Below are 142,463 nucleotides of genomic sequence, written 5' to 3'. Positions count from 1 at the left end.
GGTTGATGCTCCCAATATTCGAGGTAACTGAATATTAATAAAATTCCCCTTTCTTTTTATTTTCACTGTATACTCGTGTTACAACACGACACCGCGGCCATTGGTGTTATCACTGGTCTCTTTGCTATTTGAATTTGAATTTTTCTTCTTTTGGTTTTTCTTGGAACTGTAATTCTTTTTTGTGGTTCCCGTAGGATATTTCTTATGTGTAATCCTTCCTGTCTTTCTTTCGTTTATCGATTAATTCTTTGATAATCCTCTCTTCCATAATTATCACTCATAATCTTTCATTCTTCTTTACAAAATCAATACTGCCTTGAATTATAACTCACATATTTGTAACCCTTAAACTAGTTCTTTTCACGTTCTCATTCAACATTTAATTCCATCTCCCATACAATCATTTTCTAATATTTCATATTGTTAACATTTCCTCGACAACGGCGCCAAAATATTGTTCTCGTTGTATTTTAGCTTCAGTAGACTAAAGCAATTGAACTAATAGAGGTGGGTTCAAACACGAGGAAAGACTGGTTATATGAATTGGGTCTGTTAGTGTCACAATTGACTGTACTCTAGCTATCTGAAATCAATTATCAAACTACAAAACATCGAGGCTTACTACTTCTGTCTTAATTCAACCCATAATCCATTCTACGATTATCAATTCAATAATACTTCTCTCAATTACAATTCTTCATAAGCAAATAATAATGAAAACAAAGAAGTAGCACCAAGCTTATCTTGGCTCATGACTCTCATAGTTTGGCTCTTGGCTTATGACTCTCAGTCTGGCTCTTGGCTTATGACTCTCACAGTCTGGCTCTCAACTTACAACTCTCACAGTCTGGCTCTCGACTTACGACTCTCACAGTCTGGCTCCGATCTCTCTTTCTTCAACATATTTATCCTATCAAAAAGATGATTCATTGGCCAGCAGATTCCAAAGGTTATGACCCTTTGAATTCTTAACCATTTATTCTACTAACAACCTACTGTTACTAGTTAAACTGCCTAGCCATCAATCTTATTCTCAAGGTTGTCAATAACCAACCAGTAACTTACCACAAAGTTTATTTACCTATTCTACATAATCCTAAAATAATTAAGTTAGAAAAAGATCTAATCACATAAAATATTATTAATCTATTATAATCTTTAATTGTTACATCTAAAAGAATTATTCTATAGATAATATCTCCAAAGAATAATAAATGATCATCTATGACTTTTATATATATGGATTTATTTTTTTAATTAGAAATTTTTCTTATTATTTTACCAAATTTTTTGTCTATAAAACAAGTTGAAGGTCCTTAATCTAACAAAATAAAGACTTAGTGATTTATTGTGAATAAGCTTCTATTATAAAATAAGATAAATAATCTAAAAAAAATATATATCCTTTATTAGGTGTAATGTAAGATTTTACCCGCATGGTCTCAATTATATATGAAGAAACTTATTTTCTAACATATCATCTTCTTTGATAACTATGCTTATTATTTTATGATTATGTTGCTTTTTTAGGCAATTTTTAATAATATACTTAGATTCTTCATAATATAAATATAAACTAAAATGAACCTCTACTAGTTAGAAGTCTATTCCAATTTATAATAATTTAATTATTTAATACTTCCAATAATTTTTAATTATTAATTAATTAATATTCAATAAATTCTATAACCTTTTAATTGTGAGCTAAAAATATTCTTCTAGTAGGTGATTTTTTGTAATTAACAATTATTAATTAACTTATAAATTGATCAAATAAAATTTTCTCTTATTTTTTTACTAAAAAAACTTAAATTTTCTAAATAGTTAGATTCACACTTACACAATCTATCACAACAATGCAAGCTACTTAAATAATTTTAAAAAACTACATACTTAAAAGAAAATTTTTTATATTATATTATTTTATTTTAATATAATTTTTTATTTTTATTTTATTATTTATTTAAAAATTCATCCAATATTTAAATCTCATCTACAATAAATTTTTATTCACAAATAAAAATTTATCTACTAATAATCAACTTTCATTTATATATTTTCATTCATATTTAATTAAATTCATGTAATCTTTAATTATTTTATCAATCACAATTTTTTTGGCTTAAAATTGATTTGCTAGATGAAATTTCATTCACAATTAAATAAAGGCTAGATTCAATTGGGATTTATAACTTACAACCTATGATGTGCAACTTCTAAGTAATACTTCAAGCTCTTCTTATAACTTCATATTGAGCTCCTTTGTTGTCAATCCCTAGCAATGAAGGCCCTTGGAATATATACTTTGAAATACCACCATGGACTATTGTGATGATGTAAGAGCAGACAATGTTGAACTTTATAGATTTTTTGAATTAAGCATATCTACCTAATTTGGTGGATATTATAGTATAAACTTGCCTACTTGCTTCCATTCCATCTATCAACTTCTAATTGAAGAATAATCCAACTTTGAATAGAATTTGTACCCTCAATGACTACAATCAACTTAAAGAAAGAACAATGTTGATGCAAACATCACTACTTATAATACCACAAATTAGAAGTGATTCTTAGTGGAGTAGAGTACCAATGTTATAGATCAAGAGCTCTTGTATGCCATGTCTACCTCCAAAATTGCTCGTGAAGTTGATGAATACTAAGAAAACAAGGAACCACCAAAAAATAAAAACATGAAGCTTGTAATCTATTACTTATTCCAATTGACAATACAATCAAAAATTCCAAAAAATAGCTTTTGTACCACCAATCTTTAAGATTAGATTTGCCAATCTTTCATACTTTAGTTCTACTTGAATGACGACTATGACTCAATCTTAATTTGCTCAAGAATAGGAAACAATAAGAATATAAAAGCTCAACCCAATATAATGAGTCAATTATCTTAGAGATTACAACTCTCCATACTTCAGCTCAAAATTTCATGATTAAATCTTGTAGCAAAAGCCAAGTCTTTCCAACTACTAAATTGATTTGACTTGAAGGAAGGCAAAAAAAAAATGCATTGTCATAGCTCTAATAGAAAGTCACCTTACATTATTATATCTTTGAATTCATTGAGTAGTTATAGTCACTACTACTTAGTTAAATAACAACAGGTTGTTGAAGTAATAAAGGATGATAGAAAACTTCTCCATTGCACACCACACAAATACAAGGAGGGACTACTAAAAACCAATAGAGAAAATTCAAGATTTTCATTAGTTTTGCAATGAGTATACCAAAAGGATTTGATTCAACAAAAAAACAAGAAAAAGAGAACAATCAATAAAAAAATAAAAAAATAAAAAAGAATCAATTGAAAAAAAAAATCATGCCAAATAATAAAAGAAAAAAAACTAAGAATTACTATTTGTGACTTTAAAAAATTAAAAGATATGATAAAAATAGCAAAAAAGGATAAAACCAATTTAGATAAAACTTGATTAGCAATAATCAATTAATAAGAAAAATTGAAACAAGGAAGTTTTAATAAGAATACTATACCATGTTTCTCTAGTAGCACCAATACACACACAAAAAAAATCAAATCATCATTAATGACTTACCTCTTTATATACAAATCAAGTACTATAATATTGCAACATTGCAATATTACAACATTGAGGCAATACCAATAAAAGGATGCCTATGCTAAAAAATCTCCAACAACAGCTCCTACCATCAATTGCAGCTAGTAGACAAGGTAACCAAAAAAATGTCATAACATTGTTACTACCACAAGCTAGAGATTATTGGCTTTAGCCATAAAAATATACCAAACTATATAGAGCTCTCAAGTTTGAAAAGAAAAAAAAAAATAAAGCCAAAGAGATTGATCACAAGGAGAACTTCTAATGCCAAATAATGGCAAACTTTAATAATGGCAAATTTTTTCCAATATTCAAATCAAGACCTCTTCAAAAATCTACCTTTAGATAATTGCCACTCAGTATATAAATACTTTCATATCTGATATGATATGTCAATTGTATAAAGCACCATATACCTATTAGATTCTTATCATATAATATTTTATATGCTTTATATTAAATATAATATTTATATTCCATATATATTATTCAATCATATACAAACCATATCCAACCAATATTTTGATAATATTCAATCCATCTTATACTATCTTCATATTCTATTACTATTTCATATTAATAATATATTATATTCTATTTGATCCCTATATAATATCTATTACATGGTAAACTATATATCATATATTATATAATATTTGAATTGAGATTATATTAGAATTTTAATTATTTCAGATTTTTTTTAAAGATACTAAAATATATCAATTTGATACCTTCTAAGATGCCTTTAATATTTAATATTCTACTACATTTTCTATAATAAATGTATTTTTTGTACTAATACTATTTTGCTTATGTCTAGTTTTTTTTAACCTAATTTTTTACGTAATTATTGTACTTGATATTCTAATTTCATTCTTTTGTTCTAACATAATGTATAAGTTGATTTGATAACTCACAATACGTACAATTCTTATTGACAACATCAAGACTTTTTTTGCTTAATAATAGATTTGAAACATATTGTATTGATTTGCATAGGTTTTGGCCTTGATGAATAAGCTTTTGTAAACTTAGAAGTTATCACCATGACTTGACTTATATCTTGTGAATCAAAATAAACCTCCACTAGTTCGAACTCAATTCTAATTCACAAAAATTTAATTATTTAAGAAGTATAATAAATTTTGATTAGTCCTTGATTTGTATCCTATAATTCTAAAAACTCTAATTGTAATCTAAATAAATACTTCTAATATGTGATCTATTTTAGTTCATAACTATTAATTAATTTATAATTTGATTGCTTAAGTTACCTTCTACTTTGTCTTGAATTCTTAATTTTCTTAACTTAATTAAAAACCAATCTCATACATATATAATAATAACACAAGACACTTAATTAACTCAAAAATTACACACTTGAAAGATAATTTTCTAATATTATTTAATTTTAATTTCAAAAAAAATTATTTTTTATTTTATCTAATATTAATTATCATCCAAAATTAAAGACTCTTCTAATGATAATTCTCATCTATAAATGATTTTTTATCCTCAAATAAAAAAATCATCCAACCTTAATTAATTTTCATCTATACTTTATCATCCAAATTGAGTGAAGTTCATCTTTTATTAAATTTCATCCAACATCTAATATTTTCATCTAAAATCCTAATCCAATCAAATGTCAATCAAGTGCTTATTTAACATAAATCATCCTACAACTTACATTCAATGGTGTTTCTTTCTTTCTCTTACTAGGACAAGTCTTGATGAAGGGCCCTTGTTTTTCCAGGAGCTACAATATTAGATCTCCCAGCCATCAAAAAAATTTCATTAATTTCATCTACTCCTCTTGAGTCAATCCACCAATGTTAGATGTGGATTGCCCTTAGCAAGTTTGGCACTTTGATAATGTCATGTACTTTGCCAAGGTAATTTTTGAAAAAAATAGATTTGGTCGGCCAATATTACTGCTTTAATAGTCATGTTGGTCTATAGCACCTTGCTGCGATGCTTAGAACTATACAAATAAGCTAAACTACGTGAACTGCTCTTATACATATTAACAAACTCACAACTAATGGCTAATGCAACTAAGCTAAATACTAAGGAGGTTTAGAACCAAGTCAAGGGATCTTGTGTCTGACACTACCACCAAATGGCATAAATAATATATATCAATACTATTAAAAGTTGATCATTACGGTTGAACCACAATTACTGGGTCAAATAAATGATACTCCAAGATTGCTACTCAAAATTCAGATTCAAATGTTGTAACAGTCCAAAACTTTGCCTTGAGTTTGGATCTTTGCCATTGTGCTTCTTCAAACTCAAGTTCAAGCTTCCTTTATACCACTGCCAATAAGAACATAGAACACCACCCTTGCCACAATTGCTACTTTGCACAGTAGTACCAAGATTTGCTGCCCTCGTGTAGATTAGTGCATAACTAATAACTACCAATCCATCAAAAGAAGAGTCTTATAATGCCACTAAAACTAACGCACTGCAGTTGCCGCACCAAGATGGTGGTTATCAACTCCACAGCCACAATACAGCCACCAAACAAGATAGAAAAAAATTTCTCATCTTCCATAACAAAAAGAATCAGCTTGCTCTAGTTGCAATACCTAAACCATAGTTAATATAGCTCTAGATTAAAGTAATGTAGCATCGCAGCTTCAACTCCAGTTATAACAAATAAAGAACCTACGCCCCCATAACTAGACAGTCAACCAAGGAGAGCCAAAGAATATGAAGCTTCAATCCATATGAGGAAAAAAGAAAATAAATAACAAGGAGAGACGCATTGAGGTGTGGCTAGACTCCTTTTGATGTAACCCTGTTCAAATCATGGAGTCGGCAGTATTCAGATTTTGATACTCGAGCTCAATATTCAGATGAAGGTATTCGGCTGTGAGCCAAAAATCCACCACTCTATAGAATTAGTACTATACAACAGGCTCAACATGTAGAATGGAAGAACTCCCAATTGTGAGATTATTTAGTTAATTTAAATGCGGATGTTTGTAGTTCAATTAAAATTAATTCTTTCTAAGCAATACTTACTAATATTAAATTAAAATATTATATAAAATTTACTATGAAAAAATAATAAAAATAATAATTAAATAAGTTATTACTATTAATTCGTAATAAGAATAAAACTTAAATTAAAATTAAAATTAAAATTAAAAATTAAAAATTAAATTTAAGACTTAAAGTTAAAAATTAAAAATTTAAAGTTAATAACTAAATTTAAAATTTTAAGTTAAAAATTAAAGTTAAAAATTAAATTTAAAAATTTAAGTTAAGAAAAGTTGAAAATTTAAGTTAAAAATTTAAGTTAAAGTTAAAAGTTAAAATAAAAATATTAAAGGTTAAAAGTTAAAACTTAAAATTTATTACTCAAAAGTCAAAATGTAGAGATTTCAAGTCATTGTGAAGATGAAAGTAAAAATAAAATAAGAGAGGTAAAAGTGAAGGTACCTTGACAACGTCCACAGATTCAAGGCAGCAACCCCCTTCTACTCCAAAATTTGCCAAAAATTATAACTAATTCCAAATTAGATGGTTCTTAGTTTGTAGTAAGGTTAACTTAAAGATGCTCTTGCTCCAATAAATCTTGTTTCAATTTAGTAATTCAATCCTAAGAATTGTTTCTTTGAAGTTAAGTGATCCAAATTGCCGTGGCAACTATTCCTCCTCCTTTCACTTAGAAATTTATTAAAAATCCGAATCATCTTCAAATCACTTGAAACTTATGTCTTTCAAAGCTTAGCTTACAAAGCTCAATTCTACCAAAATTTCAATTGAATCCAATTATAAAGAATTGAGAAATACCTTCCCAAACTTGATTAATCCAAACTACAAAGGCAGTCGACTCTCTTGCAGTCAAAATTTTACCAAAAATTCAATTCAACTCCAAATAAAGTAAAATTTATCTTGTTGAAAATCCAAAAACAAAAGCTACAACCATAAAAAAATTTACATTAAAACAAAAAATTGACTGATTGATTGGGGAAAATTCGAGGCTCTTAATACCCTTGGAGTATTTGGAAGGCCAAGGGAGCTATCTACTACAATGAAGTATGTTTTAAAATCCAATGATTTTCATTCAAAACTAAAAAACTATGTACACCTACTTATAAGTTCATAATAAGATTTAACAATCTAAATAAAATTAAAATTAGGATTTTTGGCCAAATTTTGGCATGGCTTCATCCTTCACCAAAAGAAGAGAGAGAGAGCGCTTGAAAAACCAAGCCTCTCTTATACAATTGAGTGGAGGCTCATGAAAGGGTGGCTGCATCTCTATCCTTGATTTCTAAGATCCCTAATCTAGATCTATGGCCTTCATTCATTCAAAAGCTAATTTCATTATCAAGGCTAATGGCTGTTGTAAGTGGTCAAAAAAGAAATTTTTGGTAAATCTAACTTCATGATTGTATTCAAAACACCCCTTTATGATGAGATTGACTACTCACATGCCTCCATCTATATTTATTTATAATTTTTGTAAAAAAATTTATCCCTAGAGATTTTAGCAATTATTGTAAAATCCTTCAAAAATAAAAATTCCAGTTCTCCACTTGTATATTGAAGGAGAAGGTGCTTATCTTGTTTTCTTTAGTCCATGAGGTGAATCTAATGCCGCCATCATGTAAATATAAATTTCACTCTTCAACCTCAGTCACAAGATGATCTCAATTAAGAGGTGCTTGTAATTGGTGGTCAAAAGTGAAGTAAGCAATCGAAAAAAACCAACAAGAACAATCACAATACAAGTGAAAGAAATGAAATCAAGTTATTACAACATCCAAAACTAAATCATAGTCTGTTCATTGAATTTTTATTCAAAAAAAATAAAAGTAAAAAGTAAAAATTATATTTTTGAATAGATAAATTTTTTGTCTTTTCAATGACATAAAAATCATGTAATTTCAAGTTACTATGAGTAAGTTATGATAGATTAAAGATAGAATGTAAATAATAGAAAAGTTAAGTGAATAATTTTTACCTCAAGGGTAACTTGCTGAAGAAATCAGGAGTTCAAGCCTCACCAAGGCTCACAAATAGTGTATATTTGTTGTTCAAAGAGGCCTTGAGGCCTTAGTCTTATCTTCCTATCTATACCTAAGGTGCTACAACCTACATGGAAATTGTGCACCTTTCTTCCTACAAAGACTATACTAGCTGCTAGTCCTCCTTTTTTCTACTAATAAAACTACTTTTTTTACATTTTTGACTTCATCAAGGTATTCAAAAACATCCAATTAGCTTAGAAACCTTTTATACTATTCAAATCTTGCTTCATTTCTTCATAGTGGCTCTCAAGGTGGTAAAACTCAATTTTGAAAAGGTCTTGAAATTTTTTCTAAAATTTCATAAAAAATCCTAAATAAATTCTAAATTTTTTTAAAAAATCTTATAATATTTTTATAATATTAATATCCATATAAGACTATATTTTTCTATCTTGATTATTTTTAGTAGTTATAAAATCAATTTAAATCTACTAAAAAACTTATTTTTTACATATATAATTTAAAAGACATGAAGTTCTTTTTCATGCTTCTTTTAACTATTAACTAATTATTGATAGCATCTTTTTAAGTAATACATATAGATATGAGGCCAATATAGAAATTGGTCTCAATTACTAATCATTAATACTTGATAATGAGTAAAAATACTAAACTATCTAAGATAATTACCTCCAAGACTTACTAAGACTCCATTTTTGTAACTTTTCTTCTAATAAGACTTTTACACTTATAAATACTTCTAAATTCTAAAAAATATGTAAATAATCAAAAAGACTTTCTAACCTTAGTATTTATCTCATTAAGTGACTTAATATTACATTTTTAACCAATCTACCAATTAAGATCCATTGATGGGACTCACACATTGCATTTGAGAGCCTCCATTAATTGAAAAAAACTACTTTGCTGCTTGGATTTGTTGAAGTTGAAATAAAAACTTCAAAACCGTCACTGCTAAACTTCACTAAATCTTTTAGAATATTCTAATTCTAATTCACTCTAAATCATATGAGTTGATTATAGGTGAACTCACAGGCTTACAATCAACCCTTATAGCAATAACTATCAACTTATAAATTATTGAAATTAACAAAATTACTATTCTAATTTCTAATCCTTATCATTTATGTCTTAATTAACCTAACTTAAGGAATCATGCTAAGATTTATAGCATCAAAGGTCACAATCCTAAAAATTTAATAAAACCAGATTCTACTTATATAAATCTTAATCCAGCATGTTCAATTATCATAAAATAAGAAAAAATTTCAAAATGAAATTTTGGAGCATAAATGAGAGCTCACACCAACCTCGGTTGATATCTACATGGTCCATTTGGAGAACTGTACTCGTATTCATATTAGCCCCATATTTTTATTATAATCAATAACATATTTATACCGTATTGTATTTATATCATGTTTAATATATATTCAACTATATTTGTATCCCTATCCATATGTACTATATATAGGTTATATCTAGTATTATAACAATATGTATTAGTATCATCTTTTATATGTAGTAGATCTCTAATAATCAAGGCCATATATAGACTATAATTATATTATATCTGGATTCTCTAATTCTAACATCTTTAATACTTTAGATTCTTATTATATGCTTCTATGACAATAAAAAGATATCAATTTGATGCTTCTCATGATATTTGTTATATATAAAATTCTATTAGATTTCTTACACTTAATTATATTTTATCTATTAACTCTATTTTATTTTTGTTTAGCATCTTCTATACTCATCTTCAACTAACACTTAAAAATTGACATTTCTATTGCATCTTTTTATCCTAAAATAACTAATAAGTTGATTTTGTGACTTACATATCTCTCCAGCTAAATCTTTATTTTTGGCATCTTTCAAAGAGCCAATTGTTGCATACAATGGCTTGAGTAATTATTTATTTTAATGCATCTATTCTTGGCATTCTCAACAATAATTCTTTGATATTATCTTTCAATCCATATTAAAATTAATTGATAAAGGCTTTGTCATTCCAATCTAGGTTGCAAGCAAGGTTTTATAATTCTATAGTATATTTGGTGATTGAACGTAATCTTTGTTATAAAGATAGGAGTTTGATCATTATTATCTTTTTTTGATTATTTTCTTCAAATATAGCCATAAAAACTTCTAATAATGGATTTACATCATAAAAGAGTTGTAAATCTTTTTCCATCAAAAGTATAAAATAAAAGAGGGTATTTTTAGATAAAAATAATCTAATGAATCTAACTTAAGTAAATCCATCAGGGTATTGAAAAAGATGCAATTTTAGAAAGAACTTTGATTATTATAGAAATATTTAAAATTTTAACTTTGTTTCATCAAATTGCTCTTACATATTTATTATTATCTCATACTTGTAAAAACAAGGCTTTTTGCATTCAATTATAAACTTAATCTACTTGCTTCTCTTAATTGTACAACTTTTTAGTATAGAGTCTAAACCTCATTGTTGACTTCTTTTATAGGCATAGAATAATAAATCCATGGTTTATATTAAAAATACATGAAATTTTGATCTTAAGAGTATTGACAAGCTTATAAAGATTTGTAATTGTTACAAATTTATTCTCACTTCTATTATGAGTAGTATCTATAATTTTTTCTTCTATAGATGATTCAATTAAAATCACAAGTTAAATTAGAAGAAAATAATTTACAACTTATGATATCAAATAAAATTTTCAACAAAGAGGGAGGGTTTACTTTCTTCAATGAAAAAAATTAATTTTTAAAAAACTAAAAATTAGTTTAAAGGTAGATAGTCTACAATCTTCAATATATAATAATAGAGGTGAGATAATTTATTCATTTTTTTAAAAAAAACAAGAACAACAAGTTAGCATTATTGCCAAAATATTAAGGATATAAATTTCTAAAAATTAAAAGATCAATAAATTCTTATGACATTCAAAAAGACTAAAAAATCATTCTAAGATGGTATAATATTAAAGTATAATGGCTATTACCAAAAATAACAAGATTAGAAAGTCTTGAAACAAGACTAAGGACTACTTAGGTATTAACAAGAGTGAAGAAGGCTTTATTCTTACCTCCATATATACAATCTAATTAGGAGTTATATGTCAATGTTTTATAAGACTTCCAATGCATGTCTAATTTGTAAGACATATATATTGACTTATAAGATAAGTTTCTTATATATACACCACATTATTAGCTTATACCACAAGTTATCTAAATATGCAATATATGGCTAACTTATTGGTCAAATTTCTAACCTATCAATCACCTATAAACATGTATAAAATCAAATATACTTTTATGCAGCTAGAATTTATGAAAAACAAAGCTATATATTTATATTGTAACTGTAATAAGATAATTATGTTGCTGTGGATTAGAAGGATCTTGGATTTTTTAGATAGTCTAATTTTATTTTATTAGTATCAAAGCCAATGTTATATAATTTACTTTAGGTAGCATGTCAATAGTCATTATTTAGTCGTAGTCAATTGTTGTGGTTACATTGGATACTGTGTTGATGCTATCATGAGCTATTCTTATAATATCAATAGGGAAGTGAAAAGGTATTACAATAGTAGAGCCAAGTGGAGAAATTATAATATTGGAGATATGGCAGAGCAATCCAAAATAGAGGTTCAAATACAACACCTCTTAAGCCAGATAGCTACTTTATAAGGGCAAAATGAAGCCTCAAGAATAAGAGAGTTGACGTCTTCTAGATTGAAATTGAGTAAGCCTTATGCATACTATGGAACTTCAAGACAAGAAGATGTATATCAATGGCTCTTCAACATGCAATAATACCTCCAACTATTTGAAGCAAATACCATTGAAAGAATTATATATGCAACCAACTATTTGAGAGATGCGATAGCCATTTGGTGGTGACATCGAATTCAAAGTTATGGAGATCAAGGTGGATTTTGTGACTAGAAGGAGTTTGAATTATAGTACAAAGTCTGATTCTACTATCTAATACTATGGCACAACAACCAACATCAATGGAGTTTGATGTCCTACAAGGATCATTGACATCCCGAAGACAAGAAATATTAGTACAAAAGAGATTATGTTTTTATTGTTGATAGCTATGCCATCAAATTGGAAATTATTCAAAACATCAAAATTTAAGTATCAACAAGGCAAGGCAAGTTCACAGTCTCAAAACTCACTAAGTTCATAATAAGCTAGAGCAAAAAAATGGGGCTCCTCAATAAAGGTGTTGAAGGCCAGTACTAGGGATAGTTACTGTTTTTTAGAGACAAATGTCATGGCCTCAAACAACTACAAAAAGAATCAACTAGTATATTTAATGAGACTACTAAGAGAACAACCATGTTGAGTGCTTGTAGATTGTGGCTCTACAAAAAATTGTATCTCAACTAAAATTATTGATCGGCTTAGAATTAAAACTAATAAAATCAAGAGAGGAAGTATATACCTTGTAAATGATCAAGAGAATGTATTGAGTGAGACTTGTGAAGAAAAAACCTTGAGATTGACAAACACCTATGTCTTAAGAGAGAAATTCAAGGTGACAAAGCTAAGATATGATGTTATCCTTGGTATACTATGGTTAGAGATGAAAAATAAGTAAGTTGATTGGATAGCAAGGATAATTTCTTTTAAAGATGAAAGACGCAAGGTGACTCTTTGTACCTCTACATTAAGTAAGGGAAAAAGATAATTTGTAATCAAAGACTTACTTGTAGAGAGGATCTTTACAAAGAAGTAACTATAGAATGAATAATCGATATATATGGTGGTTCCAAATCTTATGTCAATGGTAGAAAAGACAACTGAAGGGATAGAACAACTAGAGCAACTTACATAGGAATACCAAGATGACTTTCCAATCAACCTACTTAGTCGCATACTTCTTGATCAAGGTGCCTTGTTTCAAATAGAACTATTGTTTGGAGCCAAAACAACAAATCAACTAATTTATTATCTAGAACCAAAAGAACTTGAAGAGCTGTAGAAGACATTAGACAAATTTTTAGAAAAAGGCCTCATTTGAGAATGTACATCACCATGGGAAGCATATGTATGCTTTGCACCTAAAAAAGATGGTGGACTTTGCCTTTGCATCAATTATCAACACTGTCGTAATATGTAAAGTCTTCCTTGAGAATACTTCGGGCACCTGGCTGTGGAAGGTAGAATGGAAATTGCAACAACAAAATCCTAACTCTAATAGAATATTAACTAAACTCTAATTAGACCATAAAAATATTAAGCAAGCTTTAATCAAATTCAAAGAAACCTCAAAGGAATTACAAAGAAATAATAAAAAATCTTAAAAAAATATTAAAATGATGAAAAACATATTTCAAATACATCTCAATTCAATATTAATTTAATCTTAGTTAAAATCCTATTGGACTTCATTCAAATTTTAGGCCAAAAACTAACTAAATCTTAAATCCTAAACAAATCCTAATAAAATCCTAAATCAAATCTTAATCAAATTCTAAATCTTAAATAAAATCCTAATAAAATCTTAAATCCTAAATCAAACCCTAGCCAAATTCTAAACCAAATCCTAAACCAAATCCTAGTAATTCCTATAACAGATTTAAACTTCAATTATAAATGAATGAACCATTGTTCTTAACTCAAAATTTGCTCACTTCTTAAAAATTAAGTTGAAAAAATCACAAAAAATTTAAAAAGAATCGAAATTAATAAATAGATGATAGTATCAAAAATGTGCTTAGATATTAGTCAACTTCCTTCTTTGACCTTAATGCCAATCTCTCAGAGCCAATATCTCTCCTTTCTATCATTTGATTGATTTCAAAATTATTATATACATAGAAAAATAAGTCTAATATCCTTATATATAAATTTTACTCCAATCCAACTAGTACATCGTAAGAAATCTTAAAAATCCTCACTAGACCTAAAATTCTACTTTTTTAGACCTTGACCTACTTAAACCTCAATAATCCTTAATTCAACCGTTAGATTGAGCTAAGATTTATAACACATATTAAGCACAACTATAACCATTAATTCATAAAATTTCATTTATAGATATATTACAAAATTCTTGAAATCACTAGAAATGTCAATCCTATTTTATTTCACAAAACCCAAGTGATCTAAAAAAACTTGACTTTGTAAAGCTCTTACAAAGTCATTACAAATTCAAATTGCTCAAAACCAATGCTCATAAAAACTCTATCTAGTCTGCTATCAAATTCCACTCTTTGATCTGCAAAAGAATCTTTGAGTTGCCGTAGGTGTTCAATTTTGTGCCTCAAGGCCTGATTTCCACCCATGTTAATAATTGACCCTCTTTGGATATTAATATCTAGTTTTTTTAGATAATTTTTACTAGAATTTACTCTTAATTTCCTCTTAAAGATACTTATATCATTTATTTTTCTAATTTATCTTATTTTATCTTATTTATGGCTCTATAAAGTAAATAGAAGTTACTTATGTAAAAAGGCAGTACTACTACTAAAAGTTTTACTACCTTCCTATCTTTTATCTATATTTTTCTACTTTATCTTTTGACTTGGCTCTTCTATAATAAGATCTATATTATTATTTTTTACCATATAGTCATGTTACAATACGACAACACCTCAATAAACAGACTATTAAAAATACATATCCACTTCCATTTATGGATGATCTTCTTGACTTACTTCGAAGTCCAATCATCTTTAGTAAATTGGATCTTGAGAGCAACTATTGGCAAATACTTATTATAAGAGAGGATGTGAAAAAGACGGTATTTTATACATTGTCATGATATAATATGACTAATAGGTGAAAGAGTGTAGAAATTAATATAATATAGGAGATCTTAGTTCAAAGTATTAGAGCAAATTATCTTAGAAATATAGTTGATAGTCAAAAGGGTAGTAAAACTAAAAGGTACCAATGCTACTTTTTTAGAAAGGTGACTTCTACTTACTTGGTAGGACCATAAATAAGGGAAAATAAAGTAGATTAGAAAAATAAATGATATAAGCATTTTTAAAAGAAAGTTAAGGGTAAATTCTAGCAAAATTTATTTAGAAAAACTAGATATTGATACCTAGAGAGGGCCAGTTATGAACTAGGGTCGAAATCAGACCCTGAGGCACAAAACCGAGTCTTGATGACGACTCTAGGGTTCTTTTGCAAATTGGAGAATAAAATTCGATAGCAAATTGAATAAGGTTACTATGAGCATTAGTTTTGGATGATTTGGAGTTGTTATGACTTTATAAGAGCTTTACAAAGTCAAGATTATTTTCAGATGACTTGGATTTTGTGAAATAAAATAGGATAAATATTTCTAGTGATTTCAAGAGTTTTGTAATGGATCTATAAGTGCAATTTTGTGGATTAATGGTCATACTTGAGCTTAATATGTATTGTAAATCTTAGCTCAATCTAACGGTTGAATTGAGGATTATTAAGGTTTAAATGAGTCAAGGTCTTAGAAAGTAGAATTTTAGGTCTAGTGAGGGTTTTTAAGATTTCTTGCAATCTACTAGTTGTATTGGAGTAAAATTTATGTGAGAGGATATTAAACTTATTTTTCTATGTATGTAAAAATTTTAAAATCAATCAATTGGTGAAAATAAGAGATATTGGCTCTGGAAGATTGGCATCAAGGTTGGAGAAGGAGGCCAGCCAATATCCGAGCATGTTTTTGACGTTATCGTCTATTTAGTAATTTTGATCCTTTCCAAAAAAAAAATCTTGTTTTCAACTTAGTTATTAAGAAGTGTGCAAAATTTGAGTTAAGATCGACGGTTCATTCATTAGTTATTGAAGTTTAAATCTATTATAGAAATTACTAGGATTTGGTTAGGATTTGGTTAGGATTTGATTTAAGGTTAGGGTTTGATTAAGGTTTGATTTAGGATTAGGATTTGGTTAGGATTTGATTTAGGATTTAGGATTAGGGTTAGGATTTGGTTTGGATTTGAATTAGGATTTAGGATTTGTTTAAGATTTGATTTAGGATTAGAATTTGGTTAGGATTTAGTTTAAGATTTAGGGTTTGATTTAGGGTTGATTAGGATTTGATTTAGGATTAGGGTTTGATTTAGGATTAGGATTTGGTTTAAGATTTAAGATTTGGTTAGGATTTAGTTAGGGTTTGGTTTAGAGTTTAGGGTTTGGTTTAGGATTTAAGGTTTGATTAGGATTTGATCAGGATTTGATTTAGGATTTAGAATTTTATTTGAGTTTGTTTAAGATTTAAGATTTATTTAGTTTTTGGACTAAAGTTTGAATGAGGTCCAATAAGATTTCAACTAGGATTAAATTAAGATTGAATTGAGATGTATATGAGATATGTTTGTAATCAATCTAATATTTCTTTAAGATTTCTAATTGTTTCTTTGGAATTCCTTTGAGGTTTCTCTAAATTTGATTAAAGCTTGTTTAGAATTATTAGTGTTCTACTAGAATAAGATTTTTTATTGTTACAATTTCCATTCTATCTTCCACATCCAGGTGCCTGAAGCATTCTCAAGTAAGACTTCACATATTACGACAATGTGCCATGGATATTTCAAGTGGTTGGTTTTATTCTTTGGCCTCACCAATACTCTAGCTTCTTTCATGAGCGAGATGAATAAATTGTTTTAAGACCTTTTGGATAAGTATGTAATCATTTTCATTGATGATATCTTCATATATAATTATATTCCAAAAGAGAATGAGCAACACTTACAAGAAGTCGTGCATCAACTATAAGATAGTCACTTTTATTGTAAACAATAAAAATATGTACTTTGGAAGTTGGAAGTCACTTTTTTGGAGCATGTGGTATCTTCCAAAGGCATGCATATAAGATAAGATAAAAGCAATAGAAGATTTGTCAACCCTCAATGTTGCTTTTGAAGTTTGTTTATTTTTAGGCCTCACTTGATATTATTACCATTTTATATAGTGATTTATTCACATTGCTATCTCATTGATAAACCTATTGGCAAAAGGTGCTTCATTTGAATGAAAATTGGAGTAGCAAAATGCCTTAAATAAGTTGAAGGAGGCACTCATTATTGCTCCAATATTGCAACCATATGATCCTAATCTTCCTTGTATGCTTAACATTGATGCTTTTGACTTTGTTATTGGAGCGATCATTCAACAAGACTTTGGTAGGAACCTTCAACCTATGGCGTATGAATCATGTAAACTCAAAAGGACAGAGCGCAATTATTGTGCATGTAATTAAGAGCAATTAGCAATTATATATACCACAAAAGTATAGCAATACTATCTATTGGAGAAGCTAGTGGTTGTTTGGACTGACTATTCATCCTTGCTACATGATTTGCATCTAGAAAATATGAAATCACAGCATCATTGTTAAAAAGAATAGTTGCAACTTTTTGATATCCAACTTGAATATGAGCAAAGGTGACAATATATTATACCAAATAGCTTATTGCGGAGACCTGACTTGAAGGACAAATAGACAGATAAGGTAGAAGTTGCTACTATTAATAATATCATTTCAAATCTAATTAAAGAGATAGAATAGAAAGAAGCTACATATCGAGATGCTTATTTCAAGATGATTAGTGATCATCTAAAAGTAAGCAATATATAATATCAAGATTATATTTTTAGTAATATATTTTTTTATTTTCAGAAATAAATTTATGTATCTAAAAATACTAAACTTTAGATGCACATACTTCAGGATGGATATGATATCCCAATGTCTGGACATTTAAAACAAGAGAAGATTCTAAAATGAATCTCAAGGATATAGATTTGGACAAATTTGGATTGTGATGTTTGAACCTTTGTATACTTTTGCAAGTCATGTCAACATAACAAAGCATACAAAGCAATGTCTTTTGGATTATTGTAGCTAATTTTACTACCTATGACACATTGAAAACAGATGACAATGGATCTCATTATGTGTTTGCTATAGACGCCTCATAATCATACTATGGTTGCCATCTTTGTAGATTGACTCTCGAAGTAACTTCACTTGGCTGCAATGCACTTAAATATTGATGCCCCAATGCTTGCATGAGTCTTCTTTGATATCGTCTTTCATCACTATGGATTACCTTATATCATCATTTTAGATCTAGATCCATACTTTACAGGAAGTTTTTAGCAAGCTTTTTTTAAGCTACTAGGCACACGACTTATCATATCTACAACCTTCCATCTTCAAATAGATGGACAAATAGAGCATGCAAATATGACTTTGGAAGATATGTTGCAGGCATTTGTGGCACTTCATCATAATGATTGGAATGAATACTTAACGCCCTTAGAGTTTACTTATAATAATAGTATTCAAGTAAGTATTGATTATTCATCATTTTTCTTTAATATCGATCAGCATCCGATTATGCCACCAATTCTCTATTGCTCCATCAATACCAACAACTCAATAATGGAAGAATTTATACAACAACTTATAATGACCTTATAAGAGGCACAACAACGCTGCCTTATTGTACAGAATTGACAAAAGTAGTATGTGAATAACCATCAACTATGCAAGACCTTCTAAAAGGATAATCAGGTGTTACTCTCTAATGCCAACTTGCTACTTGATACATCAATTCAAATCTATAAACTAGTACCTCAGAAGCTTGGATCTTTCCACATTTTTGTAATGATATCTATTATCACATATCACCTTGAGCTTCCACCACATATGTAGGTCCATCCAATCTTCTATGTTTGACAACTAAAGGAATTTCATACTGAGCCAAAGTACTAATGAATCGACACCAACCACCACCACCACTAGTTGAAGTTGATGACCAATAAGAATATGAATTAAACAATATTTTGGAGCATTACTACTTTTGTCATAGTAGTGTATGTTGACAACTTCAATACAAATTTCTTTAGAAAGGTTATTCCATTTATGATGCAATGTGGCAACTTGCACAAAACCTCACCCATTGCTAAGAGACAATTTGGAAATATTATTAGGAGCAAAACGAGGACGTTCCACTATCATGATGTAAAATAGATAATAGGTGAAGGGGTGAAGAAAATATCATATTTTTGAAGATCTTATTTCAAATATATTGTAACAAATTATCTTGGAAAAATAGAGAATAGTCAAGGAGTAGGAAAATTGAAGGTGCTAATATTGCCTTTTTACAAAATAGGCTTCTACTCACTTTGTAGGACTACAAATAGAGCAAAATAAGGTAGATTAAAAAAATAAACAATATATAAATCTTTGAAAAGAAATTAAGAGTAGTTTTCAGTAAAAATTATCTAAAAAAACTAGATAATGATACTCAAAGAGGGCCAATTATGAACCACATCAAAATCAGACCATGACGCACAAAACCGGGCTTCGACAATGATTTTGAAGTTCTTATGGAGATTAAAGGATAGGATTTAAGAGCTAACTTGATAGGTTTCTTTGAATGCTGATTTGGTGTGATTTAAGTGTAGATCGACTTTTTAAGAGCTTTGCAAAGTTGAGATTTGTTTTGGATGACTCTAGATTTGTAGGTGATAAATTAAGTGGGTGATAAGTTTTCGAGAATTTCGTAAGTTTGGCAATAGATCTGTAAATGAAATTTTGAGGATTTATGTATACATATGTATTCAATATATGCTATGAGTTTTAGCTTGATCAAAGGATTGGACCAAGGATTATTGAGGTTTAAATAAGTCAGGGTCTTAGGAAGTAGAGTTTTAGGTCTAGTGAGGATTTCTAAGATTTCTTGCAATATATCAATTGTATTGGAGTGAAAATTATGTGTGTGGATACTAGACTTGTTTGCCTATGTATATAAGAAATTTGAGATCAATTGAATGGTTTGATAAGGAGATATTGGCATTAAAAATTTAACATTCAGATTAGAGAAGGAGGCTAGCCAACATCCATGCAAATATTAGGATTGATCTTCTTTTTGGTGAATTTGATCTTCTTCAAAACTTTTGTGCTTGTTTTCAATTTAATTAAGAAGAGGTGTGTAAAATTTGAATTAAAATCAATGATTCATTCATTGATTATTGATGTTTAAATTTGCTATAGGAATTACTTGGGATAATTTAGGATTTGATTAGAGTTTGTTTAGGATTTGATTAGGATTTGGTTAAGATTTGATTAGGATTTTGTTAGGATTTTTTTAGGATTTTTTTAGATTTTATTTAAGATTTGTTTAGGATTTGATTAAGGTTTATTTAAGTTTTGATTAAGATTTGGTTAAGATTTTATTAGGATTTATTTAGGATTTTATTAGAATTTAATTAGAATTTAATTAGAATTTAATTAGGATTTAATTAAATTTACTATTTTAATATTTTATTAAAAATTTTATTTTAGTATATTTTTGAATTCTTATGTTATTTCTTTATGATTTCTTTAAAGGATCTTGAGGAATACTTTGTATTTCTTACATAATTCCTTTGAAATTTTGATTGAATTTGATTGATGTTTGAATTATACTTGCTAATATTTAATTATAATTTATTTAAGAATCTATTAGAATTGTTAAGACTTGCTATTACAATTTTCTTTTTATCTTCCACAGCCACGTGCTCTGTGCATTCTTAAGCCAAATGCCACATAATACAACACCGCATTAGTGGAGGGAGATTAATTGTAACAAGATAATTATATAGATAATTAGAACCATGGAAGTTTTTAGAATTGGAATTAGATTAGTGGAACAAGTAAGATCCACCATAGAACATTCTAAAAAGATTTTAAGGTGATTATTTAGATAGGATCCACCATAAAATCTTCTAAAAAAAGAGTTTAAGGTGATTATCTAGGTGGGACCTATTATCTATAAATATTCTAGAAAGTCTACGGTGGTAGAACAAGGTATAAATAGGATTAGCCAAGGCTTTTTTGGGCATCAAGTCGAATATGGCTTCAGATCAATTTTTTTATTAAGTTTGGTTCTACATCTTTTTGTTCAAATTTGTTCTGTTCTATTTTTATTTACTCAATTTTTCCTCTCATGTCCTATTTTGTTTAGCTCCATTCAATTTTTTTTGATCTATTTTATGCTATTTTGTAATGATGCTTTATGTTGCTATGGATTAAAAAGATCTTGGGTTTGTAGATAGTCTAGTCCTATTTCAATGACAATCAAAGTACAATCAAAGTACAATCAAAATATTTAAAAATTCTATGTATCATTCCAAAACAAAGAACTTCAAGATTTACTTAAACTATATCTTGAATATGGTAGAACAAAAAAAAAAAAATCTTTATATATACCAATGGATCAACAACTTATTGACATACTTACAAAAGATTTAGATTTCATTAAGTTTGAGAATTGTTATAAGCTATTAAACGTTACATACAACTAAAAATCCAAAACTACAATCACAATAAAGTTTTATAGATACAATTTGGGTCATGCATGTGTTCAAAAATTTGTATAAATAATTCTTTCAAACTTGATTATTGAATGCTTACAATCAATCTAAATAGTATAAATACTAAAGCATCTTTCATAACAAATAATATAAAATATCTTTAAAAATACAAATAGAAGATATAATCTTTAAAGATTCATTTTATCAACAATCAACAACGAACTATAACAATGCTAGCTTGCATAAGAAGAAGGTTGATTGAGCAAATAAATAAGAAACTTGCTATATCTACAACCATAATAAAATCCCAAATTTGTAAATTGATAGTTGAAAGAAGCAATGGATATTAAAAAATTATTAAAATCATCAAAACTTGCTTAAATATTTATAACAACAAAATATGAAACTTGAAAGTAATACAATAATTAGGTATTGCATCTCCATAGTAGAATTACAACGATTTATAGACCTACTTGGAACATATTCTATTGTAGCCAAATCAAATAATATCACATGTTGGATGAAAAAAAATAGCAAAAAAATTAAATTAAAAAGGTAAAGACTTACAATAATTAATTCTTTTATAAAACTCTATATATTTGGTATCTTTAAAAATAGAAGTAAGAATTAATTAATATATATTATCATATAAATTATAAGATTAGAAATAAAAAAGAATAAAATAAGTCAACTAATCTATAATTAAAATAGCATGTAAGAATCAAATGAAACCTTGAATCTAATCTTTTATAAACTTCTTGCATTTATTATAAATTAATAATAGTATAATTAAGATTAATAAATAAACTAATATCCTTGATTAGTATAAAATAAAAGTTATATATAATAAAATAATTCTATGAATGAATTTTCTTCAATCACTTATATTCTTCAAAACCACATGTGATTTTTTTCATCAATCACTCATCTTATATGGTCACAGCATTTTTAAAGTATATGTATGAAACTCTAGCTAACATAGATGAAAAATATTAAGATTTTTTTTATTTCTTTGATTTCTTCTTTTATATTTTTATATTTTTTTTTGTCAATATAATTATTAGATTGAATCCAATTAGATGTAGATTTATTTTTAGTTTTAAAGAATCTTAATAATATATATATTTACTTTGAAATAAGGCCTTTATGTATATTAATCTCTATCATAGCTATAAGTTTTATTATTAGTTGCTAGTTGTATAAAGATATATTATGGTCCCTCATAATTAAATTAGTGGCATATGAATAATGTTACTAAATGTTAACTATTGATATGAATGTCAAGTACTTGTAATAAGAGGCTCCACTTCAACTATATTGGAGACATTCGATGCTGTGGAGAAGGTGAATGGAAATAACATAATATCTAATATAAGGTTGCTTATCATCTTCATATAAATTTGAATATTACATCAAGCAATTATCTTTGAAGTTAAAAACAATCTTGCTAATAATTCACTATCAAAGATAATACTAATCTAGGTCATTGATCTTCATTACATTGTTTAGATTTCTTGTTGCTAAGGTATTAAAGACATGAACTAAAAGATAATACATAAACCAATGAAATGCATGTCAAAGAAATAGTGACAAAATAAAAATAAGGAAGTACGTATATTAGAAAGAAATTAGAATGGCTTATTGTCAAAAGACAAGAAAACTTAAGACTCTTGAAACTGGACTAGAAGTAAGAAAGGAGTTGAAAAGAATGAAGAAGACTTTACTCTTACCTGTATATATACTATCTAGCTAAAAGCTACATCGTAATATTTTATAGGACCTCTAATATGTGTTGACTTTACAGAACACATGCCTTAGCTTACAAGGTAAGTTTTCTATATGTAGGCCACATAGTTAGCTTATTTTTCAAGCTATCAATATGTATGGCACATGGCCAACTTGTTGACCACGTTTCTAACCTAAAATGTCAATTAAAGATATCTATAAAGTCAAAGTAGTATCTATAAAGCTTTTAAGAAGCTACTATAGAAGATATTATGGAATTGACTTACTTTTACATACTATTATCTAAATCATATAAGTAATTATTGATTTACATATATATGTCTATAACATTACCTCCCCTTCTAGAGACAAGTTCGACAAGGAGCAGTCTTCATATGTTGAAGAAGTCTAAGATGAAGAAAATTATATTTGTGACATACTTCGATCTTTGTTTTCTTTGAAGATAGTTGATAGGCCCTCTCAGCCATTGATAGTATTTCATACCAGGGTGAGAAGACCACTCTGTTATTTGATTGTTATTCAAGCCTTCATAACTTCCTTCAAATAAAATATTTGGAACACCGTCAAGAGTTGTTTCTACCTCTAATAGAATTACCAAATATCAAGAATCTCTTCCAAAGTCGTGATACCAAATGCATTATATCTTGCTATCTATTTGAAGAAAAACATGTCATTCTTGAGGATCTTCATCTCGATTGCATCATCTTGAAGGTTGTAAAAATCACAATGTCTCATCTGAGAAGTCAACAAATGAAGGTTCTTCAATTGAATCCATTGGTTGTTGGTTCTCTACCTCTTTAGCATCACAAATACAAAGAAGCTACAAATAAGAATTGAAAGTAGAATGTTATCTTACCTAGAACTTGTTTCTTTTATAGGAAAGATCTTCATCTTAATTTTGATAGATGTCATTAATGAAAAGCCTCCATCTTCTTTTTTGCATTTGTAAGATTCTTTATTGGCTCCCATGTGCATTCACTGAGATTGTATTTGTGCCAATGAACAAGATATTTGAATTTATTTTGGTACCACCTTGAATCTAAAACTTCTTTCACTTCAAATTCTTCATTATTGTCTATTTCTATAAGAGGAGGTGATACTTGTCTACTTTTTTTTATGTCTATTGTCTTGTATGGTTCAAAAAGAGACACGTAGAATAGTGGATGGATTGTGATTGATTTTGATAGGTATAAACAATATGCAACAGGATTGATTTGTATAAAAATAGGAAATGGTCTAAGCCTACAATAGTTCAACTTATCACAAGGACAAGTAGTCTTGATATTATAACGAAGTAACCATATCTTGTCACCGACGTAGAATGGTGGTTTTTTCTTTTGATGGACATCCACATTGATCTTTTGTTGTTCTTGAGCTTTTTTTAAGTGCACCTTTATTGTTGCATGTAGCTTTGCTAAATCTTTTGCTGCAGGATTATCAGCTTCTAAAAAGTCAAAAATATCAAGTTCTGGATGATAACCATAATTGGCAAAGAAAGATGTTTGTTTTGTAGAAGAATATATTGTGTTATTATAAGCAAACTCTTCCAATGGCAAAAGAATTATCTAATCATCTTATTAGTATTTGATGGTACATCCTAAATAATGCTCCAAAACTTGATTAATATGCTCCATTTGTCTATCAATTTGAAGATGGAATGCCAAAGATAGTTTAATATCTACTTTTAAAATCTTGAAAAGAGTCCGCCAAAATCTTGTTACAAATTGAGTTCTCCTATTTGATATAATATCCTTGAGTAATCCATAATATCGATAGATATTATTAAGAAAGAATTTAGTTGTTTCTTCACCTTTAATAGATTTTATACATAATATAAAATGTTCCATCTTGGTAAAATGATCTACTATCATGAATATAGAGTCATAAAAACCTAAGATTGGAAAATCCATGATGAAATCCATAGAAATAAAAGACCATAGTTATTCTAGAATGGGTAATAATTGAAGAAGTCTATACGGTCGATGATGGGGAGTTTTTGATTTTGAATAAATATCGCATAACTCAACAAAGTCTTTTATACCCTTCCACATTTGTGGCCATGAAAAATCTCTAGATATAAGCTCCAAAGTCTTATTGTATCCAAAATGTCCCGTTGCTGAAAAGTCGTGACGTACTTGAAGAACATGTAATCATGCTTCTCCTTTTGGAACATATAATCGAGCTTTGAAATAGAATATGTTATTTTTGAACTCAAACTTAGAAGTATTTTGGAACTTAGAAGAAAGATTTTTGATATTGTGAACAAGAGGATCAGAAGACATACTTGATTGGATTTGTTTTACAAGGATGGAAACAACAGTCAATATTGATTTCATTACTCAAAGATGAAAATACTCTGGTTTCAAGAGAAACATTTTTTGTTGATCAAATGATGCATCTCCTTCTTTTGATGCAAGATAAAAACATCTAGAAAGGACATCTGACAAACTTTGTTGTTTTTCGGATCGATATGTGATCTTGAAATCAAATCTTGATAAAGACATGCTCCAATGGGCTTAGCAACAATTCAAAACACATACTGACATGAAGTACTCAAGATTCTTGTGGTCCGTATATATAGTGACAGGATTGGAAGTGCCTTCTAGATGATGACGCCATTCTTAAAATGAATCCATAATTGCAAGAAGCTCTTTGTTTTAGATTTTATAGTTAATCTAGACTTTTGAAAATTTTTTGGAATGAAAAGCTATTAGATGAAATTTATCATCTATTTCCATTTGTGATCATATAGCATCTAAAGTAAAATTTGATGCATAAGTTTCCATAAAAATACCTTAGAAAAATTGATGCAATACAAAATTAGTAAAAAAATAAAAGTTGACTTCAAAGTTTCAAAAGATTCTTCAATTTCTCTGCTCTATTCAAGTTTGTCTTTGCAAATCAAACGTATAAGTGAGGTTGCAACTCAAAAAAAGTCTTTGATGAAGATCCAATAATAATTGACAAAGCCTAAAAATCATTGAACATTTTTTATCATTTTTTGAATCTTTCAATTCATAATAGTTTGAACTTTCTTAAGATCCATCACAAGTCCATCATTTGAAATGATGTATCCTAAAAATTTCACTTGAATAGTGTGAAATACACACTTTTCTATCTTGGCATAGAGTCCTACATGTCTTAATTTTTATAATACATAATGAACATGAAGTTCATGTTCATCTATATTCTTATAATAAATCAAGATGTCATCTAGATAATAAATAACAAAATCGTCCAAACATTCTTAAAAAAACATCATTCATTAGATGTTGAAAAGCTGCCAGTGTATTTGTAAGTCTAAAAGACATAATATTGTATTTAAAATGTCCATACCTAGTTTGAAACACAATCTTCCATTCATCTCTTTTTTTAATACATATAAGATTGTATGCTCTTCATGAATCTATTTTTGTATAGATCTTAGTTTGATTCAATTAATCGAGAAGTCTAGATATCAAAAATAGAGGGTACTTATTTTTGACAGTGATCTTGTTGAGTCCTCGATAATCAACACATATCTATAATGATCCATCTTTTTTCTTCTCAAATAAGATTGGAGCTCTTGCTAGCGATTTGGAATGAAGTATAAAATTCTTAGCCAAATTTTCTTCAATATATTCCTTGAATTTAGTCAATTCATTTTTTGATAAACTACAGATTGGTCCAAATGGTAGTTGTGCTCTTTCTTGAAGGTCAATTGAGCAATCATAGGAATGATGTTTTGAAAGAATATCCACATTCTTCTTTTCAAATACATCTTAAAACTCTTGATATTGGCTTGGAATGCCACTTGAAGTCTTTGTATCATTAGAATTAGGTGTGGCATAAATGAAACAAGGTGATCTTTCTTTTGTAGCATGCAAGAAAGCTCTCCCACTTACAAACATAGGTTTTATTGTACTAGACTTATAACTTTCTACTGTATTAATTTCACTCTTAGTTATATTTTTAGAAAAGTCAAGAATATAAAAAATCCAATCTATGCAAGGATTATATTTTTTTAACCATAATAAATCTAAAATTATTGGATTAAAAGGACATCTAATTATATTAAAGATTATGCAACTACTATGACCATTTATTGCTATATCTATAGGAAGTATTTCATGAAAAACATCTTTAAAAGATAACGGATGATCATCTATGATTTCTACATGCACATGTTTAGTTTTTTATACTAATGATATTTTATGACTTTTAACAAATTCTACGTCTAAAAAACAAGTTGAGGCTCTTAGATCTATTAAAGTGGAGGCTTTATAATTATTAGGTCTTAAATACACATCTATTATAAAACAAGGAGAGGATTCTGAGGAGAAGAGAGGGTAAGTCCTTCATTAAAAATTGTACAAGCTTCCAGCCACATAGTCCCTATTGTAATTGGACAAATTTGTTTTCTGACACATTATCTTTGTTGATAGTTGAACTCTTCATTTTATGGTTTTGTTGCTTCTTTGAATAATATTGAGCAGTGTGTTTAGGTTTTCCACAATATAAGCACAATCTTTCTTCACAACGATGATTTTTTTTTTTGGTTCAATAAGAAGTTTAAAACGTACTATATCAATTTGCATATCTTCTACTTTTGAGTGTATGTATTGAAGAGATGTTGGTATTGCCATCAAATTATAGTAACATTGAAGCTCACTTGTATGATTCTCAGATTGAAATTCAAAAAATCAATTATTACACTTTACAACAAAATTAATTGCTTGACTTAATGTTTGAGGATTAGATAAGTTGAGCATCAATTTCTTTACTTCATATTGTAATCTATAGAAAAATTGGCTAATAAGTACAACATTATTTTAATTGATATGAATTATAAGTTGTTAAAACTGTGAAGCATATAATATTATAAATCAATTGTCTTGTTGCAAAATACGGATCTTGTTGGTTGCAACACAAGTTGCATCATGTCATCTATACATGGACCAAAATTTTGCCAAAAATGCCTCAAAATTATCCAATATTGGATCTTATTATTCAAAAAAAGATAAAAACTACGATAGTGTTGAACCTCAAAGAAGTGTATCAATAAATCTAACTTATGATCCTGAAGTTAGATAGCTTTGAGATTGAAGTTCAATCACAAGTTGTACATGATTGATAAATCCTTAAAATTTAGAACTTATACCATCAAACTTCTCGGGCACAGCAACTCTTAGTTCTTTAACACTTGAACGATGTTCTATCGTGGATGGATGGACATGATTTGGTGAAGATATTGAAGCAAATCTAATCATCTCTATATCCTCACTTCCTATCATTCTTATTGATCTTTGTAGTAATAAACTAAGTTGATGCATTGCAAGCATCAACTCCCTCAATTGCTCTTATATTTATGCCATTGCACTCTTCATTTCAATAAGCTCTACTATAATAACACTCAAAAAAATATCTAATACTACTCAAGACAAGTAGAAGAAAGGACTTGAGAATAAAGAAAATACTAAAAATAATATCAATTTAGAAGAAGGTAATCTGTAATTTCTAATACACTTATGTCTTATCATGAAAAAGAGGCAATCCATTCTTAATTTAGACAAGAAAAAGCTCTAATATTATAAGTATATGCTTATGAATTTGTCAAAGATAAGAACTAGAAGATGTTGCATAAACCAATGAAATCCATGTCAAAAAAAATAATAATAAACTAGAAATAAGGAAGTATATATATTAAAAAGAAATTGGAATGGCTTATTGCAAAAAGACAAGAAAACTTGAGACTCTTGAAACTGGACTAGAAGCAAGAAAGGAGTTGATAAGAGTGAAGAGGGCTGTACTCTTGTCTTTATATATACTATTTAGCTAGGAGCTATGTGGCAATGTTCTATAGGACCTCTAATATGTGTTGACTTTGTAGGACAAATGCCTTATCTTACAAGATAAGTTTTCTATGTATAGACCACATAGTTAGCTTGTTCTTCAAGCTATCAATATGTGTAGTATATGGCCAACTTATTGACCATGTTTCTAATCTAAAAAGTCAATTAAAGACTTTAATAAAGTCAAAGTAGTATCTATGAAGCTTCTAAGAATCTACTATAGAAGATATTATAGAATTTACCTACTTTTACTTACTATTATTTAAATTATATAAGTAATTATTGGTTTATATGTATATGTCTATGACATAAGATGATAAGAAGAACAAAGCTTAAACTACTAATTGATAGATCTAAAGATTCTTATTATATTAATATCTTTAAATAAAAATTTAATAAGTTTCATAAAAATTATTATTTACTTTTTTTGTTATTTTTTGTATAAATTAAATAATATATGTGTGAGTCCTACCAATGGATCTTAATTGGTGGAGTAGTTAAAAATATAATATTGAATCATTTAATGAGATAAATACTAAGATTAGAAAGTTTTTTTGACTATTTATATATTTATTAAAATTTAGAAGTATTTATAAGTATAAAAGTCTTATTAAAAGAAAAGTTACAGAAATGGAGTCTTAGTAAGTCTTGGAGGCAATTATCTTAGTTGATATAGTATTTTCACTCATTATTGAGTATTAATGATTAATATTTGAGACCAATGTCTTCATTGGCTTTCTATCTACATATATTACTTATAAAATCCTATCAATGATTAGTGAGTGGTTAGAAGAAGCATAAAAAAGAACTTCATGTCTTTTTAGTTAATTATATAAAAAATAATATTTTTAGTATAATTAAATTAATTTTATCACTATAAAAAATCATCAAGATAAAAAAAAATAGCCTTATATAGATATTAGTATTATAGAAATACTACAAGATTTTTTAGAATTTATTTAGAATTTATTTAGGATTTTTCATGAATTTTTAGAGAAAATTTCAAGACCTTAGTAAAATTAAGTTTTACCACCTTGAGAGCCATTATGAAGAAATGAAGCAAGATTTGAAGACCAAACATGGTAGCTAGGCTAATTGCATGTTTTTGAATACCTTGGTGAAGTCAAAAATGCAAAAAAAAATAGTTTTATTAGTTGAAAATAGGAGGACCAGCAGTTGTGCACAATTCCTATATGGGTTGTAGCACCTTGGATATAGGTAGGAAGATAAGACTAAGGCCTCAAGGCCTCTTTAGACAACCAATATACATTACTTTTGAGCCTTAGTGAGGCTCGAACTCCTGATTTCTTGAGTAAGTTATCCTTAAGATAAAAATTATTCATTTAATTTTTCTATTATTTATATTCTATATTTAATCTTTCATAACTTGCTCATAATAACTTGAAATTATATGATTGTTATGTCATTGGAAAGATAAAAATTATCTATCTAAAAATATAATTTTTTATTTTTATTTTTATTTTTTTGGATGAAAATCGAGTGAACAAATTGTGACTAGTTTTGGTGTGTATAATTGCTTGATTGCACTTATTTCACTTGTTTTGTGTCGTTCTTCTTTTTTTCTTGTTTATTGCTACTTTTACTTTACACCACCAATTACAAGAAATTCTTAATTGAGGCCATCTTGTAATTTGGAGTGAGGGAGAAATTTACCCTCATAATATGTAATGACTTCTAAATTTGGTTTACAAGAAAGAAGTGAGATAGAAGGAAACTTTTGAATCGATTTTATTATTATAACTTGAAAGTGCAAAAGTCATTATAGCACTTTCATATTGCAATAAGAGCATTTAATTCTACAATACATACATTCAAATTTTACTATAAGATGGATTTTATTATGTCTATTTAAGGATATGTTTTTTAAAATTATTGATTGGCATTCTTGAATTTGTATGTAATAATATTAAAATATTTATTACAATTGACTAAATTTTCTAAAGACTCTTTTTTACTAAGAAATTCTAAAACCAAGCATCTAATGACAAGTTCAAAGATATTGTTGCCATGAAGTCTTTGTGGTATTGATAACATAAGTGAATTAGAAAATAAATCTAAATTAAAATATTGTTAGACATAAAAGCAATAAATAGGTTCTAAGGACTTTTTTTAAAATTCAATACATATAAAGAGATATTTTCTTCTTTGAATATTAATATAGTTTATAGATTGCTTGATGTGCCTTAAGTTTGGAAGCAACACTTTGTAAATATTGTGCAAAATAGAATTCATTTATTAACGCCCAAAAAAGAGGTAATTTGTGTGCACCATTGCTTGGCTTCTATCTATCCTTAGCCAAAAGATCTTAAACAACAATTGAATGCTACAAAGAATAAGATGAGAAATATGCACCAGTCATTCAAATGAAACAAGTAGTTGACTAATATATATAATTTGTATCACAATATTATCACTTTTAAATCATTTATTCATATATACAAGAATGTTTGATCTTTACATTTCTTTTAATATTTTTTACTCCAAATTATATCAACAAAACTTATAAAATATGTCAATTAGTCTTAAAGTTAATTTCTAATCAAATTTTAAAGTATCATTGTCTATTTTGTATTATTAATTTATATATGAGATTTATTTTAATTATAGATTATAAATTATTTTATTTTCTATAATTAAAAAGTTATTATGCTAGTCATAGATAATGCAAACATCTTTCAATCAAGCATAATTAATGAGATTTTGATAATTAGATATTAAATTATTATTTTTAAGTATTATAAAAATAAATTTATTTAAAATTCTAAAAATATAAATAATAAAATTACAAATAAGACCAAATAATTGAATAACAAAGTTATTTGTTATTTTTATTTTAAATGTAATAAACATTAGAAGATGGAATTGGAGACAATGTCTTTCACAATGACACAATGATAACATTTATGCTAGTACCACTATTGAGTAAAATTTTGGAAATTTTTATATTGATATGAATAGTGATAATAGCTAATTCAAATCTCTTCTAGTATAATAAATTTTGATGAGTGATCAATTGAAGTAGAATGCAAATTTGATAACATATTTTAAACTTGCTATAGATAGCATAAGGCATTAAACAAGGTGTCATATAGAAGATTGACTATAACACTATAAATATATTCTACTAATCTATCACAAAAGTTACTTAGTAGAAATATTTTAATAAAAGAGATTTGAATGTTATTATTAATTATATCTCTTATTTTTAGTACTTATAAATTAATTTATTTTTAAATTGATATATGTTAAAAAACTAAATATATACTTAGTTATCATTAGAAATATTTTGATATCAAAATTAAAATGTGGCTAACATATCTATAAATAAGTAAGTTGGATTTACTGTAATACAAGTCATAAACCACTTGTGGATACACTTGTTTGCAAGGTCAAAAGCACCAACAATATGAGATATATCAGAGATTTAGATAGGTTGTATTTGCATAGAAAATATTATTCAGTGTTAGGAGAATAAAAAAATAAAAATAAAAATAAAAAAATTGTCATAAAGTCAATTGTGTTGCCAATTGCTAATTTCCCTTGTATTTTATTAAAAATCTCTTAATAATAGTTATGATATATTTAAAGAATATAATAATATAAAATGGTATTTTTAATACAATATAATTAATCAATTCTATATTGCTATTAAAAATAAGAATAATTTTTTATTTAAAAGATAAAAATTTGTTTAAATTTTTTAACATGTATAATAATTAATAATATTATTTTAAAAAATGATAATATATATAAATATTTATTATGCTTATTAATGATAAGTTTTTAGTAATTTTATAAAATATATTAAGATCTAAATTTAGAAAATTTATTAATTAATATTAAATAATATTTCAATTTTAATTTTAAAAAATTTCTTTATTTAAATATCTCAAGAAATTTATTTTATAATAATATTATTTAGATCTATATTATTTAAATATATAAAATTTAGAGCTTTTAGCTATATTTTTAAATAATTTGAATTTATTTTTTAATAAATTATACTTTTAAATTTTAATTATTAATATTTATTTTTTAAATATATATATATATATATGTGTGTGTGTCTGTCTGTCTATGTTTATGTATGTATGTATGTGTGTATTAAATTGACTCTAGTAGTGATTAAATTGATCCATCCATCATTGTATCCTTTGTCATCTGTTTCAATTTTCTTACCCCATGTTTTTCTACCTAATCTATGTCTATTATTTCCATTCCCAACTTATTTTTCAACTTTCCCTCCTCTCCTTCCTTCCCTCTCCTTGTTTGTTATTCCCATTTCTAGCCTCCAATCCCTTGTCTTAACCTTCTTTGTATGATGTTCTTGTCTTAATCCCTCCAAATCTTCTCTTTATTTGCTATTCTTATCTCTAGCCTCCGATTCCTTATTTTGACCTTCTTTGTATATTGTTCCCATCTTAATCCCTCCAAATGGTAGTCCCATTTAAGATATTCTTTTGTAGAAGCATATGTATTTGTGCTCTCTTTTATGAAGTGAGTCAAGTTCTTCTTCTTTTTCTTCTTCATGTTGGTTTTGGAGATGCCATTGATCTAATCTAAAGCTAACTGAACACATACCTAAACAATTAATCACATCAACCACAAATATAAGAGATTTATTTCACTAAAAAGCCTTGAGATATCCTACATGGATCACTTTAGACACTCTACTTCGATATTCAAGAAGATCCTCAATATCAATCACAGCTAAAAGACATAATGAGATAAATCTTTAAACAACAACTTATACTTTCTCATCTACAAAACAATCTAATCAACTTCAAAAATTCATAAAATAAGACTTTAAACACAACAACTAATTTCGTGAAGAAGAGAAGGACAAGCTCAATGCAATCATTGACTCCAAAAAAGAAAGGAAGTATAGAAACTTGTGCTCCTATAGAAGAACATGTTAAATAGGGCTATTATTTGGAAGGAAAAGGAAGAAGATTAGAATGGAGAGTACAATGATAGATGGATCAATTTAACATTCTCCTATAAATATATTTATTCTATTTATTCATAATTTATAATATAAATTATAAAAAATAATCTAAATTTAATTATATTTTTAGATTTTAAGCTCAATTAATATTTATCATTGTTAAATACAATAATTATCTTTAAAAAATATATATAATTTTTTGTTAATAACTTAATAATCTTAGATATTTTATCATATAATAATAATAATAATAATAATAATAATAAAATACTAAAAAAATTAAAAAATATATATATAAGTATATAAATAATCAAATTTTAAATACAATTAGAATCTTTTAAAAATTTAAGACAAAATATTTGATGAAAATTGTTAATTTTATATCTCCAATTGATATTAATGCATCCCATGTGACTTTCTTGTAAATAACTAGATAATAAAATGCATCTTTTATTTGTTTTTTATTTTTTATTTTTTATTTTTTCCTTTCTTTCTTTGCTTTAAGAAAGGGTGGTGGTTGAAAAAGAGACAATGAATATTTTACGAAAAAACATGTTAAAAGCTAAAAAAATTTAACAACATATTTGATTTATTTATTTTATTTTATTTTATTTTTTAGCTATAAAAAAATATGCACCATAAGCATATAAGCTTGTTTTTTAGTCAATTTAAGTCATATAGAAGTCATGTGAGGTATAGCAATATCAATTAGGGATTTAACATAAATAATTTTCTATTTTAAGATTATTTCATTTTATGTTGTGAATTTGAAAACAAAAAAATTCATTAAAATATTAACAGTTGCAATAATATATGTTTTCTGAATTTATTTTTTACTTGCTTATTTATAATTCATAATGTTGCAGCTACATCTTAAAGAACTTAATACCAATGTCATATGGACCTAGAGCTCTATCATTTGCTAGCTCTTTAATTAAATCTGTAAACTCCTTAAAAGAAGGGGATTCATTCTCCTACAAAAATAGTACATTTTATGTGAAAGAAGATGAAGAGAAGAAAAGATAAAGAAAAAGCAAAGGAGAGAGAAGCATTGGAGAGATGATCGAGAGGAAGCAGGAGAGAAAGGAAGAGGGATGGAGAGGTGGAAGAGGAAATCCAATGCAATTAGGTACCAACTACAGATCTCAGTGGACCATTAGAGCCAATTCTGAAGCAGTACAAGCACAGCGAAACGCCCACCCAACCTCAAACACACACACAGATAGAAACACAGACAGATAGAGAGACAGACGGACTCACTCACTCACTCATTCACACACCATCTCAAACACAGACAGACAGACGGACAGGCACACACTGTACATACTAATCAATGGTCTCACCAACTAACCTAGAATGATAATGACTAGGTGTTGTGGAGGAATTGCAACTACTTGTCCTCCTCCTCTTCCCCCTGGTTGCTATCGTCAAAGATCTTACCAGCTGTAGTAGTGGAGGTACTGCTGCTACTACTACCACCACCACCATCAATACGGTTTACTTCTTTCACTACTACTACTACTACTGGTCACTAGTGGAGGTTGTGGAGTTAGAAAGCTTCCACCTACAGCTGCTTGTTGCCTGCCGTGGCTAAAGTTGGCCCTCCCCCCCTGGCTTGCTTTGCTAGCCCACAATCTTCAGCTGGAAAACCGGCACCGCAAATGCAAAACCTCCCTTCGTGCAAGGATATGCGTGAGTGATTGCGTTGTGTGCGAACTCTGCTTGGTGTGGCGATGAGCGTAACGTGGGCCACACTATGTAGTAACTGTTGAGGGAGACTTGCAGGAGGGTGGGTTCGTTTTCTCAGCTGTTGCCTAGACGCTTCCTGTAGGAGAAAGGGCTGCTTCACCCAACCCATCAAGTCCCACCTCCTTGACTCGTGCCAATCCTGTTGGGAAAATTCCGTGTCATGTGGGGACTTCGCACTCCGAGTGTGAAACCTCAAAGGCCCTCAAAAACATTCTCACGCTCTGGGTCCAACTCTGCCGCAAGTTACTCCGCTTAGTTTTTACTCATTTCTGCTTACTTGTCTTTTCGTAAACAAATGATTGAAACAAAAAAAAATGAAAAATAAAAAATAAAGAAACGAAGAAAAAGAAAGACAGTATTTCCAAAACGCAAAAAAGTTCTTAATGTAACATTCATTCTATGAAACGCCAAAAGTTTATTCATACATGAGGAAATGCACCTGAAAGAAAATGTGAGAAAGAAAAAGAAAAATGATCTCTTTGATGCTTTGAAAAACAGGATTGTCCCGGAGTTGTGCAGGGATTGTTTGATTAGTTTAGTGTTTGCGTACGAGCAGGATTTCAGGAGGTTATTAGCGTATCCTCGCTTCCATGTGGTAGCTGGAAAGGCCGGTGAGAGTTCAGGAAGGTGGTGGTCCAGGAAGAGGTGGAGCTATCCATCGCCATCGCTATGAATGAGAAGGTGGTGGTCCAGACTTGCAGCTCATCAGTTATCGGTCTTCATCGTCTCAGCACCTCATTCTCCGCTAGCTTCGACTCCTCTCAGTGCAGCAGTTGGTGCATGGCCATCATGCCATCTCTACCCACGGGCATCTTCCCTTGTGTACTTCCCGGCCTTGATAGCAACCGCTCTCTCCCCCTCCTCTCCTTCACCAGTTTCACTGCACGTTCGGGGGGTCAAATTGCCAGTACCCTCCCATTACATAAGCACCCAGGTATTCCACGTATTTTGCATGATATTTGACCTTGGCGCTACCGGAACATCAACTGTAGTCTGCCCCGATGTGGTGCAGGGTTTGAAGTTTCGCATGGAGGAAAATTTGACGTAGTCGAGTTGGACTGTTGGAGGACGGCGATGAGTCTGGCACCTGGGTGTGGAACCGACCTGGAGGTTCACAGGGTGTGAAGCGCAAGCAAATCGATAACATCATGACCCTTCCATCACGAAGTCGCCAAAGTATGGTTGCAAACCAAGTGGTGCTATTAAATGAGTTTACATTCTAGTTTGTTCTACAGGATTGGAGTAGGTTGTGTTGGTGGTGGTGGTGATGAACAAGCTTGGATGCGTTCACCCATACTGGTTTGCAGATTCACGCAGATTGGTTAGCTACTAGGAGTGATCCACGTAATCTGGTGCAGATCTGGTGTTTATTGCTCGAAGATATCGTGTGGTGTGTTTTCTGATCTTGAGGCATAGATATACTTGTGTCAGAAAGTGGTCGTGGTTTTATCTTAGTTATTCTTCGTATTCTTGCAAGGCTTTGTTGCTGGTGTCATAGTTGAGGGGTACGTGGGGCTTTCCTGTAGCTTCCCTGTCAGGATTTACCTGTGTCGCACAATTTAGAGGTGACGATATTGCGTGTGGTAGTGAGGAGATTGATGAACTTGATGTTTAAATATTCGATGGTGGGTTTTCGGATGGTCGGTATTTTGGGACCTATCAAGCTTTGTTGCATTGATTATGAGCATGAGAGGCAAGTTTGTTTTTAGTTCAGTGTGCATACGTTGTGCCACCAGAGCTGCGTCTGTACAACCAAAGTGTTGATAATGTCAATCAGCATACCCTACAAGGGAGATTGGTTCATCAGCCCCAGTTTGTACACTCCCGACATTTTTCCGACATTGAAGTGAACTACCTGGATGTACGTCCTGAATAAAAACAAATATAGGACAAATATTGTTCCAGAACCGTTTAAGTGCTTTGGTATCCTAAGTTTTGGCTCCCAGTAACAAATAGGTATTGCTAAACCGTACTCGAGCGATTCTCGGTCATTCGTGTGAAGGAAAATAGGTCATAACTATTGGATGGAGATATCTTTCTGTCACATCCCTCAGTTTGTACTTTCTTGTGTACTCTGTACTACAGTAGAATCGAAAGAATGATGGAGTGTTAGGCACCTGGAGGTGACGGTGATCTGTCAGCTGTGATCAACTCCTCTACACAATGTTGCTCGACTGTAGGCAAGTGTGTACATTGCTGTGTTGTGGTGTCTCGATGGGATCAAGTCACATTTAGATTGTCTTAACCCTTTACTTTTATGTCCTGCGCAGCAAGGAATCAGCGTTCTAGGTGTGCCACCAATAAAACAATCCAGTCCGAGTCGTCAACTTTCTGGAACGGTGAGCTCTAACCAATGAACTTTGCTTTGTACTCGCAATACAAACTCCTAAAATTAACGAACTAAGTCAACATGATGGTCCTTTGCAGAGAAGGCAAGATACACGAAAATCGCAATCATATCTCATTTGGCCATAATACTTCATGGGCGAGGGGGGGGGGGGGGTGAGAGCTGATGATACTTGTTTTCATGGCTGATCATTCAATACCCGAAATGAGTTCATCACAGCGAGTGAGGTTTACTAATCAGTTTTGATAATGGTCAGAAAGTGAATACGCAAATCTCAGAAGCGCTCAGCAAGCGTATGTAAACACCACTGCGTTCAGAAATAGCACGTGATCTAAGTCCTCGCGACGCTTGGGTTGGAGTTTGGTATGATCACATGGATACTTTCTCATTACCTTGGTCTGAGACCTTTAGGACATTATATCAGTATCGGAGACATTGTGATACCTACAATAGGTAGATTCAATGTCAAAAGTGATCTTGAGCAGAGGTAATGGTTGAATTAAACATCTGGATTTTGACGTGATGTTAATGAAGTATGGAAAAAGTGATTATGTAGTGCAGGAGCTTGCGAGCAGTCATGAGTAAGCAAGCAGGGGGAGGAGTGCAGGAGCGTCTGCGGTCGATTGTAGGACCTAAAGGGTGGGACTACGCTGTCTTTTGGCAGCTCCGCGACGAGACAAGGTAATGACTTCCATGTCCGAACGCGCTAATCGTTATCCACGACTAAATTTGTAAATTTTGCATGTATATACAAAGTTTTTTTTACTGTGTGAAGACTAACGTTAATTATTTTGCAACTCCAGCGAGAAGGAATTCACAGAAAATAGAGTTTGTGACCTTGTTGAATGCGTTCAGTAGAAGCCCTGGTGGTGAAGATAATAAAATTCAATTATTGATTGCTATCGTAATGGACTTTTCTGGCCATTCTTAACGTGCACAGTACCAATATGAGCTCTCAGTCGGCTGAGGATCTACTAACGACAGAAATCGGAATTATGTGCTGATATTGCCCTAAAACCTTAATAATCATCTGAATTTGTCCATCCCTAACATGAAGAACTATGGCACATTGAAGCAGCTTTTATACCACTAAGTAAGACTGTCAAAATAGAAGTTTATTAAGAAATGCAAAAAGTGTTGCATTGTAGGACCCTCGATTGGATAGGATGCTGTTGCAGCGGGGCCGAGGCTCCAGGGAACGATCACTTGGGTGCATCCAGCAGCACTCGCTACCTAGAGTCCTCAACTGGCTGCCCGGATGTGAGGGGCTTTCACCCTGCCACACACATCTGCTCACTACTTGCAGCCATGCCATCTTCGGTATCATTGGATTCAGGGTACCTCCTTAAAACCTTCACTTTGTTGTTAAAAAGATTAGATCATCTGATCTATATAAATCTAGTAATCTTTTGCATATTCAAGACCATTTATCACAGTAATATCACAGAAGAAGCATCTTCTTGTGATTACTATAGATATGAACGTCACCCCATTGATGGAGTCGCAACCAAGACGCCTGAGCTTCACGAAGCTATTTTATTTATTGCTCTAATATGATACTATATCTTCGGTACCTTCGCAATTCTAGGCACATGTAACAAGATAGTCGGTGGGTGCAGGATTCAAGGAAGGGTGTTCCTTGGAGGCCAACCGAAGTGGGTACATGGAGACTCGTCCATGGAGGGGCAGGTACGTTTCTTTCAACAGCCTCGCCAAAAGATTGACTTTGATATCTGCTGTTCTGCAATATGAAATTTTATGACTATCAAAGCTGGTTATGAATTGGTCTAGAATATTGATGAAGGATACTGGTGGTGAAATTAGCAAAACTTTAAGGAGAATATATGCCGTTCAACTAATTTGTGATTTCTGATTTGATTGCACTGTGTATAGGAATTGACAGTACAAACTAAAGTGTGCATACCCGTCCAAAGCGGCCTTGTGGAGCTTGGGGTTGCAAATCATGTACATACAATTCTCCAATGATGAATCTCTTGAACTTTCTTTCTATCTTAGGTCAACCCTGAACTTAGTGAAGAAGTTTCACAATCATGTGTAATCAGAAGAAGTTATCCAATTGCAACCACTACAATCCATGAACCTATTTCGAAATGGCAGCTCAACCAATTCTTTGCTCAGAATTTGAAAACATGGCTGCGTGTTGGGTTGAATTCTGATGATCATAAATGAGAAGGGCTTTTCTAGGTGACCGAGAACGCAGCTCTTGTGAATTATGTAAGGAATCGGTGCGGAGAGCAGTGGCAAGCAGGAACTGTATCGAAGCAAGGGGGCAGTGGCAACACCACCCTTGGAACGATGGGCCAGCAAGCAGTCAAAATGTATTACACACGCCATTTTGCTAATAACTTGGATAGCTCCTGGCCAAGCTCACACCCATGGGAGCAAGAAGACCCCACCTTGGAGTCCCAGCTCATGGGAAGTACGTCTTTAGCTTTGAATCTATTTTCAACCAAATTTTGCTTCAGAACTGAAATAGCAAGCTTACAATGTGTTGAGATGTAAGATTTGTGCATAAACGCCAAATGTTTTGCTTGTACACACACAGGCATGGACCAGGATCTGATGAATCAATTACCCAGTTCAACGACACATTTTCCGCATCATGGTAAATCATGCTTTAATCCAGCAAACTAGACAAACATTTATGGATGTTATGGATCTGGTGTTACCGTTGATTGAGTTTAGTCATCTCTAAATATAATGGACCGTTCTGTGAATGCCTTTTACAATTGATTCAGTTGCTCATTATTGTATGAAAATGTTGATCATTTTTCACTGGTGGTTTTCGATTTTACCGTATGCACAGGCACATTGACTGATTCCCCACGAGGAAGTGGGTTGTCAAAGGATGATGGGGAAGGTAAACATACAGCACGCATGGTTCTAGGAATGGCCATATCATTTTTCAAGTAGCGAGTTTGTACCAGGAATTTCATATTCTTAGTGCAGAAGAAGCAAACCAAATCTTCTAATCGTTGTCTCAATCCAAAAATCATTTAATCATCGAAGTGACGTATTTCTGTATAAATTTTGGATTCAACTAGTGAAGCAGGAAATGCGAGGAGAGTCATCTGATTGCAGTGATCCAATAGACGATGATGATGAGAAGGGAGGCACCCGGTCTACTCGCCGTCACTTGTCAAAAAACTTGGTTGCTGAACGCAAGCGCCGGAAGAAGCTGAATGAACGCCTTTACTCTTTGCGAGCTCTTGTTCCTAAGATCACCAAGGTGAATAGCAACATTCCAAAAATGTCTTAGTTATTTAATGTATCCTTCATCGGTCTAAATTCATTTTAACCAGAGGACACATTCTACGTTTCACGTTGAGATTTTAATCCTAATTCATCTAAATCTGATGATTTGCCGGGAACACGCTGCATGAAGATGGACCGTGCATCAATACTGGGCGATGCGATTGAGTACGTCAAGGAGCTACAACAACAGGTGAAGGAGCTACATGAGGAGCTTGTGGATAACAAAGATAATGACATGACTGGGACACTGGGTTTTGATGAGGAGCCAGTCACTGCAGACCAAGAACCAAAGCTTGGGTGTGGGATTGTCATAGGGCGATCGTGTCCTAAGGTGGACTCGCAGTCCGTCGTAATTGAGGTTGTTGACAGAAAAGGAGATCATGAGCTCACACAGCCTATGCAAGTAAGCATTGGTCTTCTCTGTTCATTCACGGTCTCCGTAGCTACTCAGAGCCTCTAACTCGCTGAAGAAGTAAAATAGATGTCTTTCTGTCCTTCACAGGTTGAAGTCGTAGATCTGTTCTTTTGAACTGTTCAGTTGGTGAATGATGGAATAATTTGTCGGCTTCTACTCTCGTTGCGAGTTCCTTCTAGGCAGGGCAAAGAGTAGGACTAATTGCAGCTTTACGATCACGATGAATTTAAAAGGTTAGATGAAGGTGTTAGAATTTAAATTGGGTGATTCAGGTGGAGGTGAACAAGATGGACGGTCGTCTGTTCAGCCTTCGGATTTTTTGTGAGAAGCGGCCTGGAGTGTTCGTGAAACTGATGCAAGCTCTTGACGTGCTTGGTCTCAACGTTGTTCACGCTAACATAACCACATTCCGTGGTTTGGTCCTCAATATCTTCAACGCCGAGGTAATTGCATCTCCCTCATAATTTTGGGTTAAAAGAAAAAAAACGTTGAGGTTCTCTTGAAATGGAGTAATTGATCATCTTTCTGATACGTTTGTAAAGGTAAGAGACAAGGAGCTCATTGGCGTCGAACAAATGCGCGACACTCTGTTAGAGATGGCAACGCTGCAGTCGGGCCATCGACCGCTACCGCTCCCTCCTTCAGACGGAACCAGCTTGCAAACATCTATAATGAGCGGAGACCAAAGACTGGAGAAAGTGACCCACTTAGGACCACTCCCATAGACATTGCAATTTATATATATATATATATATATATGTATTTCTGAAAAGGATGTGATTTCTCGATCGGGCTATCTGTCCTTGAAGCGAGAATTTGGAACAATAAATTTGTTTGATAAATGCCTTGTAGAGGGTAACTCAGGTCTTCGAATATACTCAAAATTTGGGTAGAGATCTCCTCAATTCAAGGTAAGCTGCAGAATATCGATCTTGTTTCACATCATTTTCACAAGGTGGTATACAATCAAATTAAAAATACCGCAAGTATCTATAGATTTAGAACTTTACAAGCATAATCCTAATTGTGCCCAATATTTCGGTAGCACCGCATCAATTGTACAATGACATCCTGAATGATTGAAGATCCTGCGATTCCCTGATTAGAAGAGCAATTTTGAGCTACTAGCACTAAAGATTAATTGTTAATTTCAAGTGATTACCGACTACCCGAAGGTCACAAGAAGCCGACACCTTATCCCTCCAAAATCATCCCAAAGCGCACCAATTCCCTGCATAAATTTAAGCTTGTCACATCCCCGTCGTCACAATCTTTTGAGTTGCTTTGCCGTCCAATTCCAGACACAGTACTCTGGAGCCTGAGATTGTAGGGATTATTGTTGCCAAACTTTAGCAGCCTTGATTGATTGTTTTTCTCGGCATCTGTGCAGGTGAATGATGGGGTAACCTGAATGAGTAATCATTCCGCCGCTCTGCCACGTCCCCTGTCATCAGTTCACGTCATCGTCATCGTCGTTGTCTAGGGCCGTGGATTCGTGGACTGCGAACTTTCTTTCCCATGTGACCAAACTCATGCGCAATTCTGGGTGCACTGAGGGGTGCCTTCCATGAGTTGTTGATGTGGTCGAGGTGGCAAATATCGAGTGTGTCGTAACTTTTTGAGTGTCAGAATGTTGCAATGAGGCTAAAGTCTTGAGTCTAGAATTCGAAGAATCAACTTTGCTGATTCAAGAGCTAGGTTCTCTGCAAACTACGTAATTAGCTGGAGAGTGACTTTCTTGACTGAAGATCATATTTTCGGATCTTACAGGTATAGTCAAGTTTGAGGCTGTTAAAATAGATTCTAGTGAAGTTAGTTGCTTAGTTGGTATAAGCTAACGCGCTGAAGCCTAGTGCTCAATATAAAGGTTACGAAGTGGAAGGGCGTGCAGAGTTCAGGGAGTAAAACTTTCGAGGAGACTCGAACACTGAGCAACGACCCAACGATCCTGAAATTACTTACCCTGATTCCGCTTCTCTAGATGACAAGCAAGCGTACGTTATTGTCGTTCGGGGGTTACCGCATTTTCGAACTACACGAGAACTGGACACACACATAGCGAATGGTTTCTGCTCAGACAGCCATATCTTTGAAGGAGCGCCTGAAAAAACATTGACAAAGAAGAAGCCGCGGCAGAGGACATGGAGAGCCCTGAATCTCCTGTGATGAAATTTGAAGTATTAACCATGAAATCGTTGAATGAGATCAAGTTCTTGAAAAAACCTGGAGAATCAAACCGAGTCTAGGACATTTAGGATGAAGAGAGCGGCGAAATGTGAAGACCAGGACAATGAGGATGAAGACTATTAGGGGTCTCAATTTTAAGAATATATTTCTATAAGAGTAATGTTTAAAGGTTTAAATTCTATAGAAATATATTCTTAAAATTGAGACGTAATAAAATTTAGATAATTAAAAATGACATCTTTAAGTTCATAAATGTTTTATTTGCATCAAGTTTCAATATAAATTCATACATAAGCCATTTAAGAAAGACAACTGTTAGCAAATAATTATTAATGAATATTATACAATAGTTTTTGAAATATTAAAAAATATCAAATATGAGATTTTATTTTTAGGATTGGCCATTTCTCAAGAATCCAAATTTACTTGAGATATACTAAAAAGACTTTGTTGGAAATTACATTGTGAATAAACTTCATTTAAGAAAACTAAAATACCTATTTCTTCACATTAGTACAAAATCCAATTTTAGTATAAATTTTAAAAAACCAATTTTCTAATCTTGTTATAAAATTTTGCACAATACTATTCACTGGCATTGTCAAATTATCTTAAACAAATTTGCTAAGAAGTTGAATGACAGTGGGCTCCTTAAAGAATTGGGGTAAATTTAACACATTTGCAGAATTCATCTCTCACCTTCTCCAACAGTATCATCAATGTAATCTAGATCTTTCCTACAATATCCATCATAGTTTACCAATAGTTTTTAATATAACCTCACATGTGTTACTCACCATCTTAGGTTGGTGTAAGTTTGATGAGGCTTTCCAAATTCCACTTAAACCAATCCAAGGAAGTTGAGGGAAGATTCAGTAATTTCCTTGCATGTAAGTAACATGTTCCCTAGTATTCATTGGAACCTTCTATATATGACACCTACTTAAGAAACAGGTTATCAGGTGTAATAATTTGAAGACCATTGAACCAAAAAGAAAATTAGGAAATCAATATAAGTAGAATAACTCAAAAAAGAGAAGCTGTCAATTCATAAGCAACCTGTGCTGTAAAACACCTAAACACGTGCATGCTCTATAATTCAAGGAAGCTATTTTCTAAATTGTGATCATCATCGTCATCAGAATCTCTACTGCAAGAGTCTGAAACGCGGGCCATGCTCACAACAAACCTTACCACCTGCAATAAGCCAATTTCAAGATTATTGAACATAACAATATTGTAGACAACAAATGCACCAACTTTGAATCATCAAAAGTAAAAAGATCCCCACAAATTATTATTTTTTGTATAAATAATGCTTGTGAGGGTGTGAAAACATACCTGGCTGACAGAAATTGGTCTAGGTGAATGGTATTCCAAGACCTGCTCTCGTGTAACACACAAGCCTTTGGCAGGTTTCCAAGGGGGGTCTCTCAACCATATCACTTCTTTGCAAGTTGGACAATAAGCTCTATTCAACGTAGACAAATGTGGCGAACGACCTGCAAACAATGTAATAAATCACCACTCGCTTCATGAGAAAAATCATTTTACGTCTAAGACATATTCTTGCATTGTACATTGAGGTTTTTAATCTTAACACATATCAAAAAGTACTCATATATTGACAGCACCAAAAATTGCCTCTTCTAAACTCTGGTATAAGATACCTTTTGAGCACAGATTGAAAGCTTTGCGCCAGTACCCAACTGCATTGTTTGATGGTTTCTTTAAGATAGTTGGTCTGTTACTGTCTGGGATAATATCTTCACGTATTTCGGCTGCAGTCATAAGATCCTCTCTGAGATTTGACGTGCCATAGACATATAAGAACCAATTCCGCCAAATTTTACCATCAGTTGCAATAACGTTCCAAGCCCTGAAAAAGACAATATCATTCTCCATTTTTAACCAGGTTCAACTTTAACCCTAACCAATACTTTAACTAGAACATAGCAACCAGCTTTCAACTTAGTTACCGCTGAATAAAGAGTGTACTACTTAATTCTAAGGAATACCTGCAAACCGCAGATGCTGTGGCTAATGAGCGCGCATCCAAATATTCGAACACATGAAGCAGTATGTCTCCTGATAAATGTAAATATTCTGACACAACATTCAGAGAGAGTCTATGTTACAACTCTTCTTCTACAAAGAAACTTGATTCCCTGGTCATGTTGAACGTCTTTCGGGTACACTGGACTTGATTCGAGTTTCAGAGGTGTCTAACGCCTTCTAAAAAGGAACCAGTCTTTCTGACAATCGGATTTCTACACAGTATTACTGGCAAAACAAAGCATTACATTTCATTCTAAATCAGCTTATTCATGGAAATAAAGTAAGACGGCACAAACCTCCTAAGCCCCTAGTCTTGGATGCATATAACACGGCATCAAGGGATGGTGGCAAGTTCAAGGTGGTATACCAGGCAAAGGTTCAGGGTTACGGTTGTTATACAGTCGGTGCCAAGTCTTAGTTGCTGTTTTACCCTTTGCAACTACTTCAGTACAATTTTGCGAAGAGAAAATCTGTTCCACTGTTTGCAGCAACAACTTTGCAGTTTCTAGATGTCTGATGTCATCCATTCTTTTCTCCTTTCTGCCAGAACCACGACGCTCAGTGATATTTTAAAATCTAGTATGTCTATCCTTTAACGTCTACACGTACGATGATATAGAAACCACTAAGGATCAGGATCAGTGCACAAATAAAAACTGGATTCTCAATGGTTGAAGACTGCATAACGGCTAACATCTAAACCAAGGCACCACTTTGTGTAACCATATCCTGAGTACATCTTGGAAGATTGAAATTAAGTCCACTGACATACTTGGAAAGAGTGTGAAATGCATGCTCGACGTCCTCATATAGCAGCGCCTGAAAGGAAATAGGAGCGTAAACATAGACAGCCCTCAAAATACATCGTAGCTCCCTACATGCCTCAGCATAATCATTTCTGCACATCATTGGTATCCAAGCATTGGTCAGATAGAACCCTAAAGTTCGCTCATGGACTCCAATAACTATGCAAAAGTCCATATCGACTATGCTACGTCAAATTTCTCTAGGTGACACTAAGATAGATGCTAAATTCAACTAGATACCAAGGGGAACAACAGCATTACCAGGATAAAAATTAGGGACATATATTGTAGCCCATTGTGTGCCGGAAGCGTTCAACTACAACTAGCATGAAATAAGGCACCACAGGAGCCAAGAGGAAGAGCACGAAGTGATAACTGAATTAAGCCTGTGAGCTCACCAACAAAAAAAACACGCACAAACAGACATACACCATTGCGCATACATGCATGTATGCTTGCCCAGTGGAAATGCTATAATAATCGAGAACATTCCCCCTTTCCCACAAATTCATTGCAACCCTAAAAAGTAGGAAATCGACATGCATAAAACATGTACCTTCGAGAAAGTGCTTCATTCAGCTGCAAAGATCGGTAGCGGCGCTCCATCCTTGGTCAACTATCCAAGAATGTGCTTGTGCATGATGTCAGCGCTAGCAGGTTCGTTGCAGAATCTTTCAATTGAGACCGCTAAATCCGAACCCATTCCCTTAAACCCCTCCGTGGAACCATGTACCCCTCTTTTAGTGTTCCCGCTCTTCAATGTCGGAGACACGTGACTTCCTGTAAAGATGACTCTACCCAACTTCAAAGACAAGATTTTCGTAAATGGTAAAGATTGCTCAAAGCTTGGCAAGGGAATTAATACATGACTTACAGCATAAGATGCTTCGCCTGCTGCGAACTCCAAATCTTAAACATTTCCTGAAATCCATTGCCATGCTAGAGCTCCAGTATGAGAGCGTGGTACCGCTTTGGGGAATGTTTCATGCATTTATGCTGGAGTATCAATTGTGGGCGTCAGAGTGAGAGAAAGCATTAGAGAAATGTTTCGAGAAAATGTCTAGCAGCCAATCAGCGGTGAGTGGAAGAAGCTATTGTTCACGCACCTCCTTAGGAGAATCTCATCCTCCGCCAGATCCGCCGCTGCGTGGAACACCCGAAGTGACACCCGAAACGCTCATGGAGAAAACTTTCTGCCTTCGCCTTTCTTGCAAGAGAAGGTGGAGCTTTCGACCCACCTTCGTTTCCATCTCATCATTTTATCCGATGTTTAAGGACATTTTCCTGCTTTGCCACTAACTTGATATATCCTCAGGTGGATTCCAGCATGGGTTTTCCGTATTAATTATTCTTCTCTCTGAAGATTTTCTAAGACCCAACTTCTTACCCTGACGCCCCCTGATGATGGAGATTTTAGTGATCTAACCATACTACTTAAGGGTTCATTTCATGCCATGTTCAATGCCCTTTATCTCTAAATATTAAATTCCACCTAGTGTAGAGCTTGCAGGCCTTGCAGAGTTATTCCAAAAACAGTTCAAGCATATCCCCGAATAGTGAGAAAAGGTTTTCAATAAGAAAATTCAAGGAAACGTAGTGAACACAATACTTTGTTGTTGAACCAAAACTGTAGCCATAAATTTCACAATTTCCACATATTCCCAGGTTAACTGGTGAAGAGGAATCTACTTACAAACATCAGATAGATAATTAACTACAGATGAGATGATTCAAACTTCGCGAATGCTTGGGGGAAAAAAAAAATCCTTTTAAGAAAATGAAATAAAAATTGTTGTGAGACGGGTTCTAAAAACGCGCAGGGAAGGGGTGATTTTAAGGATGACTAGGCCTTCGTTTCCCACCATCAGTCCTCGACTTTTTCAACACAGTGACAGCACCCACTTGGATGTCTGGTTGTGATGCACTTAGTCTGCTACTTGCAGGAGAGGCAGCCGGCGCCCGTGGCCTTGGGGTTGCTAGTGGGGGAGCCCTAGCATTTCCAGACGAGCCAACAGTAAAACCTCGGGCACTAGCTTCCCTCATCTCCTCCACATCAAACACTAACGGTGAGCTAACTGTCCTACTTCCTGTGTGTTCCCTACCTTTACGTTTCTTCTTATGTATCACAAGATCCACAGGGTGCATGATCCCTTGATCCGACTCCGCCTCTTCCTCTTGTAATTCTTTTTTCTTACCGCTACTATTGACTTTACTCTTCGACTTCGCATTCTTGTCCTTCAACTTTTCGTTCCCTCCTTTCTTGCTCTTCTTGCCTTCCTGATTCGTAACAAGTACTTCCTCCTGTGGTGGAGCTACAGGTCGGACCAATGATATCCTTGTGGAACTCCGAGAATTAGGAGAAATTCCAATCTGTGCTGATTCAGCACCAGCAGGTCTACGAACGCCTCGCGGTCCAGTTACTACGGGAGCCTGTAGTATACCTCGTGAACCAGTTACAGGAGGAGCCTGTGGAGTTAATACTGGTGCATTACTTCTTACTCGTGCGGAAGAAAAATCAACTTCTGGAAATATGAGAGACATCCGCGAATCAAACAAAGCTTGTAAGCGACGAGCATCTGTCTGAACCTGCAAGCGAAATCATTCGAGGTTATGAGCTGCAATCGAGAAGAAACACAACAGCAATTTGCCAAATCTACTAGAGCGATGCTGCAGCAATCCATTTATTTTAAATTCAAACGAGTTGTTAACTAAGTTTAGTTAGGAAAATCAATTACCTCTGCAGAGGTGCTATAATAGCGGGCTGCATTATCAATCATAAGATGAACATCTGATGCGAATTCCAGTACACTTGGGTACTCTAAGCGATCCAATTTCTCCTCGATTAAATGGGCATTAATTGGCCTAGCTATAACTTTGTAATATTCAGGCAATTCGCTGCGCTTGGGCAGCTCCAGAAAAAGAGCAGCTATCTGTCTGCCATCTTTGTTGACTGCTCCATGCAGCTTGCTGAGGACAGACTTGCACTGCACAAAAACCAGAACTATTTACAAACGTATAACAAAACAGAAACTATCGAAGGTGACCTCTGAAAAATAAAGGACAAAAGAAAGGAAAAGAAAAGAGATCAGAACAACAACCACGTCTCGATCCAGGTAGAACGCAAAAATGTAGATCTTGTACCTTTTTTTGTTGTCCCTCAGGGAGACGACCTTTGTCACCACAGTAGCTCCCCAGTAAACCTGCTTGGGTTCTAGCAGTCCTGTTATCTCTTCCCAAATCCGGTTCAGCAGCAGGCTCATGCAACCCGTTTGCTCGGGAGTGCTTGAACACAATACGAGGCCGTGCTGGTACTTGAGCCTCTGGAAAAGGAACACTCCTCTTCTTAGCAGAGCCACCCCAGTGATCTGTTTTGTCATATGATTGAGGAGCAGGGTCAACTGTTCCAAAGTTCGACCATTCCGGAGGATTTTGCTTCGCCCTATTGTTCGATCGAAAAGAAAGTAGGGGTGTTTCCCTCTCATTGAAAGAACCATTACTAGTTTCTCTCTCCCCTAACCCATCTAAATGGACAGTACGACGATGACTGCGACTGCGTTTTCTTTTCTTTTGAGGTTGAATCGTGTGATCCACTTCATAATCTGCAACGTCCTCAGCTTCTTCTCTCCCTTCTATCCAGCTTTCTGACCGTTGATCTGAATCAACAGATGCGGCTATCTCCCCTTCCTCAAGCTCATCACCCTATTAAACCAGAAATTTTCCCAACTGTTAAGCTGCTTCTTTGACATTAGTTAAGCTTGTAGCTCCATGATTGACCTTACCATACGACGCAATTCATAGAAATCCACAACATTCAACAAGACACACCTCTTCTGCTTTGCTCGAGCGAGACTCCAGTGCCGATAATGAAGCAAATTTTTTCGACTGGCTTGTACCAGCTACCCGTTGGGGTTTCACTGGAGACATCTCGCCTTCGTCAGAAGATATTTCGGGGGCTAATTCACCTTCTTCTTCCACATCTTCCTCTGGCTCAGCCTCCTCTTCTTCCTCTTCATCGTCATCATCAACTTCCTCTATGACCTGCAGACCATACGATAAGCCTTATGCAATTAGCTGACGAATCACACCACATCTGAATAAACACAGAATTATTCTAGCACCAATGAGAGCTTTAAAGGAGATTGAATACGCTGATATGATGAAAAGAGTGTTTTCTTAAAACTAAAAAAGTTACCCAGTTCAGTGCAAAATGAATACCTCTTCGATAATCTCTTCCACTTCATGCTCTTCTCCTTCTACATCCCTCATGTCTGTACACAAAAATCACTACTTCAACAAAGAGGACTTTGACAGCTTAAACCAAGCAATGGTTCCATAACTTAAACTACTTCCAACCAATCAAACAAAATTTTGACGATGAAGAGTTTCAAATAATACTCATAACCGCTACCTTCATCTTGATCTTCTCCTTCATTAACACCTCCTTCCTCCTCCTCTTCATCATCAGCATTCGCAGCAGTTAATACCTCTTCAATAACTGATTCTCGCTCATCTTCTTCATATTCCTCAGCCTCCTTTTCAGGGAAAAAATCGTCGTCTATTTCCACCTCCCGATAGTTCTTGTACCTGCTGGTACTCTTGGAGCGTTTCTCAAGAGCTTTTGGAGGTGCAGCAGGTCCTTTTATCACCTGATGAGCTAACAGGTCTTCAGCTTCCTGTGTCCCCACTGCTCCCAAGAAACCCTTCTTCATGGACTCTTTGGAAGTGGCTTCAATTGCAGCATTGACTTCTCGAGACCCAACACGCATCCATTTAGGAATTTTATGATGAGGGAGAAGATCACCAACCCACTTCCATTCCTCATCCATTTTATCAAAAAGTTCCAATTCGTCGTCTGTTCTTGCGATCATTCGATTCACTTCTTGTAAAGTGGGAACATCATGAACTGTTTGCTGATATCTTTCTTCATCATGCAATAGAGCTTCCAGTGTGAGTCGTCTCTCCTCCTGAGTCGTTCGTTGGTCGAACCTCCCAGCATTGATAACTTCATCAGCCATATCGATTTTATGCTGCTGAATATTATTGCGAACCAAGCTCTCCACGGAACCCACGTACCGATCCTTACCAGCCTGAACCAAACACGATAAAGCTCAAGTACAAACACCCTTACAACTACAAAAAGCAGCAAAGATCACTTCATAGTGCAGAATCAAAGGTACAAGTGCGAACACAAGAACAAAAACTTCAAATCACACCATTAACCAGTAAAACAACAACTAACGACCTAATCAAGATTTCATTGATAAATTATGGGTACCATTTCATCGTCTTTCTCGTCCAAGGATCCCCCACTCCGCAGCTCATCCTCCTTCTCATAGCTTGGAGTACTTTCGACCACAGCCTCCATGTAAATAACACGAACCTCTCTCTTTTGCCCAATGCGATGTGCCCGTGCCACGGCTTGCTCCTCATTTTTTGGATTAGGGTCAGGATCATACACAATCACCGTATCAGCTGTCTGCAGATTAAGACCTCTGCCAGCAGCACGAATACTAAGCAGAAAGATAAAGCAGTCAGAATCCGGCCGATTAAACTCAACTATAGCTGATTCCCGAGCCTCAAGGGTTGTCATTCCGTCAATGCGACGGTAAATAAGTCTTCTCCACTGTAAGTAATCTTCTAGTATATCCAGCAACCTAGTCATAGTGCTGAAGAGCAGGACTCGATGGCCCGTCTTATGCAGCTTCACCAGGATACGATCTAGAATCCACAGCTTCCCACAGGTACGTACTGTCATATCCCCTTGGATATGATACCTCGGAGGATAATTTAAATATGGGTGATTGCAGACTTTACGTAGTTCCATACACTTATTCTGCAATGGAGCGTAGGCTCGTGCTTGCCGCTTGCTGTTTCCAGCGATCCTTTGGGCCTCATCATCCGGATCTAAACGCAGGGTCCCAGTTGTTTTCACCCAATCATAAATTGCTGCCTGGTATGCTGACATTTTGCATTTAAGAACAACTGATACCTGTGGAACCAGGATAAAAATTGAAATAAGGATATCGTCCTAAAGATGAATTTGTGGCATATAATCTAAAAATTGAAAGATGACTGGATGGCGTCAAAAGATGATCACAAAACATGAATTGCACTATTAACGATAGTGAACAAATTATCACCTTGGGAGGAAGAGATCCTTCTACATCCTCAACACGACGCCGCAACATGAAAGGTTCGAGAATCTGGTGGAGCCTATGAATAACAATGACTTTTTTCTCAGTCTCCAGCCAATCATCCTCTTCACTCTGAGTGGGGTCCTTCTGAAAGGGTTTCGAAAACCACTCATGAAATGCCTTACTGTTGTCAAATACTTCAGGGAGTAGCAGATTAAGAAGCGACCACAGCTCATGAAGATCATTCTGCAAAGATACCAACCGTCATCAGCACGGTGACAAAATGCCATGTATGATGTTGGACAAACGTTAGATGGAGACATAGATCCCAATTGTCAAGAAGACAGATCGAAAGAGCACTATGACATATACCTGTAGTGGAGTGCCCGTAAGCAGCAATCGCCGCGAGCAACGAAATCGATCGAGGTCACGGGCAAGACGTGATTCACGATCCTTCATGCGTTGGGCTTCGTCGATAATTATGTACTTCCAATCCACTTTTGCCAGTTTAGATCGATCGCGCATAATAAACTCATACGTTGTCACCAACACATTGAACTTCATCGAGCACACCTCCTGAGCAGAGCAAACGAAAAGGGGGATTATGGATCGATTGAAACAAGTGAAAAATCAGATATTGCAACTAGAATTGGAGCTAGATATTCTGATAGAAAACCAACCTGGGAAAATATTTTGGCACGTTGATCTTTATGTCCAACATAATATATACAAGAGGCGGATGGGAGCCATCTCGTTAACTCACTCTGCACAAATGGTAATGTCAATGTACACAGTAAGAACAATGAGTAAATTTTAGCAGGAAAGTACCGTAAGTCATAAGGAAAAATAAAATCATGTATGAAATCGAATTCAGTTAAGTTAGGAGAAGCTAGTATGGCCAAAAAGAACTTCTCATTTCATCAAAAAGTAACTTGAACAATAGTGAACAAAAAGTACCTTCCAATTAACCATAACAGCGTTGGGTACAATAATTAAGTGGGGTCCGTAGTTGCCCTTGAACTCCATGAGATAAGCAATAAGTGCCATTACCTGTAGAGGTCCGCACGCAAACAAATTGGTATCAACTAACATATTATATTACCAAACACACCTCTAAAAAGACATGTCATCTACTTTCAAATATTCTAATGTGCAAGTGCAAAAATTATTGTCCGTAGCATGTGAGGACCAGTGTGTGCATTTTTAAGTCTGACAAAATTCTCTAACCAGAGATCGAGTACTTTTTAAGATTTAAAACTGTTTAAAAGTGGAAAAATAGACCATGTACAAAAACTAAAATTGATGTCCGTCTCTCGAACATAACCCAAATGAACTTCATTTCATGCGTTTCGAAAAAGTGCAACGTCACCTGGACTGTTTTCCCGAGTCCCATTTCATCCGCAAGTATCCCATTCAGCCTATTATTGTACAATGATAGCATCCACTGTAAACCCACCTGTAAAAAAACAGAAGCAATTCAGAACACATAATTCCTCGTTACGCCAACACAATTCCGAATCGCTCAAAGAGGTAGCCCTTCTACATTAAACCGTTCGAAATTGCCTTTCGAAATTTCATGACTTCAACTGCCGTCTACAAAGGTGTTGTGGCCGAACTTTAAGAGGGAAAGATATAATTCAAATACCAACACCTACCATTTGGTAATCTCGCAACACACCAACAGCAAGCATTGATGGTTGTTTGACAATCTTCTCATGCACTGCGTGCGCCAAACTGTAATATCTGTGACGTCCATAGAGAATTCAGTCGTAGAAGAAGCAAGGACAGGGTTAATAAGCTCCATACTTGCCAACGCGTAGTTAGTAAAAACATTAATCCACAACACAAGTGTTACAATTGTCAACAATGACCGGAAGCAATATAAAAGCAGTAGGTCCTCGATCGCAAACATACGAAAAATGCTATGCCACATTCCGAAAAGGTTAGCAGATATACTTACTTATGTACAGAAGAATCATGTGGCACTCTGTTAACGTAACCGTTAACTTCAGCTTCTTCACTAGCTCGGATTGCTGCTTGCTGCGCTTCCTCTTCTGAGTAACCCTACGAGTAAACAAGTGTAAGGTCAGATATGTAATCCAGACACAACATAAATACTTCATTCCAACTCCAAAAGCCGAGCCGCTGGTTCCAAATCAAACGTACATATTATGCTCAGCAGACTAGCACTGGAGGAGCATTCTGTAATACCTGTGCTCTAGCAGAAGCTGCAGCTGCTGTAGCAGCTTCCTCTCGTTCCTGATGATTCTTAACAGCGGATATTTTTCCTCCCAGTTTATGCAAATATTCTTCTGTCTGTGAGAGGAAGGAGGACAGCACCTCAAACCTCTCCCCAGCGTCTCCATTAAGCTGACCTTGTTGCTGTTTTAACATCTCCCTGTAGGCATCAACGTCATTGTTTTTCAAAGCCTCCATCCTCTTAGTGCGATCCTCATCCTTCCGCTTGGAGTACTCTCTGAGCATACGTTCATGATATTTCGCAACACCTCTGTTCCTAGTAACACGCGCATCTCTGGATGCCCACTGTGACTCTAATAACTTCTTTCGCCACTGCATAAGTGCTTTTAAGTGCTTTTCACGAGTAGTCTTTTGCAGCGTAATCGATTGTCTAGAGAGGTCCATCCGTTGCCTATCACATAAGCGAACAAACTTCCTGTAAGCCCGCTCCCCCATAGCCATTATCTCCTGCTGTTGCTGCTCCACTTCATCCCGAACACGATGTTGAAGCTCCAGCAGCCGTAACTTCTTTTCCTCAATACGAAGCCTCACGATCTGATAGGACTGTAGTAACTTCTTGCCGTTTCTTGTATTCAAAACATCTGAAATTGTTTCAAGCCTCTCCGCTCTTTTTTTGTCAATGACACGCACACCTTCATCCAAAAGAAGATCCTCGACTTTGTAGCCAAGAGAAACTGGCTGACCCCAAGGGATTGCTTGAGGTGGTAGAGAAAGTGCAGCTCCATCAATTCTTTTACTGACAGGAGGGAAATCAAAGAGGGGACCACGATAAGGAGTCATTTTAACTGGTAAAACCTTTCGAATGGAGGGTGGCATCAAAGTAGAAGGGGGAGGCGTTCTGCTTCCTGTTACATTGGGAGTAGAAGTTGGTCCGGACATTCTGCTAATATCGACCTTGTTAGACTTCATGTCCTTCGTCTCCGTCTTTGCAGCACCCTCATGTTTTATTCTTTGTTCAGACTTAACTTGAGGGGATTCAAGCTTCATGCTTGGGGCACCTTTACCATTCCCACTGTCAACATTCGGCATGCAAGTAGCTGAGGGAGTGCCGTCCACCTTTATAGCTCCATCTCTAGTATTCACCTCCTTTGAAACCTCGGAATCTTTAGTAACTGACGATTCCTTGGTTCGGTTTTCAACGGGTTTTGAATTAGACTCATGAGCAACTTTTCCTAAAGGCTCGGGTTCCTTCCCAACGGCTTGAGGGATAGGGGCTTGTTCTCTAAGACGCGAAACAGCCGATAACTGAGAGGAATGTTGTGATGATCGAAGCGGAGGATTGATAAGACGCTTTATCTCCTCAGCGACAGTAGTTTCCCCAGGCTGCAGATCAAAACAAAAAAGAAACTTTTTTGAGTAACATACTCGTAGTAGACTATCTTGGCAACGGAGAAGTGATGAACATGTACTATGATTACATCAAAAACTATCCTACCCGATGCCTAGGACAAATTAAACATTCGATTCACATAGGTTATCCACTTCTAAAATGTTGATGATACACACCTTCCTTGCTCTAAGCTTCTTGAAAGCCAATATCTGATTTCGAAGTAGTGTAAGCTGGTACTTGCTGAAACCAAAACCTGAAGGCTGTTGCTGAGCTGGAGGGTGCCTAGACTGCTGGGAGACTCCAAAACCTTCTGCACCGCCCACAGTCAAGGTTGGTCTAGAAACTTGCGGCTGCGCTGTAGGTTGACCTAATTGATTGGACCCACTACCTGATCTGTCAATTGTCTCTGTACCAGACTCTGCATTTGAAGCTTTCGATGATAACAAAGTGCTATTCACAGGACCTGTAAATATTTTTACAACTACAGATTAGATCACAAACTGCCAAATCCCAGTCTTTTTCAATTATAGCAAATAAAAGAGGGTGGTACAAAGCATTGTGTGTGAGAGACCAGACTGTAAGGTGCAAGAACTAGGAATGAACTTAGCAAAAACTGAAGGAACCTTCAAATCAAACTTTCTCTTCATTAAAATAAAATTATTAAAAAATAAAAATAAAAATAAAATAAAATAACTCGTACCTGTATTGGATTGAAGAGTAGCACTTGACTGAGTCCTAGCCTCCCCACCTTGAGCCGAGTTATGATACATTACAAAACTAGGGATCATTTCAGGAGCAGTTCCGCCAGAGACAGAAGAATTGCTGCCATGTATACCTTGATAGAACATAGGCATAGGAACCGATTTGGGATATCCACCTAATGGAAGGCCACTAGATGTCATAAGCATGGGAGCTCCACCCACTGCTCCAATCCGGCTCTGGTCTACACCTGAAGTCAGCTGCGGACCAGATACTGCCATCGGTCTGGTCTGAGACATCATCATACCACTTTGACCAGCCAAATTCTGCATAGCTGCTACATGAGCTTGGTATTGAGGTAAAAACTGTGTGGAAGATTGAGCTTGCACAGGGAGTAGAGTATTGGCGGGCATAGCGGAGCTAACAGTTGTCATACCACTAAACTGAGAGCTCGAATTACTCTGAACACGCTGTTGGTGATTTTGCACACCTTGCACCACTCCTGAAGTTGGTCGTGGAAAGCTCCCATGAGGATAGGCAACAGACATAGCATCTGACCGTGATGGCTGCTGATTACCGGGCCGTGCTTGATTTCTAGGCTTCTCAGCCGAATTAGTCTGACCACCGGCGACACTTCCAGGTTGTGGTAGCTGTTGCAATTGTCTTCCAGCAAGCTGCCGATGCATTAACTCCTGAGACAAACACCATTACAATTCGATTCACTCGAAGAAAGCCAATAAAAGTAGCCCTTTGAATGCCGAATATTATTTGACACGCTTTGGCTGTGAGCAGCGCAGTGGCGTGTGAAGCGATAACTAGAATTAATGTCACTCTCGCTCCCTGTACAAGTGCGTGGACACAAGGTTCACAAACCCTAACTCTAAATCTGGAAACAGCTAAGGTTCAACCTTTCCTTCTCAGGACCGCTAAAATACTGTACAAATTGAAAAAAAGAGTTCAGATCAGGAAATATTGAGGTGCATGCGCGTACCTGCATGTTAAGGTTGTTTGCGCTGTTGAAATCCCTGGTGGGACCTGTTTGCAAGGGCTTAGTAACCTTCTGCTGGCTGTAAGCAGTAGCTTGAGCTTTCTGCTGTGCAGATAGCAACGCTTGCTGCAGGTATGCAGCTTGAGAATGTGACTGAGATCCGCGACTAGAGTCAGAATTACCCAAGCTGGTGGTCTGGGAATCACCGCTGCTCCGAGAATTTCCATCCTGCTGAAATCTTTGCTGAATTGAAGAAGGGAGGGAGCCAGAAGGACCCCCTCCAGTGCTACCACCGATGCTCGCAACTCCTTGATTGTTTCCGGCAGCCTGCTGAGCCTGAAGAAAGGATAATATTGTCTTATATCGTGGATCACTGGCCTGACCAGAGTCTCGCAAATGTTGCAGCTGCAGAAAAACGACATCACAGCACAAGCCAATCAACAACCGAAAACTATATATATATATATATGATAGTGTGCACAACTCGACTTCAGTATTTAAAGGTGGGAAAATCTTCGAGAGAAAAATATAAGGGAAACATCAGAAGAGCAACAAAACAAATTATCATGCCCGCACTACTAGATACACTAGGCGTCAGCAATATAGGATAAATCAGTTTACGGCAAGTCAATTGAGCAAGCTGAGGCATTTTCTGAAACATCGATCAGTATATCAAGTGACTTAGTGAAGTGCAATCTAAGGTAAATGGAATAATGAAGCAATCTTTGGTAATGAAAACCAGCAACTTGAAAAAGACCTCGCAAGAACACTGTTTATATTTCACTGTTACGATTAAGACGATAGAGGCGACCCGTGGCACTCTCCGAACACTTGAGAAACATCCTAACACCAACCCTCTGGGCAACTATGATGGCCATACCCCCAGATTATAGAGAGGTAAGAAATAAATTCGATGAACAGGTAAACAGAGGTGGACATAGGACTTTATGTTTCAAGCTTAGAACCCTAATAATGGTAAGACAGGAACCCAAGACTACCAGCAGCTCTATTCATGCTAAGAGGGGGCAGTAATACCAATCAGTTGAAAAGCCAAGACCGATCAGTCCCCAGCCTCTTTACGTAGGGGAATTTTCGAACTACTCTCCTTCCCCACAGTCGCTATATGAAATATGTCAAAATAAACCGAATAAGTTCGACCACACTGCCGGTCTGATTTATAATGTGCAATATCCAGTACTAAGGAAAAGTGATATTTTAAAGGATGAAGGATATACAAATTAAAACAAAAAATACACACACCCACAGTAATCGCGATGTGAGAATAAAACAGGAATAGATCTCCTATATACTCGACACAGACGATGAGACGCACCATGCCACCTGAACCAGCGGGTAAATTCCAAAAAATTCTACAAATATACAATACGATAGCGCAAAGATAGATATGCCGAGGCTAACGAAGTGTGCACGTAACACTGTTCAAAAAAGCAGACTAACCCTCCTAAGTAAAACCCAAGATATGCCCTTAGCGTAATCTATCAACTATCAAACTCTGTAGACGGAAGGGCCAACTTAGTACGAAAGGTCCAGCGGAAACTGCATTGATCATGGCAGGCCCCCCATAAACAACACGAAGCCTGAAATTCAGCAGGTTCTAAAAGAAACAGAATAGGCGAACCTAATCGAAGAAAAAGAGACAAAAAAAACTTCCTTAGGGTTTGGTAAGTGGCAATCATGTAATGACATAACTCCGACAGCGATTGCAGTATCTCCCCACCTGTTGAAGTAAATAAGCAGGGGCAAGCTGTGTCCATGCTGCAGAAGAAGTGGCACCCCCACTATTGCTAACACCTAAATTTTGTTGTTGTTGATTGCTTTGCTGATGCCCCTGCTGAAACGCCCCCTGAGTCGGCACCCCTGGTTGGTGTGGCTGAGGCTGTTGTTGCTGCTGCTGCTGCTGCGAACTAGACTGATTCACAGACTGCGCTCCTTGAAGTTGTGGTTGCTGCTGCGAGGATGCTGTGACTGTTGCCGCTACCCCTGCCCCCCCTACAACTCCAGGTGTCTGTGACGGTGTCAGTGTCGGGTTCTCAGCGGAAGATGGTGGTAGATCTGGAGCTATGGCGGGGGGCCGGCTGCATGCCGGCACCTCCCCGTCGTGAGCCTGCATTCAAAAGGCCGTGGTGCCTGTCCCTGTGATATCAGCCAACCCCCTTCCCTCTTTGGCAGTTCGTCTGAGACCGTTTCTTGAAGGAAGGAAGGGCGGGGGGCATAGGGCGGGGGTGGGAAGGGGACCGCAAAAGAAAGGGCAGGAGGGCACCCACCCACTTTCCCACCCCACCCCCTCCTCCTCCTACTCCCCGTCCGCCAGTCGATGGATCAGTCGGAGGAGGTGGGTATCCCTCCAGCTCCACTCCGCTACGCTAAGCTGTGCTTCACTCCCCCTTCGCCTTACCTTGCCTTTTCCATTCCTTTTCCCCTTCCCCGCACTGCAGCGCTGCTGTGCGTGAGTGCAGGCAGGTGTCGGCCCCCGACCCAGTTCTTCTCTTCACTTCACGTGTCTTCTGGGGTGCGTGGGTTTCTATTCTAATCCAGTGAAGCGAGGCCCTTGTGACGTTTCTACCCTCGCCAGGCGGCCTTCCCTGCCCTGCCCTGCCTTGCCCTTGGCTCCATGCAGACTTTCCTTGTGGTGTGGCCCTCATCCATCTATCCTCTTTTGAGGCCCAATCCTCATCCATTAGGCCTTGTAACATGAGCTACTTTGCTGGACTGCATGCCACCATGGGAGTGAGTTCCTTGGTTGAAACAAATCAATAGGAATATTGTAAATTATTGAAATGGCAAATTCTGGGTTTCTACCATGTGTGCTTGTGTGTTGGGTTGCTTGATAGCATACCAATTCTTGATGTTGTACGTGATTCTTAACTGTGGGTGTGATTGGCAGTTGAATCCAAAAGTATTTGTAGCAAATAATTTTGTGTGTGTGTATGCATGTGTATGTGTATGTGTGTAATATATATATATATATGATTTCAATGTATATGTATTGTATTGAAGACCTTGTATTGTAGTGCCAAGTAATTAAATATTCAATTAATATATGTAATATGTAATTTTTACCTATTAAATATTTCATATAGAAAAACCATTGGAGTTAACTTATTATTATTATTATTATTATATGATTAAATTTTATAAACAACTTATATAAATTTAAAGGATTACTATGACACCTTGTAATTGTGTGTATTTAGAATTTTCGATTTCGACTGTAAATATTTCAATTAAATTTTGATATTTAATTAGACTAAAAATTGAAATTGAAATAATTGAAATTCTTAGTTGTAATATTTTGGTTTTTTATTTTTATTTTTTATTTGTCTCAGCAAAACTATAATTTGTTATCTGATATTTTGACAGAATACTTTAGTGTTTTTACCTCATGATTCTTTTAAGTTTTTTCATGTAAAAATATAGTCTTCAACATGTCAATATAATCATCTGAACTTCAACATTATAAAAATGACTACATCACTTTCTTGTACAAATCAAAGATGGCATAAGAAATGTTAGTTTTATATTTATGTTCGTGTACATGCATGCAGAATTTTATTTACAATCACAGTTCTCATGTCATAGTGTACATAATTATCACAACATTTGTTATGGTAGTCAATTGAATTCTGTATTTGGGATAGGAACGACCCAATCTTTAACAAAGATGATTTCTTTTTGTTGGACTGAATTAAAGTAATATGTAAACATATAAAGCAGAATTGTGCAATATATGGCAAAGTTTAAAGGTACTAAAAGTTCAAAAAAATGATTTTCTGTTCTGTACCCACTTGTGATTTACTCAAAGTCATTCTTCCTTGTCAATTGTACCCACATGCATTATGCGTGAAATCCCCAAAATTATTTTGCAGAATTCAGTGTCCTCATATATTCAATTCAATTGTTTGAGTAGTCACAATTGAATCACATGTTTAGTCTTGTGGGTCAAGGCTCACTCTATCCCACAAATTTGATTCCAGAAACTTCTTTCCAATGATCAGATTGGAAGTCAAGGGGAAGTCATTGAAATTAAAGAGGGCTCTCCTTTGCCCTTTTTTCTCAAATTTGCTTGAACTTTCCATTGTTCTTTAAATAATTATTCTTTTTAACAATGGAATTGGAGTATTGATTGGAGGGTATGGCAAAATAAAGGTCATCCTGAGAGTAATGGATCACCTGTGCAAGGCACATCTCATGTGAGTCCTGCTTCCCTATGAGCTCACCCCCATGCCTTCCAGTGTGATCTAGGGCCCACTGGAAAAATAGTCCTCATCCCAGTGTGAATGAGGCCCATGGTCTCCATTCCTACACATTAGTGGGTTTCTCTATCCCACAATAGAAATGTGCCTACAATTTGGGTCCTTTGTGGAGCCATCTAGAGCCATGGTTCTAGGTTTCATGGTGAATTGTTTGTTGTTGGTGGCAGCTTAGCACAGAAAAGAGAGGAAATGTTGGTCTACAAAGGTATTAATTTGCACCATCAACTTCAAATAATCCCAGTTTTAAAGGACACAGTGTGCCATTTAATGTTCAATGAAGAGTCGAAGCTGGAGGAATGTATCACCATTATTGGAAATGAATTTGGAATGGATAAGTATTTCAGGGGATGTATTCTGAATGAATGAAGGATTCTAGAACCTTCATGATCACAAACTTCCAGAGTCTGCGCCTTGGATTCTTCCATGCACAGTTTTGTGAAGGGGAATGGACCGTGACTGCTGCTTTCTCTTGCCGATCTTTGCTGGCATAGCGTTAGGTATACGGTGGCTACGTTAGGGCAGAAACCTCTTACGTGTAAGAACTGGTTCAAAGTCGCTTTAGTCATTTTCCACAATGCAAAATCTTGCAACAGCAGAGCAGACAAAAAAGTAGGAAGATGAATGGGAGCACAAGCAAACAAGCAAGCAAACCAAAAAAACAAACAAACAAGACAAAAAAAAACAAACCCACTTTGCCAGCTGCGCAACTGGGACAATCCGAAGCATGTGTAGAAATTGCAGGCTTTTCGATGAGAGCTTCAAAGCATCTGGCTCAGGGACAAGTGACGCGCTTGTGAAGCTTTAGTGACGATTAACGATTCAACAAACAGGCGATTCACACAAGACTCGTCGAAGGCCACAGGAGCTACTGCTCAGTGTTGTCTAATCTCCAGTATGTACAAATTAGTATGTAAAGGGGAAAAACGACTAATGATACAACATTTGTGGGCTTTGTCTCCAGGCCGCCGTAGCATATACCTCTAGTTTCTCCCAATGTGCAACACAACCATATAGTTTCCTTTCCCTTTCGAAGAAGCATCTAAATATGTTTTTGTGAAAGGTTGTTTTTTCAGAGCAAGAAAGAGCAGTAATTGAGAAATAATGAGAAATGTATTTCGGAAGTTATTTTAGTCTATATAATGACAATTTAAGGACGCATCCAGGGTTTGCTTTAGGCCCTTCACTAATTTAGATCTAGTAATTGCATTCACCTACACACGGAAAACATCTGGCGTTTAGAATCTTCTCAAATTTGAAGCTCCTGCACCAGGATAGCCACGGAAGCTGGGGTCTGGCGAAAGCTTTCCGAGCGCAGTGGTGCACATAAATCCGGCGGAAGGGCCTTCAGTACAAGGCAGCTGAGGCTTCCGAAGCCAACATCTCCTTCTCTAAGTCCTGTGCATGGATCTCCTCCAAGTGCTCTTCCGGGTCTGTTGACTGGTGGGTCCATACCATAAAATTGCATGTCATCTTCCCATTCCCAGTATCCACTTGTAGATGCTGTTGAGAAGATCTCTTTGATCAACGTAAAGGCCGCAGAATGACTGATCTGACCTCAAGCCTCTTAACGCTGCTGAACAAGGTTTTCCCCTGAAAATCTCCTCTTCTAGCGCTGGAAGAAGGTTCGAGATTGGGTCCATTCCACGACCTGAACGCGTTGCATTCATTTTTATTAGCCATCAATCCTAGTCTCAACAAATTAGATCTAGACCATGGTAAGCTACGTGATCAACGTACCTTCTTGATGATCCTCTTGGCAGCCGTTCGGTTAGGAGTGACGTGAAGTTCTGAAAATTTGATTTCAAATTGCCTATGGACAGGTGTAGGGTTTTTCTTCAGCTTGATTTGTTGCTGGATCCTTTCAGATGCAGCAATGGGTACTGAACCCTTATGATGCTGCAATTCTTCCCTCACACCTTTAAGCTGAGGGTGAAGGCGGTGCATGCATTCGAAGAGTTCGAACATCCGCAATTTTATCTCAAATATTCTTTCGGATTCCAGAACTCCTCCCGTTGCTGTATTTTCAGCGTACATTTCCACCTTGTCAGAGTTGATTTTCCTGTTCACCACCACCCACACTACCCCACGAATCTCCCCAGACTTGAGAATTGCCGCGAGCACGGGCTGCTTATACACGCGCAAGTGCTGCACGATCACGGAGCCAGCCTCTAGAATGCCCCCAATTAGATGCTTCCTGTCTCGGCGCGTCCGGTCACCGCAGTCTGTACCCAGGTTTTCATGGTCTCGGTAAAGCATCTTTCGTCGAAGATACCAACCAATTACTTTCCATTACTGTCGTCCACGGATTACAGCGCGGGGGTCGCACGTGGTCTCAGGTCAATTTCCCATTTGGCCTTTCAGGTGGATCTACTGATTGCAGGCAGGGGAGAGGGCCTCACACATGAAAGGCCACGAAGCTCAGCCACTTCAAAATTGTGGAAACCCCTTCAAGTTCGTCTGCAACCGTGAGATGAATAATACAATTGACAGCCATCACTTTCGTACCTCCCAGCTGCATATGGGAGTTGTAAACGTCTCTGCCGAGCAACTTGTTTAGTGCTGAGAAGCCGATAAAAATGTTTGGTTGGCCAAGCCGCTGGATGTAATGCGTACAAAGACGAGATAAGAGAGCACCACTTTCTACAGTTCGACCTGACACGTAAGTCAGTTTAAAAGTTTCAAGATACGCTTTTGAGAATCCACCTGCAATTGCGTCGCTGCCTGACAGAGGACGACTTGCGCTCTTAATCTTCAGGCCACAGGTATAGGTTCTTGAAACTACAACCAGTAGACGCTTCTTCTTCCTATGCGGAAGAAGGCACAAACCCCCTCAGCCACACCAATGCGGGCGCTTGAATTGGTTGCAGCTAGATGTGAGGGAGTTTCTCACGACAAGCCAAGTCAGTAATGGCCATGAAGTAGATATCCTCCATGGTAAAGAACGACCCTGCACTGAAGGTCACGTCGTTGGAGACAATCAACACTTTCCGTCCGACTGTCAATTCAGGTGTGCGCATCATCATTAATTGATGAATATGGACAGCCCTGCCGTTGGCATCATTAACAGCCAACTTCTAACTTCTCCAAAGCTCCTGGTAGGGATGCTCTACTTAACTAGTGCGATGCCGCGTGTATCTCTTCTCCACTCTCATCCTCAGCTTTGCGTTGCAGAATTAAAGCTCTCAAAGACATCATAGGAGTCCTGATCTTTCCATCAGTGGCATCATAGATGCACCACTGCCCGTTGCGTGACGGTGCGTAATGCATGCCTGTAAACCCTTTCAGCTTGACTCGAAAAGAACATTGCGAAAATCAAGCAAAGTATGCTCTTCAAAACTCTGCTTCTATATACCAATTATTATTCTTTTATTCTTCGTCCCAAGAGCCTAACAAAATGACTGAGAAGATACTATAGAAGGGTTCAACATGACTGAGAAGGGGTAGTGCTCTTGGGACCACTGGAAGCAATGCCGAGTCAGTACGCAACCTTCATCACGTTGGATGATGCATCTGACCACCCCCACACCAGACACTTGGAGCATGGCGCCCAAGCTCTCATCCTTCAGAGCCTCAGCCGGTTTCTCAACTCTTTCATCGACTTGGTCCTCTTCCCCACTACATCACCCACAATACATTCATACGAAGTTATAAATAAAAATGATGACACCATAACCACACATCCAAGATCACCTGAAATAGCAGATGAACTTCAGGAGCACCGAAAGTAGCTACCGACTATAGTAACATGGGGGTGAGGTCGGCAGAAAGTAATTACCTCATCAAGATAATGCTCGTAACCGGCTAGGATGCTCTGTGCAGCATCATGACTGTCAGCGAAGTCCCAAAGGTGGAAAGCTACCCTCAATAGGCTGGGCTTGCCTCACAACTGAAGAGTTTGTCAAGTGCCATAGAGGCTACAATATCCCTATCCTAGGATACAAGTAAGCGCTTCACCACATATTAGACCTTAAACGATGTAAAACAATACACGTTTTCCATAAGATTTGAGAATGAGACCAAAGATTTTATAAAAACAAAAAAACAAAAAAAAAACAAAACAAAACAAAACAAAAAAAGTCTCAGAAGATCAATCATCATCCTAGCTGAACCCTCCGCTAATTTGAAACTCCTCGTTCCTGCCGCGGGACTCGTGAGAGGCATGCACATCGTCATGACCTCCACCTCAGCATATGGAGAATTGGCGTCTAAATGGGTCCCATCTGCAACTAGAAAACGCATCAACTTGCGGAGCATTTCAGAAACTAATCATGGTGGATCATGATCATTCTGTACAACAAGCCTTACCTCAAAATAGTAGAATAAGCTTGGAAATGATTTATAACAAAAATATGGGGCACATGCAAACATTCAAGAAGCACAATCTTTTATCACAGGTCGCATCGCGAACCTGCAAAAGGCATGTGCGTCCGTCAGTAAGTAAGCGACTGCCGGCCACCTCTTCTTCTGCATAGTCCACATGCCTGTTTCCATCGAGCTGCAAATCGAAGCAGTTGGAAATAGTCAGTCTCTGTAACCTAGAAATCAAATTGCAACAAAGTTGAAACAAGGGTGCTGAAGTAGAGGATCACATGAAGTTTCTGGACCTGAAATTGACTTACAGAAGGTTTGTAATGTTCAATCCATAACGAAAACAGAAAAGAATCAGGCTAGAAATGGTGCCATAGCCAAATGAAGAGCTGGCAGATCAGATGAGTTGCTGGAATACAAGTCCACACCTGAACAAGAAGACCATCTCTAAGTAAAGTACATTTTAAAATCCAGCAGCAACAGGGTCAAAGTAAAGTGTCTTGAAATCATCTTACATAAAGAGCACCATCTACAAAAGATGTATCTCACGACAGAAATGGTGCCATAGCTTAATTTCCCATGTAACAAGATACAAAAAGTAGGTGTTGATACCTTGATCGAAAAGTAGGCCCACATACTAGGTTTTCTTCTGAAACTGATCCCTGAACTTGGCCATCGGTGGGCTTGAAGCTATCATCGGGGTCTCATCTTATAGCCCGCACTACTACAACATGGTCCTTGTGTTCCTGCGATGAACTTCGGACAAATCAAAGTAGAGTGCTTCTAATGCCTACCTCCAACAATAGTGACCACCACCTCCATGATCAAAATGACGACGAATTTCTGACCATTGAAAACTAAGGTCACCAAGGATGAGAGCAATTTCATAAAGACTTTCAAGTGATAGCGTATCGACAGCCACCAGAATCAGATCACTTACTCCAATAATCAATCTTCCATGGATTTTCTTTAAAAAAATAGCTGTCGAATGTCTCCATATGGTGTACTTATCTCCTGTAGCACATTCGATACGTGTTCAATTCTGCGTCAAGAAGACCATTTCACCAGGCATGCGTCACAGTGGAACACCTATGGAAACATCAAATTGAGCAATCCATTTAGTAACAGGGTGCTGTACCTGCACAACCAGAAGCAGTGTATGACGGCAGAGCAGGGTACAAACACCAGTGCTTCAGCAATCAAGCGCTTCTTACAATTGTGAAGACCATCAACTTTCTGTAAGAGCTGGAATGAATACTTGAAGACGAGGATTGAGTTCCAGAACGTGAAATTCCCCAGTCTCCATGCTGTACAATTATTCTACAGTTGCTGCTTCAGTGCAGTTGACACACTTGGCGACCGAGAGGCTCGTTGCTCTAATCGCTTCACTGTTTAGGAACGTGTAATACCAATAGGTCCTTCCTCAAGAATCTATTACAAGGGACATCAACCCTACATACTAGTCACAAAAACTCAAAAATGAGAGTGCTGTGTATGACTCATATGACTCATATGACCTGGAGAACCAGGACATTCTGACTGACACGAAAAGGAAGAAAAAGCATGAGGGCTCCTGCTTGAGACTCACCTTTTGGTGCCGTCTTTGCACATTAAAATCACGGCTGTGCAAGGCTGCTACATTTTCGTACTTGTCACAAAGCTGCTGAACCTTGAGATGTCGATATTGTGTGGCGACCTTCAGGATAAAGATCGGCGAGCCTGGCTCTTCACCCTGTGCTTTCTTGAACAACACCTTCGCTTCCTCGCCGTTGTGAACCCTCCGAATACCTTCCCCATCGCCTACACAAGAGACCTTGATCATGGTGGGGTAGGCGACCATTTGGCACGAAGTCAAGCCATCCTCGGTGGTGGAAACCAAAATTAGACAATCCCGACTCACCACCACCTCCCGTGCCATAACCATTCAGCCAACAATTTTGAGGTGAATGATCCTGGCAGTTAGGAGTGTGAACCTCCACAATCAACTAGACCATGACGTGGTTGATCCAATTGGTGCCGCTGTGCACTTATACGAACCTATCAGCCATGCGGATCTGCTCCGCACTGATGTGCATATCTTCGGGAGTCGCCATAACCACCAGTAGCACAGACCTCTCAACTCCGAAGCTCTCGTACGACCACGAGCGCACGCTACGCAAAAATTTGCCGGAGGTCATGCCATGGTTTGCACTCGGGATTCTGCAAGTTGGACACTAGCAACTTTCTTCTTCTTCTTCTTCATGTATTCATGTAGCCCGTCGACGACCAAGATTGGCCGCACCGCCTCAAGGGCTACCAAGCTGATCCTTCACCCTTCTAAACGATACAGCTTCCTCTCGATACATGCTTGCTCCTGAATTGGACGAAAGTTTCCAATTCCTGGCGACGATGCCGTTTGAATGCTCCTTCTGCTCTGTGTTTCACCTGCATCACCGTGCAGCCACCCTCGAAGACAGCAAGTGATCCACAAATTGCATGCACTTTCACCTGAGATGGAATCCTCGGAAACCGAAAGCTCATTACCTCTGCCCGTCGATGCACAGAAACTTCGAAAAAAACACGAAACATGAGAACTTGATGGAGGAAGCACACAATCACTTTCGCAAACCTGACAAACTTGACAAATGTTTTCAAGTTACGATCCCAGCAACACTCGCATAACCTTCACACAATCATATTCTTGCAGACTCGCAGACGCCGATGTCAGTTGTGAATTTGATTTTACATTGGGCTTGAAAGTTTAATGTTCTGACTGCAAGTGTTGCTAGTGTTGTGGACGATGTTTTGATTTACATTTTCGTTGTGATTTTATTGTTGGGTCAAATATCACTTAGAATTGGAAATTGTTATAAGGATACTTGAAGTGGTTGAAGCAAGTAAGGTTTTATTTTATTTTTTGAAAAATAAATAAACTTTAAAAAAACCAATGACTTCTATGCATATTAGGGTGTTAAAATTATTTTTAAAAACTTAAAAACTTAGATTAAGTCAAATTTCTGAATATATTATATTATTAGACATTTAAATTTTAATTAAAATAATGATAATACTTTCAAATGTGGAGTATATCCATTACCACAAACATTCCTTGTATTAATAAAAATCAGTAAGAATATTATTCAAACACATAATTTTGTATTTCTTCAGAGAATCGTCTATCCATCAATACTAAATATGAATGATGTATGTATATATATATATATATATATATATATATATAATAGATGAAAATTAATAAAGTAAATGCTATTAAATAGTGCAATACAACTCTTGAAATATTATAAATTGATGTCTGAAATATATTATTACACTCAAATCATCATTTCCATTAAGTATTCAATTAAAAAAGAGAAAATAAAATCTCAAATAATAGAATTGATTTTAAATCAAATATTATTTTAAGAAAATAAAAAAAATCAAAATTACTTTTGTGTATATCAAAATTTGGTACTATTTTTATTAAAAATGTTTGTAATCAAAACCAGAAATAAAAAATAAAAAATAAAAATTGCAACCATGGTATTCTTCTATTTAAATTTCCTTTGACTTAAGTATTTAATATCTTTAAAAAAAATACATGGAATCTCAATGAAATGTCTCTTCAGTTTGTCTCCATGTAAAGGTTTTCAAAATTTCCTGTGCATCAAAGAATTTTGTATTTTATCGTTAAAGATGTTTCAACAAGTAAGAAAAAACTGTCAATCACAGCATGTAAACCGTTGTTAAAAAATATATATTTTCCAACCTTCATTTTAATTATTAAAAAAAAAAAAAAAAAAAAAACTTCTCCTCTGTTCTTATTCTGTTCTTATTATTAGATTTCTGTACTTATTTTATTTTTTTTATTATTTTTTTTGGTGCATGTGGGTCTGTGTGTATGTATGCTCAAATATCAACTAAATCCATGATTTCAAGCAAGCATGTGAATTGGTTTCACTGCCACGGTGGCATGAGTCACACAGTCGGTCGTCCACGCTGGCACTCTCGTATGTCCCACTTCACTCCTTAACTGCGTTCACACCGTCATGGTCTGGATGAGGACTGGGGCGGAAACTTCCCAACGAGGCCTGGATGAATGGATGAATAAGGACCTCTTTTTCACCCTCCCAATCTCTCTTCAGCTCTTTGATGATGCTGCCCTGATTATTATCACTATTGCACATATTGTATATCAGTGATTATGCTACAATTGATATTAACAAGAAATAATAATTATCAAGGAAACTGAATCATGTACTTCCATACAACCCACCAATCTACTACTTTCACAAAAAACGCAAAGATTAGTTTTCGCTTACATACACCTCTTACTTTTATTTCTGGTTTTGATTACAAACATGATCATTATCCCATGAAGACCATGAATTTTGCACAAAAGTGTATACACATTCCACCCTACTTTTATGTGAGAAGTGTATTCATTCACCTTCATTCATTCACATGCAATCTCATCACTTTGATAACCTCACCGTAAGGCTGAAGAGAGTGTTGTTTTTTGTTTTGTTTTGTTTTTTTTGTTTTTTGTTTTTTGTTTTTTTTTTTATGTTTTTGGCATTGCTAAAAACCAGTTTCAACATTAAAACAGCCTCGATCCGCTTTCATCCGTAGCGTTGCCGGATTCGAGGAGGGTCCAAGTGGAGCGATGGCGGAACTGCGAAAGTCGCGTGAGGGTAGCTGGCCTTCACCGTCTGGAACTGGCAGCTCGTGGTAGAGGACGACGGCGTTTAGGCCCATCCCGGAGCTCCACTGCCATTCCTCTAGCTACAGTCCCCGCCCAGTTTTTCCTCTGGATCTCTCTGCATCCAAACTGATACTGGTCGCCACCAACCCCCGGGATTTGTCGTTTCAACACCCAAGTTGGGAGTCGGGACTAATTGCGGCCCATGGGAGTGTTGGATCATAATCGGGATGAGGTGTCAGGTCCTAGTGTGAGCATTTTTTGATCATATATTTCGCCTGGATGAGTCGTATCCTCAAACGTTCCAACGTGTTCCCGACCAGCTCTTGCATGATCGATAGCAGCTGTTCGGCAAGTTTCTGTGACGTCGAAGGCGATTGCTCAAAAGATCGACATCAGTGCAGGTCTGCGTCTGGGTTACCGGTTGCTGTGGTTGCTATGAAGGCTGACGGTCGATAATTGAGTTGCTGAGTTCAGAGTCGAACTGTAGGAGAGGTTTGTGCTTGAATTTTCAGGATGGCAAAACAGAAAGACACGAGTGCTATTCCTCGCCAAGCGAGATGGCATCGACAAGGTGGTCAAGACTCTCCAATATGCCGGCAAACTGGCGCACTGGAGCCTGGAGGAGCGTAACCCCATCCTCGCCGCGCGGTACAAAAATCTTGAGGTTGCAGCAGGGTTGAGTCGCAAAGCGCACCGAGCCGGCAGGTCTCTTACGGGATTTAGCACTCTCCGCAGCACGACGTACCCCGACCTCACCATCCAGCTGCTCACCATCTTCGGCTTCAGCGGGGAGATGGTCTACTGGTTGTTCGACCACTTCACGTGGCTTTCCAAAGTCGGCGTGCTCAACGCCGGTCTCGCAGCCAAGACCATATACATCTCGTCGTTCGGGGAAAGCGTGGGCTATATCTTCTTCATCACCATAGACGTGATCCTTATCAAGCGAGGCATGCAAGCCGAGGCGGTGTATAAGAAGCAGCTGACGAAGTTGGAGGCTTCGGAGGATCCCACACTCATGACGGAGGAGTCCGCCACATTGGTGCAGGTTCAGAGCTTAAAGGCGAAGATCTCTGGTATCAAGATGCAGAGGGTCATGTCAACAATGTCGATCATCGCTCGGACCTCGGACCTCATCATCGCGCTGTCAGTCATAGATCCAAACCCGTTCGTATCACACACAATCACCCTGGGGCTCAGTGGACTTGCGTCTGCTTGGGCTGGATGGCACCAACAGTGGCCGGAGTCCAACTAAGCTGCGCTAAATGTCCAGCTCTCGACGTATTTCCTTCTGAACCAAAATTGGAGACGATCAATGAGTGATTGCCGTGGCATAGCTACACAGCCTCTTCCAATTGATGGGCCTCATTTAGTACATTTCAGAAATTGTGAATAACAAGGACAATCAGTGATGTTCTTCTACACTCCTTGGCTTGCTTCGATTTCTTTTTTCAAGAGCAATACTGAGAATGTTGAGGATATGGTTTGGGCTTGCATGGAGGGCCACTGGAAACAGAATAGTTCCGTGGAACTGAGATGCAAGTAGTGAGGCACAATTTGACAGTTCAATAATCTTTATGGTTATCTTTCTGTGTTTCGTGGAACATCGCTTTGAGCAAAAAAAAAAAAAAAAAAAAAAAAATGGGTCAAGAGTGACGATGCAACCTACAAGTTATCTTTCATAATATTATCTTAAATTACACCTCAACATTCCTCTGATGGTTGCTACCTCATATCAGCTCATTCCTGAGACTTGACGTCTAGAAAGTACTAATTAAGGTGTTAAATCTCAACCACTCAGTGGTGATAGCAGGACTCAGCTGCCAAATCTAGCTTAAATTTCACAACCAGTATGGATTCAAACTGGAAAGGTCCAGAATAGTGAAGTTATCACTATTCTACCCGAACAATGCGACTTCAAATCTACCAGACTATCCAGGATCACACACTGGCTCAAGACGATATATCGAAAATATAAACAGTTCCTGCATCGAAAAATAGATTGGCTATTGATGAATAGACTGGATCTCTCACAATACTTTCGATTTCGTTGAAAGTTTACCCCGAAACACCAAAGAAGGATACACATGTATTAATCTGTTAAAGAGCAGAGGAAATCACAAATTGGAATGTACCTTGAGGTAATGAAGCCGAAAACATGAATCCATCGCCGTAAAAGCTAACCCAATCAAACACTTTGCTTGAGGTCGACATATGTACAGGAATTTGTCAGTGCTCAAGATTTCTGCACAAGTAGCGCTTGGACGGTTAAAATTGACAGATCCAGGAAAACCAAGGACACATAGACCTTCACATGAAGAGGATAGTTGTCAAAGCTCCAAGCAAACTGAAAATGTGCAACAGATCAATAATACCAGAAGCATATTTAACAGAGTTCAACAAAACAAACTGCAAATCATCACAGAAAAGAAATGATTATAGGGTGTACCGGTTGTAATCCGAAGTTGAGATTATTGTTATCACAAGACTTGAAGATGGCCAGTTTGCTTGAGCATGATTGATGTGTAAGGACACATGCCCTGCAAGTTCGTCCAATCTGTTCTACCAATCAATGCTAACTACATATCTGGCAGGGGCCATAATTAAGCGACATACAGTGCCACATATAACCTAGACATTAGTTATGAGGGCGTCAAAGGAGTTTCTCACACAAACGAAATGACCAATTGTAGAGAGTCAAAAGTCATGATGAAAAGAGTTTATCCAATATCAGATCTCTGGCCTTTTCACGATCTACAAAAGTTATCTAAAAGAATTGTTAATGTAGAGAAGAGAGGGACCTATATTAGAATCTAGCCATTATCTAACCAGGAACCAGCAACTCCTCTCAAAGCGCGAAAGGGTCGTCCATGAATGCATCCTATCATCAATATTTGACAAAGCTAAAACTAAAAGGGTATAAATACAATTATTGGAGCCCGTTCTTGAAGATCGACACTAAATTACAAGTTCAATGCCTGCCAACCATCACAGCCCAAGCAGCTCAAGGTGGCTAGAGTTGTCAACCAAGATAATCTTCCGTTTCTTTGTCCAGCACATACTCTTCCATAATCACCATGTTTTGCTTCAATTCCTGCTCGTGCCCACAGACATAATTTAATCCCACGAGCAGCTCCGTGATGGCAGCCTCCGTCTTTGCCAAGTCAGCAAAGTATAGAGTTTGCAGGAGAAGGCAATTAGTGCGGGAAAGCACTTGCTGCTGCTCAAAATTGTGCTCCGACTGCCACCTTATCATGTTGTGAGCGAGAGGAGCCAACCAGCTCAAGATTCTCTCAAGTGCATCTTTCCAGTCAGCAGCAATTGTAGAATCATACTTTCCAAATTCACATGCCCTCATGTTCGCCCGTAACCTTGACCGCAGAGCTATTCGCACACTCTTAGGAATCATGTTATAGAGATCATCCCGGGCATCTTCAGCAATCAAGTGGGGATGCTTTATCATATTCTCGAGAATGATTATCACATTGGCATAATGCAACGCAAGTGCAGCTCCTCCTAACGTGGACCAAGGTGCCATCCGATGCCGGCTCTTGGGGTCGCACAGCTCCCTAATGTTTTGCCTGACCTGTTTAAGAGAAGGGGCTTTTACCTGCTCAGCTTTGATACTATGCTTAGTAAAATAAAGAAGTGCAGAAGTGAACTCCTCAGTTGTTTCAGTTTGAAGAATGGCGTTCAAAGACCTGTCAGAAAATATCTTTGCAGGTTCTACAACAAGGGGCCCTGACCTAGGGATGGGCCCTGAATGTGATATAGCTTGTGATCCTCTTGCAGGACTGGAACGGGGGTTAACAGGATTACTACTCATATAATTCCTCTGTGAAACCAATGGACCTGAAGCAAACGTAGAAGCGGATGAACGGTACTCACAAACAGCTCTCGCAGATATGGCAGCTGGATCAGCAATTCCGAGGACTCTGTCTACGGATGAGGTCTTAGAATCCTGCGGGCTTAACGACCTTGACACAACTTCTAATCTAACTGAAGAAAAGTGCAGAGAAGAAGAGTGGTGATGAAGAGACCCCAAAGTTTGAGGACAAGATAACCGTGAACTTGACAACGTTGAATGCACACCTGCATCTCGACTCTGCCAAATAGGTCTCGATGAATGACCACTCTGCTGGTTTGGAAATACATGCGATATACCAAGCATAGGTGAACCAAATACTTTCATAATTCTTCCATGTATAGTGCATACGGTTTGTGCTAACAATTTCACAATCTTGTCGTATGTGTGGTTCCACAAAGATAGATCTCTAATATGCTTGATCTCCTGCCGCTGGCACATTGCTTTTTGATCCAATGTACTCAAGGTTTCTTCGTTTGAAACTTCATCGTCTTCCTGAAGTCTACGTATAGCTTGCTCTATGTCTGCAAGAGCTTCCAATTCATGATAAAGAGTGGCAGTTGAGGATACATACCTCATCATCTTCTTCATTTTGGCTTCCATCTCTTTGTATGGTAGCTCAAAAACTCGCAGATTAATATCATGCTTTAACAAATCATTGTAAATGTGCTCAAACGCCTGCAATGTCGGTTCCTGGCACTTCTGACCAAGGCGAGAAACTGCACTTGCTACCGCCGTCAAGTCTTGCAGCTTCTCCATACATGCTAGGCTTAATAGGACAGCTTCATTGTCTGAAACTAAATTTAATACACCATCTCCTTTTATTACCTCAGTGCGTAGCCGGAGAATTTCCTGGTCACCGAGAGATTGCCAAAGTTGCATACTTTTGGAAATAATATTTGCCACCTCAAATGCGAGTATGCCAATTTTCACTTCCTTCTCTTTATTACCCTTCTTCTTGGATTTAGGGCCAAGCTTACCGGCTGACGCTTTGATGGTGCTAACGTGAGCCCCCATAGATTATTGTTGCTTTTCCCACGGCAACTGCGTAAACGACCTTATTTCAAAAGGTGGGAGGTAAAGTCCAGTCCTGTGCAAAGAAACTTCCTCCTCCTCCTCAACACGCCACCCATTAATCAACCACAAGAGTATCGCGACTTGACATCTGAGTTGAAATTCTTTGGGGAAGATTCAAAGGGACCAAGTACAAAATTCCTGCACGTTCGCTAGCAACAGACGTGTACAACAGATGAATTACCCAGATCACTATGACACTTCCCATCACAATATTTTCACTAAAATCATGTTTTCAAAAAATAAAATAATAAAAGATAAAAGTCCGGCGTCAAATAAAACTCAAAAAACCGGGAATCCCGGGTCATGAATTTTACTGTCCGCTTACCCAATTAGATCGGTCAGAACAGCCCTGAAATAAATCAATGAAAGTGAAGATCGGATCGTGTGATGACCATCGACTACTCCGAGCAACAAAAATATCAGAATGCTACCATGATTCTTCTTTTTCTTACATGTTGGATGTGTTGCCCCTTCTCATCAGCGACTCATGGCTTAACCTCGCTTCGCAAAATGTACTGGATTCTTCTGAACCGCCAAAATTCCAGATTGGATTCAGCTCGACTGTATTACACGGTAAATGTGGATTTGAGAGGAGAGAATACTGTGACTTGGTCAAGAACTAGGCTCAAGACTATTTGGAGCATAATGTGGCCGTAGAACTAGACTCAAATCTATTTTGAGAATTCTGGTTGACTCTTCTCAGTCCTTGATACAGATGTCTCCTTTCCCCTTACTGAGCAATTATCACAATCTCCACAGCTGCAAACCTTGACGAAATACATTTCGAACGATAATCTGGAAGAGGATTGTACCGACACACTAGAACGACAAGCTCCTCCAGAGACATAGAACACTGTCTATCAAACGGAACCAAGTCCAGTTCGCCATGGGCAAACCTAGATGATCTTCTACCTGATCACTGACTCAAAAATCAGAAAGAAAATAAAAATGCAGAAACAAACAAACAGGTTTGTGCTCTAAAACATACTCTTTCGAAAAATCACCCAGGGGCAATGGCATTACCTGAAAGCTTCATTCGGCAACGTGCAACCCAATCCTCTCCTCCCTTCCTCACTCTTCTGTCTAGATCATCCTCCTTGTCCCCACACTCTCTCTCTCTCTCTCTCTCTATCCCCCCAAAACCTTGATTCGAAGGCCTTTAGAACCCCAGTTCTTCAACCCCCATTCCAGCTCCGTAACAACGCATCCGCAGCAGCACCATTACCTTGAACAAATACGACTGAATCCGCGCGGAGAATGCAACCGATAAAACACGGGACGAGAGAATTTGGCAACCAAATAGGGCATGAAAAAAAAAAAGGGGGTAGTGCGCACACATCCGACGACGGATTCGCGATTGGAAGGCGTCCCAAAATAGCAACCACATGTGACAGTCGGGGAACCGCGAGCAACATAATTGTCACGGTGGCGACGGCGTTGCGCGGGGGATTTCTCAGCCAGAACTCGCTTCGCCCCTCCGCCCTTCGCCGTACCTCCACCCACCTGCGGTACTGCCCCCCAAACTCGGTTACACACGCTTCCCGCAGTTACCGGTGACCGTTTACAGCACCTGACACCGTGGTCGCCTCGTGGGTTTCGTTCCCCAACGAATGAAAAACACGCTCACACGTTGACGACAAGTAGTTCATCGGTCATCTCTGTCCAATATCCTATACAGGTTTATTTATCCCCTGTATACCATGTCACTTTCTTTCTCATTCTTTTTATTGAGAAAGAGTAGTTTTGAGATAACATCTTCCTCGCAAACTGAATTAAATAACTTCCCTTGAAATGGAATCATCAAGATATTTTTGCCAAGTTACATCACAAATATCAACATCAAGCACAGAAAGTCCAAACCTAGTGATTTTTAACCTAGTGAACATGTGTATTTAATGGACAAAATGACAGTGTGTGGGATGGGTTTTTGTCTTGGCAGCCATTCCTTTGACATAAGTTTAATGGGTTCCTACTGAACTTGATGTACCTGGCATAAAATCATAATTTGGGAGATGGGAACATGGCAGGATTACAGGTGCCTTTTTCAGGGTTTTGTGTGTGTGTGTGAAGTAACTGCAAAGAGACACCAGGTTCACCATGGACAGTAAATGATGGAAAGGTGGGGTAGCAGTGTGGCTTTGAAGACTTTGCAAGCCACATTCACTCCCAGATTGCTGCACCAATTACACACCCTCCAAGGCAGTTTCCCTATGGAACATGTGACCCCCACCCATGTATGGGAGTCACCTTCAGTGAAAAAACAAACAGCATTAAGGATTCTAAGTGAAGAAGAGCCATACATTTTATCAGTGTTCATAACCAAAAAAGTTCAACCAGCACAAAATTAACTGCATTTTATTTTTGATTGTTAGGTTCCTTCATTGTTAGAGAGAATGAAGATATGTAAGTTTAATATGCACAACACAGTGGATTTTTTGAAAATTATAATAGAAAGGTTCACAAGTACCTTTAAACCAATAGAAAAATATACATGTAAATATTATGAAAACACATTCGAGTTTATATTTCAAAACCTCCAGTGGTTTCAAATTTCGAATACAGTAAATAAGAATATTTTGTAGCATAGCATGTACCAGTCCAAGATATCATAGCATATTTTTCAAAAATCTTTACAAAAATGATCAATTTACAATACACATGTGGTATTCTATTACATGTTTTCATAAATTATATTTCATTGAGCTCATGTAATTTTTAAAAATAGGACAACAAACCAATTAACACAAATGCTGCATTTAGTGTCCTTTTTCCATGAAAGTCATAAGTTATTCAAAACACTACTCTTCATCAATCATATATATCAATGTCACAAGTTGCTTGTCAACATTATATTTGATCAAGTTCTACAGTTCATACCTTGATATTTTTAAAAATGACGATCTTGACACACACACACACACACACACATATATATATATAATCACTTATTACAAATATCATAAAAAATCTTAAAATAAAAATAAAAATAAAAAACAAATACATATTCAGACAAGAAGCTTAAGTAATATTTCAAGTATTTAGTTTACTATGAATAAGAAAGTTGGACATACCATTATTTTCAGTTGAATTTGCTTGTCAGAATATCATTCATGCTTTTTATGCTGTAACCATCATCTTATATCAATTATACCTCTTATCCTAAACCATGTACGCCTAAATAGTTGAAACTATCAATCTAATGGCAACAAATTATGAAAGCTATTATTAAAATCACATGTATCCTTGAACCTTCATTTGGAAGAGACAAAACAATGTATAGGCAAATATTGAAAAAATCAAGGGCATTAATTGTTTAATTTGTTTGTATTACATTACAGTGATAAATACTTTATTTTTTAAACTATCATTTCGTTTATTTGGATATTTCAATGACAAATTGTAGAATTGTTTCTATCAAACTTACCTTTAATGGCTTTTCTGTAACACATGTATCAATAACCTACAAAGTTCTTTTTTCTAAAAAAACTTTGTTGAAAGAATTTTCTTCGAAGGTTGGATAATAAGACAAAAAGAAATTGTACAATAAATTTAAAACCTTGTAAGTGAAGACATGAACAAAGTCAATAAATAGGTCATACTTTTTCTCACGTTTCCAATTATCCCTCTAAATATTATTTATACTGCTAATCATAAACGCTCTCATCTCTTGACATTGTTATTTCAACCTTCTTGTATTGTGCAGGAATCACTAATAATGTTCTTGTATTTCTTCACTTTTATTTGCTTGAAACCATTGATTTGTGTCTTAAATCATTAGAATATGTTCTGTGCAAATTATACAACACTTAGAAAATAGTACAACATGAAATCCAAAATACAAACAAAAAAACCACACACATGCACACACACACACACACACACACATATATATATATATATATATATATATAGAAGCTAGTGTTAAGTAGATAAATGTTTTTAGTAAATCAACCCATTCTACCCATCATGAAAATGAATAAATAAATGACTTCTAGATTCATTTCTCCATTATTTGATTTGCAACCAATAAAAACTAACCACACTCATCATGATTACTATATTCTTCATCAATAGTGAGTATATTTAATAAAAAATGGGTGTATTTAACATCCCCTATATATACATATATATAAATGCGTATGTATTAATAATATGCAAATACATTCATGACCCCACAAGTTTATTAGAAAGGTATACATTTTATTTGAAACATATTGTTCGAGCGTTGCAGCCTTCTCAAGATCTATCTCTGTCGTACATGTCCAAGAATCTATAAAAGTCGACTCACAAGATGTACTCTATCTGTACATATCAAGATGTAATGGAATTCCCAGTCTCTATCGCCAGTGTCATGTTCGAAGGGTAAAGATGTGAACTACTCCAACTGACAAATCTTCGTCATAATTTCCCAAACTTGTACACTCTTACAACTGGCTCAACGTGAGTGGAATGCGTCCTTCAGTCGGTTCTCCATCGGTCGCTCTCGTGACTGGGATAGCATGCACCGACCAGCGGTCGGTCATATTAGGGTAATGGTGTGTTGATAGAGGTTCGACGTCAGTGTTCCTCAGACTATTTTCTTCGTTCGGATCTGTTACCGTCGCAATCTTCACTGTATCGGCACATCTCTGATTCTGAGTTTGTTCGGATTCAAGTCGAAAATCGCGTTGATACGATGGCTGGAGATAATGAGGAGGTGAGAGGGGTGAATGAGGCCACTTCGTCGGAAGTCACTGGGGAGGAAACAGAAGAGACTTCGAAGGTTGCAGGAGAGGAGGAGGATACAGGCGCTCAGATTGCCCCTATCGTCAAGTTGGAGGAGGTTGCGATCAGTACCGGAGAAGAAAATGAGGACGTGCTGATTGATTTGTGAGTCATGTGTTGACGGAATTTTGGGATTCGTTGGGTTCTGCCGGATTAGGGTTTCCTTCTGTGCGGAGGTGGTAGATCGATTGGGGGCACCGCGGATGATCGTCCTCAAGAATGATATGAGGGCTTTGGTTTTTCCTTTGGGGTTACCTTGGTTTTGATTTTGTATTGACTACGTCAGCATGTTTATACGTTGGAATGAACTGTGTGTGCTATTCTCAGGAAGGCTAAGCTGTATCGGTTTGACAAGGAAGGAACACAATGGAAAGAGAGGGGCGTTGGCCAAGTGAAGATTCTAGAACACAAGTCAAACAAAAAGGTTCGCCTGCTCATGCGGCAAACCAAGACCCTCAAGATATGCGCTAACCATATGGGTAAGTTTGCAAGTTTTCTGTGCAGTGTGTTTGGGAAGCTTGAATATGGTTTCCGATCGTGAACATAGAATGCTATTGCTTATCCCTTATCGGCACACATACATGAGTAATTCATTCATGGTGAGGTTTCTCTTTGTAGCGAGTTCACCTTCTGATCACTGTAGATCTAGGAACTTTTATGACAGCGAGATTGGTTATACATTGGGCGCTTATTCAATATGCCTCAGGCAGCGTATGATAAGTTACAGAAAGAATTAAACCAGCCTTTGCAGTCGTATGGGAGGATGGTTATATTCTGATTTATAGTTCAATTTTCCTGTTTTTTTTCCTCAATGTTTCCTCGTTTTGATTTTTCACCTTTAAAGTAACTATAGTTTTTTCTGCAGAGCATTTGGATCAAATGTTGTAAGCAATAGATATGATGAAAAGTATTCAGCTATAATAAATTCACCCTTTAGAGGACAGCGCCTTTGCTATCTGGGTCTTTGATGAGAAGACAACTTTGCCTGCTGATAGAGTGCACTCAGATTTGTCACAATACCGCCTAACTGTACCGGCTAAACTTTCTCTGCAGTTACGGCATCTACTCAATTACAGGAGCACGCTGGCAGTGATAAGTCTTGGGTCTGGCATGCACGGGATTTCTCAGATGGTGAGCTGAAGGAGGAACTTTTCTGCATGCGGTTTGGAAGTGTTGAAAGTAAGTTCCATCTGCATATCCATCCTCTTCTTTCTCGAAGTTAATGCTTGTTGCAGTGCAGTGTTTGCGACAATGTTGTTCTGTATGTTTCCAGGAATTTTGATGTAATACAAGATCTATTCAAGGTATGTGTTGTCTCTATATTGCTTTTTTCTTCAATCTCAAGGCTATTGTATGAACAGGTGCTCAGAAGTTCAAGGACGTTTACGAGAGTGCTCAAGAAAGGGTATCGGGGAAGTCAGAGGAGAAGGACGAGGAGGCTGATAGTGCAGCCGACTTGCTGGAAAAGTTGAAGGTGGAAACCAAGTCTGAGGATGCCGCTGCACCTGAGGAAAAGACCGAATCGAATGTATGATAGACTGATACATGGGTTGTGGTGATCATGTGCTTAATACGATGGTATGTAGTCATACATGGCAGTACCTGGTTGATTGATGCATGTCGGCTTTTTGCTCTTCAACATGGTTTGAAATTGGAGAAATGTTATTTTAATTTCAGTGTATTCGTGTAAAACTCCTTGTTAGTGTTTGTAATTAGTGCGCAATTTTCTCGTAAATTTATGTCCTATTAGCTTCATGCATCACACCTCTTTCTAGATGTTCAATAGTCATCGTATTTGTCGAGGAAAGCAGGATGAGATACAGTTGGTGATTGTTTCATCTCTGTTCTATTCCTTTCATGTATTATCTTTATACAATGTGCAGCAATTTTGTTTAATGACGTTCTCTATGGATATTTCACTGTGCTTTTACTTATGATCGCTCATTCAAGGGAATCGTTTTCAAGAAATTTCCATTGTCGCATTCGAGCGTGATTGTTTAAACCTTGTAGTTTGTCACTCTTTGTGGCCAGCTGCATATTATCCGATTTCCCCTGAATCTTGTATTCTCGTGCAATTCTGAAGCCTTCATCCGTAATCTTACACGGTGATTTTAGTTTAAAGTCTTCAAATTCAGTTGGCTCAACTTTTCTTATACGCTTTCGACATACGTTGCATTCTTTAGGTTAAATGCCTACCAGATAATTTCTCAATGCTTATGATATTAGTGTTTCCAGGTAGAGAAAAGCGATTAGCATTATGTCATCCCATGGAGTACTAACAGTCATTTTCAGTGTGAACCATAAGGAAATTCCTCTTTCAACGAGTAGTATCCCTAAAATTTTCAATTTATTTCTGTGATGACTACGTTGTGATGATTCCAGTAAGAATGGCCTGTACAATTGCTATACGTAATGTGTGCATGATTGGAAGAATGTAATTTTACATGCCTATGACGGGTGGAATGTTGCTTATACAACTCACTAAAATACCACAGCTTCAAGGTTGGAAAGAGAGCAATAAAATCTGTGCAAGACTTGTAAGTGAAATTTATGCCTTTGAAATGGATTTTCTTTTTGTGACTCAACAGATAATATGGCAGTAAGTCGTAGTCGCCATCAATTACGGCATCAATTGGCAGCCAGCCATAGCGTTACAAAGTCTGAAACTATCAACAAAAAAACATGTTTCTTACATCAGAACATCTTCAACATTTGAAATGACAAGAAAAATAAGATCAGAAATCATAAAAGAAACTCGATCACATCAAAAAATAAATAGTTCTAAGAAATCAAAGACTTTGTTCTACATTTTGGTTAATATCTAAAAAGTATGTTCAAAGTTGTTCTTTTCCAAAAATCACCTAGATATAACTTCACCTAAGCATGTTGATAACGTTAAATTACTGTTCTAAGAAAAAATAAATATACAACATGAATGCGAAAAAGTTCACATTCTATGGTATAAGTTTAATTACCACCAGTAGAGGAGAGAATCTTTCCAATTGTAAGAATTGATTGAATTATGTATTGAAAGGGTCCAAATGTTTCGTCAACAAATATACTTAAAATAACAGAAATTTAATCCTAACTTATAATTTCTGCGTCAGTTTTGTATCCTGTTTCCAGGTAAAATAGAATATATATATTTAGATGCAGTTATTTGTTTAAATTTAGAGTGCATGATTTGATTGAGATCTGCAAACGCATGGCTTCTCACTTAAATTTGATTTGTATACATAACAACAGAAACAGTGATTCTGTAGTCGACCTCGTGCTTCGAAATGTTTTATTGATACCCTGCTTATCCCCGGTACCCATCCAGCCAGAGTGTATTCTCCTCACGGAGAAAATATTAGGGTTAGGATTTTCGGCGCTGTTTTTCTTTCACTTATATATTGAGCAAACCCCATTCCTTTTCGTATGAACCGTCTTGATCTTACCCATACACTTTCTGTACACCGAACTATGGAGGTGTTGCTCATACTGTGTGGTTGATGTTCCTTCCTTGTTGTGCACTTCTTGTGTTAGTTTGAGAGATTATCACAAAGGATGAATTGCAGATTCTTAGTCGGATTCCCTCCGATGCAAGTGCATGTGACGCAGTCCTGCGCTTCTGATGTGTCACTCGTTGTAGTTAATGCTTTTGTCCTCCGTATTATATTTCTTGTCATTCTGCTATGATGATGCACAGCTCCCTCTACTGAATAATAGTGAGGATAACGCTTGGCATGTATCGAACCTAAAACCATGGCCGACACTGAGCAGTTTGGCAAAATTGAACGTCCCACTCTGAGTCCTACACGAAAGTATCGGTCCCTTCTCCAGGTTGGTCAGTTGACGTTAATTGTAATGTTGTTTTGTGAGGTGTGTCCTTGAACCTCTTAACCAGCTTTGCACTCCCAAGGATATGAGGATACTCTCCCCAAATGATCGAATCTGATTCGAACTAAGCGTTTATGCTCGAAAGAGCCAAGCCAGAAATCTGATCCTGACTACTGCTCTTTCTATGTAATCCTACCAGAAGACTGTGATGATGAACTTCTAGGCTTGTTTCTCGAACATTCGCAGTGGCCGCCTAAAGCTTTCGCCCTGTCGGGCTTGAGAGTTAATGAAGCTTCCAAATCTTCCTTGGATATCTGAGACTTCTGGTTTGTCAGTTCGTGGTGCATGACTATGATTTTAAAATTCCCGCGCTTCCGAGGGCTTGCCCCTTGACGTCACCAGGACAAACGGTTGAATTTCTTTAGATGAGTTGCGCACGATTCTATGTCTTCTCCTTTGAAATACTTACCGTAATACTTATCCATCTTTCCCTGGCAGTTCATTATTTCGTACCCCTCAGCCCGGAGGTCTGAACTCACAGTTCACACACGATGTTCCTGCAAGTAACCGGCATGCGGCCCCGTGCGAGGGATGGCAGTTGCCACAATGGGCCCTTGGACCCCACACTCTTAATCCAAGTTTTTGAGAACTGAAACATTGATCGGAAATCTGTACTCACTATAATCAAGCTCAACTCAGGGAAATACCCGAACCCTGCTGTGTCACATTAAAGTCATTCTTGTACCATACACTGCGCTCACTTGTAGCATGATATCATATAGTGGTAACATCAACACAGAAATGATTGGTCAAGAATATCAATAGAATCACTGTTGCTTAAAACCCACAATTTGTAATAGCTGATGAAATAAACGCATGAAAAGGGTGTCGGATAAGTACACATGAATCTTAATCAGCGGGACCTTACGTTCTTACTTAATCCACCTCTTCTCAGTCACATTGGCACAGTGCAATTGGGCATGCACGAGACGACGAATCGTCCTTAAGTTGGGGTTAGGGTTCAGCATCAAAAAAGTGCGTGAAGAGACATGAGACGAACAGACACTACTCTCACAAAATTTCTTAGTGAAATAATGTCCGGTTTTAATCAGCACTTGGCTGATAGCAATTTGTAATCCGTCTGAGCTGACTTGGTGTCACCCATTTATGAAATGTATCTGACCCCTGAAAATCTGCACCCAATAACTAAACGACGGAAATTTCGTTGGTCCAGACCTGCATACTCGTCTACCTTTCGTGGGCACTCGACCGTTGGGAGAGGTCATCGGAACGATCCATGTGTGCTTTTATTCGTTGAGATCTGGTAGCCGTTACTCCGCTTTCGTCGACAAGAACAGTGTCCTGGGGGCTTCTCTGTCTCCTTCACAGACATGGCGTAGGAGGGGACTTGGCTGCGCTTACTTTATCTACTGCACCTCGGACTCTGTTGCACTAGCGACAACTTCTGTGTGTGACGATTGCTCCATCAGACAATGCTTAATTTAATCTCGTGTTTTCTTCGAGTATTTCTCTCACGATCTGCAGCTGGCGCTTCTACACCTGGAGTCAAACTCCTTGGTGAGGTGGTGTAAGAGTTTTGGTGATATCTCCCGAACCTGCATTTGTGGGGGGAGTGATTTTGTGTGTATTTTTCTTGAGAGGTTTAGTGTGAATGTTGCGCTGGTGCATGGACTTATTAACGGGACTGTATGTCTCGTATTTGTCTGAAGTCCCGGTCATGAGCTGTAGGCGTTATTGAACGGTGGTAGGGCGTCTGATGAGTGGGATGCCGGTGAGGTTGATGGTTCACAATGCAGGGATGATGCTGCTTTCGGCCACCCTAAGTGCAGTGCATTTGCTTGGTAGTGCTTTCGCATTCTTCTGTGGGTAGTGGATCATCTGGAATCAGCACATTTGGTGGGTGAGTTGAAGAATGAACTAGGTCAAGCGTCTTAGTAGACGAACAGTTGTAGGCAGAGGTATTCCAAAGATATAATCTTTTCTTGATCTTCTTCTTTTTCGACTATCTTGTCGAGCCCTCGGTAGTGGGGATACGAGCCATCTTACCTTACTAGGTTACCTTGACTCATTGGAGGTTGAGCACCACATCACAGCATTACATGAATTAACCACCTTGTCACTGAATAGGAAGAGTTTGGCTTTCACAGCTCCTAGATCACACAAGCTCACAGGCATCCTCCAGTATTTTCGAACTAGCTTCTGAACTGTGCTACCTTTTTTTTTTTTTTTTTTTTTTTTTTTTCTCTTACTGTCAATGCAGTGTTTCCGAGTTTCAACATTTTGCCACTACTGGTAGTATTCATTGTTCTCACTTGGATGTATGACGTGTACATTCTGTGCAGAACTGAAATGGGTTTCCTGGATGTTTTCTCGGAGAAACGCAACATGAGATACCAGAGAGGAGAAAAGGTACACCCCGCTTCCTTCGACAATTTGCCAGCGTCCTCCATTCGAACTTCCTCCGCCGCTCTAGGTACGCCTTCGAAAGGATCATCCGGAAAGTCAAAGAGAGAACCACCCATGGGTTGGGACAAAGCTGGTGGATTCCCCAACCTCCCTCTGCCACCGCCTGCTACTCAGGGCAGACCACGTCGGAAACCTTCATCTTCATGCTCTGTTTGCTACTGCTTATCCCTCTTCTTCTCTTTTCTTATCATCATCATCATCCTAGCAGGCCTGACCATATTAATATTCTACATTATATTCCAACCGAGGCTTCCCAAAGCCACCATCCTGAATGTCGTCGTCACAAGCTTCAACGTGACTAACAAAAATGGCGGACCCATCGCATCTCTGGCTGACTCACAGAACCCTGTTCTTAATGCGAACATTGCCTTCACCATCCAAGTCGAGAATCCTAACGATAAGCTCGGGATCCACTTCAGGGATTTGAGCGTGTTTGTGTCGTACAATGGCACGCAATTTGCTCACAGCTTCGTACCCCCCTTTTATCAAGGAAAAAAGACGAAGTCTGAAGTGATAGCTAATTTGAAGGCCACGAGTGCCCCACTGTCTCAGAGTCAGGGGCAGGATTTGCAGGCTGCAATCGGCCAAAATGATATTCCTCTCTCTGCACGGATCACCGTTGGGGCAGCGCTGGAGATAGGTTCGTGGATAATACCGCCTGGCCATATTCAGGTTTTGTGCCAACTGCGGGTGAGTCCCCCAACGTCTCCTGCTGGTGCCAAACTCCTATCTAAATCCTGTAAGTGGGTGCGTAATGCGAAGATCTGAATCCTTCAAGCCCGTGGGCCTTCAACCTGAGTATCATCAAGATCTTGAAGGGTTTACAAGCAAGGATTCAAAGCCAAAAGCAGCACCACGACGGAGTGAAGTGTGAACACGATGATCAATCGATCATTATCTCCTTCTGGGCCAGTGCTAGAGGCCAGTGCACAACTTTTGGACATGTCCTGAAAAGAGTTGAGCTCTTTTGCAGCTCCGCTGGGAGTTGAGCTCCATCTGAAGATAACACCTAAGTGGCAAGATAGATAACTCCCTCACTTAGTCTCCTCTACACAGATGGTTCTTCCAGGAATGATTCCTTGTTTTTTTTTTTTTTTTTTTTTTTTAATTTTTATTTTATCAAACTAACATTTCCTATAATGTCCCTGCTCGAAACCGTCTTTGTCGAATACAACCGTCATGCGTCTGACGTCGTGCACTACATTGGAGTCGTTTGGCTGGTCTTCACCTTGTGCTCTGAATTGTTAATGAAGCTGATGCTGCATTTTGAAACTTCAGGCTTTTACACCCAAGACCCTGACCATAGATCTCAAGGTGACATAAACGTGTGCAATTTTTCTGTGATCAAAACACATTGTCGTTTTTTGTTCTGTAGCTCAGTGTCGAATTCTAGCAGCTGCTTATGTGTATTCTATTATTTTTACCTGAAGGGTAGCAGATGATCTGCCAATTTTTTAGCATGCCTTCCACGAGCTGTACCTTTTCCTTGTCAAACTAGAGACGATTTCTGTACTTGTACTCATTAATGCAAACCTTTCATCTGGGAGTTTTCAGGCTATCCCGTTCTAGTATGTGCGGAAATTACGTAACTTGTTCCGACTTAGTAAGCTAATTTGCTGTGCCCTTCAATTTTGTACTCTTGTGTAGACTTTGGAACTTCTGTAACCATACATCAGTATTTTTTGAAGTCAACTGAAGTTGTGATTGCGGAGTTCCTAGATAACAGTATGTTGGATGATGTATGTGAAGCAGTAGATGCAAAGAGCATGCAAATCTTCGATGTTCAAGGCCGCAGACTTTTAGGAATTCGAGTTCGTCATGTATCTTGACCATTGGGGACTGAAGTCACTGAGGAGCAGACGGGCATGTAGGCTCACGATTTGTAATCCGGTAGGCGTCGTTAGTTGCTTTCATGAGACCTACGAAAGAAGCGAGGCAGAACGACTAGGGCGGTGGGGAGTTATGGAAATGAATGCAGGCGATAAGATTCATGAAGACTGGATATTGCAGTTGTAGATTCTTGACACAGCTACCAAAAAGAAACTACTGCCGTGTTGCGACAGGCTAGTTGATTTCCCATCGAATTGCGGCAAACCTGTTTCCTTGATAATAGTACTTATTCCTTGAGGTGAATGGAGGGAGAAATAGTGTCTTTTCATTTGGGTGCCATGCCGAAGGATGATGTAGGCCAGATAATCACTTCCCAAAACAGATGTTCTGGGAGAACCAACGCCTTAATACTGCAACTCTCTACTTGGTCTCTGCTTTCAGTGTTGCTGAAGCTGCTAAGGGACAGTTTTCAAACCTGACTGGTCGCCGCGTAAACCAGAGAATGTCCGTGTGTCATTGTGTGTGGCTTCGCACATTGCTGCTGCTGGATCTTTTGTGCGGATTACACTAATGTTAGGCATAAGTTCAGAACTTGTCAAACAACGGTCTCTGCTTCTGAAATGTCACAGTGCTTCCATCAAAGTCTTCGTTTCGCTGGTTGTTGGCTTCCTGTGAAAGCATATGGTTGTGACTCAAGAGTTGGAGCTTGTGACTTTGATGGGTTAACCAGCTGTGAAAGCCCAAACCATGTCCGATCATGATGTGATTATCATCGACTGCTTCCGGTGGTCCGGCTAGTATCTCGGGCTAACTTCGTCGTTGCTGTTTTTTGGTTCTCACTTTGTCAAAGAAAGCCAGCGAAGAAAGAAAGCTAATAAGAACATGAACTTGTCATCTTCGTCGATTCGGAGTACTCCATCCAAATTTAACCCCTCTCGCCATCTTGCTTCACAGAAATTGTTAATTGCAGTGGTGACTCAACCATATTGAAGAAAAATATCTCTAATTGCAGCTGCATCCCTCACTGAAATCAGACGTGGGATCGATGTCCAGACCCTTCGTCTTAAAGTGTCACCGACTTCACCACCACAATCCTTCAAATTCATAATGAGGTGGCTTGCTGCAGTATAATTTAGATCGTTGCGCTCCAAAACCGAATCCTTTGAGCGTTTAAGGAGATTCTGAAGGTGGGATTTTAGTTCACTTTTGTGAGCTTGTTTGTTTAGGCTGATCTGACAAGGAACACAGTGGAAATGGTTGAAGCTGTTGCTGTAGGAGTTGAGGCTGGTCCTTTGCAGAAGAATAGGGAGCTGGTGTCGTTGTTTGTAGCGTTAGAGCCATAACTATTAGAGATCCTCTTGGATGGCAACAGAACCCAAGGACGGTGAGAGGTTGCATTTTCCTTGTATTCTGCTGATTTTTATGAGCTTTTATTCACACAAATGTGTAAAAGGGCTTTTCCCGTCGTTATGTTGCAATATGTTTGGTAGGTAGAGTATCTATTCACTCGTTCAAAAACGATTCGTGCCGATCCTACAATTTTTCTGCTGTTGGTTTCCTTGATTTTCTCGTCCATTTTGCAACTTGCCCGCGAAAGAAGTTTTGAGTCAATCGCACCTGATTTTTCAACTTATTATTATTGTTTATGGTCCAGTGGCTTTCGAGAATCCTTCTTCTGAGATTGTCCTTGTGGCATGTAACTTGGTAGATATTGATTCTGGATTGCTCTCATTGCGGGGCAGCAAATGAGGGTGCTCTTTGATTCAACAGATTAAGGATCCGCGACATCAGTGCCCTTGGCATTGAAGGTTTTGAGCAATCCATTTCTGTCTTTCTCTTCTGTGAATGAATTGTAAGTTATTCCTGTTACGAATCATCCATTTATTTTCTAGGCCAATTTTCGTGTAGGTTTGATGTTTCTTTAGCTTCGGTGTGGAACTAAACACCCTTGGCTGTTCTGTGTACTTGGGTGTTGTTTTTCTAGTTCACAGGGTACTCGTTTAATCTTGACTTCAACTATGAAACCTTATCACCGATACAAAACTCTTTCATCGACAACTTAGGCAACCCATTCATCGAAAGGAACTTCGGTATCCCTTCAAGGCAATTCGACGTTGGTGTCATGGACTGGTTTGCTACGTTATGGGAATCGGAGAAAGGTTAGTACCAGGGTTACGTTACTAATCCTACAGCATAGAAGGCAACGTTCGCTCTCCTGATGCCTTTCGTCAAAAGGGTACTCATAATGTTCAACACCCCGTATTTCCTGAGATGCCACCATTATGGGAAGTTGTAATGCCTATGCATTAATATCCCTTTGCTGTGCTCTCGATAGGAAAATATATTAGGGGTTTCAGACAGAGGTCCAGAGGTGTCATCAAAATTTGCTCCACCCTGAAGAGTGCTTTTGAGAAGCTGACTTGGAAGTGCTGCTGAATGGGGTTAAGAGCACTGTTGGTGTTTGAGAGATATCTGGATGGAGAATGTGTCTCAAAATGGCTGGTTACATGCCAGGTCTACGATCTTATCTATTCACTAGGTATTTTGATTTCATGCCATCTGGGTGGACAGATAAACCCTTGTATATCCAGGGGTTACTCCACGAATGAACTTGATGAATGAGTAATTTGGTAATGAATGCAAAAATTAAAATGCCTGATGAGTCACATATCATATTTGTATCGTTACATCTAGCTTGAATACTTAAGAAATTGCATTTGATTTTTTAAAATACTCAATAGTTTATACACACACACACGTATGTATATATATATATATATATATATTCTTGGGAGGATGTGTCTGAAAAGTCAAACTTCAGAAACATAGTAAATTTGTGATTTTATAATGGTTAAGAGACAACGTTTTCAACATTTTGATTCTTGCCTCTTACAGCATGTTTTTAATCGGGTACTTGCTGTTGATTTTTGCACCTGTGATGTGGGATTTTGGTTCTGTTTTAACCTAAAAAGTCAAAATGTGGATGAAGAACTATTTGATGTGTGAAAGCCTTGATTGTCATCCTTGTCCACTGTGTAGATGGCTAGATGTGAAAGAGAGGTGCCTGTGCTGAGGTGAGTTACTCACTATATACTAAGGTTTTAATTTTTTAAGATAAATCAGCATAGTACATCTAGATCTATTGTTTCCTTGGAATCAGGGATTTTGAAGTTTTTCCTTGTGCCAGAAATGCAAATTCTATCGTAACAGAGTTGCTGCAAAAGAGTATTGACCCTCTGACAGATAGTTGTTTTAAACTCACGAATTTAATAATCAACCAAATCCCAGTAGGTGACACTTGTTTTTGGATGTTTTCAAGACAACATTGCATATCCAGTGGAGAAATTGAGAAAATTTGTGGAAGATTTTTATATTGAAGCTCAGAATTGTGCATTCTAAGGTAGAAATTGCATTTGTTCTTTGCATCTTGGAGGTAGTGGTTTTTGAGAATTGTGCTTGTTCTGTACATCAAAAATTGCATATTTTCCTCCAAAACAATTCTTAACAGTTGTATTCTCTATAAATAGTATCTCAAATTAATCCTTAGTCAATACTTTCCAATGTTGGAATTGATGTACATTGTGAGGTACTTAGACAATGTTATTTGTTGTAAGTATTAAAGTAAGTAAATAAAAATGAAAGTAGAATAAGTTACATTGTAGAGGATATTATTTTAGGTAAGTTGCTAATGGTCAAAGGGTTAGCTCTTGATATATAAAAAAGTCAAGAAACAAGATAGATGAACAAACAAAGGATCTTAAAAAATATAGAGAATATATTAAAGGTATATTATCATAATAGATAAGATATTAATGAAAATCTCAATAGAATGTTGAATGGATGTATTCATCAAAGAATGGAAGTTGTTTATTAGGGCAACAACACTACGTATGAGGAATGGATAATAGAAGTGAAAATTATCTTACTTCATATTTTCTTTGTGTGCAACCTTATTGATGCTCCATGTTGTGACTTCAAAGTTCTTTTTTCTTCAATATGTTATGGGCCCACTCACCTTTAGTTGTGAGTTTTGAAGTACTTTGAAGTCCTTCTTATTGTGAAGAGTAGATCTTATGATTATTGGTAGTGTTAAGAATTCATATTTTTTAAATTCACTTTTATATCTAGTTATTGCTATAGTTTTGCTCTTACTTGTTAGCTGCATTTATGGTTTTGGAAGTTGTGAGATACCTTAAAATGATATTTTAAAACACAAGTATTATGTTTCTTTATTGAATTATATCATTGCTACACTAACATTGTACTTTTATGTACTAAATTTCTTTAAAAGTCTTTTTATAGTAATAAGAAGTATTTTATGAGATTAGAAGTGTTTTGTGAGAGTTAAAAATGATTAAAGATTGAAATCATTAGTTTACTTTTTAAAGAAGATAATATAGATTTCTAAGGTAGTAACTTCTTTATCTTGATTCAAAGAGTTCTATCTCATCTTTTTTTGATTTTCTTTGATATACTTCTTCTTTAGATATGGCTTCAAGTAAAGGTGAAGGCTTAAAAGTAATTGAAAAATTTAGAGGTGACAATTTTTAGTGGTGAAAAAAAAATGGAGCTTTTGTTGGCTTCATTGGACCTTTAAAATATTGATGATGAAAGAAAAAAGCCTCCAAGCAACAATACTAATGCCAATATGAAAAAATAGTATAAATATTGTAAAAATAAGGTTTTTGAGTTGATTGCAATAAATCTTAATGATGCCATCTTTTCACATGCAATTGCTTGTAATGGACCAACAAAAACATAGAAGATTCTTTACAGTATTTATAAGAGTAGAAACCTTACTAACATTCTATGGACAAGAAAAAAGTTCTTAATGATAAAGATGGAAGAAGAAGATGACCTCATGGCTCATGTCAACAAGGTAAATGTCACGGACATACTCATGTAAGCTAGTAATTACATATACAAATAAGTGGAAGTAAGTAAAAGTATGTAAAAGTAAGTTAATTTTATAGTATTTAATATAGAAGTTTCTTAGAAGCTTCATAGATACTGCTTTGACTTCATAGGTGTCTTTAATTGACTTTTTGGATTAGAAACGTGGTCAACAAGTTGGCCATGTGCCACACATGTTGTTAGCTTGAAGATCAAGCTAATTATGTGGCCCACACGTAGAAAAACTTGCCTTGTAAGTCAAGGCATGTGTCCTACAAAGTCAACACATATTGGAGGTCCTATAGAACGTCGCCATGTAGCCCGTAATTAAATAGTATATAGAGAGACAAGAGTGAAGCCTTCTTCACTTTTGTCAACTCCTTTCTTATTTCTAGTCTAGTTTCAAGGGTCTCTAGTTTCTTTGTCTTTTGGCAATAGCCATTCCAATTTTTCTTTCAATATACATACTTGTTTATTTATATTTTGTTATCTTTCTTTGAGTGAAGGCACACTTATCTGAATTATTTTTTCATCGAGTTCTTGTCCTTGACAATAAAAGTACTTGCAAATCAACTAGCAATTGTTGAAAAACTAGTTGACAATAAAGACTTTGTGTTGACATTGCTCATGAGACTTCTAAAGTCCTACAACTACCTCATTGTGGTACTAGAGTCTATCAACATGAAGAAACTTATCATAAATTATGTCATGTTAAGATTAGACCATAAAATGACTAAAAAGAAAGAAAATAAGCTTCAAATTGATTATTCAACTCTATTTTTAAGATAAAATAAAGATAATTATTCTCATTAATATCATAATTTAAAAAATAATATAAAAAACTACTATATTTATAATAAAACATACCATTTTGTAAAAAATTGCTACAAAGCTAAGAAAAGAGCCATAAAGAATACAAATAATGCTTGTGATAACTTTGGTGGACATAAATATGATTTTATGGCAAGTGAAAGAGCCTCTATGGCTACTATATCTAAGTAGATTATAGATTTGGATGCTACTAAGCACATGACACTATACAAGTATTTATTTGACACTTATGAATCCATTTGAACAACAAAAATTTGGTTAGGAAACAATGGCATGGTACAAGCTATTGGAATTGGCTCTATTGTAGTGGAGATTGTAATAAAGGACTAGACCAAGATGATTAAATTGAAGGAAGTTTTACACAAGCTAAAGATAAAAAATAACCTTTTTTTAGTGAGTAAACTTGTATCACATGATTGAAAAGTTAAATTTGACATTAATGGATATTTTATAAAGACATTGGATGGAAAAAATGTTGTCAAAGGCTTTAAATATGACAACCTCTATTTCATCAATTATAAAAAAATCAATGCAATTGAAGTAGTGTCATTTATTGAATTTCTACAAGTTCAAGATAAGTTTAGGATTTGGCATGAATGACTTGATCATTTAAATATCTAAAGCATAAAAAAGCTCTAATCAAGGTTAAGCAACTTGGATCTTAATCAATTTAGCTACAATGCCATGCGACTTGTTTGTCAAAGTTATATACAAAGCAAACAACAAAGGACTATATTTTCAAGTGAAATTGTAACATGTGCTAGCAAATTATTAGAAATTGTATATTGTGATGTTTGTAGACCAATAAAGATGCTATTAATTGGAAGAGTAAGGTATTTTGTCACATTTATTAATGATTTTTTAAGAAAGGTATGGATTTACATCCTTAAAATAAAAAATAAAAGTTTCTTAAGATTTAAAGAATTTAAGGCATTTATAAAGAAGCAATGTGAATGCAAGATCAAAATGTTGGGCATGAAAAATGAGTGTGAATATATGTCAATGTATTTTTATGAGTTTTTGAAGATTTAAGGCATTCTAAGATAAACCTCTATTCTTTATACTTTACAACAAAATGGAATTACTAAAAGAATAAATTACACTATTGTAGAGATGATAAGAAGTATACTTTATGTATAAAATCTTGGGTATGAATATTCAGTGGAAGCTATAATTACTATAGTGTATACAGGAAATAGATTACTTATAAGTGCATTCAAATCAATGATTCTACAAGAAACTTGAAGTAGCAAGAAACCTTATATTTTACACATGAAGATTTTTGAATGCATTGCTTATAAAAAGATATCAAATTGTATAAGGTCTAAATTTGATGCAAAAGATACAAAATATATTTTTCTTGGATATTGTAAAGATACCAAGGTATATAAGCTAATGTGTTTAAAAAACAAGAAGATTACCAAGAGTCATGATGTAGAGTTTTTAGGGCATAAATTTTTTTTTTCAGTATTTGGAGATGTATCCAAGTGAAAATAATGGTGTATTTGTAGACACATCTTTAATTTTAGCAATAAAAGAAGAAGAAGATGATGACAATGAAGATGGTAGAAATACAAATCAAGATAGAAAACTAATGAAAGTAGACCAAAGTATGTCTATAATTGCTAAAAGTAGCATTAAAGATAATTAAGATCTTAAAGGTGATGATAATGATGAGTATCAATCACTGAATATGAAGAGACAAGTTTTAAGAGAGAAGAAGCTTGCAAGAAACCTTAAAGTGCATAAATATGAATCTTCATCAAGTAAAAGAGGATATCTTTAGAGAGATAGTAAACAACTAAGTAAATGGTGGAATAACCACAATTTTCTTGAAATAAGTGAAAAACATGCCAATATTATATTCTTTGTTGATCTATTGACTTTTTATAATGCCATGAAATCCATGGATACTATGAAGTAGAAGAATGTAATGAAAAAAGAGTATAAATCACTTATAAATAATAGAATATAGAAATTGATTCAACTTCCATTAAAATGATCTTTAATTGATTATAAATAAGTGTTTAGAATCAAAAGAGATGAAATGGATAATATTATGACATACATGCTAGATTAATTGCCAAAAAATATTCACAAGTTGCTAATGTTGATTTTAATAAGACATTTGTTGCTGTGGCCAAATTTATCACCATTAAAATCATTATCATAATTAGAGCAAGAATAGACTTCGAGGTGCATCAAATGAATGTGAAGACAATTTTTTAAATAAAAACTTAAAAAAAAACACTTATATGAATTAACTTCAAGGATTTGTTAAAAGAAAAAAAAATTATTTGTAAGTTAAAGAGATCTTTGTATGGGCTGAGGCAACCATTAAGAATATAGTATCAACATATTGATACATTCTTTCTAAATGAAGGATTTCTAAGAAGTGAGGCTATTTATTCCATGTATGCAATGTAATTAAATAAATTTTTATTGATTGTCATCCTTTATGTTGATGATTTGATCATTTTAACTAATACTTTGAAGATAATGGATTGATTGAAAGCAAAGTTTAAAAAGGGATATAAGATGAGTGATTTGAAAGAGCTTTATTACTATTTAGGAATGGAATTTGTAAGAAATTGTACTAAAAAAACCATTACAATGAATCAAAGTAAGTATATTGAAGAGACATTGAATCAATTCAATATATAAAAGTGTAAGTCTATTGGAACATCTTTGGAGGCCAATTTAAAGTTGATGAAGCTCATAAATGAGGAATTTGCTGAAGTTGAAGGTGAAATGCAAGTTATTATATACAAGATATAAATAAGTTTGCTTATGTATATAATGGTTGGTACAAAGATAGATCTTATATATTTAATGAATGTTATAATCCAATATATATCAAAGGTGGAACTAATTCATTGAATAACCATCAAAAGGATCATGAGATATTTAAAAGTTACTTTGTACTTCAAATTGTACCTTAGAAGTAATAATATTACTTTACATGATTATTATAATATAGATTGGATTAGAAATACAAATAATAGAAGGTCAACCATGAGATAAATATTATTTGTTGGAGTGGTAGCTATTTCATGGAATTGTAATTGATGACCAACAATTGTAAGATCAATAATGGAGGTAGAGTATATGGTAGTAAGCCATAGTATAATAGAAGCAATATGGCTAAGATAAGTTTTGGAGTACATTGAAATAGTGCAAATAGAATCAATTCTAATAGAATGTGAGAATCAAAGATGTCTTATATTTGTAAAGAATTCAAAGCATCATTCAATAATCAAATACATTGACATTCAATATTATGTCATAAGAAAGAAGATTGAAATAGAAGTGATTGATATGAAGTATTATGCAATAGAAGACATGCTTGTTAATTTATTGACAAAGTCATTAGAATTGAAAGCCTTTGATGAATAATAAAGTAAGAATATTAAAATAAATAAGTAAAAATAAAAGTAACATAAGTTATCTTATAGATGATATTATCTTAAGCAAGTTGCTAATGGTCAAAGAATTTATTTTTGGTATATAAGAAGATCAAGAAACAAAGTAGATAAATGAAAAAAAAATCTTAAAGATATATAAGATATACTAAAGGTATATATTCATATTAGATAAGATATCAATGGATAGTTTCAATTCAATGCTAGATGGATGTATTCATCAAAGCATAAAAGTTGTCCATTATGATAATAACTGTGAATCATCAAATTGATTCAATATTTGTTTTAAGATAAAAAGATAAATTTAAAGTGATTAAAACCAAAATATATGGTGAGTAGTATAGATATCCGTAGACAAATAAAAAATTAGAATGTTAGTTGTAGAAATAAAATCTTAATAAGTTTTAGAAGCAATTATCTTAGTTGATTTAGTATTTTTATTTATTATTGAATATTAAGGATTACTTATTAAGATCAATATTTATATCGGTTTTATATATATATATATATATATATATATGTATATATATTAATTATAAAAAAATAAATAATAAATTTTAGTTAATAGTTACAAGAAGCATGAGAAAAAACTTCATGTCTTTTTAATTAGTTATATAAGAAATAGGATTTATAGTTGATTTAAATTGATATAATTATTATAAAAAATACTAAGATAGGAAAATATAGCTTTAAATTGATATTGATGTTATAAAAAAATTATAATTTTTTTTAGGATTTTTAAAGATTTTTTAGAGCAATTTTTAAGACTTTGATAAAAATGAGTTTTTCCACCTTGGGAGCTATTATGAAGAAATGGAGCAAGATTTGAAGGCCACACAAGGTTTTTAGGCCAATTTGGTATTTTTTAATCACCATTGTGAAGTCAAAAATATATAAAAATATTTGTTTTACTAGTAGAAAATAAGAAGACCAGTAGCTAGTGTAGTCGTTGTAAGAAAGGATGTGCACAAGTTCTATATGGATTGTAGAACCTTGAAGGTAGTTAAGAAGATAAGACTAAGGCCTCATGGCCTCTCTTAGACATTCATATATACTACTTGTGAGCCTTGGTGACGCTCAAATTCTTGATCTCTTAAGAAAGTTACCTTTAAGGTAAAAATTATTCACTTAATTTTTTTATTATTTTATCATCTATTTTTAATCTTTCATATCTTATTCATATTAATTTGGATATATATATTTTTTACAACATTAAAAATATAATAAAATTATATTTTAAAAAATATTTACTTTTACTTTTTTTTTACTTGATAAAAATTTAGTAAAAAAAGCGTGATTATTTTTATAGTGTATAATTGCTTGATTGCACTTGTTTCACTTGTTTTTGTATTGTACTTCTTTTTTTCTTGTTTTTCCTATTTCTACTTTACATATTTAATTACAAGCAACTCTTAATTGAGGCTATCTTATAATTTAGATTGAGGAATAAAATTTATCTTTATAGCAGCCACTACCTATAAATAATGGATAATAGAAGTAAGAATTATCTTATTCCATACTTTCTTTGTGTGCAACCTTAATGATGATATGAGTTGTGACTTTAAAGTTCTTTTTTTTGAATAGCAAAAATACATTTCAAAATGAAAAGAAAATAAATACTAAGTGGACATCTATAAACTAGAATTCTTTTTATCATGATTATAGTAATATCATAAATTTGGTTGGTTGTATCCATCTTGATGATTAAAGATTGCTTACAACAATGAAAGGATTTACTATTTTTTGTAGATGATCTTAATGGAGGTACTTATTACTAGATACTATAATGTTTATAATTGGATAGTTCTAGATGGTAAATATATTGTGCTCCAAATACAATGAAGGTGAAAAGATATAATTTTGTGATACTTTAAATAAACTATTGTACTTAATTTAATAATGGATCATATATATATATATATATTGTTATAAGTAAAAATAAATTTTATTGTAAGAAATAATCAATATAAAATTGGTCTAAAATAGAGTTAAAAAATTCCACACTAATAGACTTAGACTATTAATTCAAAGTAAAAGTAATAAAATCCTTGAACTAAGATAGATAAGCTTAATTAAATACCAAGAATTAAAACTATGCTAGCATATTTTATTATTTGTTTTGATGTAGAGTATTTTTTTTTTTTTTTTCTATGTATCATCAAAGTATTCAAAAATAAATTTTGTTAGTGCTTTATCATCTTTTATGGTTAATTAGTTCTATTCAATGCCACTATAATCTTCTGGATGTTGCCATATTATAAATGTAGTTTATTCCAAAGACTATTTTTTGATATTAAATACCATTGCATTTTATTCAAACCAAAGTTCTCATAAGATAGTCCCTTGTAATAATATCCAAATGATATTAAACTTCTCAAATTTCTTAGGTAGAAGTTTAGAAAACAAGCATTGCCACCAACCAAATGTGAGTGAATTCACTTGAATATATAGCTTTCTTTCTAATACTTGAAGAAGAGAGCCATACCATTGTTATGTACACATTGCCTTTAGACAATCACAAAACCTATGTAAGATGATCTATAGGGTGCGAGGGTAGAATGGACATAATGCATCTATATTACAATTAATTTTTTTCTTCCAATCACTGATTGCAATTGCTTTATACTAAATACTTCATATGAAGGTTGCTTCTTTTTATGCATAATACTTATTCCAAGTGTTTTTTTTTAATTAAATTTGACATTCAAAAGAAGTTGATTTTTTTATGTAGAAGCATGAAGGTCCAATAGATTATCTAGCTTTGTTGGATTAGCTCTTATTATCTTAGTGGTAAAATCTAAGAAATAGATTTTTTCTCGCCATTGATATCGTGCATGGTCAAACCTAAGCCTATCAATTAAACCATGGAAGAAGTGAAGGTTTTTTATTTTTTATTTTTTTATTTTTGACCTTAGACCAAATTAACAATTTTTACTTGTCATGAAAAATATTGAATATCGAAGCCTATTATGTTTGTGGTTTTTAGTAGGTGTTATTTTGTAATTATGGTTTAAAACTACAATTTGACATCTTAGACTTTAGATAGCTAGTATGAGACTGTTGTGATTGTAAATAGGTCTCTTTAAATGTCGATTACACCAAGTTTCATTTCTTGATCTAATTGTGGAAAAAAACTTTATCTTATATATAAGATTAAATGCAAGATTAGATTCAATAGAAAAAAAATACAAATCCAATCATTTAGTAGTACTACTTGCTCAAAATCTAGTGTTAAGTTGACTATTATATGAATTCTAAATAATTGAAAAAATCATTTTTTAACCTAATTCTATGGTTTCAGTAATATTTTTTTATTATTATTTAATTTCTTCTTATAAAAATAGACTTCTTGAGAGTTTGGACCAATAATTATTAATTCTTTATAGTCCCCAGTTAAATAGTTCCAAGGCTTGGTGACAAGCCAAATGGATTGTTGAAACACATGACTATGCCAAAGTTCAACATTCAGAACCTCCTCAAATATAGTTGGATGTTTATATTTGAAGTGGCCTACAATCTTTTTTTTATGCTTGAATAACTCGGTTCTAGATTTTTGAATTAAAAGAACTACAATAATTTTCTTCAAGGAATCATAAGGAATCGGCTAGCCACTTTCTTTCATGTTTGAGTTGGAATCAAGAAATTTTGTATTTTAAAAAAATTTGAGGATTAGAGATCATTGGCTCACAAATAAGAATGATTTATTTTCTAAACAAAGCATTTATTGCATCGTTTAGATTTGTGAGACTTAATTCCTTAGAGTATTTGTTGTAAGTACATATGTTTCAAGCTACTCAAGTATAAGTTTTGTATTCATGTTCAATCCACAAATAATTCTTAAAAAGGCCCTTAATTTTCTTAATAATTTTTTTAGAATCTGCCTATATTCTAATAAAATTTCAAAGAATTGAAAGTAGGATTTGATTAATAATTAGTCATCTCCTAACCAAGAAGAGCTTAAATATATTCCAAAACATGAGTTTCTTTTGAATGTGATTAAGTAAAAATTCATCCAAATCAGGAACAGAAATGTCCATTTTAAACAATGTATCCAAAAGCTTTGTTATATTTCCATCTTCTATCCAAATCCATTTATAATCACATATCTAGACAAAAAGAGGACCTCTTTTTTCAACCTAATAGACTCTTGATTTGACTCAATTAATAATTAGACTAAAAAATTTACAAAATGTTTTAAGAATTTTATTTAGATTAGATATATTGGAGAATTAGTTGTTGAGTTGTAGAATTGGATAGTTTAACTCCTTTAATCAAATCCCTAAATTGGGCTTGTTTAATTTTTTCATTGAAGGCCTCTCCTACTAATAAGAAGAGATATAATGCAATAAGCTGACGATATATTGATATGATCAAAACTAATGTTGATTAGACTAGCCTCTCAATATTGCAGAATTTGCTCAGATTTTGATAATCTAGAAGTTTGATTGTTATAATCTTTCAAATTAAATCATAAAAACAACCAAGGTTTTTAGATACTATAGAATTTATTTAGTTTTCTTCATAACTTTACAATTGGATGTGTCATATTGATGACTAACAAATGTTATTTTTTTTGTTGAATGTATTGTAAAAATGTTCATTTTAACCAAAATTAGACCTTAGGTCTTTTAGAAGCTGGAGAGATTTTTCAATCAAAATGTTTCAACATCCAATGTGAATTATTGCATTTTCAAAAGAAAATAGTATTTTTATATTTATCTAATTAAGTTAAGATTATAAAAAAATTCTCTTATTGATATTTTTTTTAATAAATTATTCAAATTTTCAACCAAAATGTTCAATATATACAATATAATCCAAAGTACCAAAAAACCATGATCAAGAATTTTAAATTACAAAAGAAACGAAAAAAGAATTAAAAAATAAAAATAAAAAAAGAAGAGAAAAATAAAAAATATTTAAACAAATTTTCAATTTTCTTTTACTTGTTGATATTATTATTCATTGAATAATAGTTTTGTATAATTAAATAAAATTTTGAGATTTTTTATATGTTTAATGGAATACATTAAAATATTGTATCTTATAAATTACACATGTTATTAAATAAATATAATAATTCTATATGATTTTATTTATTTAAAAATAAAAATAAAATCTACAATCTCTTCAAAAGTATCTATATTAATAATTCTTTTGTCAAATTATTTAACCTCATTATTGCATGAGTTTGTTAGAATTTAAAAATCAACAATGTTAACATATTATTTGAGCTTAGCACACATTTCTTCAAACAACAAAATCTAGAATTAAATTTAAACATTAAAAAAGAAAAGCCAAAATCATGATAAGAAAAATATAATCCAAAATAACTTTTAGCCAAAGAAAAGATGTGTATATGATTTTTTATGAAAATAATGCAATCTTTAGCTTGGAATAGAAGAAACTAGTTTTTATGAAGTTGTTTGAAGAGATTAGAATAAACACATGAAATATTCAAAACATAAGGATATAAATATTTGAGATTCTAATTAGAAGCATAAGAAATATCATTTGAATAGAGAAATCTGTTTACTTCCTACAACAATAGATGAGATTTCAATAGGGGATTCAAACATAGCCTCTTTGAATGATATTTCACTCAAGATGAGATCTCAAAGTGTCTTGTGATATTTTGAAATATTATTTGATATTTTACCAAATCAAAATATTAAAAGAGGGGCCAGTGAAATATCAAAAGATGCATCCCTTGCCTTAAATCTCTTCCCTCTTTGACTCCATACCAAAGGAGTAATAAAATTTGAATCAAGGGTAGTATTAGAGGGTAATAAAATTTGAACTGTGATATTTAAGATTTGATATTTTGAGTGATCCTGAAAATATCATGTGCTGGATCCCAATTATTTTGTTTTGCAAAAGTGCCATGTTTGAACCATGTTCTGCAAAAGTGCCATGTTTGCATTTTCAGTTCATTGTGCTTGACTCTAGGTCCCCCTCGTCCACCAAATCAAACCATGCACACAGTACAAAAAAGTATCAAACTTGGCAGAGAAACAAACTTGCAAGTAAGAACTGGGGGTGCCTGCCCAGAATGGAGGATCTGATCTTATGAGTCCTGGTGGGAGTTGATTTGTTCCTCACACTCCAGATCCATCGGCACACATCAGTAAACAAAATCAGATCCTTCTCATCCATACCAGATCATCGCATGGATCAGTGCAGCTGGGCGTTGGAGGAGTAACGATCACAGGCCTACATTTTCCAGAGGAAATGGTTGACTTTGTGGGTGCCAATCGCCATGCGTAGAAATGGCCGTCGCGGATCAGCACCAAAAGTGATCAGTTTGCCGTCACCACCAAGCTTCTGGAGCTTCTTTAGTTGAGGCTCTTACTGGTGGTGGTGGAATCAGATTTCCAAGCTGCGGAGGAAGGCGACGGCAAAGTAGTCTCCTTTCGCACAGACACGTTTCTGATAGCGTTGCTGGGTGACAGCGTTGGCTTGTTGATCGTCTGCAAGACCTGAGTTCATCACAATCAGGGACGAGATGAAAGGGTGGCCGGCCAACATCAAGAGCTGGGGGATCGACAGTATTCTCAAGGAGGCTGCTAGGATTCTTTACAAACACTTCCGTCTGTTTCTGCCTTTCTTTGTCGCCATCGATCTCCCTTTGACGATAATCGGACTTTGCATGGGCGCACTCTTGCCTCCCCCGTCGCCAGGAACTCAGACCACTGACTCCACTGGGAGAGCCTCAAGCTTAATCACGAGCAATGCCCTTGTCCCTGCTCCTCAGGTGCGCACTTGTCTACAGGTTATCTTGTATGAGTGAAAGTTGTAGGTTTGATAAGGCGAGATGTTTGCGAGGTTGCAATGTGCAATACCATTAGAAATGAAGTCATCGTTGGCGAAGGTGGGGGTAGGATATAAGGTTTTCAGGTTTTCTTTTGCTAAGTTGAAGTTTACATGTGCCCGTCCGTTGGATTGGTTGGTTGTGTAGGAGGGAGCTCTCAGTCCTGATGCGAATTCCACGTGGCTGCTCGACTATTCGGTGTTAACTCTTGTAGAATGTTCTGTGTTCGAAAAACTTTTACTTGGAGCGTGGACATATGTTGTGGCGTACATTTACAGCGACAACTACATTGAAGCGGACCCGAATTCAATAGTGAAAAGAGTGTTCAAGCTACTACCGTCCGCATTATTCCGGATGGTGGTGACCGGTCTTTGGTTCTTTTTGCTTACATTCGTGGGCTGTCTTGTTACAATCGGTTTGTCAGTCGTTCTGATTCTCATCCAGGCTGGTGTAGGCCCACCCCCTCACAATCCCAATTGGATCTTCGTTATCACGTATACGCTGTTTGAAATTTTACTGTTCGTTTGTATACTCCATTTCGCGCTTTCAGATTCTGTTGCTGTATTTGAGCCACAGAATTACGGCCGAGAAGCTTTGTCTAAAAGCTTCAAGCTGGTGAAAGAAGGATCGGGAAGGCTCACCGCCTTTTCCATCTTGGTCCTAAAGGCGTTATCTGTAGCATTACTAAGCTTACCATTGCAACAATTTCAGCTAGGAGTTGCTGACGGAACTTTGCCTCTATGGAAGGAGCTACTCTATGGGTTCCTCCTCGTCATTGTGAGCTCTGCCATCACCACATATTTTGGAGTATGTTTAATTCTGGTTTACTTCGTGTGCAAATCTCGAGTCGGGGAGAGCACCATCAGCATCTGTGAGCATCTGTTCAGTTCGAGAAGTCTTGACGAATCACTTCTGCCTTGAAGCAAAGGGAAAGAGTAGAAGTGTGAAGAAGTTTCCCACCCCCAGCATGACCACGACCGTCAACAGCACTAGGCAATATCAAGACATGTGCAACTGCATCTTACCATGGCCAATACCGTAACTTGTGTAAAATCAGCATCTTCCTTCTCCTTTTTCCTCTTTTTTCCTCTTTTTTTTTTTTTTTTTTTTTTCTCTTTTTTCCTTGTTATTTGTCTGAGACTCAGTTACACAGGTTCTCATGCCCTCACATCATCTGGAGAGTCCTTGGATGCTAGTCCTCTGAACTGCCAAAGGAATGATCATATAGACCACAGTTCAAGGAGGACGAAGTTGAAGGCTCTCAGTGATCCAAGTCAGAAGAATTGCTGTACAATTCAACGATGTAGTGTATTTTAAGCCTCGATAATTGCTCTACTCGAACACAGATCTTGATTGGATTGAAGGCCTGAAAAGTACGAATTATTGCCGGCCAGACATCAAGACAGCAATTATCTAAATACTCTGTATTAAGGGCCACGAGAGGAATTTCGCATGATTTTCAAACACTTATGAAGCATGACATGTTACGACTAGGATTCATCGAAAGTGCACTTCTTCAACTCATCACTGCTATAGAAGAGTCCTACATTCCTCCACACACACAACATGATGGTGCACTGATTTCCAATCAATACAACTCACCATTTTAACACCGGTAGCGCGATCGCCGCTGCTCCGCCCACAACCCCATGTCTTCGATTGAAGCGCCGCAAGTGACTAGGTGATTCCCAGCCTAGCCAATGGACTTCTTCTCATTGATTACTTCATCGATCGTGCATGCACCAGCAACGCAACTTAGCAACCAGCAACAATGAAGCATGTTGGCCCAGGCTATACCACACCTGTCTATCACTGTATCATTCCTCACCCAGTAGAGCGAATTCGGTTCACGCGCTTCCAGATAAAAAGAACCCGATGTAGAAGCCTGGCCACATATAATATGCCACATGACAGTTTCTGTTCACTGAAGGAACTTCGGACTCTCGGCAATGGAATTACAAAAAGTATCACCTGCAGTCACACATGTCAGGTGCAATCGCAATGAGCACGCCCATCATTGCAAGTCTCATGACAATGAACAAGAACATGACAAGTCGAGACTCCGAACAGTGCAAGTCTCGCAGACATATGTGATGCTTGCTTCAGGGTTGCATGTAGTGCGCCGAAATGGGTCCTCACAGCAGGACCTGGTAAGAGAGAAGCCGTCACTCATCCATTCTGTCTGCAATTGTAGCTCCGTTCTAGTTCTCACATCTACCTGATCATCTACACCTGTGGTCAGTCGGCGGAGATGTGATACGAAACTTCCCGTTGTAAAAGAAGGTGGATGTAATTCCTTACGTGCTTTCAGTTATTGCTTTAGTAATGATTAATCAACATTCATACTAAACCAATTATTGTGTCATGACAATGAATCATTGGAATAATAGAGTTCTAACATAATAATATGAAAATAATAGAGGTTGTCAGTCCCCGTGTAACACATTTTATTGACCTTGATATGAGGTGTTGGAGTCTACACGGTCTTGTTCATCTTGTTTCCCCATCAATCTGTGCTACAAATAGATCCCAATTGTTACAGGGAAGAGTAATATTTACGTTGTCATAGTTAGAAATATTCTAATAAAACAAAACTGTATACAATCTTTTTCATATGTTTTATTCGTATTATTATTTTTTTAACTAAATGAAATGTGAATAAAATGTAGTTATAACAAAATGTGGTTTAGGTTAAACAAAAATAAGTAGTCACAAATTTTTTTTACTTGTTCATATACAAGAAATGAGACCCAATTTTTTTGTAACTTACACAAATACAAAAGTAATTTATTACTTCTTTTCTTTTTTTTTTTTTCTACACATAGAAGTTGTGATTCTAGATAATTTTTCTAGATTAATATCTTTAAATTCTTAATTTTTAAAAAACATTAAAGCTTAAAAGAAGTGATAAAAAAAAATAAACAAGAAGTATTTTTGGAATGATGATTATATTAAATGTTTTACAAATGAAATAAAAAAATCAAGTCATAAGTTAGAGATAGGTTTTATTTATTTTAACTTAATATTTGGGTGGTTTATCAATTTATAGCTATAAATCCTCTACAGTTTAATATGTTTAGTATGTTTAAATATCTAAAATAAACTTATGATATAAAGAATTTTGTAAAAAAAATAACAATACATTTTTTTAAAGAAGTATATATATTATATACAATATAGAGTAGAAAAGGATTCACTTAATTGGCCCTTGCATTTTCTACATTCAAAAAAAATTTCTATATATTTAAAAAAGAAATCAACAACTTCTGACATTAATTGTGAAGAATTAGAAAAACCCTCCAATTTTTTTTTTGTAGGACCTTTTTTATTATTATTATGTTCATTAACAAACCATATATATATATATATATATATATATATATTTGTGTATATATGTGTGTGTGTGTGTGTGTGTATATATATATGTGTATATATTTAGTAATAATAACTTAAGTTATAACCAACATCTATTCCAACTTTTTATTAATTTTAAAGAACGGTTTAGCCCCCAAATGTAAATAGATCATTATTTTTATGTTCAATTTGCTTAGTTTTTTTATAATATATGTATTTTTTATGTCCTTGTTTATTTCTCTTAGAAAATCATTAATAGAATAAATAAACAAATACAATGATGTGTTACCATCAATGCCCAATCAAAATATTGTGCACAAAATCAGTGCCACGACTTTTGACTGCCACTGTACTTACATCAAAATTATAGCCACGGCCCAAGATTCACATGATTCATGCTTTTTCTAGAAAAGATGAATCAACCCACTTAAGTACCGCAAAATACTTTACATGATAAACAAATAAAATTATAAAAATATATATTGTACACTGTCCCTTAATGTACAAGCTCATCATATGTACAGGACACGCTGAAAAAAAAAAGGGGGGGGTAGAGATAAAAAAAAAAAAAATGAAAAAATACTACAAAACTAAAAAAAACTGCCTTCATGAATCACCGATTCTAGGACTCGCGGCCAACACTGCCGCCACCAGCCGGTACCGCTGCTTGTGGCTCGGCCTCGACAGCACGGAGCTGCCGCTGCCGCTATTTCTGTTGCTTAGGATGGCGACGTCGACAGAAGCGGACGGCCGAAGGAATTCTTCGTCGACAGCTTCATCTGAAGGAGATTTAGAAGACGACGTGGACGCCGACGACGGCGATGACGTTCGTCGACGAGCACTGGCGAGACGCCGGCTGTCGGTTGACAAACTGACGAGGGCGCTGGCGGCGTGCAAAACCATATCAGCTTCATCGTCGCCGGGGACTCCTCCAGCTTCGCCCTTCGGATGCGACGACTTCCGGGACGTGACGGGGAGACCGAAATCCTGCGTCGTCGCGGTGGACGTTGTGCGTATGGGCGTCGTGTCGTCGACCTCTGGGTAGGTGTCTGATTCGGCCATCGTTGTGTGGTCGTCACCACCCCTCGCGATGCTGCTGGTTCTTTTAAGCCTTTTCTGACATTGGCTTGTGCAGTCATCTGCGCTCCATCCTCGATCTTCGGAGACGGTGCAATCGTCGATCTTCCGAGGTTCCGTCGACAATTTCCAGTCGCCGTACCTTCCGAGCGCTGCCGCTTGCGAACCTGAACTGTCCCAAACTCGACGTGAATCCACCGAGGAAGTAGATCCCCCGCCCTCGGCTGAGTTGCATTGCTGCGGTCGAGAGTTCAGACACAAGTCGCGGTAAGGTGTGTGCGGCGCCATGGAGGAAGTAGTGCAGTCCAGGGGGTTGTCGGAGATGCAAAACCCGTCTGTTGCTGAGGAAGATGGTATCGAAAGCCTCGGAACCTTTCGCAAGTTTCGTCTAGCCTCCAGATCCCATTCCGCGACCAACTCTTTCGATTTCTTCATCCCGGTGTTAAAGAATGTGCGATGTAGGTGAGCACACTGAGAATCGAACCTCACAAGGTCCGTCACCGCACCCTGAGTTGGTCAAAGCGAAACACACTGGTCGATCAGCTATGGCCAGCGTTCTCTCTAATGTATCCTATGGTGACGACTGTGTTCGAAACAGTGGTGGATTTCGCTTGCGATGTGACCAATTCTCAAGCAGACTCACAGGTTTTCTAAATCTCCACCGTATTTTTCAAGCTCCTATAAGAAAATAGAATATTTGTCAATCAACGCGCTTGGGATACCCCCGTCACATCTCATCGTCTTCCCTAGGATAGTCGGCTACAAGTCCCTAAAAATGGAATGTCTACGAACGAAACAGTAAAAGTCTCATTCCACTGGTTCCAACACTAAAATAAGTAAATCTAGAGTCATGTGCCCTAGTCCTGAATTCAACCAAGTTCTCACATGTGCTGCTTCACCGGGTTGACACCAGGAATAACCACCTGTAGTCATGTGGACTACCTAGGTTCATCCACACCACGTGAGTAAATTAGTCGACGCGCCACCCCTAATCCCGCATTCGGAAATATTCATGTGTTGGGTTCTTATCAACATGAGTGTTCAGGTATTTGTCGATATAAATATTACGAGAAGGGAAAAAATGCTGAGCATGTTAAGGAATTTGTGACGTATACAATCAAACGGTTCATCTCTAGTGTGTTTGTTGACGTCTGTACCTGCTTCTTGCGGGACTGGTATGCTGCTGATAGGAATCACAATCCATGCTCCGAAACTTCATCAAAGGGGACAATGAGGTCATCTATGGGTAGACCATGCGCTAAGGTCGTTCTGACACTCAAATGTCCCCAATGGCAGCCTCGTCTACAGCTTTCTCTTTATACTTCGAACTAGCTTTTGATCTCCTCCAGGTCCGAACAGACATATTTGCAACTCGTCGGCAACTCGACTCGTAAACGAATTCGATATGTTAGACTTGGAGAAAACTGCAAGCTTCGAGACTCATCATTTTCTATCCCATCCGCCCTCCCATCGATATTCCATTCTTCTTTCAATCTGTTGGTCCTCCTCACATGATCTGTAACTCGACAACGTTCGGAAGGTTGATATGAGCGCTCTGACTACTGAATTAGTCAGAAATCACTCGTTCAGAATCTATACCTATTCACCTAGTAAACGAATGTGACTGTACTGTTACTCTCTATACTGATTGGCTCTCCTTGAAGCTGAGAGAACGTCCTAATGGGATGCGTCGGAAAATGTATTAACTTGAAGACTAGTATTCGAACGCAACATGTGTGTCGACGGATCCCTCTGCATGTATGAGTAACTTCTCATTAGCCCTGAGTTCAAATTTGCACGTATCGTACACTGTAAAGGGTCGGAGCCTGTCACTTTTAGTTATAAGACGTCCAAGTATTCCACTGTAATTATTGGTGCACTAGTTCCCGCCGCTAACGCAACGCAGCCAGACGCAATGTGGCGATGGAATACACTCATCTTTCTTGGACATAATCACTTCAGCCTACTGCGACGCACGCAACTTAGGGTTAGCTGAAAGCTGTGGTAACCAGTCGATTACAATATTGAATCAGTCGATACCACATGTCCATTAAATATGAACCCCGGGTCCTCCTAAAGAAGTTGATACAAGCATAGCAGAACGCCATTTAGATTTGCTGGACTAGGATCACCGTATAAATACAGCAAGTGATAACCACGACTCTCCGACTAAATTCTAGTTTACTGCACAATGTGATGACATGTAGTTTGTGACGATTACTCAATCCAAGAGTGCCGAGCCGCAATCAGTTCTACAAGGGGACGGTGTTGCATCCGGAGATTCGGGTCCATGACCACATTGCTCACGCATGTCTATTCAACCACGTTTCTCCGACTATGCGTGCAACACGCAGCTACAAACTTGCTTCTTTCTCTTCCATAATATGGGCCAGAAAACAAGTTAACAACATCTACCATCAAGATTCACACACAGGGAAGAACTGGAAGGACGCCAAGGCACGCACCTCAATGGACTTGCACACCGGGTCCAGCCACATTCATTGTTCCGAAGCGGGTTCCAAAGCGACGTAGCACACGCGAGCTTCTTTACATTCATCAACCCTGAACAACAATCTTCGAGGCTTCAAGACTGCACATTAATCTCATTCACCAAGTGTGCGTATTAAGACATGCTCTCCACAAACACCACCCAAGTTTTTCACTACAAACGTCGAACAAAGACACTACACCCAGGTCTATCCGAGCAACTGCACGACAGGAAAGACTCAGAGATTTGCACTATCGATGGTACGTGATCTGAGGTTACAGTGTGCAGATAAAGACGGATCTACATATAATGACCACATGTAAGGTGAATCGAAACCACTGAGATCATACTATTTCACTACTAGCGTAAAACCTAAAGGTACCACCACGATTACTCCAGGTTCAGAGCCTTTAAATGCGCCATCGCGCACAGGCGCGAATTTCTGGTGTTTCCGGGTGGGGGTTCACAGCCTCGTCCACTGCGTGCGTGTTTCGAGAACGTGCGTCTGTTTGTCAGAGGCCGCGGCGTGGCAACATGCATCAAACCGAGAGATCTTTGGCCACCACGAGGGCTGGCGTGCCAGGGCACAGAGGGTAAGTAGTAATGGACGGAGCAGTGGAACCCTCTCACCGCAACCCATTTGGCCCCTAGTCATCCTTCGTACGTTCGAGAGGTGACAGCTGTCGTGTTCGGCAAGCTGAAATATCAGCCCGACAGATATTTCCTAGGCTTCAATTTAGTTTTGGCACCCAGAGTGCTCAGAGCTTCACTTTTACTTTCACGTTGTGCTCACCTCAAGAGCTGTGTGGACTTGTTGAAAATTCTCCTCACCTGAACAAGTTGCTTAAGTACAGTTCAAGGGGAGAGAGGGACACACAAGAAGCACGGTGTGTGCAGAATAGCACCCTTTTCTTTGATATCAAGGATTCAAAATTACACGATGGGATTCATCAAAACTCCCCGTGGGATATGCTCACTATGATTCGACAAAAACCTTCTCTCGTGCCGTGTCTACCATTATGTACATTGAAGAGGCTATCCAAAGTGCTTTGTAATCTGTACAATTTTAAAAACTTGTATGGCCTAGACTCGTCTGAGAAATGAAGCCTGCGCCATTACTTCTGCCATGGACCTGTAACGCTGCTTATTAATTGGTCTTAAAAGCACGGATCCCGAGCCCAGTGACTTGGCTGTTGCATTCGAACCCCCAGTCAAGTCACTGCCAGCTGGGCTTGGTGAGCTGCACTGTCGTCCTTCGTTAAGCACTTCGTCCGACAGAGTTTCTGAACAACTATTTCCATTGTGCTCGGTGGAGGCCTTCAGAGAGTCAGGTTGACGAAAATCGTCAGACGAGAAGCAGGACAAGTCTCGTTTTCGCTTCTCACTCGAGAGCATCACGAGTGCACGGACGGCGCCAGTTTCTTCGTCTTCATCTTTCCGATGCACCTTCGCCTCACCTCGCATCGAAGATGTAAGCGTCTTCGTAACGTATGGTTGTTGAGCAATATCTGCAGTATCTGTGGTCCTCGATTTGACCACCGGAGCTGGGATGTGGCCACTCGTATATTCCGATAGCCTTTTCAGCCTCTTCCAAGATGGGATGCCAAGCCTATCATCAGGATGACATGGCTTCTCCAGAAATACAGGTTTCCGTATATCGACGCTTTGGTCATCGTCACTAATTTCAAACCGATGACCGTCGTCGAGCCTTAAGACTTTCGAAGCTTTAGAATCTCGAAGAGGGCCCAGGTCCACGGCCAACCTTGCTCTCCCTCGCCCACCACCTTCATCTGCACACAAACTAATTTTCTGTTGTGTTGGGCTGGAGAACGAGTCCGTATCGGTTATGAAATCTCTTGACATTGTCGCCATTTTTGAAGACTCGTCCGAGGGAACATAGGTGGTGGAATCCGCGCTGCCTGTGGTCCAAGTTGGTGACAAAACTGGCGAAGTTGTTGATATAGTTGGTAACTTGTTTAGATCGAAAAGACGTAACGTCTTCGGCGGTTTAGTCACTGGAGTCTTGGTGAGCTGATACTGAGTAGATGGAGACCTGCGTCCAAAATCCGCTGGAAATAGTTAGAAAACCTATTCTCCAACTTTTAAAAGCTCTTCACAAAGACTATTTATATTCGAAATACTAGGGTTAGGAAGAGATTGCGAACACCCGATCGGCGTGATTATTCTAAACTACTCATGCCCCAAAATATCTCTAGCGAATAATAATTCTCTATTTAAGCTTCGGGAATAACGCCGCGCCTACTGTCATACACAACACGACCTCCCGAGACGGCACACCCAACTTTTGCAATCACAAAAGCCTAAGTTTTCCTGATCCATTCTACTTCATAATGTTCCGAGAGCCGGCAGATGCCTACTCCATGTTGAACCTAATTAGTTTTGTGGAGCTGCGCGAGATTAAAATAAAATACAAAAAATTCTCCTTTATCGCAAAACTGGCCTTCAAATATTATCAATATCCCTTCATTCGAGTGCCAACCTTAATACTATTCCACCATGTCCATCACCAAATAGAGCACCGCTCCAGGTTGACACTGTCGCAGTGCCAATGAGGTCAAGTTCATGGGCGGCCAAGATCAACATTTAAAATCCAGCTTGACAGCAATGGCCGAGGAAAAGTACCAATCACGTGATTGTCATCGGTATCAATTGTGACTTGGGCGACACGTCTCCGAGGAAGAAAACACCTAACTAAACCTCGCTTTTCGAGGCATGAAACCAGAAGAGAACTGAATAAAAAGATCATACCAAACCCTTGATCACCTAAGTGGTTCGGGTTTCGTAATGTCAATGTCCATATCGGTTCACGCATAGTAACAAACAGCGATCACATGCACTAAGATACACCTCCATGCCCCAAGGATTGAGCCCAGATAAAACTTGCCGCTTTCTCATGGTATTCACAGTGCTGAATGTTTTCATGATAAAAGCTGGACAAGGTAGCTTAAAAGACAGACAAGGCACTGGACTAAAACACAAAGCTCCTTTTCAACTTGAAGATTGACCAACTGCAACGGCTACCCAAGGAAAAGTTCGTGTGAAAGACGTACTTCACAAAAACATCGCAATGTTTGCTTCCGCTAATATTCCAGTGCGGCGCTGCCAGTTGATCTTCCGGTTGACGAACCATCAATCTGCGTCGAACTAAACCTGGCCTTAATTCCAAATCACCTGGCCTGTGCAAGTCGACACCGTTTCTCTCCATCATGTCTACACTAGGTTTCCTCTTTCCTTCAGAGCCTTGAAAACTATGTAGAATGCAAGTTAACTTCATCCACGTTTGGCCATACATGGAACCAACGCCGCTGGAGTGAGCAGTATCAATTACCATCTTTTGAAATGTTGCTATGGTTCACATTCTAGAAGCGCCAATAACTGTGGATCACTTGAACATAATGCCGCAACTCTCCCCAGGTTCAACTTGATTCTAAAAATGCATTGACAACTTGATATCCGTGATTAGCGACAATGGAAATGTCTGCAGGTCCTTTACAAATCTGGTCCGAAGCCTCAGTTCATGAGTGCGTCAAGGGAATCAACTGCAAATACGCTCAATCATCCAAAGTGAACAAAATCGCGACAACTTCAACATACGCAACGTCTCCCGAAATGGCGGCGTTTTCCAACCAAAGCTAGTTAGAGCTGGTAAACAATGCGAACCTGGACCAAGTCTCTTAATGCTGTAAAGGTTGGAGAGCAGTCTGATTGCGTATTTCCACAGAATGCTCTACGAACAGTGCATGTAATCTCTTCTAAAAGCCTCTCTGGCTCGACTTTTCGTTTCTTCTCCCTAAGTTGTCCAAAGTAGCCACAGCCAGGTTCAGGCTCATTACGCTCCTATCCGTTGCTACGGTAGATTAAGCTTGCATCAAGTTCGCCAAGCTCTGCAGATATGAATAAGAGCAGGTACCTTCGAAAATGACGATTCTCTCAAGTCAATGCAGACCTATGATACAAAAATTTCTAGCGTCTGCGGTAACGGTAACTGCACCAAGTCGACTCGTGACGTGAATGCAAACTTATCAGACATGTACAGGCTAGTCACCTTCCCCCAAGTTCGCCTATGTCGTCTCCAACACTCAAAATTGCTACCTTCACGCAGGAAAAGCAGCCTCGCGTCATCTGAGAACCGTAGTGGTGGCGAGCAAACTGCAAAAACGCACTCTCATAGACTTAATACTACAAGCTCCGACAAAGTTCGCTCAATACAGCTTACAAGGCTCCGTGTCCGCTACTACGTTGCTTTCACGAGACAATCACACCCGACAATCAGCTACAAACTATCATAATTAGAACACGAAAAGCTAGTCGTTCCTTGCAAATCCAACAAGGGCTACATAAAGAGAGCAAGGTTGAAAAGGCTCGCTCAGATATTGCACAACTTGAGATGATGTGCAGCGCCTATGAGTGCACTAGCGCGAGGTGTACCGGCACTATGGCTGCACAAAGTGAGTGTCTAAGTGAGAGTTTACAGGAAATCTGAGACCCAACCACCAGGCTGGAGTACAATACGCACCAAAAGTCTAAAACCAGTAAGCTCTCAGCGACTCCCTTGCAACCCAAAAACCTACCTATCCATCTTCAATGTCATACTATCCGTACTCGGTTGAGGGATCGAGAACAGACTGGATGGGCGACGATGTTGGGAAGGGGCACGGCGGCGATCGGTTGGGAACAGATTTTGAGTTGGACCAAGGAAGGGGAGGGCATGAGTTCCTTTCAAGCAAGGAGGATTGGCGCTGGTGGAGGGAATTAGCGGTGTGGGTACCTCCTTACAGCGTAACATATTAAACTCAATATTATCACTGACAATGCTGTGTCCGACATTGGCCCAATCTAGAAGGTAACAGAAAATCTAGGTCTGTCTGCCCTGTTGCCTTGGCCATCTTTCACTTTAATCCCTGAAATCCCATGATTCATCAGAGGGTAGAGAGGGTGGGTTCTCACTTCGTCCTTTTCCTAACTTGGTTGAAAAGGAGAGCCGATCTTAACATTCACTTGCACATAATGGGCCAATGCCATCCAACATTAACGCGGCAACCTAAATTTTGACTACCAGTAAAATTGGAACAACTGCCGCTAAACTTCCAAATTAGCAAAGCAATCTGGACCTGGTTTCTCATGTACGAGGTTGTCCAATGAACCAGCTGTCTGACAATGTAAAAAGGGGGTAAAAACATGCAGTCCCTCTCGACCGTCTTTGAGAAAGGGGGGGGGGGTAATGACGAAAATTCCTGGTTGGTCCTGATTGTCTGACACTACGGCACACAGTGGTTCCCCTCATGCCTCAGCGATTCACTTCCTCGTCCATGGGATCATTTTCATTCAGGTGGAAATTAAAACCCCCCCTAGCATCAGGACTCCCGAGCCTAGGAGTCATGAAGATGGCATTGCCGCGAAATCAGCCCCACCCCACCCCCCAGCTTACCGTGTGTTCTGAAGGTCCGGCATCTTCAGAAGATGACGGACCCGATATCTCCCTCCAAAGCCTTGTTGTTTGCTTGCTTCAACGTTGGTTCTCCCGGGATAATAAATCATTACAGCGGCCATCTCGAGGAAAAACAATACTCCTGGCACTTCGTGGACATGGTCAAAAACGTTGGACATATTCTGCACCTGTGCTGCAAGGGGTCGTAGAGCCCTACTACATGGGCAGGGAGAGCAAGCGCGAGAGGAGAGCGAGGATTTTGTACTCCACTACGCAAAGCACCAGGCCCCGCTCCCTCCCTCCCTCCGAAGACCCAGACTAGTGCAGATGCTGTACATAAGAACACTTGTATTTATCTAAATGTGGCATGAAAAGCGACTGACCTGGCCTTGTGGGTAGAATTCGTGGATAAGTGTGTCAAGAATGGGCCCCACTCGCAGCTATTCTGGGGCCCTTGCTCCGCAGAATCGCATCCACTGGTGATGTGTAGATTGTACCACCGATAGCACAGTATCGATTTGCTGATTCGGTGAGAAATGCTTGCCATCTTCCACGTTGCTTACTTTAGTTACCTTCCTTTGATAAAACATGCTTTGCTTACATGGGTGATGAGCGAGGCCCTCTCTCTCTCTGTGTCTCGGAATTGCTGCATAGACTTGTAGTCATCTGTTCTGTGCGACAACTGGAAAACTGGGACTATCTCTGCTGGTTGTCACACACTTCAGGTGATACAACTTGTGGCATCCTTTGCCATTCAGCACCGAAGACTGGTAAATTGCCCATTTACAGAAGTAAAAGTAGAAGAAGAAGTGATCTCGTTTGAAGTTTGTTAAGTTGGTTTAAGTTTTCTGATATCATTCATAGACTTCACTCTTTTAAACGGAATACTCGTTTGAGTTATTGTTGTATGATGCATACATATGTAATGCAGAAACGTAAGCCATTGAGTGCAAAAAATAAAATCAATCAATCAATCAAACAAACTTCAGTCAAGCTCCCATTTTAAATCACTGTAAGTTCCTAAGTTTTAAGTTTCTGAAATCTAAAAATTTAAGAAGATTAAAGACTGATGTTTTTAAAATCTCAAATCAACGATGGTGCATCTAAAACATTCTACAATTTATTTGGAATATAACAGACGAAGCGTCATATAAACAAGAACATATAAATATATCTGTAACATAGTGAAATATGTGAATTTTTAGTTTCTCCTCACAATGGTTTTAAATATGTTTCCTTTCATTGAAGTTTCATTTTTGTATTTTATAACGAAATAAAATGAAATAATTCCAAGAATACTGCCTGTCAAGAAGGTATGTATAATTTTTTTTTTGTTTGTGTGTACATATATATATATATATATATATACACTTCATAGTGAAAGACATAAAACCTCAAAAATATGATTGTATTTGATACCTGTTGTAGATAAATTTATTCAAACCCATAGATAATTTGATGTTTCTTCTTTTGAAAATAAAAATCAAAGGTTTCGTCATTTATAAAATTCATAATAGAAGTAATAGATGTAACTGAAGTTATTTGCTATTCATTAAAAAAAGCAGTATTATGACAGATTTTAAATTATTCTTTAATCCAATTTTTGCAACTCCTTTGTAATATGTTCTTAACAATCTTCTTCATGTTTTCATAATGAAAATCTAGATTAACACTTGGATAGAAAAGTGAACTATTACTAAATAAAACATCAAAACAGATTTATTCACAGTCATTACCAAACTCAAGAATATTGTCATGTGTATATATTTTTAGTTTTTGAATCATACAAAGGTTCTCCTCGTGAAAATCACAATGTATGTGACATTTACTGAAGTATTCGGCATTGTGTAAAATTATATAATAAAAATATGAATACCCACAATGCCATGTTTTCAATTTCGACAGTTCTGGTCTATCACTAGCATATTTAGTGACCAAAACACCGCTTTCACCATTTGTTTAAAGAGATCAATTTTAGAATCTAAAGAAAACCATACGTTGCAGAACACATAAAATTTAGACACTACAGAAACTGTCCCCATAATTTTTACAAACGAAAAAGGAATAAAAAATAACAATAAAAGAACAAAATCACAATCAAGAACCATTGGATTTCTTGCCTACTACAGTAAAGCGGTGGCTAGGAGAGTGCAATGAAATACATCTGTGCTGTTACATTGAACCCACACGAAAACACACACAAAAGAGGTAATAAATAATCCAATCACCTCTTCAGTTCTGTTACAAAATAACACTCCCCTCCCCCCTGGAACAACAATCATCAGAAAAGCTAACGCAGATCAGATGAAAAGCCAAAAGCATTTAGTATGTGGCTGTCCCAACTCCCGAGGTGACTGGAACCCGAAAATCTGTGCAGTGCGTTGTCGCCGTATCGTGGAGATTAACATAAGCGGAGCGAATGATTTAAGGTGGGAAAATAGGTTAATCTGGCGAGGGGAGGGAAGGGTCTGACATGTCTGACGCAGCTATGAGAGATTCTTGGGCATCCTTCCGGTTTACTATATTTACATATTTATATTTATGTAATCGATGAGTTTGTGTGAGTGTGTGTGAGTGTGGCCGTCTGTGAGAAAGAGTGTTTCGGTGATGGACACGAGGCACATCTGGTATCGAATCAAAGCAAAGGGTAGTGGTTGCCGCAGCGCGATGTTTCGTGTTTCCTCCGCCTGGCTGAGACAACTTGCCAATCAAAGCCCCGATCTAGACTCTACACGTCCCAGTCTGCAGGGGCTCCTGTAAACCATGAGGTTGCTTCCACAAATGTTCAAGTTGCTGTCAGCCCCTAGTGGGATCGACCCACTTGATTTGCGCACAAAGGGGGATTCCCACAGGGCAGAGAGACACTCTAGAGAATGTTCTTCCAAGCGAGATGTGTGTGTTGCTGCACGTACTGCTCGGTTTCCGCGAAGGGGGAATATTCAATTCGTCACTTCCATGCACTCGTCGCACCTTGTTGTTGCTGTTGCTGCTCTTCTTCTATCTGTAGCGTCCAGGCGTGAAGGAGACGCCTGCTTGCGTCTGTAGTCGCCGGCTCCATGCGAGGAGCCCACTCCGATGTGGAGTCCTCCGGGGTCCTCTCCCTTGAAAACCCAACCTACCAGGCATAGGACGACAGCTTTCAATCGGAGCGGTTGGCACAGGGCACGGCATACCCACCGATCGTTCTAGATTCTCGGGCCTGCGATCCCCTACAACGACCCAACTGATCCTTGATCCGCTCCACTCATCTAATAACGTCCGCGCCCTTCTTTTTTTTTTTTTTTTTTTTTTTTTTTTCCTACACAAAAAACAGACGCAACAAATGGGTAACTGAACATGCGTGTGTTATGCAACTGCTCGGATCGTCACTGAAGCCACTTGCTGTTGGGGAATCGGAAGTAGAATGGAGTGAGTGAGAATCAGTGTCTTGTGAGGATTGTCATCCGTCTGTCTGTCTGTCTGTGAGTTTCTGTGTGTCTCTGTGTCTCTGTGTTGTTGTATGTTGATGTTTGTTGATTTACCGCACATGACAGGGAACTAGTAACCATGATCCAATGTGGATCTCAAGCCCTGAGCATGAGATCAGTAGAGAGAAGAGACTGCAACGGCCAAGTTCCACTTCCTACCGCACGACAAACATCACAAATCCTACACCTGCAGAGATGCACCGATTCCCACCTCTCTTGCTGCTTTACAGTAGTTTCCATTTTTATTTATTTATTTATTTATTTTTTGTTATTTTTTGTTTTGATGTTCGTGATTATGAATAAAATCTGTACAATTGAAGATGGTAAAGTGGTGAGTGACCTTCCTTAACCTGTTATTAGTTTGTTGTATGAGTGATTTGTTTGTTTTGCCACTATTACTAGAGCCATTGTTGTGGATTATTAGTCTTGCACAAATGTTGTTATGGATTGATCTATCTATTTTTTTTAATGAATTAGTGACTTTGTTGATATATTTCCAAATTTGCTTTTGAATCACTAATTTAATAGAGTTTTACATAAATCCATTATATAATGCCAACAAGTTATGTTTCTAAAAGTATTCTTAGAATAAAGAATTTGATAAAACAAGAATTAGAAAAGTATATACAATTTTTATGATTTTAATCTAAGATATTTTTATAAAATATCTATAAGAATTATCTTTATAAATCATCTTTAATATCTTATTATAATTAAAGAATTAATTGTAAAACTATTTTTTCATCTAAATGTATTTCTTTAGTATTTAATTAAACATGAGAATCTTTAGATAAAGCTTCTTAGAATAAATATACAATAATTTTTCAAAAATAATTTATTTTGATTAATTTATAATTATATATCTTTTTGATATTATAAAAATATTAGATTATATAAAATTTAATTAAAAAGTTAATATAAAATTTTTAAATTATTAAAAAGATGTCTTTTGAAATTGTTAAGAATTAATTTAAAAAATGTCATAAACCTACCACAAGATGAAGATTGTTAATGATTTTTCTCCAAACCATGATAATCTATAAAAAATAATTTGTTGCCACATATATATATATATATATATATATATATATATATATAAAATTTTTTTTTGATAAATTTTGAATATTAATAATGTTATATCAATACTTGATTATAAATTATGAGAATAATCTCTAATATCAATATACATATATACTAAATCTAATAATATTAAATCTTTTGTAAAAACTTAAGTAAAGAATATGCTATGCATTTTTTGTAAAGAAGTTGTGAATCTATTTTTTATAAGACAATATGCAATCAATTTTATTTTTTAAAATATTTAATATTATTGCATAAATATAAGTTATTATTTGTGTACTTTTTGAATGTTATGGTTATTACTAATATTATATTTATTCTTTTATAAGCAAAATTTATATAATACAAATTTTCAGCAAAGAATTAAAGAATTACTTGTTAATAATTTAAAATATTAATTAAAATTATATCCAAGTTAATTAATCCATTATTTTCATATTTAATCTAACTATATTCTTAAAAGAGTATAGGCACATGAGCAAAGAGTATTTTCATAGATTCTTTAAAAAAAAAAAAAAAAAAAATCATTGTAATTAAAATTTTATCTTATATATAAAATTTAATTATATATTATTAAAATATCTTAGGTTATAAAAAATTGCTAAGATTTGTAGATTATAGTTTTATAATATTGCAAAATATATTGATTTATATTCTATATAAATTAATATTCTATTTGGAGGTGCAACTTTAGAAGAAACTAATAGAAGTTGTAGCATACCGTATTCTTTCACATTTTTGAAATACAATTGTCACTCTTATAACTTCTTAAATATGTTATTGCATAATGTAACAAATATACATATGTACTTTAGTAAATACCTATATGATTAGGTAGGAATAGATAGAAGTAAATAAAAGTAGATTAATTTTATAATATCTTCTAGAGAAGCTCTCTAGAAGCTTCATAGATGCTGCTTTGACTTTAGATGTGTTTGTAGTTGATTGATAGATTAGAAACTTCATCAACAAGTTAACCATATATTGGTAGCTTGCAAAACAAGCTAACTTTGTGGCACATACATAGAAAACTTATCTTGCAAATTAAGATATGTGTCTTGTAAAGTCAACATGTTTTGAAAGTCCTATAGGACATCGCCATGTAGCTCTTGGCTAAGAGTATATATGAAGGCAAGAGTAAAACCTTCTTTATTCTTGCCAATACCTTTTTAGTCCTTAGCCTTGTTTCAAGATTTTTTAGTCTTCTTGTTTTTGGCAATAGCCATTATAATACAATATTATATCATCTTTGAGTGATTTTTTAGTTCTTTTCAATGACACAAGAGTATATTGAAGATTTCTTTCTTCGAGATTCATGTCCTATACAGTTTGACAAAAGTGCTAACTTGTTATTTTTATTTTATTTTAGAAGTGAGCGGATTACCTCACTTTTGTTATTATATATTAAAGCTTGCAAACTATTCACCTTTAAACAAACAATCTTATTTTGTAACAATGATCTTTTCCTAAAAGAGAGTGAATTATCTCTCTTTGTGGAAATTTTGATTTGATATTAAAGGTTGTAAATTATCCTCCTTTAATTTAAAATTTTGAATTTATTTGATTTGTATATAGAAAGAAAGATTATAGATGCTATTCTTAATAGAAGTCAGAATAAATTTGCAACTATTGTAGATCTTCATGAGCTTGTTAATACTATAAGAGTAAAAATCTCACATATTTCTAACATGAATCATGGAGGTACTATTCCTATGTCTATTGAAGAAGTTCAAAATTTGCAGCAAAAAGTTGTGCAATTAAAGGAAGAAGGTAGATTAACCTCACAACCAAATCTAAAGAGTTTTGCTTCTATAAGTATGAAAAGGAAAAGGATTAGTGTGCTTGAGAAGTTTGATAGAAGAAGATTAAAATCTTAAGGATTTCTACAACAACTCAAGGTCTATCTAAGATTGCATTCTTTCCAATATCCTAATAGATTTATTCAAGTCGAATTCATAAATATACTTCTATCAAAAAGTGATCACTCTTGGTTTGCTTCTTTAATGGAAAAGGATTCACGACTCTTTTATAATTTGATTTCATTCCTAGAAGTGTTTATAGCCACATTTGGAGAAAGTGATCAAGAAAGAGTAGTAAAGACCAAGCTTTTATCTTTACGGTGTCGTAATACGTGAAGTCTTGCTTGAGAATGCTCTGGGCACCAAGCTATAGAAGGAAGAATGAAAATTTCAATAATAAAATCTTAATTCTAATAGAATACTAACAATGCTCTAATTAGACCATAATAATGCTAAGAAAGCTTAATCAAATTCAAAAAAAACCTCAAATAAATTTCAAACAAATAATAAGAATTCTTAAAGAAATATTAGAAGGATCACAAAAAAAATCCTACATCTCAATTCAATCTTAATTTAATTCTAGTTAAAATCCTATTGAACTTCATTCAAACTTTAGGCCAAAACTAATTGAATCTTAAATCCTAATAAAATCCTAAACCCTAAATCAGACCTTAAACAAATCTTAAACCAAACCACAACCAAATCCTAAACCAAATCCTAACTAAATCTTAAATCCCTAAACCCTAAATCAAATCCTAACCAAACCCTAATTCAAATCCTAAACCCTAAATCAAATCCTAATCTAAACTCTAAATCCTAAACCAAATCCTAATTAAACTCTAAATCCTAAATCAAATCCTAACCAAATCCTAAATCCTAAATAAAACCCTAATCAAACCTTAAACCAAACCCTAAATCAAATCCTAACTAAATCCTAAACCCTAAATAAAACCCTAATCAAATCCTAATTCAAATCCTAAATCCTAAACAAAATCCTAAATCAAATCCTAAACCCTAAACCAAATCCTAATCAAACCCTAAATCCTAAATCAAACCCTAAACCAAACTCTAATCAAATCCTAAATCAAATCCTAGTAATTCCTATAATAGATTTAAACCTCAATTACTAATAAATAAACCATCTATCTTAACTCAAATTTTACACACTTTTAAAAAAATAAGTTTAAAACAAGCATAAAAAAATTGAAAAGGATCGGAGTTATCAAATTGAAGATAACCTCAAAAATGTGCTTGGATATTGGCTAGCCTCCTTCTCTAATCTTGATGCCAATCTTCCAGAGCCAATATCTCTCCTTTGCACTATTTGATTGATCTCAAAATGCTCATACACATAGAAAAACAATTCTAATATCCTCTCACATAAGTTTCAATCCAATCCAACTAGTAGATTGCAAGAAATCTTAGAAATCCCTACTGGACCTAAAATTCTTTTTTCTGAGACCTAGATCCACTTAAACCTCAATATTCCTCAATTCAACTGTTAGATCGAACTCAAATTCATAATAAATATTAAACACAACTATAACCATAAACCTACAAAATTTCATCTATAGATCTATTACAAAACTCTTGAAATCACTCAAAACGTAAAGCCTATTTTATTTCATAAAACCCAAGTCATCCGAAACAAACCTTGACTTTGCAAAGCTCTTACAAAGTCATATCAACTCTAAATCATCCAAAATCAATGCCTATAGAAACCCTATCCAATTTTCTATCAAACCCCACTCTTCGATCTACTAAAGAGTCCTAGAGTCGTCGTCGAGACTCGGTTTTGTGCCTCAGGGTCTGATTTCGATCCTAGTTCATAACCGGCCCTCTCAAGGTATCAATATCTAGTTTTTCTAAGTAATTTTTACTAGAATTTACTCTTAACTTCATCCTAAAGATGTCTATATTATTTATTTTTCCAATCTATCTTATTTTGCCTTATTTTTGGCCCTACAAAATAAATAGAAGCTAATTTTTTCTAAAAGGGCAACATTACTACTAAAAGTTCTAATACCTTCCTATCTTTTATCTATATTTTTCTACCTTTTCTTTTAACTTGGCTCTTCAATAATAAGATCCATATTATCATCTTTCACCATATAGTCGTGTTACAACATGACAACGGCAAGGATCCAGATCAGCCACCATATATGTTGTTGAATTTCAAAACCTCGCTTGCAATGTGGACTTGAATGACAAAGCCCTTATCAATAAATTTCAATATAAGTTGAAAAATAATTTCAAAGATTTATTATTGACAATGTCAAAAGTAGAATCTTTGAAATAATTTATTATTCAAGCTATTGCATGCAATAATCGATTATTTAAAAGACATCAAGAAGAAAGACATGGTTGAAGAAGAACAAGGTAAATAATGATGGTAGCTCTCAAGGTTTTAGAAATTTATTCATCAAGGCCAGAACCAATACAAATTGATATGATATGTTTCAAATCTCTCACGGAGCAAAAAAAGACTTGATGGCATCAAGTGGGCTTATGCTTTATATTTTAGAAAAGCTAAATATATTGCTTAACATTGTCTAAAGAAACAATATAACCACAAAATGAGAAGCATGGTTGCCAAAAAAGATGATGTATCAAAAAACAAGTTTTTCCAACTACAATAGAGACCATGTGGCTGAAATCTTGCATAACTCCTATTAAAGGTCCTATTCTCTCTTTAGACCCTTCGTCTTGTTTTACAAAAGAAATTTATTTAGAATCAAAAATTCACAAAGTCTTAGCTTTGTTAAATTCAAGATCCTTAGTTTATTTTATAGATAAAAATTTTCTCAAAAAATAAGAGATATTGTTAGTCAAGAAAATTAAATTTATACATATAGAAGTCATAGATGGTCATTTATTATCTTCTGGAGATATTATGCATAAGACTATTCATTTAAATGTAATAATTAAAAATCATAATAGCATAATAATATTTAATGAAATAAGATCTCTATTTAATTTGATTATTTTAAGAATATATTGATTAAAAAATCATAATTCTCATATAGATTGGATTTTTCAAAATCTTAATTTTTTTGATAGTTTACACTAAAATCTTGTTAGTGAAGTAGAAATACATAAATCTAGTACATCCAAATCCTTAGTAGTAAGTGCAAGAACTTTTATGCATGCCGCAAAAAGAAGGATTATTTTTTGCTTTATATACCATGCCAATTTCTCATAGTTAGAAGACGTCAAGCAGTATTCCTAACCAATACTAAGATTTTCAGGACATTTATTTTTTAAAAAATGCACATTCTTCTACAGCATCGTATATATGATTGTTCTATCGATCTTCACGAAAGAACTCAATGACCATTTGGACCAGTTTATAGCCTATCAGAAAAAAAAACTTTGCTACATTCAAAGAATGAATTGATGAGAACTTGGCTAAGAATTTAATACACTATTCTAAATCTTCAATTGGAACTCTTATCTTATTTGTGAAGAAAAAAGATGGATCTTTACAATTGGTCCAAATGAGTTTGCATGACAAACTCCATTGAGTAGCTTTTTAATCTAATTTTTTTTCAATACTTGAGGTTATGTCAAAGACAAGAACTTAATAAAAATAAATAAATAAGTGAGACTTTTCTCAAAGAAAGATGACAAAATAGAAATAACTAAATATGTATATTAAAAAAGAAACTGGAATGACTATAGCCATAAGACAAGAAAACTAAAGACCCTTGAAACTAGACTAGAAGCAAGAAAGGAGTTGACAATAGTGAAGAAGACTTCATTCTTGCCTTTATATATACTATCTACCTAGGAGCTATGTGGCGACGTTCTATAGGACCTCCAAAAACGTGTTGACTTTGCACAATATGTATCTTAACTTGCAAGGCAAGTTTTCTATGTAGGTACTACATAGTTAGCTGATTCTACAAGCTATCAACATGTGTGGTATGTGGTTAACTTGTTGACTAAGTTTCTAACGTATAAATTAAGTATAAACACATGTAAAGTCAAAGCAACGTCTATGAAGCTTTTGGAAAGTCCATCTAGAAAATATTATGAAATTAATTTACTTTTACCTACTTCTACTTATTCATATTACTTAAGTGTCTCATACCAGGATGAGAAGACCATCTAGTTATTTGATCGTTGTTGAGACCTTCATAAATTCCTTCATATAAAACATTTGGGATACCATCATGAGTTGTTCCTACCTCTAGTAAAATCACCAAATATTGAGAGTCCCTTCCAAAGTTATGATACCAAACGCATTATATCTTGCCATCTATTCAAGGAAGAAGATGTCATTCTTGAAGATCTTCATCTTGATTACGTCATCTTGAAGGTTGTGACAATCGTAATGTCTTGTCTGGTATATCAACAAACAAAGGCTCTTGAGTCGAATTTACTGGTTGCTAGTTCTCCACCTCCTCAACGTCATAAATACAAAGAAGTTACAAACAAGGATTGAAAGTAGAATGTTATCTTACCTAGATCTTGTTTCTTTTATAAAGAAGGTTTTCATCTTAATTTTCATAGATGTCATCAATAAAAAGCCTCCACCACCTTTGCTACATTTGTAAGATTCTTTACTCGCTCCCATGTACGTTCACTAATATCATATCCACACCAATGGAAAAGATATTCTAATTTATTTTGGCATCGCCTTGAATCTAAAACTTTTTTTACTTTGAACTCTTTGTGATTGTCCACTTTTATAGGAGGAGGTGGAGGTTGTCTTCTTCTTGGTATGTCTATTATCTTATTTACTTTAAGAAAAGATATGTGGAATACTAGATAGATTTTCATTGACTTTGATAGATGTAAACGATATGCAAATGGAATGATTTGTGCAGAAATAGAAAATGGTCTAAGCCTTTGATAGTCCAACTTATCACAACGACAAGTGGTCTTCATATTGTGACAAAGTAACCATATCTTGTCACCCATGCGGAATAGTGGTTGTTCTTTTCGATAGACATCTGCATTGATCTTTTATTGTTCTTGATCTTCTTTTAACCATTGTTGTAATATGTAAAATCTTGCTTGAGAATGCTCCGGGCACCTGACTGTAGAAGATAGAATGAAAATTGTAACAATAAAATCCTAACTATAAAAAAATATTAACTAATCTCTAATTAGACGATAATAATTCTAACCAAGCTTTAATCAAATTCAAAGAGACTTCAAAGAAATTTTAAAGAAACAATAAGAAATCTTAAAGAAATATTAGAATGATCTCAAATATCTCTCAAATATATCTCAATTCAATCTTAAATTTATTCTAGTTAAAATCCTATTGGACTTCATTCAAACTTTAGGCCAAAATTAATTAAATCTTAAATCCTAAACAAATCCTAATAAAATCCTAAATCCTAAATCAAACCCTAAATCCCAAACTAAATCCTAAATCCTAAACCAAACCCTAATCAAATCCTAAACTCTAAATCAAATCCTAAACAAATCTTAAACCAAATTCCAATCAAATCCTAAATCAAATCCTAAATCCTAAACCAAACCCTAATCAAACCCTAAACCCTAAATCAAACCCCAACCAAACCCTAAACCAAACCCTAGTAATTTTTATAACAAAATTAAACCTCAATAACTAATGTATGAACTATCGATCTTAACTCAAATTTTTCAAACTTCTTAAAAACTAAGTTCAAAACAAGCAATTTTTTTTTGAAAAGGATCGGAATTACCAAATAGACGATAACCTCAAAAATGTGCTCGGGTATTGGCAAGTCTCCTTCTCCAACCTTGATGCTAATCTCTCAGAGCAAATATCTCTTGTTTTCACCATTCGATGGATATCAAAATTCTCATACACATAGAAAAATAAGTCTAATATCCTTTCACTTAAATTTCATTCCAATCCAAATAGTAGATTTCAAGAAATCTTAAAAATCCTCACTAAACCTAAAATTCTACTTTCTGAGACCTTAATCCACTTAAACCTCAATAATCCTCATTTCAACTATTAGAATGAACTAAGATTTATAATACATATTGAACACAATTATGACCATTTATCTACAAAATTTCACCTACAGATCTACTAAAAAACTCTTGAAAACATCCAAAACGTAAATCCTATTTTATTTCATAAAACCCAAGTCATCCAAAACAAACCTTGACTTTGCAAAGCTTTTACAAAGTCAATACAGATCCAAATCACCTAAAACCAATGCTCATAGAAACCCTACCTAATCTTCTATCAAATTCCACTTTCCAATTTGCCAAAGAGTCCTAGAGTCGTCATCGAGACTCAGTTATGTGCCTCAAGGTCTGATTTTGACCGTGGTTCATAACTGGCCCTCTCCGGGTATCAACATCTAGTTTTTCTAAGTAATTTTTACTAGAATTTATTCTTAACTTCCTCCTAAAGATGTCTATATCATTTATTTTTCTAATCTACCTTATTTTGTTTTATTTTTGGCCCTACAAAGTAAGTAGAAGCTATTTTTTTTTTTTTTTTAAAGGACAACATTACTACTAAAAGTTTTACTACCTTCTTATCTTTTATCCATATTTTTTTACTTTTTTCTTTTAACTTAGATCTTCTATAATAAGATCCATATTATCATCTTTCACCATATAGTTATGTTACAACATGACACCATGCCTTCATTGTTGCATATAACTCTCACAAATGATTTCAAAGTTTTATTGTATTCAAAATGTCCTTCTACTAGAAAGTCATGAAAAGCTTGAAAAATACGTAATAGAGCTTCACCTTCTGGAACATATAGGCGTCCCTTGAAATATATTAGATTGTTCTTAAATTCAAACTTGGATGTATCATGAGACTTTGAAGGATTTTCTTTAATATCACAAATAAGAGGATCAAAAGACATAATTGACTGTACTTGCTTAATGAAAGCTGAATCAATAGTTAGTGTTGATTTTATTGCTTGAAGATGAAGATGCTCTGGCTTCAAAAGAATTATCCGTTATTGATCAAAAGCAGCATTCTCTTTCTTTGTTATAAAGTAAGATCTTATAGAGAGTGCAATTGAAAAACCTTATTATTTTTTTTGGTCGATAAGTAATCTTGAATTTGAATCTTGACAAAGACATACTCTAACTAACTTGGCGATGATTCAAAATACATGCTAACATAAAATATTCAAGGTTCTTATGATCTATATACACGATGAATAGAATAGGAGCACTTTCTAGATAATAGCACCATTCTTGAAACAAATCCACGATTGCAATAAGTTCTTTGTCATGGATCTTGTAGTTGATCTCGGTTGCTGAAATTTTTTTGGAATAAAAAGCTACTAGATGAAGTTTATCATCTGTTTCTATTTGTGAGAATAGGACATCTAAAGAAAAGTCTAATGTATCTATTTCTATAAAAAAATGGCTTCGAAAAATTGACGCAATACAAGATTGGTGCAGAAACAAAGGCTATCTTCAAAGTTTCAAATACTACTTTTGTTTCTTTATTCCATTGAAGTTTGTCTTTATAAGTCAAACGTATAAGTGGAGCTGCAACTTGAGAGAAAACTTTGATGAAGATCCGATAGTAGTTGGCAAATCTCAAAAAGCATTGGACATCTCTTACCGTTTTTGAGTTCTTTCAATCTATAATAGTTTGAACTTTCTTAGGATCCATCATAAGTCCATCATTTGAAATGATGTATCTTAAGAAGTTGATTTGAGTAGTGTAAAATACACACTTTTCTATCTTGGCATAGAGTTCCGCATCTCTTAGTTTTTATAACACACGATTAACATGAAATTCATGTTCTTCTGTGTTTTTAGAATAGATTAAGATGTCGTCGAAGTAACATACAACAAAATCATCTAAAAAATCGTGAAAGACATCAATCATTAGATGTTGGAATGTTGATGGTACATTTGTAAGTCTTAAAGGTATGAAGTTGTATTCAAAATGTCTATACTTTGTTTGAAATGCACTCTTCCATTTATCTCCTTCTTTAATGCTTACCAAATTGTATGCTCCTCATAGATTTATTTTTGTATAGATCTTAGCTTGATTCAATTGATCAAGGAGTCCAGATATCAAAGGTAGTGGATATCTATTTTTTATGGTGATTTTATTAAGTCCTCGATAATCAATACACATCCACAATGATCCATCTTTTTTCTTCACAAATAAAATTCGAGCTCTTGCTAGAGATTTAGAATGGCGTAAGAAGTTCTTGGCCAAATTTTTTTTAATATACTCCTTGAATTTAGCCAACTCATTTTGTGATAAACTGTAGATTGGTCCAAATGGTAGTTGTGCTTCTTCTTGAAAGTCAATTGAGCAATCATAGGAACGATGTTCAGGAAGAGTATCTGCATTCTTCTTCTTAAATACATCTTGAAAATCTTGATATTGGCTTGAAATGCTACTTGAAGTCTTTCTACTAGTAGAAATAGGTGCGGCATAAATGATACAAGATAATCTTTCTTTTGTAGCATAGAAGAAAGCTCTTGCACTTATAAATATAGGTTTAATTGTACTAAACTTATGAATTTCTACTTGATTAACTACGCTCTTAGTTATACTTTCAAAAAACCAAGACTACGAGAAGTCCAATCTATTTTAGGATTATATTTTTGTAGCCATGATAGACCTAAAATGACTGGATTAGAAGGAGATCTAATGATATTAAATATTACAAAACTACTATGACCATTAGTTGTTACTTCTATAAGAAGGATTTCATGAGTAATATCTCTTGAAGATAACAGACAACCATCTATGACTTCTACATGAACATGTTTAGTTTTCTTTACTAAAAGTATGCTATGTCTTTTAACAAGTTCTTCATCTAAGAAACTTGCTGAGATTCTTGAATCTAACAAGACACAAGGCTTTGTGATATTTAGGTCCTAAAATAACATTTATCATAAAACAAGGAGAGGGTTTTGAGAAGAGAATAAGACCTTCACTAGGTGTTGTACAAGGTTCTAGCCGCACGGTTCCTATTGTAGCTAGACAAATTTATTTTCCAACATGCTATTTCCTTTGATCGTCGTACACCTCATTTTATGGTTGTGTCGCTTCTTTGGACAATGTTGAGCAGTGTGCTTAGATTCTCCACAATATAAGCACAATCCTTCTTGACGAGGACGAGTCTTTTCTTGCTCAGTAAGAAGTTTGAAACGTATTGCATCAATTTACATATCTTCTACTTCCGAATGTATGTATTGAAGAGATGTTGGTATTGCCATTGAATTATAGTAACGTTGAGGTCCGATTGTACGATTCTCAAATCGAAATTCAAAAGACAATTGTCATACTTCATAGCAAAGTCAATTGCTTGACTCAATATTTGAGAATCAGGTAAATTGAGCATTAATTTTTTTACCTCATATTGTAATCCGTAGAGAAATTGGCTAGCAATTGTAACATCTTTCCACTTGATATCAGTTGCAAGTTGTCAAAACTATGAAACATACATTGTTACTGATTGATTTCTTTGTTACAAAATATGAATCTTGTTGGTTGCATCACAAATTGCATCATGTTCTCCATACATGGATCAAAACTCTAACAAAAAAGCCTCTAGATTATCTAATATTGGATCTAATCATTCAAGAAAAGATGAAAACCATGATAATGCTGAACTTAAAAGAAACATACCAATGAATCTAACTTGGGATCCTGGAGTTGGATAGCTTTGGAATTGAAGTTCAATCACAAGTTGTAGTTAATTGATAAATCCTCTAAAATTTGATCTAGTGCCATCAAACTTCTCAAGTAGAAAAATTCTTGGTTCTCGAACACTGGAAGGGTATTCTACTATAAGAGAAGGAATATGATTTGGTGCAGATGTTGAAGCAACTCCAATCATTTCTATATCTTTACTTCCTTCCAATTTTTTTGCTTCTTTTGGTAATAAATTGAGTTGATACATCAAAAGCATTAACTCCCTCCATTGCTCTAATATTTGTGCCATTGTAATCTTCATTTCAACAAGTTTTGCCATGATAATACTTAGAAAAGGAAACATGTCTAATATCACTGAAGATAAATAGAAGAGAGGACTTGAGAACAAAGAAAATACTAAGAACAATATGAGTTTAGAAGAGGGTTATGTGCAACTTCTAATATGCTTATGTCTTATCAAGAGAAAGGCGTAATCCACTCTTAATCAAGATTAGATAAAGCTCTGATATTGTAAGTGCATTCTTGTTAATCTGTCAATGACAAGAATTTGATAAAAACAAATAAATAAGTGAGACTTTTCTCAAAGAAAGATGACAAAATAGAAATAACTAAATATGTATATTAAGAAAGAAACTAGAATGGCTATTGTCAAAAGACAAGAAAACTAAAGATCCTTGAAACTAGACTAGAAGCAAGAAAAGAGTTGACAATAGTGAAGAAGGCTTCACTCTTGCTTCTATATATACTATCTACCTAGGAGCTATGTAGCAACGTTCTATAGGACCTCCAAAAACGTGTTGACTTTACACAATACGTATCTTAACTTGCAAGGCAAGTTTTCTATGTGGGCATTACATAGTTAGCTAATTCCACAAGCTACCAACATGTGTGGCATGTGGTTAACTTGTTGACTTAGTTTCTAACCTATCAATTAAGTATAAATACATGTAAAGTCAAAGAAACCTCTATGAAGCTTCTGGAAAGTCCATCTAGAAGATATTATGAAATTAATCTACTTTTATCTATTTCTACCTATTCATATCACCTAGGTAAGAATTACAATAAATATATGTCCGTAACAGATTAATTATGAGATCCACAATAAACAACTCCTTGTAATTGCGGATTTATTTCTGAAATAAATAAATTCAATATTAATTATTGATTCAATCTTTTTCAAGAAAATTCAATCAAATATGTCCTCTAATCCTCTTATCTATGATATCAAGAATAATTCTTCTAAATCTCATAATACTTCCAAGTTCAAGTTCGAAAACAACCTATTCTATTTCAAAGGCAATTATATATTCCAAAAGGTAGAACAAGATTAAGTGTTCTTCATACTTGTCATGACTTTCCAATAAATGAATATTTTAAATACAAGACTTTGGAGCTAATATTGAGAGATTTTTGGTGGCCTCAAATGTGAAAGGCAATCAAAGACTTTGTACAATCATAGGATATTTGCTTAAGATCCAAAACTCCTCACCATCAGCCTTATGGACTTTTTCAACCATAACCTATTTTGAAACAACCATGGTCTTCCATTTCTATGGATTTTATGATGGATCTACTAGTCTTAAGTTGGTATAATTCTATATTTGTGGTAGTAAATCAATTTATCAAGATCGCACATTTTGTACTATAAACAAAATCTATCATAAGTAAAGAAACATCTAAGTTATTTTTTAACAACATCAATTGCTATTATGAATTATTTGAAGATATTATATCAGATAGAGGTGCTCAATTTATATCAAGATTTTAGATAATTCTTTTAAAGATTTTAAAAATGGATATAAAGCTCTTTTTGATTGATGGACAAATAGAACAGGTGAATTAAGTTTTGGAGCAATATTTGAGGTGTATTATTAACTATCATCAAGATGATTGAGTAACTCTTTTATTATTAATACAATTTACATATAATAATTTGATACATTCTTCCACTCAACTAACATCTTTTTTTGCTAGTTATGATTATTATCCATGACTTTGATACTTTTGACTTATTAAAAGTTAATAATCTTGCAACGAAAGATTTGGCAAATCGTTTATTAGAGCTATATACAACAATGAAGGTATAATTATAGAAAGCTCAAGAACAATAAAAGACTAATATAAATGCCTATTACAAAGAACAACTATAATTCAACATAAGTGATAAGGTATAGTTACTGTGTTATAATATCAAGACTACTTGTCTTTGTAGTGAGTTGGACTATTATAGACTTGGACCTTTTCTTATTAATAAACAAGTCAATCTTGTTGTTAATTGATTATATCTATTGGAGTCTATGAAGATTTATTCTATATTCTGTATATCTATTTTTGAACCATATAAGACAATGAATATCTTAAAAAGAAGACAAATGCCACCTCTTCCTATAGAAGTAGATATTAATGAAGAATTCAAGGTGGAATATATCTTAGATTCAAGGTGAAGCCAAAATAGATTAAAATATCTTATTCATTGGTACAAATATAATATTAATGAATGCACACAGAAGCCAACAAAGAATCTTGCAAATAGAATAAGATAATTGAGACTTTTCATTGATAATATTTATCAAAATCAAATTAAAGAATAATAAATCCTTGCTACAAAAGTAATAAGATCCAAGGAAGATAATATTCTATCTTCTATATTTTTTTATAGCTTTTATATATTTGTGATGCTAAGGAGATGGAAAATCAACAATAAGTAGATTCAACTCAAGAACTTTTACTTATTGACGTATCTGATGAGACATTGTAATTGTCACAACCTTTATGATGACATAATTGAGATGAAGATCCTCAAAAATGACATATCTTTCTTTAAATGCATGGAAAGATACACCATGTTTGGTATCACGACTTTAGAAGAGACTCTTGATGTTTGGTGATTTTATTAGAGATAGAAACAACTTATGACGATGTTCTAAATGTTTTATTTGAACAAAGTTATAAAGGCCTGAACAAAAATCAAATAATAGGGTAGTCTTCTTACTCTGATATGGGATACTATTGATGGTTGAAAGGACCTATCAACCACGTTTGAAGAAAATAAAGATTAGAATATGTGGCAAATATAATTTGTCATATCTTAGATTTCATTAATATATGGTGATTGCTCTTTGTGGAACTTGTCCCTAGAAGAAGGAATAATGTCACAAATATATTTACATATTCTAGTAAATATTTATATGATTAGGTATAAATAAATAAAAATAGATAAAAATAAATTGATTTTATAATACCTTTTAGAAAAGCTTCTTAGAAGCTTCATAGAAATTGCTTTGACTTTACATGTGTTTGTAGTTGATTGATACGTTAGAAACTTGGTCAACAAATTAACCACATATTGACAACTTACAAAATAAGCTAATTTATGTGATGTATATATGAAAAACTTATCTTACAACTTAAGATACGTGTCTTGTAAAGTCAACATGTTTTGGAGATCCTATAGGACATCGCCACATAGCTCCTAGTTAAGAATATATATGGAGGTATAAATGAAGCCTTCTTTACTCTTTTCAATGCCTTTCTAGTCTTTAGTCTTGTTTCAAGACTTTCTAGTCTTTAGTCGTGTTTCAAGACTTTCTAGTCTTCTTGTTTTTGGCAATAGCCATTCTAGTTCAATATTATATCATCTTTGAGTGACTTTTTAGTTCTTTTTAGTGACACAAGAATGTATTGAAGATTTCTTTCTTTGAGATTCATGTCCTTGACATATAATCAAGTTGTTTGATACATGTGACATTATATTAAAATAATAAAAATAATAAAAAATGATCCTATATTCTTTTAAATTTAATAAAAATACTAGTTTATTTTTAGTGGATATTGATTTAATATTTATTATATAATTTTAGTATATTTTTTCATCAATTTTTATTTTTAAACTCAATTTTTTTATTGCACTATAAATACATGCTAATAACACATCTTTGGTATTTGTTAACTTTTTACTTTTATTTTTAATTTTTTAATACTTTACAACCAAATAAAAATATTAGGATTATTTTTGGTAGATTTCAGTGGGCAATCTATTTACTAAAATCTTGTTTGCATTTGAAATAAGTTAATACAATCTATCATAAATTGAATAAATTCATTTTCAAATATATAATACCATTCACTCCATCAATATGGATTTTCCAACCCTAAACCCATGAAATTAACTTCTTTATCTTCCCTCCTTCCTTTATTTATTTCCTTTTGTGGCAACACTAGCCACACAAGACTAGTTTAGATTAACCTTATTATTGCATAGATTTTTTTTTCTTAGAAGTATAATAAAAGAGAATAGAAAAAAGGTGAAAATTTTAGTCCTTGTGTATGATACACTTGTTTTTACCCTCAAATAAGACCATATTTAAATATTAAAATAACGAAATAAATCAAAACCCTAAACTATTCCATAAACTAGACAACTAGACTCTCCAAAGGCAGCTCAGTTGGATGACAGCACGCTCCTCTCTGTGACGCGTTCATCCATACATCCACGAGTTCTTTCATCGAGTCAATCATTCATCACAAGTGAATGAATGATGCCCTCACAGTTTGGACCCCAGCAGCCTGACCTATGGTCGTCGTCGCCGCTGCCGGCGATCCGCGGCTCTGGGCGGCTATAGTTCCTCCTCAAACACAAGGCACAAGCTATAACTTTCAGACCCAAATACGAACAGCTCCGTCTAAAATCCAGCCACAAATGCTGCGTCCGACGACAGGGAAGAAAAAAAAAAAAAAGGATATCTGCTTGTGGAACAACAACAACAACCTCGGTGCTGGATAATTTATATTCTGATAATCCTTTTACGGACTAAGTCCACATTGCTTTTGTCTGCGTAGGATTAATCGATGTAGTGATGTTCTCGAGCAAGAAGGGGGTGATTTTCCAAGGTAATACAATCAATCTCCCACTGGATAATGCGAAAAAACCTAGACTCACCCAGTAGACTTCCCTTGCTTCGAAGCGCTGATGTGGGCTGCTTGCAAAAGGCAGACCCACAAACACACGGTCTCGTCGTGCTTCAAAGGTGAGACCATATTGTGTGGTACTTCCCATGCACACACAAGTTCAGTGCCTGCAGTTATCGTAGTACAAGTGGTGCGGTGTTCGTAGTAGTAATGGTGGTGGTGGTCGTCGTCGTCGATGGAGGAGTAATCGTATGGGGTGGAAAAAAGCATCTGTGTCGTTTGAGCTTGTGTGAAAATACTGCCAACAAACAAACAAAGGGAGTGCATGATGAGATGCTCTTCCGCCAGCTTTTCTGACACGGTGAGACGGTTTCAGCCACTAGATTTTGCCTCCTTGGACAAACAACTGAAGGAACGCCGCGTTCGGGCGAACGGGTGTTGCTGTTCGTCGACTGGAGCCTGACAAGATCAGCCCTGACTATTGGGGGCAGGCACATGAAAATTAGTGGAACGGAAAGAGCGCTGCTGTGCCACTGTCACGGACACGCTCAATGTCCTTGGCGTCGTGGATAAGAGGCAGATGTCCATTCCCTCCCGTACACGAGCCAAATAAAGCGCTGGAACACGTATTGACGTAGGGGTTTCTCCAACTGATTGCCTCGGTACGCTTCTTTCGCGTGGCTATCTGCAACGGGAATATGGACCCAGCACCAAGTCTCACCCGATCCACCCCACAGGTTCAGATATTCGTTCCTGTCATTGCATAAAGGCGTAGAAGATGCGGGAGCCAATGCTTTTGGAAAATAATTGTTGCATACATTTGTGACAGGCCCACAGGGTATTGGTTCACAAGAATTTATATTTTTTTTTCTTTTTTTATGGGTAGCAGTGTCCTCTTGTGATCCAATCTCACATGGTAGATTCAGACCCTTGAAATATGCATGATCTTTTCCACGAAATTCAAACATGAGGCTTATATGGCTTCAAGAACAAATGCACCTATCCGGTTTTTGTGGTTTTACTAGGCGATACCAATAACATTCTGACTGCGAGATAAGGATAGCATTCAAAAAGAAGAAAGAAAACAGACTCGAGATGAAAAGAGGGAGTTGTAGGATGTTGAATCTGATAATTCCTGCTCAACGGGGAAACAAGCTCCTCCGTCGGATGAGTACAAATTTGGAGGTCTGCCAGGCCACCACAGGTGTTGTACCTGCAAAGACTGCAATGGGCGGAGCCACGCAGATCCAATGCCTGACTCTGGGTGCTGGGCAGAAGCCATCGCTATATTTCACCATCAGTCTCTTCAGCTTCGGTCATGAACTTGGATTTCTGTCTGTCTGAAGTAAATTAACAGTCGCATGTGGCGGTGTATCCATCGGAGCCCTATCTGTTGTTTCATGCCTCCCGATATTCAGCCGGTTTCCCTGGCCCATCTTCAGTACACACATATATTTTATATTTTGTCCGATACGCCCGTTTTGTTCCTGCTTCCGCGATTCGCCGGGTCAAGATTTTAGCATGCTTGGCCTTTCTGCTTTCGTCCAGTGTCAAGCTTGGTGCATGGAAGGGATTGATTCTTAAACCTGTTGCTGGCCCTAGGAGCCGTCACTGTGTGTTGATTTGGAGGCTCCCTACCGCAGGAAATTCTCACAGCTTTAAACATTGCTCCAGAGAGGCGGACAACAATGTCAGCATCTGCAAGCATAGATCCTGCAAGCACTGGTCCTACAAGCTGGAATTTGTGCTGCAGATTGGGATACTTGACGTACTAGTTGCAGGTCAACTGGAAATTTCAGAGTGTTCCACTCCTAGGGCTCAAGTCAATGATGCTTTCGTTGCTCTAGGTAGTTTTGCAACCATGCTCTACGACGTGGCTATGATCTCTACATGCATCATTTCACTTCGACGGGGGGCAAAAAGGAGCTGTGATCAAAAACTATTCCCGCATCTTTCGAGCAACTGCACCCCTAAAGGTAAAATGAAATTAAGAATTTTGTCAGCAGACACAACTTATACCTAGAGCACAAAATCACGTAGCACACAATGCAATTCTCCAGGCAGGCAGGCAGAATCACACCTGTGTGATCTGGTCCACATCGGAACGGTAACACACTCCTCCTGGAGCTTTCCAGATTAATATGTCTATCGCACATGGAAGAAACCATCGCCAGGAACGAACCGCAAACACTCAGGACTCAGACACCGTCCCAGCATATGCTAGGGCTCTACAGTTCAACCAGTCAGAGATTTCACAAGTCCCCACTTGATCATCAAGCAATAGCGGTCCAAGTCTGCCACTCCGCTACTTCCAGACCCAAAAGTGGACCAGATTCTCACACCACAGTCCAAGACTTTCAAAACAGCCCACATTTCCTTGTCCATTTCGACGTCTTCCGCATATTCTCCATCTCCATCGTCACATCCTTTTCTGCCCTTTTCACTGCTCAAAGCTTCCTTCGCATGCATGCAACGCTGAGGCCGTGGTGGATACTCAGTCTCTCGAATGTTTGTGCTTGTTTTATTCTGTATGTGAGGAACAGGGAGTGAGTATATGTATATGTATATATATATATATATATATATATATATATGTTTTAGAAAGGAGGAAGTTTGAATTTATCTGTAGGAGACTAATAACACCGAGATCTTTAAAAATGAATTAAAATGATACAAACAAGTCTTCTCATTATTCAAGTAAAAGTTGGATGGAGTTTTCATAGAGTTTGTATGAAGTTTTCACAAAGCTTTTCGTCTTTGAAGGAGGAGAGGAATTCACAGTAGAGGAAATATTTCCGAAGTGGAAGAATCTTTAAGTGATGCGAGATTCACTAACAATTTAAGCAACCAAAATGGCAATTTAGCAGAATTTAACATTGTTGATGGTTTGTTGTATACACAAATAACACATGTACAGATACCTTTTTTTTATTTTTTTTATTTTATTTTATTTTATTATCATGCAATAGCGTTTATAACATATGTTATTCTTTATTAAAACTATTTTTACAAACTAAGCTCTATAAAATAAAATACGTGTCCTTATGTAAACATGAAAAGAAATGTTATTGTGCCTATTGTATTTATACAAGATTATTAATATTACAAAATTTTGAATGTTTTTATGATTTTTTGTACGTTTAGGAAAACAAATCTTATAAAACAAATACTACTACATTATAATGTGCATTTTTAATTTCAAAGTGGTCCACTCCTATAATATTACCCCCTGGTATTATCCAATGATTCAAACTTTATTACTCCATGGTATGGAGTTAGAGAGGGAAGAGAATTAAGGCAATGTATGCAGTTTTTGATATTTGACTCACCCTGTTTTGACATTTTGATTTCAAAATCATCCACCTTGCAAGGTCGGTGATTTGGTGAAGTATTAAGTGATATTTTGAAATATCATGGATACTTTGAGCTTGCATCATGGATGTA

At 35.7% G+C, this 142,463-nt stretch overlaps 10 protein-coding genes, 5 long non-coding RNA genes, 3 other non-coding genes and 1 pseudogene across 63 annotated transcripts; 9 read left to right on the top strand and 10 right to left on the bottom strand.

Moving 5' to 3' along the window:
- Positions 1-36,787: 36,787 nt before the first annotated feature.
- Positions 36,788-43,103, top strand: LOC112280682 (transcription factor ABORTED MICROSPORES). 15 transcript variants are annotated; one of them, XM_090248762.1, is made up of 14 exons: positions 36,788-37,045; positions 37,236-37,399; positions 38,494-38,562; positions 39,132-39,251; positions 39,719-39,907; positions 40,190-40,259; positions 40,464-40,535; positions 40,776-41,010; positions 41,137-41,196; positions 41,398-41,451; positions 41,636-41,820; positions 41,977-42,249; positions 42,534-42,704; positions 42,804-43,103. In XM_090248762.1, the coding sequence occupies exons 4-14, from the start codon at positions 39,148-39,150 to the stop codon at positions 42,984-42,986; spliced, it is 1,596 nt and encodes a 531-aa protein (XP_090104888.1). In that variant the 5' UTR covers positions 36,788-37,045; positions 37,236-37,399; positions 38,494-38,562; positions 39,132-39,147; the 3' UTR covers positions 42,987-43,103. The 15 variants fall into 15 exon arrangements, with proteins under 15 accessions (XP_090104888.1, XP_024372229.1, XP_024372230.1 ...); XM_024516461.3 differs by lacking the exon at positions 36,788-37,045 and adding an exon at positions 38,831-38,933 and having other exon boundaries at positions 37,089-37,399; XM_024516462.3 differs by lacking the exon at positions 36,788-37,045 and adding an exon at positions 38,831-38,933 and having other exon boundaries at positions 37,089-37,399; positions 39,127-39,251.
- A 2,344-nt stretch (positions 43,104-45,447) lies between these two features.
- Positions 45,448-48,769, bottom strand: LOC112280683 (F-box protein At5g52880). Of its 3 annotated transcripts, none has more exons than XM_090248767.1 (9): positions 48,419-48,769; positions 48,187-48,308; positions 47,869-48,114; positions 47,279-47,404; positions 46,874-47,046; positions 46,467-46,554; positions 46,119-46,327; positions 45,790-45,950; positions 45,448-45,645 (listed from the first exon to the last, which is right to left on the bottom strand). In XM_090248767.1, the coding sequence occupies exons 3-9, from the start codon at positions 47,916-47,918 to the stop codon at positions 45,541-45,543; spliced, it is 912 nt and encodes a 303-aa protein (XP_090104893.1). In that variant the 5' UTR covers positions 47,919-48,114; positions 48,187-48,308; positions 48,419-48,769; the 3' UTR covers positions 45,448-45,540. The 3 variants fall into 3 exon arrangements, with proteins under 3 accessions (XP_090104893.1, XP_090104895.1, XP_090104894.1); XM_090248769.1 differs by having other exon boundaries at positions 46,119-46,249; XM_090248768.1 differs by having other exon boundaries at positions 47,869-48,092.
- Positions 48,770-48,921: 152 nt separating this feature from the next.
- Positions 48,922-60,975, bottom strand: LOC112280680 (chromatin remodeling ATPase BRAHMA). Of its 2 annotated transcripts, none has more exons than XM_024516451.3 (19): positions 60,461-60,975; positions 58,726-59,127; positions 57,736-58,426; positions 57,212-57,498; positions 55,658-57,028; positions 55,407-55,510; positions 55,102-55,189; positions 54,816-54,902; positions 54,404-54,496; positions 54,127-54,210; positions 53,819-54,022; positions 53,453-53,692; positions 52,588-53,301; positions 51,721-52,399; positions 51,528-51,580; positions 51,138-51,350; positions 50,454-51,011; positions 50,048-50,296; positions 48,922-49,898 (listed from the first exon to the last, which is right to left on the bottom strand). In XM_024516451.3, the coding sequence occupies exons 1-19, from the start codon at positions 60,851-60,853 to the stop codon at positions 49,146-49,148; spliced, it is 7,263 nt and encodes a 2,420-aa protein (XP_024372219.1). In that variant the 5' UTR covers positions 60,854-60,975; the 3' UTR covers positions 48,922-49,145. The 2 variants fall into 2 exon arrangements, with proteins under 2 accessions (XP_024372219.1, XP_024372220.1); XM_024516452.3 differs by having other exon boundaries at positions 57,212-57,345.
- A 3,112-nt stretch (positions 60,976-64,087) lies between these two features.
- LOC112279841 (acetyl-CoA carboxylase 1 pseudogene) lies at positions 64,088-66,019 on the bottom strand (annotated as a pseudogene). Its single transcript, XR_016502094.1, has 2 exons — positions 64,734-66,019; positions 64,088-64,644 (listed from the first exon to the last, which is right to left on the bottom strand). The product of XR_016502094.1 is annotated as an acetyl-CoA carboxylase 1 pseudogene (transcript).
- LOC141044466 (acetyl-CoA carboxylase 1-like) lies at positions 65,990-70,220 on the bottom strand. Of its 15 annotated transcripts, none has more exons than XM_090248774.1 (7): positions 69,342-70,167; positions 68,893-69,104; positions 67,917-68,318; positions 67,616-67,732; positions 66,772-67,491; positions 66,484-66,611; positions 65,990-66,265 (listed from the first exon to the last, which is right to left on the bottom strand). In XM_090248774.1, the coding sequence occupies exons 5-7, from the start codon at positions 66,774-66,776 to the stop codon at positions 66,111-66,113; spliced, it is 288 nt and encodes a 95-aa protein (XP_090104900.1). In that variant the 5' UTR covers positions 66,777-67,491; positions 67,616-67,732; positions 67,917-68,318; positions 68,893-69,104; positions 69,342-70,167; the 3' UTR covers positions 65,990-66,110. The 15 variants fall into 15 exon arrangements, 6 of the variants coding, with proteins under 6 accessions (XP_090104900.1, XP_073388803.1, XP_090104896.1 ...); XR_016502088.1 differs by adding an exon at positions 68,443-68,624 and having other exon boundaries at positions 66,235-66,611; positions 67,917-68,060; positions 68,245-68,318; positions 68,893-70,209; XR_012217150.2 differs by adding an exon at positions 68,443-68,624 and having other exon boundaries at positions 66,235-66,611; positions 67,917-68,050; positions 68,245-68,318; positions 68,893-70,209.
- Positions 70,221-72,187: 1,967 nt separating this feature from the next.
- On the top strand, positions 72,188-73,237 carry LOC112279840 (peroxisomal membrane protein 11-4). Its single transcript, XM_090248602.1, has 3 exons — positions 72,188-72,224; positions 72,327-72,386; positions 72,498-73,237. The coding sequence occupies exons 1-3, from the start codon at positions 72,188-72,190 to the stop codon at positions 73,235-73,237; spliced, it is 837 nt and encodes a 278-aa protein (XP_090104728.1).
- Positions 73,238-73,635: 398 nt separating this feature from the next.
- Positions 73,636-78,363, bottom strand: LOC112279948 (uncharacterized). 4 transcript variants are annotated; one of them, XR_012217149.2, is made up of 5 exons: positions 77,948-78,363; positions 77,377-77,485; positions 74,432-77,062; positions 74,118-74,227; positions 73,636-73,967 (listed from the first exon to the last, which is right to left on the bottom strand). It is a non-coding gene; the product is annotated as an uncharacterized LOC112279948 (long non-coding RNA). The 4 variants fall into 4 exon arrangements; XR_016502084.1 differs by having other exon boundaries at positions 74,432-77,073; positions 77,948-78,330; XR_016502085.1 differs by having other exon boundaries at positions 74,432-77,073; positions 77,377-77,449; positions 77,948-78,296.
- Positions 78,364-79,689: 1,326 nt separating this feature from the next.
- Positions 79,690-80,814, bottom strand: LOC149989505 (uncharacterized). The gene is made up of 2 exons (XR_016502387.1): positions 80,349-80,814; positions 79,690-80,120 (listed from the first exon to the last, which is right to left on the bottom strand). It is a non-coding gene; the product is annotated as an uncharacterized LOC149989505 (long non-coding RNA).
- Positions 80,815-81,511: 697 nt separating this feature from the next.
- LOC112280360 (ran-binding protein 1 homolog b) lies at positions 81,512-83,584 on the top strand. The gene is made up of 4 exons (XM_024515770.3): positions 81,512-81,793; positions 82,016-82,167; positions 82,742-82,867; positions 83,050-83,584. The coding sequence occupies exons 1-4, from the start codon at positions 81,600-81,602 to the stop codon at positions 83,220-83,222; spliced, it is 645 nt and encodes a 214-aa protein (XP_024371538.1). The 5' UTR covers positions 81,512-81,599; the 3' UTR covers positions 83,223-83,584.
- LOC112280361 (uncharacterized) lies at positions 83,333-85,110 on the bottom strand. Its single transcript, XR_002969286.3, has 2 exons — positions 84,664-85,110; positions 83,333-84,354 (listed from the first exon to the last, which is right to left on the bottom strand). It is a non-coding gene; the product is annotated as an uncharacterized LOC112280361 (long non-coding RNA).
- A 479-nt stretch (positions 85,111-85,589) lies between these two features.
- Positions 85,590-85,679, top strand: LOC112280727 (small nucleolar RNA Z103). Its single transcript, XR_002969390.1, has one exon. It is a non-coding gene; the product is annotated as a small nucleolar RNA Z103 (small nucleolar RNA).
- A 31-nt stretch (positions 85,680-85,710) lies between these two features.
- LOC112280723 (small nucleolar RNA SNORD14) lies at positions 85,711-85,832 on the top strand. Its single transcript, XR_002969386.1, has one exon. It is a non-coding gene; the product is annotated as a small nucleolar RNA SNORD14 (small nucleolar RNA).
- A 24-nt stretch (positions 85,833-85,856) lies between these two features.
- On the top strand, positions 85,857-85,943 carry LOC112280734 (small nucleolar RNA U36a). Its single transcript, XR_002969397.1, has one exon. It is a non-coding gene; the product is annotated as a small nucleolar RNA U36a (small nucleolar RNA).
- A 680-nt stretch (positions 85,944-86,623) lies between these two features.
- Positions 86,624-89,555, top strand: LOC112280358 (NDR1/HIN1-like protein 26). 7 transcript variants are annotated; one of them, XM_024515769.3, is made up of 2 exons: positions 86,624-86,977; positions 87,874-89,555. In XM_024515769.3, exon 2 carries the CDS (start codon positions 87,881-87,883, stop codon positions 88,763-88,765), a length of 885 nt encoding a protein of 294 aa, XP_024371537.1. In that variant the 5' UTR covers positions 86,624-86,977; positions 87,874-87,880; the 3' UTR covers positions 88,766-89,555. The 7 variants fall into 7 exon arrangements, with proteins under 7 accessions (XP_024371537.1, XP_024371530.1, XP_024371535.1 ...); XM_024515762.3 differs by having other exon boundaries at positions 86,624-87,088; XM_024515767.3 differs by having other exon boundaries at positions 86,624-87,093.
- A 15,437-nt stretch (positions 89,556-104,992) lies between these two features.
- On the top strand, positions 104,993-107,250 carry LOC112279706 (uncharacterized). Its single transcript, XM_024514383.3, has 2 exons — positions 104,993-105,727; positions 105,932-107,250. Exons 1-2 carry the CDS (start codon positions 105,479-105,481, stop codon positions 106,703-106,705), a joined length of 1,023 nt encoding a protein of 340 aa, XP_024370151.1. The 5' UTR covers positions 104,993-105,478; the 3' UTR covers positions 106,706-107,250.
- LOC149989504 (uncharacterized) lies at positions 107,050-107,518 on the bottom strand. The gene is made up of 2 exons (XR_016502083.1): positions 107,387-107,518; positions 107,050-107,150 (listed from the first exon to the last, which is right to left on the bottom strand). It is a non-coding gene; the product is annotated as an uncharacterized LOC149989504 (long non-coding RNA).
- A 2,052-nt stretch (positions 107,519-109,570) lies between these two features.
- On the bottom strand, positions 109,571-113,078 carry LOC112280058 (uncharacterized). Of its 5 annotated transcripts, XM_090248758.1 has the most exons (3): positions 112,681-113,078; positions 111,373-112,181; positions 109,571-111,157 (listed from the first exon to the last, which is right to left on the bottom strand). In XM_090248758.1, exon 3 carries the CDS (start codon positions 110,648-110,650, stop codon positions 109,745-109,747), a length of 906 nt encoding a protein of 301 aa, XP_090104884.1. In that variant the 5' UTR covers positions 110,651-111,157; positions 111,373-112,181; positions 112,681-113,078; the 3' UTR covers positions 109,571-109,744. The 5 variants fall into 5 exon arrangements, with proteins under 5 accessions (XP_090104884.1, XP_090104885.1, XP_024370767.1 ...); XM_090248759.1 differs by having other exon boundaries at positions 109,571-112,178; XM_024514999.3 differs by lacking the exon at positions 111,373-112,181 and having other exon boundaries at positions 109,571-110,722.
- Positions 113,079-113,593: 515 nt separating this feature from the next.
- On the bottom strand, positions 113,594-117,473 carry LOC112280057 (uncharacterized). Its single transcript, XM_024514998.3, has 2 exons — positions 115,775-117,473; positions 113,594-114,756 (listed from the first exon to the last, which is right to left on the bottom strand). The coding sequence occupies exons 1-2, from the start codon at positions 116,053-116,055 to the stop codon at positions 113,787-113,789; spliced, it is 1,251 nt and encodes a 416-aa protein (XP_024370766.1). The 5' UTR covers positions 116,056-117,473; the 3' UTR covers positions 113,594-113,786.
- A 3,003-nt stretch (positions 117,474-120,476) lies between these two features.
- On the top strand, positions 120,477-121,947 carry LOC149989503 (uncharacterized). Its single transcript, XR_016502386.1, has 2 exons — positions 120,477-121,408; positions 121,686-121,947. It is a non-coding gene; the product is annotated as an uncharacterized LOC149989503 (long non-coding RNA).
- The last annotated feature ends 20,516 nt before the right edge of the window (positions 121,948-142,463 follow it).

Source organism: Physcomitrium patens, chromosome 3 (assembly GCF_059467195.1).
Source record: "Physcomitrium patens ecotype Gransden chromosome 3, ASM5946719v1, whole genome shotgun sequence".
Lineage (NCBI taxonomy): Eukaryota > Viridiplantae > Streptophyta > Bryopsida > Funariales > Funariaceae > Physcomitrium > Physcomitrium patens.
Note: the sequence above shows the minus strand (reverse complement) of the source record. Positions and strands in the feature narration are given on the sequence as shown.

Excerpts from the sequence above, each read along its gene's own strand:
- LOC112280682 (XM_090248762.1), top strand. The coding sequence starts at position 39,148 with ATGAGTAAGCAAGCAGGGGGAGGAGTGCAGGAGCGTCTGCGGTCGATT. Across the intron at positions 41,197-41,397 it reads GACACATTTTCCGCATCATG|GCACATTGACTGATTCCCCA; the intron begins GTAAATCATGCT and ends CCGTATGCACAG. Across the intron at positions 41,452-41,635 it reads GTCAAAGGATGATGGGGAAG|TGAAGCAGGAAATGCGAGGA; the intron begins GTAAACATACAG and ends GGATTCAACTAG.
- LOC112280683 (XM_090248767.1), bottom strand. The coding sequence starts at position 47,918 with ATGGAGCGCCGCTACCGATCTTTGCAGCTGAATGAAGCACTTTCTCGA. Across the intron at positions 47,405-47,868 it reads AATGAAGCACTTTCTCGAAG|AAATGATTATGCTGAGGCAT; the intron begins GTACATGTTTTA and ends AATGATGTGCAG. Across the intron at positions 46,555-46,873 it reads TAACCCTGAACCTTTGCCTG|AATATTTACATTTATCAGGA; the intron begins GTATACCACCTT and ends ATGTTGTGTCAG.
- LOC112280680 (XM_024516451.3), bottom strand. The coding sequence starts at position 60,853 with ATGCAGGCTCACGACGGGGAGGTGCCGGCATGCAGCCGGCCCCCCGCC. Across the intron at positions 59,128-60,460 it reads CTGCTTATTTACTTCAACAG|CTGCAACATTTGCGAGACTC; the intron begins GTGGGGAGATAC and ends GTTTTTCTGCAG. Across the intron at positions 55,511-55,657 it reads CAGCTTCTGCTAGAGCACAG|GGTTACTCAGAAGAGGAAGC; the intron begins GTATTACAGAAT and ends GTTTACTCGTAG.
- LOC141044466 (XM_073532702.2), bottom strand. The coding sequence starts at position 69,228 with ATGGTTATGGCACGGGAGGTGGTGGTGAGTCGGGATTGTCTAATTTTG. Across the intron at positions 68,612-68,892 it reads TGCAAAGACGGCACCAAAAG|CATGGAGACTGGGGAATTTC; the intron begins GTGAGTCTCAAG and ends ATAATTGTACAG.
- LOC112279840 (XM_090248602.1), top strand. The coding sequence starts at position 72,188 with ATGGGAGTGTTGGATCATAATCGGGATGAGGTGTCAG. Across the intron at positions 72,225-72,326 it reads TAATCGGGATGAGGTGTCAG|CTGTTCGGCAAGTTTCTGTG; the intron begins GTCCTAGTGTGA and ends GATCGATAGCAG. Across the intron at positions 72,387-72,497 it reads AAAGATCGACATCAGTGCAG|GATGGCAAAACAGAAAGACA; the intron begins GTCTGCGTCTGG and ends TTGAATTTTCAG.
- LOC112280360 (XM_024515770.3), top strand. The coding sequence starts at position 81,600 with ATGGCTGGAGATAATGAGGAGGTGAGAGGGGTGAATGAGGCCACTTCG. Across the intron at positions 81,794-82,015 it reads GAGGACGTGCTGATTGATTT|GAAGGCTAAGCTGTATCGGT; the intron begins GTGAGTCATGTG and ends TGCTATTCTCAG. Across the intron at positions 82,168-82,741 it reads GATATGCGCTAACCATATGG|TTACGGCATCTACTCAATTA; the intron begins GTAAGTTTGCAA and ends CTTTCTCTGCAG.
- LOC112280358 (XM_024515761.3), top strand. The coding sequence starts at position 87,004 with ATGCTTAATTTAATCTCGTGTTTTCTTCGAGTATTTCTCTCACGATCT. Across the intron at positions 87,099-87,873 it reads AAACTCCTTGGTGAGGTGGT|AACTGAAATGGGTTTCCTGG; the intron begins GTAAGAGTTTTG and ends CATTCTGTGCAG.
- LOC112279706 (XM_024514383.3), top strand. The coding sequence starts at position 105,479 with ATGAAAGGGTGGCCGGCCAACATCAAGAGCTGGGGGATCGACAGTATT. Across the intron at positions 105,728-105,931 it reads CCCTTGTCCCTGCTCCTCAG|GAGGGAGCTCTCAGTCCTGA; the intron begins GTGCGCACTTGT and ends TTGGTTGTGTAG.
- LOC112280058 (XM_024514999.3), bottom strand. The coding sequence starts at position 112,713 with ATGTGGCTGGACCCGGTGTGCAAGTCCATTGAG. Across the intron at positions 110,723-112,680 it reads CGGTGTGCAAGTCCATTGAG|GGTGCGGTGACGGACCTTGT; the intron begins GTGCGTGCCTTG and ends TGACCAACTCAG.
- LOC112280057 (XM_024514998.3), bottom strand. The coding sequence starts at position 116,055 with ATGGTAATTGATACTGCTCACTCCAGCGGCGTTGGTTCCATGTATGGC. Across the intron at positions 114,757-115,774 it reads CATTGCGATGTTTTTGTGAA|GTCTCCATCTACTCAGTATC; the intron begins GTACGTCTTTCA and ends TTTTGGACGCAG.